Here is a 144,179-nt window from a genome sequence, read left to right as displayed (position 1 = left end):
GGTCAGAGTGGTATAACAAGACGCTTTTAAAGCCCCTTAGAAGAGACGTGGAAGTCAGAGTGGTATACAAGTCGCTTTTAATGCCCCTTACAAGAGATGTGGAGGTCAGAGTGGTATAACAAGACGCTTTTAATGCACCTCAGAAGAGACATGGAGGTCAGAGTGGTATAACAAGACACTTTTAATGCCCCTTACTAGAGACGTGGAGGTCAGAGTGGTATAACAAGACGCTTTTAATGCCCCTTACAAGAGACGTATCGGGCAGAGTGGTATAACAAGATGCTTTTAATGCCCCTTACAAGAGACGTGGAGGTTAGAGTGGTATAACAAGATTCTTTTAATGCCCCTTACAAGAGACTTGGAGGTCAGAGTGGTATAACAAGACGCTTTTAATGCCCCTCAGAAGAGACTTGGAGTTCAGAGTGGCATAACAAGACGCTTTTAATGCCCCTTACAAGAGACGTGGAGGTCAGAGTGGTATAACAAGACGCTTTTAATGCCCCTCAGAAGAGACGTGGAGGTCAGAGTGGTATAACAAGAAGCTCTTAATGCCCCTTACAAGAGACCTGAAGGTCAGAGTGGTATAACAAGACGCTTTTCATGCCCCTTACAAGAGATGTGGAGGTCAGAGTGGTATAACAAGATGCTTTTAATGCCCCTTACAAGAGACGTGGAGGTCAGAGTGGTATTACAAGACGCTTTTAATGCCCCTTACAAGAGACGTGGAGGTCAGAGTGGTATAACAAGACGCTTTTAATGCCCCTTACAAGAGACGTGGAGGTCAGAGTGGAATAACAAGACGCTTTTAATGCCCCTCAGAAGAGACATGGAGGTCAGAGTGGTATAACAAGATGTTTTTAATGCCCCTTACAAGAGACGTGGAGGTCAGAGTGGTATAACAAGACGCTTTTAATGCCCCTTACAAGAGACGTGGAGGTTAGAGTGGTATAACAAGATTCTTTTAATGCCCCTTACAAGAGACTTGGAGGTCAGAGTGGTATAACAAGACGCTTTTAATGCCCCTCAGAAGAGACTTGGAGTTCAGAGTGGCATAACAAGACGCTTTTAATGCCCCTTACAAGAGACGTGGAGGTCAGAGTGGTATAACAAGACGCTTTTAATGCCCCTCAGAAGAGACGTGGAGGTCAGAGTGGTATAACAAGAAGCTCTTAATGCCCCTTACAAGAGACCTGAAGGTCAGAGTGGTATAACAAGACGCTTTTCATGCCCCTTACAAGAGATGTGGAGGTCAGAGTGGTATAACAAGACGCTTTTAATGCCCCTTACAAGAGACGTGGAGGTCAGAGTGGTATAACAAGACGCTTTTAATGCCCCTTACAAGAGACGTGGAGGTCAGAGTGGAATAACAAGACGCTTTTAATGCCCCTCAGAAGAGACATGGAGGTCAGAGTGGTATAACAAGATGTTTTTAATGCCCCTTACAAGAGACGTGGAGGTCAGAGTGGTATAACAAGACGCTTTTAATGCCCCTTACAAGAGACGTGGCGGTCAGAGTGGTATAAAAAGACGCTTTTAATGCCCCTTACAAGAGACGTGGAGGTCAGAGAGGTATAACAAGACGCTTTTAATGCCACTCAGAAGAGACGTGGAGGTCAGAGTGGTATAACAAGACATTTTTAATGCCCCTTACAAGAGACGTGGAGGTCAGAGTGGTATAACAGACGCTTTTAATGCCCCTTACAAGAGACGTGGAGGTCAGAGTGGTATAACAAGATGCTTTTAATGCCCCTTACAAGAGACGTGGAGGGCAGAGTGGTATAACAAGACGCTTTTAATGCCCCTCAGAAGAGACGTTGAGGTCAGAGTGGTATAACAAGACGCTTTTAATGCCCCTCAGAAGAGACATGGAGGTCAGAGTGGTATAACAAGATGCTTTTAATGCCCCTTACAAGAGACGAGGAGGTCAGAGTGGTATAACAAGAAGCTTATAATGCCCCTTACAAGAGATGTGGAGGTCAGAGTGGTATAACAAGATGCTTTTAATGCCCCTTACAAGAGACGTGGAGGTCAGAGTGGTATAACAAGATGCTTTTAATGCCCCTCAGAAGAGACGTGGAGGTCAGAGTGGTATAACAAGACACTTTTAATGCCCCTTACAAGAGACGTGGAGGTCAGAGTGGTATAACAAGACGCTTTTAATGCCCCTCAGAAGAGACGTGGAGGTCAGAGTGGTATAACAAGATGCTTTTAATGCCCTTTACAAGAGACGTGGCGGTCAGAGTGGTAAAACAAGATGCTTTAAATGCACCTCAGAAGAGACGTGGAGGTCAGAGTGGTATAACAAGATGCTTTTAATGCCCCTTACAAGAGACGTCGAGGTCAGAGTGGTATAACAAGACGCTTTTAATGCCCCTTACAAGAGACGTGGTGGTCAGAGTGGTATAACAAGATGCTTTTAAAGCCCCTTACAAGAGACATGTAAGTCAGAGTGGTATACAAGATGCTTTTAATGCCCCTTACAAGAGATGTGGAGGTCAGAGTGGTATAACAAGATGCTTTTATTACCCCTCAGAAGAGACGTGGAGGTCAGAGTGGTATAACAAGACTCTTTTAATGCCCCTTACAAGAGATGTGGAGGTCAGAGTGGTATAACAAGACGCTTTTAATGCCCCTTACAAGAGACGTATAGGTCAGAGTGGTATAACAAGACGCTTTTAATGCCCCTTATAAGAGACGTGGAGGTCAGAGTGGTATAACAAGATTCTTTTAATGCCCCTTACAAGAGACGTGGAGGTCAGAGTGGTATAACAAGACGCTTTTAATGCCCCTCAGAAGAGACTTGGAGGTCAGAGTGGTATAACAAGACGCTTTTAATGCCCCTTACAAGAGACGTTGAGGTCAGAGTGGTATAACAAGACGCTTTTAATGCCCCTCAGAAGAGACGTGAAGGTCAGAGTGGTATAACAAGACGCTTTTAATGCCCCTTACAAGAGACCTGGAGGTCATAGTGGTATAACAAGACGCTTTTCATGCCCCTTACAAGAGACGTGGAGGTCAGAGTGGTATAATAAAATGCTTTTAATGCCCCTTACAAGAGACGTGGAGGTCAGAGTGGAATTACAAGATGCTTTTAATGCCCCTCAGAAGAGACGTGGAGGTCAGAGTGTTATAACAAGACGCTTTTAATGCCCCTTACAAGAGACGTGGAGGTCAGAGTGGTATAACAAGAATCTTTTAATGCCCCTCAGAAGAGACATGGAGGTCAGAGTGGTATAACAAGACGCTTTTAATGCCCCTCAGAAGAGACGTGGAGGTCAGAGTGGTATAAGAAGACGCTTTTAATGCCCCTCAGAAGAGACATGGAGGTCAGAGTGGTATAACAAGATGCTTTTAATGCCCCTTAGAAGAGACGTGGAGGTCAGAGTGGTATAACAAGAAGCTTATAATTCCCCTTACAAGAGATGTGGAGGTCAGAGTGGTATAACAAGATGCTTTTAATGCCCCTTACAAGAGACGTGGAGGTCAGAGTGGTATAACAAGACGCTTTTAATGCCCCTCAGAAGAGACGTGGAGGTCAGAGTGGTATAACAAGATGCTTTTAATGCCCCTTACAAGAGACGTGGAGGTCAGAGTTGTATAACAAGACGCCTTTAATGCCCCTCAGAAGAGACGTGGAGGTAAGAGTGGTATAACAAGACGCTTTTAATGCCCTTTACAAGAGATGTGGAGGTCAGAGTGGTATAACAAGACGCTTTTAATGCCCCTCAGAAGAGACGTGGAGGTCAGAGTGGTAAAACAAGATGCTTTTAATGCACCTCAGAAGAGACGTGGAGGTCAGAGTGTTAAAACCAGTTGCTTTTAATGCCCTTTACAAGAGATGTGGAGGTCAGAGTGGTATAACAAGATGCTTTTAATGCCCCTCAGAAGAGACGTGGAGGTCAGAGTGTTATAACAAGACGCTTTTAATGCCCCTCAGAAGAGACTTGGAGGTCAGAGTGGCATAACAAGACGCTTTTAATGCCCCTTACAAGAGACGTGGAGGTCAGAGTGGTATAACAAGATGCTTTTAATGCCCCACAGAAGAGACGTGGAGGTCAGAGTGGTATATCAAGACGCTTTTAATGCCCCTTACAAGAGACCTGGAGGTCAGAGTGGTATAACAAGACGCTTTTCATGCCCCTTACAAGAGAATTGGAGGTCAGAGTAGTATAACAAGATGCTTTTAATGCCCCTTACAAGAGACGTGGAGGTCAGAGTGGTATAACAAGACGCTTTTAATGCCCCTCAGAAGAGACGTGGAGGTCAGAGTGGAATAACAAGACGCTTTTATTGCCCCTTACAAGAGACGTGGAGGTCAGAGTGGAATAACAAGACGCTTTTAATGCCCCTCAGAAGAGACATGGAGGTCAGAGTTGTATAACAAGATGCTTTTAATGCCCCTTACAAGAGACGTGGAGGTCAGAGTGGTATAAAAAGACGCTTTTAATGCCCCTTACAAGAGACGTGGAGGTCAGAGTTGTATAAAAAGACGCTTTTAATACCCCTTACAAGAGACGTGGAGGTCAGAGTGGTATAACAAGACGCTTTTAATGCCACTCAGAAGAGACGTGGAGGTCAGAGTGGTATAACAAGACATTTTTAATGCCCCTTACAAGAGACGTGGAGGTCAGAGTGGTATAACAAGACGCTTTTAATGCCCCTTACAAGAGACGTGGAGGTCAGAGTGGTATAACAAGATGCTTTTAATGCCCCTTACAAGAGACGTGGAGGTCAGAGTGGTATAACAAGACGCTTTTAATGCCCCTCAGAAGAGACATTGAGGTCAGAGTGGTATAAGAAGACGCTTTTAATGCCCCTTTCAAGAGACGTGGAGGTAAGAGTGGTATAACAAGACGCTTTTAATGCCCCTTACAAGAGACGTGGAGGTCAGAGTGGTATAACAAGACGCTTTTAATGCCGCTCAGAAGAGACGTGGAGGTCAGAGTGGTATAAAAAGACACTTTTAATGCCCCTTACAAGAGACGTGGAGGTCAGAGTGGTATAACAAGACGCTTTTAATGCCCCTTACAAGAGACGTGGTGGTCAGAGTGGTATAACAAGATGCTTTTAAAGCCCCTTACAAGAGACATGTAAGTCAGAGTGGTATACAAGATGCTTTTAATGCCCCTTACAAGAGATGTGGAGGTCAGAGTGGTATAACAAGATGCTTTTATTACCCCTCAGAAGAGACGTGGAGGTCAGAGTGGTATAACAAGACTCTTTTAATGCCCCTTACAAGAGATGTGGAGGTCAGAGTGGTATAACAAGACGCTTTTAATGCCCCTTACAAGAGACGTATAGGTCAGAGTGGTATAACAAGACGCTTTTAATGCCCCTTATAAGAGACGTGGAGGTCAGAGTGGTATAACAAGATTCTTTTAATGCCCCTTACAAGAGACGTGGAGGTCAGAGTGGTATAACAAGACGCTGTTAATGCCCCTCAGAAGAGACTTGGAGGTCAGAGTGGTATAACAAGACGCTTTTAATGCCCCTTACAAGAGACGTTGAGGTCAGAGTGGTATAACAAGACGCTTTTAATGCCCCTCAGAAGAGACGTGAAGGTCAGAGTGGTATAACAAGACGCTTTTAATGCCCCTTACAAGAGACCTGGAGGTCATAGTGGTATAACAAGACGCTTTTCATGCCCCTTACAAGAGACGTGGAGGTCAGAGTGGTATAATAAAATGCTTTTAATGCCCCTTACAAGAGACGTGGAGGTCAGAGTGGAATTACAAGATGCTTTTAATGCCCCTCAGAAGAGACGTGGAGGTCAGAGTGTTATAACAAGACGCTTTTAATGCCCCTTACAAGAGACGTGGAGGTCAGAGTGGTATAACAAGAATCTTTTAATGCCCCTCAGAAGAGACATGGAGGTCAGAGTGGTATAACAAGACGCTTTTAATGCCCCTCAGAAGAGACGTGGAGGTCAGAGTGGTATAAGAAGACGCTTTTAATGCCCCTCAGAAGAGACATGGAGGTCAGAGTGGTATAACAAGATGCTTTTAATGCCCCTTAGAAGAGACGTGGAGGTCAGAGTGGTATAACAAGAAGCTTATAATTCCCCTTACAAGAGATGTGGAGGTCAGAGTGGTATAACAAGATGCTTTTAATGCCCCTTACAAGAGACGTGGAGGTCAGAGTGGTATAACAAGACGCTTTTAATGCCCCTCAGAAGAGACGTGGAGGTCAGAGTGGTATAACAAGATGCTTTTAATGCCCCTTACAAGAGACGTGGAGGTCAGAGTTGTATAACAAGACGCCTTTAATGCCCCTCAGAAGAGACGTGGAGGTAAGAGTGGTATAACAAGACGCTTTTAATGCCCTTTACAAGAGATGTGGAGGTCAGAGTGGTATAACAAGACGCTTTTAATGCCCCTCAGAAGAGACGTGGAGGTCAGAGTGGTAAAACAAGATGCTTTTAATGCACCTCAGAAGAGACGTGGAGGTCAGAGTGTTAAAACCAGTTGCTTTTAATGCCCTTTACAAGAGATGTGGAGGTCAGAGTGGTATAACAAGATGCTTTTAATGCCCCACAGAAGAGACGTGGAGGTCAGAGTGTTATAACAAGACGCTTTTAATGCCCCTCAGAAGAGACTTGGAGGTCAGAGTGGCATAACAAGACGCTTTTAATGCCCCTTACAAGAGACGTGGAGGTCAGAGTGGTATAACAAGATGCTTTTAATGCCCCACAGAAGAGACGTGGAGGTCAGAGTGGTATATCAAGACGCTTTTAATGCCCCTTACAAGAGACCTGGAGGTCAGAGTGGTATAACAAGACGCTTTTCATGCCCCTTACAAGAGAATTGGAGGTCAGAGTAGTATAACAAGATGCTTTTAATGCCCCTTACAAGAGACGTGGAGGTCAGAGTGGTATAACAAGACGCTTTTAATGCCCCTCAGAAGAGACGTGGAGGTCAGAGTGGAATAACAAGACGCTTTTATTGCCCCTTACAAGAGACGTGGAGGTCAGAGTGGAATAACAAGACGCTTTTAATGCCCCTCAGAAGAGACATGGAGGTCAGAGTTGTATAACAAGATGCTTTTAATGCCCCTTACAAGAGACGTGGAGGTCAGAGTGGTATAAAAAGACGCTTTTAATGCCCCTTACAAGAGACGTGGAGGTCAGAGTTGTATAAAAAGACGCTTTTAATACCCCTTACAAGAGACGTGGAGGTCAGAGTGGTATAACAAGACGCTTTTAATGCCACTCAGAAGAGACGTGGAGGTCAGAGTGGTATAACAAGACATTTTTAATGCCCCTTACAAGAGACGTGGAGGTCAGAGTGGTATAACAAGACGCTTTTAATGCCCCTTACAAGAGACGTGGAGGTCAGAGTGGTATAACAAGATGCTTTTAATGCCCCTTACAAGAGACGTGGAGGTCAGAGTGGTATAACAAGACGCTTTTAATGCCCCTCAGAAGAGACATTGAGGTCAGAGTGGTATAAGAAGACGCTTTTAATGCCCCTTTCAAGAGACGTGGAGGTAAGAGTGGTATAACAAGACGCTTTTAATGCCCCTTACAAGAGACGTGGAGGTCAGAGTGGTATAACAAGACGCTTTTAATGCCGCTCAGAAGAGACGTGGAGGTCAGAGTGGTATAAAAAGACACTTTTAATGCCCCTTACAAGAGACGTGGAGGTCAGAGTGGTATAACAAGATGCTTTTAATGCACCTCAGAAGAGACGTGGAGGTCAGAGTGGTATAACTAGACGATTTAATGCCCCTTACAAGAGACGTGGAGGTCAGAGTGGTATAACAAGACACTTTTAATGCCCCTTACAAGAGACGTGGTGGTCAGAATGGTATAACAAGATGCTTTTAAAGCCCCTTTCAAGAGACGTGGATGTCAGAGTGGTATAACAAGACGCTTTTAATGCCCCTTACAAGAGACGTGGAGGTCAGAGTGGTATAACAAGACGCTTCTAATGCCCCTTACAAGAGACGTGGAGGTCAGAGTGGTATAACAAGACGCTTTTAATGCCCCTCAGAAGAGACGTGGAGGTCAGAGTGGTATAACAAGACACTTTTAATGCCCCTTACAAGAGACGTGGAGGTCAGAGTGGTATAACAAGACGCTTTTAATGCCCCTTACAAGAGACGTATAGGTCAGAGTGGTATAACAAGAGATTTTAATGCCCCTTACAAGAGACGTGGAGGTCAGAGTGGTATAACAAGATTCTTTTAATGCCCCTTACAAGAGACGTGGAGGTCAGAGTGGTATAACAAGACGCTTTTAATGCCCCTCAGAAGAGACGTGAAGGTCAGAGTGGTATAACAAGACGCTTTAAAATGCCCCTTACAAGAGACCTGGAGGTCATAGTGGTATAACAAGACGCTTTTCATGCCCCTTACAAGAGACGTGGAGGTCAGAGTGGTATAATAAAATGCTTTTAATGCCTCTTACAAGAGACGTGGAGGTCAGAGTGGAATTACAAGATGCTTTTAATGCCCCTCAGAAGAGACGTGGAGGTCAGAGTGGTATAACAAGACGCTTTTAATGCCCCTTACAAGAGACGTGGAGGTCAGAGTGGTATAACAAGAATCTTTTAATGCCAATCAGAAGAGACATGGAGGTCAGAGTGGTATAACAAGACGCTTTTAATGCCCCTCAGAAGAGACGTGGAGGTCAGAGTGGTATAAGAAGACGCTTTTAATGCCCCTCAGAAGAGACATGGAGGTCAGAGTGGTATAACAAGATGCTTTTAATGCCCCTTAGAAGAGACGTGGAGGTCAGAGTGGTATAACAAGAAGCTTATAATTCCCCTTACAAGAGATGTGGAGGTCAGAGTGGTATAACAAGATGCTTTTAATGCCCCTTACAAGAGACGTGGAGGTCAGAGTGGTATAACAAGACGCTTTTAATGCCCCTCAGAAGAGACGTGGAGGTCAGAGTGGTATAACAAGATGCTTTTAATGCCCCTTACAAGAGACGTGGAGGTCAGAGTTGTATAACAAGACGCCTTTAATGCCCCTCAGAAGAGACGTGGAGGTAAGAGTGGTATAACAAGACGCTTTTAATGCCCTTTACAAGAGATGTGGAGGTCAGAGTGGTATAACAAGACGCTTTTAATGCCCCTCAGAAGAGACGTGGAGGTCAGAGTGGTAAAACAAGATGCTTTTAATGCACCTCAGAAGAGACGTGGAGGTCAGAGTGTTAAAACCAGTTGCTTTTAATGCCCTTTACAAGAGATGTGGAGGTCAGAGTGGTATAACAAGATGCTTTTAATGCCCCTCAGAAGAGACGTGGAGGTCAGAGTGTTATAACAAGACGCTTTTAATGCCCCTCAGAAGAGACTTGGAGGTCAGAGTGGCATAACAAGACGCTTTTAATGCCCCTTACAAGAGACGTGGAGGTCAGAGTGGTATAACAAGATGCTTTTAATGCCCCACAGAAGAGACGTGGAGGTCAGAGTGGTATATCAAGACGCTTTTAATGCCCCTTACAAGAGACCTGGAGGTCAGAGTGGTATAACAAGACGCTTTTCATGCCCCTTACAAGAGAATTGGAGGTCAGAGTAGTATAACAAGATGCTTTTAATGCCCCTTACAAGAGACGTGGAGGTCAGAGTGGTATAACAAGACGCTTTTAATGCCCCTCAGAAGAGACGTGGAGGTCAGAGTGGAATAACAAGACGCTTTTATTGCCCCTTACAAGAGACGTGGAGGTCAGAGTGGAATAACAAGACACTTTTAATGCCCCTCAGAAGAGACATGGAGGTCAGAGTTGTATAACAAGATGCTTTTAATGCCCCTTACAAGAGACGTGGAGGTCAGAGTGGTATAAAAAGACGCTTTTAATGCCCCTTACAAGAGACGTGGAGGTCAGAGTTGTATAAAAAGACGCTTTTAATGCCCCTTACAAGAGACGTGGAGGTCAGAGTGGTATAACAAGACGCTTTTAATGCCACTCAGAAGAGACGTGGAGGTCAGAGTGGTATAACAAGACATTTTTAATGCCCCTTACAAGAGACGTGGAGGTCAGAGTGGTATAACAAGACGCTTTTAATGCCCCTTACAAGAGACGTGGAGGTCAGAGTGGTATAACAAGATGCTTTTAATGCCCCTTACAAGAGACGTGGAGGTCAGAGTGGTATAACAAGACGCTTTTAATGCCCCTCAGAAGAGACATTGAGGTCAGAGTGGTATAAGAAGACGCTTTTAATGCCCCTTTCAAGAGACGTGGAGGTAAGAGTGGTATAACAAGACGCTTTTAATGCCCCTTACAAGAGACGTGGAGGTCAGAGTGGTATAACAAGACGCTTTTAATGCCGCTCAGAAGAGACGTGGAGGTCAGAGTGGTATAAAAAGACACTTTTAATGCCCCTTACAAGAGACGTGGAGGTCAGAGTGGTATAACAAGATGCTTTTAATGCACCTCAGAAGAGACGTGGAGGTCAGAGTGGTATAACTAGACGATTTAATGCCCCTTACAAGAGACGTGGAGGTCAGAGTGGTATAACAAGACACTTTTAATGCCCCTTACAAGAGACGTGGTGGTCAGAATGGTATAACAAGATGCTTTTAAAGCCCCTTTCAAGAGACGTGGATGTCAGAGTGGTATAACAAGACGCTTTTAATGCCCCTTACAAGAGACGTGGAGGTCAGAGTGGTATAACAAGACGCTTCTAATGCCCCTTACAAGAGACGTGGAGGTCAGAGTGGTATAACAAGACGCTTTTAATGCCCCTCAGAAGAGACGTGGAGGTCAGAGTGGTATAACAAGACACTTTTAATGCCCCTTACAAGAGACGTGGAGGTCAGAGTGGTATAACAAGACGCTTTTAATGCCCCTTACAAGAGACGTATAGGTCAGAGTGGTATAACAAGAGATTTTAATGCCCCTTACAAGAGACGTGGAGGTCAGAGTGGTATAACAAGATTCTTTTAATGCCCCTTACAAGAGACGTGGAGGTCAGAGTGGTATAACAAGACGCTTTTAATACCCCTCAGAAGAGACGTGAAGGTCAGAGTGGTATAACAAGACGCTTTTAATGCCCCTTACAAGAGACCTGGAGGTCATAGTGGTATAACAAGACGCTTTTCATGCCCCTTACAAGAGACGTGGAGGTCAGAGTGGTATAATAAAATGCTTTTAATGCCCCTTACAAGAGACGTGGAGGTCAGAGTGGAATTACAAGATGCTTTTAATGCCCCTCAGAAGAGACGTGGAGGTCAGAGTGGTATAACAAGACGCTTTTAATGCCCCTTACAAGAGACGTGGAGGTCAGAGTGGTATAACAAGAATCTTTTAATGCCCCTCAGAAGAGACATGGAGGTCAGAGTGGTATAACAAGACGCTTTTAATGCCCCTCAGAAGAGACGTGGAGGTCAGAGTGGTATAAGAAGACGCTTTTAATGCCCCTCAGAAGAGACATGGAGGTCAGAGTGGTATAACAAGATGCTTTTAATGCCCCTTAGAAGAGACGTGGAGGTCAGAGTGGTATAACAAGAAGCTTATAATTCCCCTTACAAGAGATGTGGAGGTCAGAGTGGTATAACAAGATGCTTTTAATGCCCCTTACAAGAGACGTGGAGGTCAGAGTGGTATAACAAGACGCTTTTAATGCCCCTCAGAAGAGACGTGGAGGTCAGAGTGGTATAACAAGATGCTTTTAATGCCCCTTACAAGAGACGTGGAGGTCAGAGTTGTATAACAAGACGCCTTTAATGCCCCTCAGAAGAGACGTGGAGGTAAGAGTGGTATAACAAGACGCTTTTAATGCCCTTTACAAGAGATGTGGAGGTCAGAGTGGTATAACAAGACGCTTTTAATGCCCCTCAGAAGAGACGTGGAGGTCAGAGTGGTAAAACAAGATGCTTTTAATGCACCTCAGAAGAGACGTGGAGGTCAGAGTGTTAAAACCAGTTGCTTTTAATGCCCTTTACAAGAGATGTGGAGGTCAGAGTGGTATAACAAGATGCTTTTAATGCCCCTCAGAAGAGACGTGGAGGTCAGAGTGTTATAACAAGACGCTTTTAATGCCCCTCAGAAGAGACTTGGAGGTCAGAGTGGCATAACAAGACGCTTTTAATGCCCCTTACAAGAGACGTGGAGATCAGAGTGGTATAACAAGATGCTTTTAATGCCCCACAGAAGAGACGTGGAGGTCAGAGTGGTATATCAAGACGCTTTTAATGCCCCTTACAAGAGACCTGGAGGTCAGAGTGGTATAACAAGACGCTTTTCATGCCCCTTACAAGAGAATTGGAGGTCAGAGTAGTATAACAAGATGCTTTTAATGCCCCTTACAAGAGACGTGGAGGTCAGAGTGGTATAACAAGACGCTTTTAATGCCCCTCAGAAGAGACGTGGAGGTCAGAGTGGAATAACAAGACGCTTTTATTGCCCCTTACAAGAGACGTGGAGGTCAGAGTGGAATAACAAGACACTTTTAATGCCCCTCAGAAGAGACATGGAGGTCAGAGTTGTATAACAAGATGCTTTTAATGCCCCTTACAAGAGACGTGGAGGTCAGAGTGGTATAAAAAGACGCTTTTAATGCCCCTTACAAGAGACGTGGAGGTCAGAGTTGTATAAAAAGACGCTTTTAATGCCCCTTACAAGAGACGTGGAGGTCAGAGTGGTATAAGAAGACGCTTTTAATGCCACTCAGAAGAGACGTGGAGGTCAGAGTGGTATAACAAGACATTTTTAATGCCCCTTACAAGAGACGTGGAGGTCAGAGTGGTATAACAAGACGCTTTTAATGCCCCTTACAAGAGACGTGGAGGTCAGAGTGGTATAACAAGATGCTTTTAATGCCCCTTACAAGAGACGTGGAGGTCAGAGTGGTATAACAAGACGCTTTTAATGCCCCTCAGAAGAGACATTGAGGTCAGAGTGGTATAAGAAGACGCTTTTAATGCCCCTTTCAAGAGACGTGGAGGTAAGAGTGGTATAACAAGACGCTTTTAATGCCCCTTACAAGAGACGTGGAGGTCAGAGTGGTATAACAAGACGCTTTTAATGCCGCTCAGAAGAGACGTGGAGGTCAGAGTGGTATAAAAAGACACTTTTAATGCCCATTACAAGAGACGTGGAGGTCAGAGTGGTATAACAAGATGCTTTTAATGCACCTCAGAAGAGACGTGGAGGTCAGAGTGGTATAACTAGACGATTTAATGCCCCTTACAAGAGACGTGGAGGTCAGAGTGGTATAACAAGACACTTTTAATGCCCCTTACAAGAGACGTGGTGGTCAGAATGGTATAACAAGATGCTTTTAAAGCCCCTTTCAAGAGACGTGGATGTCAGAGTGGTATAACAAGACGCTTTTAATGCCCCTTACAAGAGACGTGGAGGTCAGAGTGGTATAACAAGACGCTTCTAATGCCCCTTACAAGAGACGTGGAGGTCAGAGTGGTATAACAAGATGCTTTTAATGCCCCTCAGAAGAGACGTGGAGGTCAGAGTGGTATAACAAGACACTTTTAATGCCCCTTACAAGAGACGTGGAGGTCAGAGTGGTATAACAAGACGCTTTTAATGCCCCTTACAAGAGACGTATAGGTCAGAGTGGTATAACAAGAGATTTTAATGCCCCTTACAAGAGACGTGGAGGTCAGAGTGGTATAACAAGATTCTTTTAATGCCCCTTACAAGAGACGTGGAGGTCAGAGTGGTATAACAAGACGCTTTTAATGCCCCTCAGAAGAGACTTGGAGGTCAGAGTGGCATAACAAGACGCTTTTAATGCCCCTTACAAGAGACGTGGAGGTCAGAGTGGTATAACAAGACGCTTTTAAGGCCCCTCAGAAGAGACCTGGAGGTCAGAGTGGTATAACAAGACGCTTTTAATGCCCCTTACAAGAGACCTGGAGGTCAGAGTGGTATAACAAGACGCTTTTCATGCCCCTTACAAGAGACGTGGAGATCAGAGTGGAATTACAAGATGCTTTTAATGCCCCTCAGAAGAGACGTGGAGGTCAGAGTGGTATAACAAGACGCTTTTAATGCCCCTTACAAGAGACGTGGAGGTCAGAGTGGAATAACAAGACGCTTTTAATGCCCCTCAGAAGAGACATGGAGGTCAGAGTGGTATAACAAGATGCTTTTAATGCCCCTTACAAGAGACGTGGAGGTCAGAGTGGTATAACTAGACGCTTTTAATGCCCCTTACAAGAGACGTGGAGGTCAGAGTGGTATAACAAGACGCTTTTAAAGCCCCTTACAAGAGACGTGGAAGTCAGAGTGGTATACAAGTCGCTTTTAATGCCCCTTACAAGAGATGTGGAGGTCAGAGTGGTATAACAAGACACTTTTAATACCCCTCAGAAGAGACGTGGAGGTCAGAGTGGTATAACAAGACACTTTTAATGCCCCTTACTATAGACGTGGAGGTCAGAGTGGTATAACAAGACGCTTTTAATGCCCCTTACAAGAGTCGTATAGGGCAGAGTGGTATAACAAGACGCTTTTAATGCCCCTCAGAAGAGACATGGAGGTCAGAGTGGTATAACAAGATGCTTTTAATGCCCCTTACAAGAGACGTGGAGGTCAGAGTGGTATAACAAGACGCTTTAAGGGCCCCTTACAAGAGACGTGGAGGTCAGAGTGGTATAAAAATACGCTTTTAATGCCCCTTACAAGAGACGTGGAGGTCAGAGAGGTATAACAAGACGCTTTTAATGCCACTCAGAAGAGACGTGGAGGTCAGAGTGGTATAACAAGACATTTTTAATGCCCCTTACAAGAGACGTGGAGGTCAGAGTGGTATAACAAGACGCTTTTAATGCCCCTTACAAGAGACGTGGAGGTCAGAGTGGTATAACAAGATGCTTTTAATGCCCCTTTCAAGAGACTTGGATGTCAGAGTGGTATAACAAGACGCTTTTAATGCCCCTCAGAAGAGACGTTGAGGTCAGAGTGGTATAACAAGACGCTTTTAATGCCCCTCAGAAGAGACATGGAGGTCAGAGTGGTATAACAAGATGCTTTTAATGCCCCTTACAAGAGACGTGGAGGTCAGAGTGGAATAACAAGAAGCTTATAATGCCCCTTACAAGAGATGTGGAGGTCAGAGTGGTATAACAAGATGCTTTTAATGCTCCTTACAAGAGACGTGGAGGTCAGAGTGGTATAACAAGACGCTTTTAAAGCCCCTTACAAGAGACGTGGAAGTCAGAGTGGTATACAAGTCGCTTTTAATGCCCCTTACAAGAGATGTGGAGGTCAGAGTGGTATAACAAGACGCTTTTAATGCCCCTCAGAAGAGACATGGAGGTCAGAGTGGTATAACAAGACACTTTTAATGCCCCTTACTAGAGACGTGGAGGTCAGAGTGGTATAACAAGACGCTTTTAATGCCCCTTACAAGAGACGTATAGGGCAGAGTGGTATAGCTAGACGCTTTTAATGCCCCTTACAAGAGACGTGGAGGTCAGAGTGGTATAACAAGATTCTTTTAATGCCCCTTACAAGAGACTTGGAGGTCATAGTGGTATAACAAGACGCTTTTAATGCCCCTCAGAAGAGACTTGGAGTTCAGAGTGGCATAACAAGATGCTTTTAATGCCCCTTACAAGAGACGTGGAGGTCAGAGTGGTATAACAAGACGCTTTTAATGCCCCTCAGAAGAGACGTGGAGGTCAGAGTGGTATAACAAGAAGCTATTAATGCCCCTTACAAGAGACCTGAAGGTCAGAGTGGTATAACAAGACGCTTTTCATGCCCCTTACAAGAGATGTGGAGGTCAGAGTGGTATAACAAGATGCTTTTAATGCCCCTTACAAGAGACGTGGAGGTCAGAGTGGTATTACAAGACGCTTTTAATGCCCCTTACAAGAGACGTGGAGGTCAGAGTGGTATAACAAGACGCTTTTAATGCCCCTTACAAGAGACGTGGAGGTCAGAGTGGAATAACAAGACGCTTTTAATGCACCTCAGAAGAGACATGGAGGTCAGAGTGGTATAACAAGATGTTTTTAATGCCCCTTACAAGAGACGTGGAGGTCAGAGTGGTATAACAAGACGCTTTTAATGCCCCTTACAAGAGACGTGGAGGTCAGAGTGGTATAAAAAGACGCTTTTAATGCCCCTTACAAGAGACGTGGAGGTCAGAGAGGTATAACAAGACGCTTTTAATGCCACTCAGAAGAGACGTGGAGGTCAGAGTGGTATAACAAGACATTTTTAATGCCCCTTACAAGAGACGTGGAGGTCAGAGTGGTATAACAGACGCTTTTAATGCCCCTTACAAGAGACGTGGAGGTCAGAGTGGTATAACAAGATGCTTTTAATGCCCCTTACAAGAGACGTGGAGGTCAGAGTGGTATAACAAGACGCTTTTAATGCCCCTCAGAAGAGACGTTGAGGTCAGAGTGGTATAACAAGATGCTTTTAATGCCCCTCAGAAGAGACATGGAGGTCAGAGTGGTATAACAAGATGCTTTTAATGCCCCTTACAAGAGACGAGGAGGTCAGAGTGGTATAACAAGCAGCTTATAATGCCCCTTACAAGAGATGTGGAGGTCAGAGTGGTATAACAAGATGCTTTTAATGCCCCTTACAAGAGACGTGGAGGTCAGAGTGGTATAACAAGATGCTTTTAATGCCCCTCAGAAGAGACGTGGAGGTCAGAGTGGTATAACAAGACACTTTTAATGCCCCTTACAAGAGACGTGGAGGTCAGAGTGGTATAACAAGACGCTTTTAATGCCCCTCAGAAGAGACGTGGAGGTCAGAGTGGTATAACAAGATGCTTTTAATGCCCTTTACAAGAGACGTGGCGGTCAGAGTGGTAAAACAAGATGCTTTAAATGCACCTCAGAAGAGACGTGGAGGTCAGAGTGGTATAACAAGATGCTTTTAATGCCCCTTACAAGAGACGTGGAGGTCAGAGTGGTATAACAAGACGCTTTTAATGCCCCTTACAAGAGACGTGGTGGTCAGAGTGGTATAACAAGATGCTTTTAAAGCCCCTTACAAGAGACATGGAAGTCAGAGTGGTATACAAGATGCTTTTAATGCCCCTTACAAGAGATGTGGAGGTCAGAGTGGTATAACAAGATGCTTTTATTACCCCTCAGAAGACACGTGGAGGTCAGAGTGGTATAACAATACTCTTTTAATGCCCCTTACAAGAGATGTGGAGGTCAGAGTGGTATAACAAGACGCTTTTAATGCCCCTTACAAGAGACGTATAGGTCAGAGTGGTATAACAAGACGCTTTTAATGCCCCTTACAAGAGACGTGGAGGTCAGAGTGGTATAACAAGATTCTTTTAATGCCCCTTACAAGAGACGTGGAGGTCAGAGTGGTATAACAAGACGCTATTAATGCCCCTCAGAAGAGACTTGGAGGTCAGAGTGGTATAACAAGACGTTTTTAATGCCCCTTACAAGAGACGTTGAGGTCAGAGTGGTATAACAAGACGCTTTTAATGCCCCTCAGAAGAGACGTGAAGGTCAGAGTGGTATAACAAGACGCTTTTAATGCCCCTTACAAGAGACCTGGAGGTCATAGTGGTATAACAAGACGCTTTTCATGCCCCTTACAAGAGACGTGGAGGTCAGAGTGGTATAATAAAATGCTTTTAATGCCCCTTACAAGAGACGTGGAGGTCAGAGTGGAATTACAAGATGCTTTTAATGCCCCTCAGAAGAGACGTGGAGGTCAGAGTGGTATAACAAGACGCTTTTAATGCCCCTTACAAGAGACGTGGAGGTCAGAGTGGAATAACAAGACGCTTTTAATGCCCCTCAGAAGAGACATGGAGGTCAGAGTGGTATAACAAGATGCTTTTAATGCCCATTACAAGAGACGTGGAGGTCAGAGTGGTATAACAAGATGCTTTTAATGCCCCTTACAAGAGACGTGGAGGTCAGAGTGGTATAACAAGACGCTTTTAATGCCACTCAGAAGAGACGTGGAGGTCAGAGTGGTATAACAAGAATCTTTTAATGCCCCTCAGAAGAAACATGGAGGTCAGAGTGGTATAACAAGACGCTTTTAATGCCCCTCAGAAGAGACGTGGAGGTCAGAGTGGTATAACAAGACGCTTTTAATGCCCCTCAGAAGAGACATGGAGGTCAGAGTGGTATAACAAGATGCTTTTAATGCCCCTTAGAAGAGATATGGAGGTCAGACTGTTATAACAAGAAGCTTATAATTCCCCTTACAAGAGATGTGGAGGTCAGAGTGGTATAACAAGATGCTTTTAATGCCCCTTACAAGAGACGTGGAGGTCAGAGTGGTATAACAAGACGCTTTTAATGCCCCTCAGAAGAGACGTGGAGGTCAGAGTGGTATAACAAGAAGCTTTTAATGCCCCTTACAAGAGACGTGGAGGTCAGAGTGGTATAACAAGACGCTTTTAATGCCCCTCAGAAGAGACGTGGAGGTCAGAGTGGTATAACAAGACGCTTTTAATGCCCTTTACAAGAGACGTGGAGGTCAGAGTGGTATAACAAGACGCTTTTAATGCCCCCCAGAAGAGACGTGGAGGTCAGAGTGGTAAAACAAGATGCTTTTAATGCACCTCAGAAGAGACGTGGAGGTCAGAGTGTTAAAACAAGATGCTTTTAATGCCCTTTACAAGAGATGTGGAGGTCAGAGTGGTATAACAAGATGCTTTTAATGCCCCTCAGAAGAGACGTGGAGGTCAGAGTGTTATAACAAGACGCTTTTAATGCCCCTCAGAAGAGACTTGGAGGTCAGAGTGGCATAAAAAGACGCTTTTAATGCCCCTTACAAGAGACGTGGAGGTCAGAGTGGTATAACAAGATGCTTTTAATGCCCCACAGAAGAGACGTGGAGGTCAGAGTGGTATAACAAGACGCTTTTAATGCCCCTTACAAGAGACTTGGAGGTCAGAGTGGTATAACAAGTCGCTTTTCATGCCCCTTACAAGAGACGTGGAGGTCAGAGTAGTATAATAAGATGCTTTTAATGCCCCTTACAAGAGACGTGGAGGTCAGAGTGGTATAACAAGACGCTTTTAATCCCCCTCAGAAGAGACGTGGAGGTCAGAGTGGAATAACAAGACGCTTTTATTGCCCCTTACAAGAGAAGTGGAGGTCAGAGTGGAATAACAAGACACTTTTAATGTCCCTCTGAAGAGACATGGAGGTCAGAGTTGTATAACAAGATGCTTTTAATGCCCCTTACAAGAGACGTGGAGGTCAGAGTGGTATAAAAAGACGATTTTAATGCCCATTACAATAGACGTGGAGGTCAGAGTTGTATAAAAAGACGCTTTTAATGCCCCTTACAAGAGACGTGGAGGTCAGAGTGGTATAACAAGACGCTTTTAATGCCACTCAGAAGAGACGTGGAGGTCAGAGTGGTATAACAAGACATTTTTAATGCCCCTTACAAGAGACGTGGAGGTCAGAGTGGTATAACAAGACGCTTTTAATGCCCCTTACAAGAGACCTGGAGGTCAGAGTGGTATAACAAGATGCTTTTAATGCCCCTTACAAGAGACATTGAGGTCAGAGTGGTATAAGAAGACGCTTTTAATGCCCCTTTCAAGAGACGTGGCGGTAAGAGTGATATAACAAGACGCTTTTAATGCCCCTTACAAGAGACGTGGAGGTCAGAGTGGTATAACAAGACACTTTTAATGCCGCTCAGAAGAAACGTGGAGGTCAGAGTGGTATAACAAGACACTTTTAATGCCCCTTACAAGAGACGTGGAGGTCAGAGTGGTATAACAAGACGCTTTTAATGCACCTCAGAAGAGACGTGGAGGTCAGAGTGGTATAACTAGACGATTTAATGTCCCTTACAAGAGACGTGGAGGTCAGAGTGGTATAACAAGACACTTTTAATGCCCCTCAGAAGAGACGTGGAGGTCAGAGTGGCATAACAAGAAGCTTTTATTGCCCCTTACAAGAGACGTGGAGGTCAGAGTCATATAACAAGACGCTTTTAATGCCCCTCAGAAGAGACGTGGAGGTCAGAGTGGTATAACAAGATGCTTTTATTGCGCCTTACAAGAGACGTGGAGGTCAGAGTGGTATAACAAGACGCTTCTAATGCCCCTTACAAGAGACGTGGAGGTCAGAGTGGTATAACAAGACGCTTTTAATGCCCCTCAGAAGAGACGTGGAGGTCAGAGTGGTATAACAAGACACTTTTAATGCCCCTTACAAGAGACGTGGAGGTCAGAGTGGTATAACAAGACGCTTTTAATGCCCCTTACAAGAGACGTATAGGTCAGAGTGGTATAACAAGAGATTTTAATGCCCCTTACAAGAGACGTGGAGGTCAGAGTGGTATAACAAGATTCTTTTAATGCCCCTTACAAGAGACGTGGAGGTCAGAGTGGTATAACAAGACGCTTTTAATGCCCCTCAGAAGAGTCTTGGAGGTCAGAGTGGCATAACAAGACGCTTTTAATGCCCCTTACAAGAGACGTGGAGGTCAGAGTGGTATAACAAGACGCTTTTAATGCCCCTCAGAAGAGACCTGGAGGTCAGAGTGGTATAACAAGACACTTTTAATGCCCCTTACAAGAGACCTGGAGGTCAGAGTGGTATAACAAGACGCTTTTCATGCCCCTTACAAGATACGTGGAGGTCAGAGTGGTATAACAAAATGCTTTTAATGCCCCTTACAAGAGACGTGGAGGTCAGAGTGGTATAACAAGATGCTTTTAATGCCTCTTACAAGAGACGTGGAGGTCAGAGTGGTATAACAAGAGATTTTAATGCCCCTTACAAGAGACGTGGAGGTCAGAGTGGTATAACAAGATTCTTTTAATGCCCCTTACAAGAGACGTGGTGGTCAGAATGGTATAACAAGATGCTTTTAAAGCCCCTTTCAAGAGACGTGGATGTTAGAGTGGCATAACAAGACGCTTTTAATGCCCCTTACAAGAGACGTGGAGGTCAGAGTGGTATAACAAGACGCTTTTAATGCCCCTCAGAAGAGACCTGGAGGTCAGAATGGTATAACAAGACACTTTTAATGCCCCTTACAAGAGACCTGGAGGTCAGAGTGGTATAACAAGACGCTTTTCATGCCCCTTACAAGATACGTGGAGGTCAGAGTGGTATAACAAAATGCTTTTAATGCCCCTTACAAGAGACGTGGAGGTCAGAGTGGTATAACAAGATGCTTTTAATGCCTCTTACAAGAGACGTGGAGGTCAGAGTGGTATAACAAGACGCTTTTAATGCCACTCAGAAGAGACGTGGAGGTCAGAGTGGTATAACAAGACATTTTTAATGCCCCTTACAAGAGACGTGGAGGTCAAAGTGGTATAACAAGACGCTTTTAATGCCCCTTACAAGAGACGTGGAGGTCAGAGTGGTATAACAAGAAGCTTATAATTCCCCTTACAAGAGATGTGGAGGTCAGAGTGGTATAACAAGATGCTTTTAATGCCCCTTACAAGAGACGTGGAGGTCAGAGTGGTATAACAAGACGCTTTTAATGCCCCTCAGAAGAGACGTGGAGGTCAGAGTGGTATAACAAGATGCTTTTAATGCCCCTTACAAGAGACGTGGAGGTCAGAGTGGTATAAGAAGACGCCTTTAATGCCCCTCAGAAGAGACGTGGAGGTCAGAGTGGTATAACAAGACGCTTTTAATGCCCTTTACAAGAGACGTGGAGGTCAGAGTGGTATAACAAGACGCTTTTAATGCCCCTCAGAAGAGACGTGGAGGTCAGAGTGGTAAAACAAGATGCTTTTAATGCACCTCAGAAGAGACGTGGAGGTCAGAGTGTTAAAACAAGATGCTTTTAATGCCCTTTACAAGAGATGTGGAGGTCAGAGTGGTATAACAAGACGCTATTAATGCCCCTCAGAAGAGACTTGGAGGTCAGAGTGGCATAACAAGACGCTTTTAATGCCCCTTACAAGAGACGTGGAGGTCAGAGTGGTATAACAAGATGCTTTTAATGCCCCACAGAAGAGACGTGGAGGTCAGAGTGGTATAACAAGACGCTTTAAATGCCCCTTACAAGAGACCTGGAGGTCAGAGTTGTATAACAAGACGCTTTTCATGCCCCTTACAAGAGAATTGGTGGTCAGAGTAGTATAACAAGATGCTTTTAATGCCCCTTACAAGAGACGTGGAGGTCAGAGTGGTATAACAAGACGCTTTTAATGCCCCTCAGAAGAGACGTGGAGGTCAGAGTGGAATAACAAGACGCTTTTATTGCCCCTTACAAGAGACGTGGAGGTCAGAGTGGAATAACAAGACGCTTTTATTGCCCCTCAGAAGAGACATGGAGGTCAGAGTTGTATAACAAGATGCTTTTAATGCCCCTTACAAGAGACGTGGAGGTCAGAGTGGTATAAAAAGACGCTTTTAATGCCCCTTACAAGAGACGTGGAGGTCAGAGTTGTATAAAAAGACGCTTTTAATGCCCCTTACAAGAGACGTGGAGGTCAGAGTGGTATAACAAGACGCTTTTAATGCCCCTTACAAGAGACGTATAGGTCAGAGTGGTATAACAAGAGATTTTAATGCCCCTTACAAGAGACGTGGAGGTCAGAGTGGTATAACAAGATTCTTTTAATGCCCCTTACAAGAGACGTGGAGGTCAGAGTGGTATAACAAGACGCTTTTAATGCCCCTCAGAAGAGTCTTGGAGGTCAGAGTGGCATAACAAGACGCTTTTAATGCCCCTTACAAGAGACGTGGAGGTCAGAGTGGTATAACAAGACGCTTTTAATGCCCCTCAGAAGAGACCTGGAGGTCAGAGTGGTATAACAAGACACTTTTAATGCCCCTTACAAGAGACCTGGAGGTCAGAGTGGTATAACAAGACGCTTTTCATGCCCCTTACAAGATACGTGGAGGTCAGAGTGGTATAACAAAATGCTTTTAATGCCCCTTACAAGAGACGTGGAGGTCAGAGTGGTATAACAAGATGCTTTTAATGCCTCTTACAAGAGACGTGGAGGTCAGAGTGGTATAACAAGAGATTTTAATGCCCCTTACAAGAGACGTGGAGGTCAGAGTGGTATAACAAGATTCTTTTAATGCCCCTTACAAGAGACGTGGTGGTCAGAATGGTATAACAAGATGCTTTTAAAGCCCCTTTCAAGAGACGTGGATGTTAGAGTGGCATAACAAGACGCTTTTAATGCCCCTTACAAGAGACGTGGAGGTCAGAGTGGTATAACAAGACGCTTTTAATGCCCCTCAGAAGAGACCTGGAGGTCAGAGTGGTATAACAAGACACTTTTAATGCCCCTTACAAGAGACCTGGAGGTCAGAGTGGTATAACAAGACGCTTTTCATGCCCCTTACAAGATACGTGGAGGTCAGAGTGGTATAACAAAATGCTTTTAATGCCCCTTACAAGAGACGTGGAGGTCAGAGTGGTATAACAAGATGCTTTTAATGCCTTTTACAAGAGACGTGGAGGTCAGAGTGGTATAACAAGACGCTTTTAATGCCACTCAGAAGAGACGTGGAGGTCAGAGTGGTATAACAAGACATTTTTAATGCCCCTTACAAGAGACGTGGAGGTCAAAGTGGTATAACAAGATGCTTTTAATGCCCCTTACAAGAGACGTGGAGGTCAGAGTGGTATAACAAGAAGCTTATAATTCCCCTTACAAGAGATGTGGAGGTCAGAGTGGTATAACAAGATGCTTTTAATGCCCCTTACAAGAGACGTGGAGGTCAGAGTGGTATAACAAGACGCTTTTAATGCCCCTCAGAAGAGACGTGGAGGTCAGAGTGGTATAACAAGATGCTTTTAATGCCCCTTACAAGAGACGTGGAGGTCAGAGTGGTATAAGAAGACGCCTTTAATGCCCCTCAGAAGAGACGTGGAGGTCAGAGTGGTATAACAATACGCTTTTAATGCCCTTTAGAAGAGACGTGGAGGTCAGAGTGGTATAACAAGACGCTTTTAATGCCCCTCAGAAGAGACGTGGAGGTCAGAGTGGTAAAACAAGATGCTTTTAATGCACCTCAGAAGAGACGTGGAGGTCAGAGTGTTAAAACAAGATGCTTTTAATGCCCTTTACAAGAGATGTGGAGGTCAGATTGGTATAACAAGACGCTATTAATGCCCCTCAGAAGAGACTTGGAGGTCAGAGTGGCATAATAAGACGCTTTTAATGCCCCTTACAAGAGACGTGGAGGTCAGAGTGGTATAACAAGATGCTTTTAATGCCCCACAGAAGAGACGTGGAGGTCAGAGTGGTATAACAAGACGCTTTAAATGCCCCTTACAAGAGACCTGGAGGTCAGAGTTGTATAACAAGACGCTTTTCATGCCCCTTAGAAGAGAATTGGAGGTCAGAGTAGTATAACAAGATGCTTTTAATGCCCCTTACAAGAGACGTGGAGGTCAGAGTGGTATAACAAGACGCTTTTAATGCCCCTCAGAAGAGACGTGGAGGTCAGAGTGGAATAACAAGACGCTTTTATTGCCCCTTACAAGAGACGTGGAGGTCAGAGTGGAATAACAAGACGCTTTTATTGCCCCTCAGAAGAGACATGGAGGTCAGAGTTGTATAACAAGATGCTTTTAATGCCCCTTACAAGAGACGTGGAGGTCAGAGTGGTATAAAAAGACGCTTTTAATGCCCCTTACAAGAGACGTGGAGGTCAGAGTTGTATAAAAAGACGCTTTTAATGCCCCTTACAAGAGACGTGGAGGTCAGAGTGGTATAACAAGACGCTTTTAATGCCACTCAGAAGAGACGTGGAGGTCAGAGTGGTATAACAAGACATTTTTAATGCCCCTTACAAGAGACGTGGAGGTCAGAGTGGTATAACAAGATGCTTTTAATGCCCCTTACAAGAGACGTGGAGGTCAGAGTGGTATAACAAGACGCTTTTAATGCCCCTCAGAAGAGACATTGAGGTCAGAGTGGTATAAGAAGACGCTTTTAATGCCCCTTTCAAGAGACGTGGAGGTAAGAGTGGTATAACAAGACGCTATTAATGCCCGTTACAAGAGACGTGGAGGTCAGAGTGGTATAACAAGACGCTTTTAATGCCGCTCAGAAGAGACGTGGAGGTCAGAGTGGTATAACAAGACACTTTTAATGCCCCTTACAAGAGACGTGGAGGTCAGAGTGGTATAACAAGATGCTTTTAATGCAACTCAGAAGAGACGTGGAGGTCAGAGTGGTATAACTAGACGATTTAATGCCCCTTACAAGAGACGTGGAGGTCAGAGTGGTATAACAAGACACTTTTAATGCCCCTTACAAGAGACGTGGTGGTCAGAATGGTATAACAAGATGCTTTTAAAGCCCCTTTCAAGAGACGTGGATGTCAGAGTGGTATAACAAGACGCTTTTAATGCCCCTCAGGAGAGACGTGGAGGTCAGAGTGGCATAACAAGAAGCTTTTATTGCCCCTTACAAGAGACGTGGAGGTAAGAGTCGTATAACAAGACGCTTTTAATGCCCCTCAGAAGAGACGTGGAGGTCAGAGTGGTATATCAAGACGCTTTTATTGCCCCTTACAAGAGACGTGGAGGTCAGAGTGGTATAACAAGACGCGTCTAATGCCCCTTACAAGAGACGTGGAGGTCAGAGTGGTATAACAAGACGCTTTTAATGCCCCTCAGAAGAGACGTGGAGGTCAGAGTGGTATAACAAGACACTTTTAATGCCCCTTACAAGAGACGTGGAGGTCAGAGTGGTATAACAAGACGCTTTTAATGCCCCTTACAAGAGACGTATAGGTCAGAGTGGTATAACAAGAGATTTTAATGCCCCTTACAAGAGACGTGGAGGTCAGAGTGGTATAACAAGATTCTTTTAATGCCCCTTACAAGAGACGTGGAGGTCAGAGTGGTATAACAAGACGCTTTTAATGCCCCTCAGAAGAGACTTGGAGGTCAGAGTGGCATAACAAGACGCTTTTAATGCCCCTTACAAGAGACGTGGAGGTCAGAGTGGTATAACAAGACGCGTTTAATGCCCCTCAGAAGAGACCTGGAGGTCAGAGTGGTATAACAAGATGCTTTTCATGCCCCTTACAAGAGACGTGGAGGTCAGAGTGGTATAACAAAATGCTTTTAATGCCCCTTACAAGAGACGTGGAGGTCAGAGTGGAATTACAAGATGCTTTTAATGCCCCTCAGAAGAGACGTGGAGGTCAGAGTGGTATAACAAGACGCTTTTAATGCCCCTTAAAAGAGACGTGGAAGTCAGAGTGGAATAACAAGACGCTTTTAATGCCCCTCAGAAGAGACATGGAGGTCAGAGTGGTATAACAAGATGCTTTTAATGCCCCTTACAAGAGACGTGGAGGTCAGAGTGGTATAACAAGACGCTTTTAATGCCCCTTACAAGAGACGTGGAGGTCAGAGTGGTATAACAAGTCGCTTTTAAAGCCCCTTACAAGAGACGTGGAAGTCAGAGTGGTATACACGTCACTTTTAATGCCCCTTACAAGAGATGTGGAGGTCAGAGTGGTATAACAAGACACTTTTAATACCCCTCAGAAGAGACGTGGAGGTCAGAGTGGTATAACAAGACACTTTTAATGCCCCTTACTAGAGACGTGGAGGTCAGAGTGGTATAACAAGACGCTTTTAATGCCCCTTACAAGAGACGTATAGGGCAGAGTGGTATAACAAGACGCTTTTAATGCCCCTTACAAGAGACGTGCAGGTCAGAGTGGTATAACAAGATTCTTTTAATGCCCCTTACAAGAGACTTGGAGGTCAGAGTGGTATAACAAGACGCTTTTAATGCCCCTCAGAAGAGACTTGGAGTTCAGAGTGGCATAACAAGACGCTTTTAATGCCCCTTACAAGAGACGTGGAGGTCAGAGTGGTATAACAAGACGCTTTTAATGCCCCTCAGAAGAGACGTGGAGGTCAGAGTGGTATAACAAGACGCTTTTAATGCCCCTTACAAGAGACCTGAAGGTCAGAGTGGTATAACAAGACGCTTTTCATGCCCCTTACAAGAGATGTGGAGGTCAGAGTGGTATAACAAGATGCTTTTAATGCCCCTTATAAGAGACGTGGAGGTCAGAGTGGTATTACAAGACGCTTTTAATGCCCCTTACAAGAGACGTGGAGGTCAGAGTGGTATAACAAGACGCTTTTAATGCCCCTTACAAGAGACGTGGAGGTCAGAGTGGAATAACAAGACGCTTTTATTGCCCCTCAGAAGAGACATGGAGGTCAGAGTGGTATAACAAGATGCTTTTAATGCCCCTTACAAGAGACGTGGAGGTCAGAGTGGTATAACAAGACGCTTTTAATGCCCCTTACAAGAGACGTGGAGGTCAGAGTGGTATAAAAAGACGCTTTTAATGCCCCTTACAAGAGACGTGGAGGTCAGAGAGGTATAACAAGGCGCTTTTAATGCCACTCAGAAGAGACGTGGAGGTCAGAGTGGTATAACAAGACATTTTTAATGCCCCTTACAAGAGACGTGGAGGTCAGAGTGGTATAACAATACGCTTTTAATGCCCCTTACAAGAGACGTGGAGGTCAGAGTGGTATAACAAGATGCTTTTAATGCCCCTTACAAGAGATGTGGAGGTCAGAGTGGTATAACAAGATGCTTTTAATGCCCCTTACAAGAGACGTGGAGGTCAGAGTGGTATTACAAGACGCTTTTAATGCCCCTTACAAGAGACGTGGAGGTCAGAGTGGTATAACAAGACGCTTTTAATGCCCCTTACAAGAGACGTGGAGGTCAGAGTGGAATATCAAGACGCTTTTAATGCCCCTCAGAAGAGACATGGAGGTCAGAGTGGTATAACAAGATGCTTTTAATGCCCCTTACAAGAGACGTGGAGGTCAGAGTGGTATAACAAGACGCTTTTAATGCCCCTTACAAGAGACGTGGAGGTCAGAGTGGTATAAAAAGACGCTTTAAATGCCCCTTACAAGAGACGTGGAGGTCAGAGAGGTATAACAAGACGCTTTTAATGCCACTCAGAAGAGACGTGGAGGTCAGAGTGGTATAACAAGACATTTTTAATGCCCCTTACAAGAGACGTGGAGGTCAGAGTGGTATAACAAGACGCTTTTAATGCCCCTTACAAGAGATGTGGAGGTCAGAGTGGTATAACAAGATGCTTTTAATGCCCCTTACAAGAGATGTGGAGGTCAGAGTGGTATAACAAGATGCTTTTAATGCCCCTTACAAAAGACGTGGAGGTCAGAGTGGTATAACAAGATGCTTTTAATGCCCCTCAGAAGAGACGTGGAGGTCAGAGTGGTATAACAAGACACTTTTAATGCCCCTTACAAGAGACGTGGAGGACAGAGTGGTATAACAAGACGCTTTTTATGCCCCTCAGAAGAGACGTGGAGGTCAGAGTGGTATAACAAGACGCTTTTAATGCCCTTTACAAGAGACGTGGCGGTCAGAGTGGTAAAACAAGATGCTTTAAATGCACCTCAGAAGAGACGTGGAGGTCAGAGTGGTATAACAAGATGCTTTTAATGCCCCTTACAAGAGACGTGGTGTTCAGAGTGGTACAACAAGATGCTTTTAAAGCCCCTTACAAGAGACGTGGAAGTCAGAGTGGTATACAAGATGCTTTTAATGCCCCTTACAAGAGATGTGGAGGTCAGAGTGGTATAACAAGATGCTTTTATTACCCCTCAGAAGAGACGTGGAGGTCAGAGTGGTATAACAAGATTCTTTTAATGCCCCTTACAAGAGATGTGGAGGTCAGAGTGGTATAACAAGATGCTTTTAATGCCCCTTACAAGAGACGTATAGGTCAGAGTGGTATAACAAGACGCTTTTAATGCCCCTTACAAGAGACGTGGAGGTCAGAGTGGTATAACAAGATGCTTTTAATGCCACTCAGAAGAGACTTGGAGGTCAGAGTGGTATAACAAGATGCTTTTAATGCCCCTTACAAGAGACGTGGAGGTCAGAGTGGTATAACAAGACGCTTTTAATGCCCCTCAGAAGAGACGTGAAGGTCAGAGTGGTATAACAAGACGCTTTTAATGCCCCTAACAAGAGACCTGGAGGTCAGAGTGGTATAACAAGACGCTTTTCATGCCCCTTACAAGAGACGTGGAGGTCAGAGTGGTATAATAAAATGCTTTTAATGCCCCTTACAAGAGACGTGGAGGTCAGAGTGGAATTACAAGATGCTTTTAATGCCCCTCAGAAGAGACGTGGAGGTCAGAGTGGTATAACAAGACGCTTTTAATGCCCCTTACAAGAGACGTGGAGGTCAGAGTGGAATAACAAGACGCTTTTAATGCCCCTCAGAAGAGACATGGAGGTCAGAGTGGTATAACAAGATGCTTTTAATGCCCGTTACAAGAGACGTGGAGGTCAGAGTGGTATAACAAGATGCTTTTAATGCCCCTTACAAGAGACGTGGAGGTCAGAGTGGTATAACAAGACGCTTTTAATGCCACTCAGAAGAGACGTGGAGGTCAGAGTGGTATAACAAGACATTTTTAATGCCCCTTACAAGAGACGTGGAGGTCAGAGTGGTATAACAAGACGCTTTTAATGCCCCTTACAAGAGACGTGGAGGTCAGAGTGGTATAACAAGATGCTTTTAATGCCCCTTACAAGAGACGTGGAGGTCAGAGTGGTATAACAAGAATCTTTTAATGCCCCTCAGAAGAAACATGGAGGTCAGAGTGGTATAACAAGACGCTTTTAATGCCCCTCAGAAGAGACGTGGAGGTCAGAGTGGTATAACAAGACGCTTTTAATGCCCCTCAGAAGAGACATGGAGGTCAGAGTGGTATAACAAGATGCTTTTAATGCCCCTTACAAGAGACGTGGAGGTCAGAGTGGTATAACAAGACGCTTTTAATGCCCCTTACAAGAGACGTGGAGGTCAGAGTGGTATAAAAAGACGCTTTTAATGCCCCTTACAAGAGACGTGGAGGTCAGAGAGGTATAACAAGGCGCTTTTAATGCCACTCAGAAGAGACGTGGAGGTCAGAGTGGTATAACAAGACATTTTTAATGCCCCTTACAAGAGACGTGGAGGTCAGAGTGGTATAACAAGACGCTTTTAATGCCCCTTACAAGAGACGTGGAGGTCAGAGTGGTATAACAAGATGCTTTTAATGCCCCTTACAAGAGATGTGGAGGTCAGAGTGGTATAACACGATGCTTTTAATGCCCCTTACAAGAGACGTGGAGGTCAGAGTGGTATAACAAGACGCTTTTAATGCCCCTTACAAGAGACGTGGAGGTCAGAGTGGAATAACAAGACGCTTTTAATGCCCCTCAGAAGAGACATGGAGGTCAGAGTGGTATAACAAGATGCTTTTAATGCCCCTTACAAGAGACGTGGAGGTCAGAGTGGTATAACAAGACGCTTTTAATGCCCCTTACAAGAGACGTGGAGGTCAGAGTGGTATAAAAAGACGCTTTAAATGCCCCTTACAAGAGACGTGGAGGTCAGAGTGGTATAACAAGACGCTTTTAATGCCCCTCAGAAGAGACGTGAAGGTCAGAGTGGTATAACAAGACGCTTTTAATGCCCCTAACAAGAGACCTGGAGGTCAGAGTGGTATAACAAGACGCTTTTCATGCCCCTTACAAGAGACGTGGAGGTCAGAGTGGTATAATAAAATGCTTTTAATGCCCCTTACAAGAGACGTGGAGGTCAGAGTGGAATTACAAGATGCTTTTAATGCCCCTCAGAAGAGACGTGGAGGTCAGAGTGGTATAACAAGACGCTTTTAATGCCCCTTACAAGAGACGTGGAGGTCAGAGTGGAATAACAAGACGCTTTTAATGCCCCTCAGAAGAGACATGGAGGTCAGAGTGGTATAACAAGATGCTTTTAATGCCCGTTACAAGAGACGTGGAGGTCAGAGTGGTATAACAAGATGCTTTTAATGCCCCTTACAAGAAACATGGAGGTCAGAGTGGTATAACAAGACGCTTTTAATGCCCCTCAGAAGAGACGTGGAGGTCAGAGTGGTATAACAAGACGCTTTTAATGCCCCTCAGAAGAGACATGGAGGTCAGAGTGGTATAACAAGATGCTTTTAATGCCCCTTACAAGAGACGTGGAGGTCAGAGTGGTATAACAAGACGCTTTTAATGCCCCTTACAAGAGACGTGGAGGTCAGAGTGGTATAAAAAGGCGCTTTTAATGCCCCTTACAAGAGACGTGGAGGTCAGAGAGGTATAACAAGGCGCTTTTAATGCCACTCAGAAGAGACGTGGAGGTCAGAGTGGTATAACAAGACATTTTTAATGCCCCTTACAAGAGACGTGGAGGTCAGAGTGGTATAACAAGACGCTTTTAATGCCCCTTACAAGAGACGTGGAGGTCAGAGTGGTATAACAAGATGCTTTTAATGCCCCTTACAAGAGACGTGGAGGTCAGAGTGGTATAACAAGATGCTTTTAATGCCCCTTACAAGAGACGTGGAGGTCAGAGTGGTATAACAAGACGCTTTTAATGCCCCTTACAAGAGACGTGGAGGTCAGAGTGGAATAACAAGACGCTTTTAATGCCCCTCAGAAGAGACATGGAGGTCAGAGTGGTATAACAAGATGCTTTTAATGCCCCTTACAAGAGACGTGGAGGTCAGAGTGGTATAACAAGACGCTTTTAATGCCCCTTACAAGAGACGTGGAGGTCAGAGTGGTATAAAAAGACGCTTTAAATGCCCCTTACAAGAGACGTGGAGGTCAGAGAGGTATAACAATACGCTTTTAATGCCACTCAGAAGAGAAGTGGAGGTCAGAGTGGTATAACAAGACATTTTTAATGCCCCTTACAAGAGACGTGGAGGTCAGAGTGGTATAACAAGACGCTTTTAATGCCCCTTACAAGAGATGTGGAGGTCAGAGTGGTATAACAAGATGCTTTTAATGCCCCTTACAAGAGATGTGGAGGTCAGAGTGGTATAACAAGATGCTTTTAATGCCCCTTACAAAAGACGTGGAGGTCAGAGTGGTATAACAAGATGCTTTTAATGCCCCTCAGAAGAGACGTGGAGGTCAGAGTGGTATAACAAGACACTTTTAATGCCCCTTACAAGAGACGTGGAGGACAGAGTGGTATAACAAGACGCTTTTTATGCCCCTCAGAAGAGACGTGGAGGTCAGAGTGGTATAACAAGACACTTTTAATGCCCTTTACAAGAGACGTGGCGGTCAGAGTGGTAAAACAAGATGCTTTAAATGCACCTCAGAAGAGACGTGGAGGTCAGAGTGGTATAACAAGATGCTTTTAATGCCCCTTACAAGAGACGTGGTGGTCAGAGTGGTACAACAAGATGCTTTTAAAGCCCCTTACAAGAGACGTGGAAGTCAGAGTGGTATACAAGATGCTTTTAATGCCCCTTACAAGAGATGTGGAGGTCAGAGTGGTATAACAAGATGCTTTTATTACCCCTCAGAAGAGACGTGGAGGTCAGAGTGGTATAACAAGAAGCTTATAATTCCCCTTACAAGAGATGTGGAGGTCAGAGTGGTATAACAAGATGCTTTTAATGCCCCTTACAAGAGACGTGGAGGTCAGAGTGGTATAACAAGACGCTTTTAATGCCCCTCAGAAGAGACGTGGAGGTCAGAGTGGTATAACAAGATGCTTTTAATGCCCCTTACAAGAGACGTGGAGGTCAGAGTGGTATAAGAAGACGCCTTTAATGCCCCTCAGAAGAGACGTGGAGGACAGAGTGGTATAACAAGACGCTTTTAATGCCCTTTACAAGAGACGTGGAGGTCAGAGTGGTATAACAAGACGCTTTTAATGCCCCTCAGAAGAGACGTGGAGGTCAGAGTGGTAAAACAAGATGCTTTTAATGCACCTCAGAAGAGACGTGGAGGTCAGAGTGTTAAAACAAGATGCTTTTAATGCCCTTTACAAGAGATGTGGAGGTCAGAGTGGTATAACAAGACGCTATTAATGCCCCTCAGAAGAGACTTGGAGGTCAGAGTGGCATAACAAGACGCTTTTAATGCCCCTTACAAGAGACGTGGAGGTCAGAGTGGTATAACAAGATGCTTTTAATGCCCCACAGAAGAGACGTGGAGGTCAGAGTGGTATAACAAGACGCTTTAAATGCCCCTTACAAGAGACCTGGAGGTCAGAGTTGTATAACAAGACGCTTTTCATGCCCCTTACAAGAGAATTGGAGGTCAGAGTAGTATAACAAGATGCTTTTAATGCCCCTTACAAGAGACGTGGAGGTCAGAGTGGTATAACAAGAGATTTTAATGCCCCTTACAAGAGACGTGGAGGTCAGAGTGGTATAACAAGATTCTTTTAATGCCCCTTACAAGAGACGTGGAGGTCAGAGTGGTATAACAAGACGCTTTTAATGCCCCTCAGAAGAGTCTTGGAGGTCAGAGTGGCATAACAAGACGCTTTTAATGCCCCTTACAAGAGACGTGGAGGTCAGAGTGGTATAACAAGACGCTTTTAATGCCCCTCAGAAGAGACCTGGAGGTCAGAGTGGTATAACAAGACACTTTTAATGCCCCTTACAAGAGACCTGGAGGTCAGAGTGGTATAACAAGACGCTTTTCATGCCCCTTACAAGATACGTGGAGGTCAGAGTGGTATAACAAAATGCTTTTAATGCCCCTTACAAGAGACGTGGAGGTCAGAGTGGTATAACAAGATGCTTTTAATGCCTCTTACAAGAGACGTGGAGGTCAGAGTGGTATAACAAGAGATTTTAATGCCCCTTACAAGAGACGTGGAGGTCAGAGTGGTATAACAAGATTCTTTTAATGCCCCTTACAAGAGACGTGGTGGTCAGAATGGTATAACAAGATGCTTTTAAAGCCCCTTTCAAGAGACGTGGATGTTAGAGTGGCATAACAAGACGCTTTTAATGCCCCTTACAAGAGACGTGGAGGTCAGAGTGGTATAACAAGACGCTTTTAATGCCCCTCAGAAGAGACCTGGAGGTCAGAGTGGTATAACAAGACACTTTTAATGCCCCTTACAAGAGACCTGGAGGTCAGAGTGGTATAACAAGACGCTTTTCATGCCCCTTAAAAGATACGTGGAGGTCAGAGTGGTATAACAAAATGCTTTTAATGCCCCTTACAAGAGACGTGGAGGTCAGAGTGGTATAACAAGATGCTTTTAATGCCTCTTACAAGAGACGTGGAGGTCAGAGTGGTATAACAAGACGCTTTTAATGCCACTCAGAAGAGACGTGGAGGTCAGAGTGGTATAACAAGACATTTTTAATGCCCCTTACAAGAGACGTGGAGGTCAAAGTGGTATAACAAGACGCTTTTAATGCCCCTTACAAGAGACGTGGAGGTCAGAGTGGTATAACAAGAAGCTTATAATTCCCCTTACAAGAGATGTGGAGGTCAGAGTGGTATAACAAGATGCTTTTAATGCCCCTTACAAGAGACGTGGAGGTCAGAGTGGTATAACAAGACGCTTTTAATGCCCCTCAGAAGAGACGTGGAGGTCAGAGTGGTATAACAAGATGCTTTTAATGCCCCTTACAAGAGACGTGGAGGTCAGAGTGGTATAAGAAGACGCCTTTAATGCCCCTCAGAAGAGACGTGGAGGTCAGAGTGGTATAACAATACGCTTTTAATGCCCTTTACAAGAGACGTGGAGGTCAGAGTGGTATAACAAGACGCTTTTAATGCCCCTCAGAAGAGACGTGGAGGTCAGAGTGGTAAAACAAGATGCTTTTAATGCACCTCAGAAGAGACGTGGAGGTCAGAGTGTTAAAACAAGATGCTTTTAATGCCCTTTACAAGAGATGTGGAGGTCAGAGTGGTATAACAAGACGCTATTAATGCCCCTCAGAAGAGACTTGGAGGTCAGAGTGGCATAACAAGACGCTTTTAATGCCCCTTACAAGAGACGTGGAGGTCAGAGTGGTATAACAAGATGCTTTTAATGCCCCACAGAAGAGACGTGGAGGTCAGAGTGGTATAACAAGACGCTTTAAATGCCCCTTACAAGAGACCTGGAGGTCAGAGTTGTATAACAAGACGCTTTTCATGCCCCTTACAAGAGAATTGGAGGTCAGAGTAGTATAACAAGATGCTTTTAATGCCCCTTACAAGAGACGTGGAGGTCAGAGTGGTATAACAAGACGCTTTTAATGCCCCTCAGAAGAGACGTGGAGGTCAGAGTGGAATAACAAGACGCTTTTATTGCCCCTTACAAGAGACGTGGAGGTCAGAGTGGAATAACAAGACGCTTTTATTGCCCCTCAGAAGAGACATGGAGGTCAGAGTTGTATAACAAGATGCTTTTAATGCCCCTTACAAGAGACGTGGAGGTCAGAGTGGTATAAAAAGACGCTTTTAATGCCCCTTACAAGAGACGTGGAGGTCAGAGTTGTATAAAAAGACGCTTTTAATGCCCCTTACAAGAGACGTGGAGGTCAGAGTGGTATAACAAGACGCTTTTAATGCCACTCAGAAGAGACGTGGAGGTCAGAGTGGTATAACAAGACATTTTTAATGCCCCTTACAAGAGACGTGGAGGTCAGAGTGGTATAACAAGATGCTTTTAATGCCCCTTACAAGAGACGTGGAGGTCAGAGTGGTATAACAAGACGCTTTTAATGCCCCTCAGAAGAGACATTGAGGTCAGAGTGGTATAAGAAGACGCTTTTAATGCCCCTTTCAAGAGACGTGGAGATAAGAGTGGTATAACAAGACGCTATTAATGCCCGTTACAAGAGACGTGGAGGTCAGAGTGGTATAACAAGACGCTTTTAATGCCGCTCAGAAGAGACGTGGAGGTCAGAGTGGTATAACAAGACACTTTTAATGCCCCTTACAAGAGACGTGGAGGTCAGAGTGGTATAACAAGATGCTTTTAATGCAACTCAGAAGAGACGTGGAGGTCAGAGTGGTATAACTAGACGATTTAATGCCCCTTACAAGAGACGTGGAGGTCAGAGTGGTATAACAAGACACTTTTAATGCCCCTTACAAGAGACGTGGTGGTCAGAATGGTATAACAAGATGCTTTTAAAGCCCCTTTCAAGAGACGTGGATGTCAGAGTGGTATAACAAGACGCTTTTAATGCCCCTCAGAAGAGACGTGGAGGTCAGAGTGGCATAACAAGAAGCTTTTATTGCCCCTTACAAGAGACGTGGAGGTAAGAGTCGTATAACAAGACGCTTTTAATGCCCCTCAGAAGAGACGTGGAGGTCAGAGTGGTATATCAAGACGCTTTTATTGCCCCTTACAAGAGACGTGGAGGTCAGAGTGGTATAACAAGACGCGTCTAATGCCCCTTACAAGAGACGTGGAGGTCAGAGTGGTATAACAAGACGCTTTTAATGCCCCTCAGAAGAGACGTGGAGGTCAGAGTGGTATAACAAGACACTTTTAATGCCCCTTACAAGAGACGTGGAGGTCAGAGTGGTATAACAAGACGCTTTTAATGCCCCTTACAAGAGACGTATAGGTCAGAGTGGTATAACAAGAGATTTTAATGCCCCTTACAAGAGACGTGGAGGTCAGAGTGGTATAACAAGATTCTTTTAATGCCCCTTACAAGAGACGTGGAGGTCAGAGTGGTATAACAAGACGCTTTTAATGCCCCTCAGAAGAGACTTGGAGGTCAGAGTGGCATAACAAGACGCTTTTAATGCCCCTTACAAGAGACGTGGAGGTCAGAGTGGTATAACAAGACGCTTTTAATGCCCCTCAGAAGAGACCTGGAGGTCAGAGTGGTATAACAAGATGCTTTTCATGCCCCTTACAAGAGACGTGGAGGTCAGAGTGGTATAACAAAATGCTTTTAATGCCCCTTACAAGAGACGTGGAGGTCAGAGTGGAATTACAAGATGCTTTTAATGCCCCTCAGAAGAGACGTGGAGGTCAGAGTGGTATAACAAGACGCTTTTAATGCCCCTTAAAAGAGACGTGGAAGTCAGAGTGGAATAACAAGACGCTTTTAATGCCCCTCAGAAGAGACATGGAGGTCAGAGTGGTATAACAAGATGCTTTTAATGCCCCTTAAGAGACGTGGAGGTCAGAGTGGTATAACAAGACGCTTTTAATGCCCCTTACAAGAGACGTGGAGGTCAGAGTGGTATAACAAGTCGCTTTTAAAGCCCCTTACAAGAGACGTGGAAGTCAGAGTGGTATACACGTCACTTTTAATGCCCCTTACAAGAGATGTGGAGGTCAGAGTGGTATAACAAGACACTTTTAATACCCCTCAGAAGAGACGTGGAGGTCAGAGTGGTATAACAAGACACTTTTAATGCCCCTTACTAGAGACGTGGAGGTCAGAGTGGTATAACAAGACGCTTTTAATGCCCCTTACAAGAGACGTATAGGGCAGAGTGGTATAACAAGACGCTTTTAATGCCCCTTACAAGAGACGTGCAGGTCAGAGTGGTATAACAAGATTCTTTTAATGCCCCTTACAAGAGACTTGGAGGTCAGAGTGGTATAACAAGACGCTTTTAATGCCCCTCAGAAGAGACTTGGAGTTCAGAGTGGCATAACAAGACGCTTTTAATGCCCCTTACAAGAGACGTGGAGGTCAGAGTGGTATAACAAGACGCTTTTAATGCCCCTCAGAAGAGACGTGGAGGTCAGAGTGGTATAACAAGACGCTTTTAATGCCCCTTACAAGAGACCTGAAGGTCAGAGTGGTATAACAAGACGCTTTTCATGCCCCTTACAAGAGATGTGGAGGTCAGAGTGGTATAACAAGATGCTTTTAATGCCCCTTACAAGAGACGTGGAGGTCAGAGTGGTATTACAAGACGCTTTTAATTCCCCTTACAAGAGACGTGGAGGTCAGAGTGGTATAACAAGACGCTTTTAATGCCCCTTACAAGAGACGTGGAGGTCAGAGTGGAATAACAAGACGCTTTTATTGCCCCTCAGAAGAGACATGGAGGTCAGAGTGGTATAACAAGATGCTTTTAATGCCCCTTACAAGAGACGTGGAGGTCAGAGTGGTATAACAAGACGCTTTTAATGCCCCTTACAAGAGACGTGGAGGTCAGAGTGGTATAAAAAGACGCTTTTAATGCCCCTTACAAGAGACGTGGAGGTCAGAGAGGTATAACAAGGCGCTTTTAATGCCACTCAGAAGAGACGTGGAGGTCAGAGTGGTATAACAAGACATTTTTAATGCCCCTTACAAGAGACGTGGAGGTCAGAGTGGTATAACAAGACGCTTTTAATGCCCCTTACAAGAGACGTGGAGGTCAGAGTGGTATAACAAGATGCTTTTAATGCCCCTTACAAGAGATGTGGAGGTCAGAGTGGTATAACAAGATGCTTTTAATGCCCCTTACAAGAGACGTGGAGGTCAGAGTGGTATTACAAGACGCTTTTAATGCCCCTTACAAGAGACGTGGAGGTCAGAGTGGTATAACAAGACGCTTTTAATGCCCCTTACAAGAGACGTGGAGGTCAGAGTGGAATAACAAGACGCTTTTAATGCCCCTCAGAAGAGACATGGAGGTCAGAGTGGTATAACAAGATGCTTTTAATGCCCCTTACAAGAGACGTGGAGGTCAGAGTGGTATAACAAGATGCTTTTAATGCCCCTTACAAGAGACGTGGAGGTCAGAGTGGTATAACAAGAATCTTTTAATGCCCCTCAGAAGAAACATGGAGGTCAGAGTGGTATAACAAGACGCTTTTAATGCCCCTCAGAAGAGACGTGGAGGTCAGAGTGGTATAACAAGACGCTTTTAATGCCCCTCAGAAGAGACATGGAGGTCAGAGTGGTATAACAAGATGCTTTTAATGCCCCTTACAAGAGACGTGGAGGTCAGAGTGGTATAACAAGACGCTTTTAATGCCCCTTACAAGAGACGTGGAGGTCAGAGTGGTATAAAAAGACGCTTTTAATGCCCCTTACAAGAGACGTGGAGGTCAGAGAGGTATAACAAGGCGCTTTTAATGCCACTCAGAAGAGACGTGGAGGTCAGAGTGGTATAACAAGACATTTTTAATGCCCCTTACAAGAGACGTGGAGGTCAGAGTGGTATAACAAGACGCTTTTAATGCCCCTTACAAGAGACGTGGAGGTCAGAGTGGTATAACAAGATGCTTTTAATGCCCCTTACAAGAGATGTGGAGGTCAGAGTGGTATAACAAGATGCTTTTAATGCCCCTTACAAGAGACGTGGAGGTCAGAGTGGTATAACAAGACGCTTTTAATGCCCCTTACAAGAGACGTGGAGGTCAGAGTGGAATAACAAGACGCTTTTAATGCCCCTCAGAAGAGACATGGAGGTCAGAGTGGTATAACAAGATGCTTTTAATGCCCCTTACAAGAGACGTGGAGGTCAGAGTGGTATAACAAGACGCTTTTAATGCCCCTTACAAGAGACGTGGAGGTCAGAGTGGTATAAAAAGACGCTTTAAATGCCCCTTACAAGAGACGTGGAGGTCAGAGAGGTATAACAATACGCTTTTAATGCCACTCAGAAGAGACGTGGAGGTCAGAGTGGTATAACAAGACATTTTTAATGCCCCTTACAAGAGACGTGGAGGTCAGAGTGGTATAACAAGACGCTTTTAATGCCCCTTACAAGAGATGTGGAGGTCAGAGTGGTATAACAAGATGCTTTTAATGCCCCTTACAAGAGATGTGGAGGTCAGAGTGGTATAACAAGATGCTTTTAATGCCCCTTACAAAAGACGTGGAGGTCAGAGTGGTATAACAAGATGCTTTTAATGCCCCTCAGAAGAGACGTGGAGGTCAGAGTGGTATAACAAGACACTTTTAATGCCCCTTACAAGAGACGTGGAGGACAGAGTGGTATAACAAGACGCTTTTTATGCCCCTCAGAAGAGACGTGGAGGTCAGAGTGGTATAACAAGACACTTTTAATGCCCTTTACAAGAGACGTGGCGGTCAGAGTGGTAAAACAAGATGCTTTAAATGCACCTCAGAAGAGACGTGGAGGTCAGAGTGGTATAACAAGATGCTTTTAATGCCCCTTACAAGAGACGTGGTGGTCAGAGTGGTACAACAAGATGCTTTTAAAGCCCCTTACAAGAGACGTGGAAGTCAGAGTGGTATACAAGATGCTTTTAATGCCCCTTACAAGAGATGTGGAGGTCAGAGTGGTATAACAAGATGCTTTTATTACCCCTCAGAAGAGACGTGGAGGTCAGAGTGGTATAACAAGAAGCTTATAATTCCCCTTACAAGAGATGTGGAGGTCAGAGTGGTATAACAAGATGCTTTTAATGCCCCTTACAAGAGACGTGGAGGTCAGAGTGGTATAACAAGACGCTTTTAATGCCCCTCAGAAGAGACGTGGAGGTCAGAGTGGTATAACAAGATGCTTTTAATGCCCCTTACAAGAGACGTGGAGGTCAGAGTGGTATAAGAAGACGCCTTTAATGCCCCTCAGAAGAGACGTGGAGGTCAGAGTGGTATAACAAGACGCTTTTAATGCCCTTTACAAGAGACGTGGAGGTCAGAGTGGTATAACAAGACGCTTTTAATGCCCCTCAGAAGAGACGTGGAGGTCAGAGTGGTAAAACAAGATGCTTTTAATGCACCTCAGAAGAGACGTGGAGGTCAGAGTGTTAAAACAAGATGCTTTTAATGCCCTTTACAAGAGATGTGGAGGTCAGAGTGGTATAACAAGACGCTATTAATGCCCCTCAGAAGAGACTTGGAGGTCAGAGTGGCATAACAAGACGCTTTTAATGCCCCTTACAAGAGACGTGGAGGTCAGAGTGGTATAACAAGATGCTTTTAATGCCCCACAGAAGAGACGTGGAGGTCAGAGTGGTATAACAAGACGCTTTAAATGCCCCTTACAAGAGACCTGGAGGTCAGAGTTGTATAACAAGACGCTTTTCATGCCCCTTACAAGAGAATTGGAGGTCAGAGTAGTATAACAAGATGCTTTTAATGCCCCTTACAAGAGACGTGGAGGTCAGAGTGGTATAACAAGACGCTTTTAATGCCCCTCAGAAGAGACGTGGAGGTCAGAGTGGAATAACAAGACGCTTTTATTGCCCCTTACAAGAGACGTGGAGGTCAGAGTGGAATAACAAGACGCTTTTATTGCCCCTCAGAAGAGACATGGAGGTCAGAGTTGTATAACAAGATGCTTTTAATGCCCCTTACAAGAGACGTGGAGGTCAGAGTGGTATAAAAAGACGCTTTTAATGCCCCTTACAAGAGACGTGGAGGTCAGAGTTGTATAAAAAGACGCTTTTAATGCCCCTTACAAGAGACGTGGAGGTCAGAGTGGTATAACAAGACGCTTTTAATGCCCCTTACAAGAGACGTATAGGTCAGAGTGGTATAACAAGAGATTTTAATGCCCCTTACAAGAGACGTGGAGGTCAGAGTGGTATAACAAGATTCTTTTAATGCCCCTTACAAGAGACGTGGAGGTCAGAGTGGTATAACAAGACGCTTTTAATGCCCCTCAGAAGAGTCTTGGAGGTCAGAGTGGCATAACAAGACGCTTTTAATGCCCCTTACAAGAGACGTGGAGGTCAGAGTGGTATAACAAGACGCTTTTAATGCCCCTCAGAAGAGACCTGGAGGTCAGAGTGGTATAACAAGACACTTTTAATGCCCCTTACAAGAGACCTGGAGGTCAGAGTGGTATAACAAGACGCTTTTCATGCCCCTTACAAGATACGTGGAGGTCAGAGTGGTATAACAAAATGCTTTTAATGCCCCTTACAAGAGACGTGGAGGTCAGAGTGGTATAACAAGATGCTTTTAATGCCTCTTACAAGAGACGTGGAGGTCAGAGTGGTATAACAAGAGATTTTAATGCCCCTTACAAGAGACGTGGAGGTCAGAGTGGTATAACAAGATTCCTTTAATGCCCCTTACAAGAGACGTGGTGGTCAGAATGGTATAACAAGATGCTTTTAAAGCCCCTTTCAAGAGACGTGGATGTTAGAGTGGCATAACAAGACGCTTTTAATGCCCCTTACAAGAGACGTGGAGGTCAGAGTGGTATAACAAGACGCTTTTAATGCCCCTCAGAAGAGACCTGGAGGTCAGAGTGGTATAACAAGACACTTTTAATGCCCCTTACAAGAGACCTGGAGGTCAGAGTGGTATAACAAGACGCTTTTCATGCCCCTTACAAGATACGTGGAGGTCAGAGTGGTATAACAAAATGCTTTTAATGCCCCTTACAAGAGACGTGGAGGTCAGAGTGGTATAACAAGATGCTTTTAATGCCTCTTACAAGAGACGTGGAGGTCAGAGTGGTATAACAAGACGCTTTTAATGCCACTCAGAAGAGACGTGGAGGTCAGAGTGGTATAACAAGACATTTTTAATGCCCCTTACAAGAGACGTGGAGGTCAAAGTGGTATAACAAGACGCTTTTAATGCCCCTTACAAGAGACGTGGAGGTCAGAGTGGTATAACAAGAAGCTTATAATTCCCCTTACAAGAGATGTGGAGGTCAGAGTGGTATAACAAGATGCTTTTAATGCCCCTTACAAGAGACGTGGAGGTCAGAGTGGTATAACAAGACGCTTTTAATGCCCCTCAGAAGAGACGTGGAGGTCAGAGTGGTATAACAAGATGCTTTTAATGCCCCTTACAAGAGACGTGGAGGTCAGAGTGGTATAAGAAGACGTCTTTAATGCCCCTCAGAAGAGACGTGGAGGTCAGAGTGGTATAACAATACGCTTTTAATGCCCTTTACAAGAGACGTGGAGGTCAGAGTGGTATAACAAGACGCTTTTAATGCCCCTCAGAAGAGACGTGGAGGTCAGAGTGGTAAAGCAAGATGCTTTTAATGCACCTCAGAAGAGACGTGGAGGTCAGAGTGTTAAAACAAGATGCTTTTAATGCCCTTTACAAGAGATGTGGAGGTCAGAGTGGTATAACAAGACGCTATTAATGCCCCTCAGAAGAGACTTGGAGGTCAGAGTGGCATAACAAGACGCTTTTAATGCCCCTTACAAGAGACGTGGAGGTCAGAGTGGTATAACAAGATGCTTTTAATGCCCCACAGAAGAGACGTGGAGGTCAGAGTGGTATAACAAGACGCTTTAAATGCCCCTTACAAGAGACCTGGAGGTCAGAGTTGTATAACAAGACGCTTTTCATGCCCCTTACAAGAGAATTGGAGGTCAGAGTAGTATAACAAGATGCTTTTAATGCCCCTTACAAGAGACGTGGAGGTCAGAGTGGTATAACAAGACGCTTTTAATGCCCTTCAGAAGAGACGTGGAGGTCAGAGTGGAATAACAAGACGCTTTTATTGCCCCTTACAAGAGACGTGGAGGTCAGAGTGGAATAACAAGACGCTTTTATTGCCCCTCAGAAGAGACATGGAGGTCAGAGTTGTATAACAAGATGCTTTTAATGCCCCTTACAAGAGACGTGGAGGTCAGAGTGGTATAAAAAGACGCTTTTAATGCCCCTTACAAGAGACGTGGAGGTCAGAGTTGTATAAAAAGACGCTTTTAATGCCCCTTACAAGAGACGTGGAGGTCAGAGTGGTATAACAAGACGCTTTTAATGCCACTCAGAAGAGACGTGGAGGTCAGAGTGGTATAACAAGACATTTTTAATGCCCCTTACAAGAGACGTGGAGGTCAGAGTGGTATAACAAGATGCTTTTAATGCCCCTTACAAGAGACGTGGAGGTCAGAGTGGTATAACAAGACGCTTTTAATGCCCCTCAGAAGAGACATTGAGGTCAGAGTGGTATAAGAAGACGCTTTTAATGCCCCTTTCAAGAGACGTGGAGATAAGAGTGGTATAACAAGACGCTATTAATGCCCGTTACAAGAGACGTGGAGGTCAGAGTGGTATAACAAGACGCTTTTAATGCCGCTCAGAAGAGACGTGGAGGTCAGAGTGGTATAACAAGACACTTTTAATGCCCCTTACAAGAGACGTGGAGGTCAGAGTGGTATAACAAGATGCTTTTAATGCAACTCAGAAGAGACGTGGAGGTCAGAGTGGTATAACTAGACGATTTAATGCCCCTTACAAGAGACGTGGAGGTCAGAGTGGTATAACAAGACACTTTTAATGCCCCTTACAAGAGACGTGGTGGTCAGAATGGTATAACAAGATGCTTTTAAAGCCCCTTTCAAGAGACGTGGATGTCAGAGTGGTATAACAAGACGCTTTTAATGCCCCTCAGAAGAGACGTGGAGGTCAGAGTGGCATAACAAGAAGCTTTTATTGCCCCTTACAAGAGACGTGGAGGTAAGAGTCGTATAACAAGACGCTTTTAATGCCCCTCAGAAGAGACGTGGAGGTCAGAGTGGTATATCAAGACGCTTTTATTGCCCCTTACAAGAGACGTGGAGGTCAGAGTGGTATAACAAGACGCGTCTAATGCCCCTTACAAGAGACGTGGAGGTCAGAGTGGTATAACAAGACGCTTTTAATGCCCCTCAGAAGAGACGTGGAGGTCAGAGTGGTATAACAAGACACTTTTAATGCCCCTTACAAGAGACGTGGAGGTCAGAGTGGTAAAACAAGATGCTTTAAATGCACCTCAGAAGAGACGTGGAGGTCAGAGTGGTATAACAAGATGCTTTTAATGCCCCTTACAAGAGACGTGGTGGTCAGAGTGGTACAACAAGATGCTTTTAAAGCCCCTTACAAGAGACGTGGAAGTCAGAGTGGTATACAAGATGCTTTTAATGCCCCTTACAAGAGATGTGGAGGTCAGAGTGGTATAACAAGATGCTTTTATTACCCCTCAGAAGAGACGTGGAGGTCAGAGTGGTATAACAAGATTCTTTTAATGCCCCTTACAAGAGATGTGGAGGTCAGAGTGGTATAACAAGATGCTTTTAATGCCCCTTACAAGAGACGTATAGGTCAGAGTGGTATAACAAGACGCTTTTAATGCCCCTTACAAGAGACGTGGAGGTCAGAGTGGTATAACAAGATGCTTTTAATGCCCCTCAGAAGAGACTTGGAGGTCAGAGTGGTATAACAAGATGCTTTTAATGCCCCTTACAAGAGACGTGGAGGTCAGAGTGGTATAACAAGACGCTTTTAATGCCCCTCAGAAGAGACGTGAAGGTCAGAGTGGTATAACAAGACGCTTTTAATGCCCCTAACAAGAGACCTGGAGGTCAGAGTGGTATAACAAGACGCTTTTCATGCCCCTTACAAGAGACGTGGAGGTCAGAGTGGTATAATAAAATGCTTTTAATGCCCCTTACAAGAGACGTGGAGGTCAGAGTGGAATTACAAGATGCTTTTAATGCCCCTCAGAAGAGACGTGGAGGTCAGAGTGGTATAACAAGACGCTTTTAATGCCCCTTACAAGAGACGTGGAGGTCAGAGTGGAATAACAAGACGCTTTTAATGCCCCTCAGAAGAGACATGGAGGTCAGAGTGGTATAACAAGATGCTTTTAATGCCCGTTACAAGAGACGTGGAGGTCAGAGTGGTATAACAAGATGCTTTTAATGCCCCTTACAAGAGACGTGGAGGTCAGAGTGGTATAACAAGACGCTTTTAATGCCACTCAGAAGAGACGTGGAGGTCAGAGTGGTATAACAAGACATTTTTAATGCCCCTTACAAGAGACGTGGAGGTCAGAGTGGTATAACAAGACGCTTTTAATGCCCCTTACAAGAGACGTGGAGGTCAGAGTGGTATAACAAGATGCTTTTAATGCCCCTTACAAGAGACGTGGAGGTCAGAGTGGTATAACAAGAATCTTTTAATGCCCCTCAGAAGAAACATGGAGGTCAGAGTGGTATAACAAGACGCTTTTAATGCCCCTCAGAAGAGACGTGGAGGTCAGAGTGGTATAACAAGACGCTTTTAATGCCCCTCAGAAGAGACATGGAGGTCAGAGTGGTATAACAAGATGCTTTTAATGCCCCTTACAAGAGACGTGGAGGTCAGAGTGGTATAACAAGACGCTTTTAATGCCCCTTACAAGAGACGTGGAGGTCAGAGTGGTATAAAAAGACGCTTTTAATGCCCCTTACAAGAGACGTGGAGGTCAGAGAGGTATAACAAGGCGCTTTTAATGCCACTCAGAAGAGACGTGGAGGTCAGAGTGGTATAACAAGACATTTTTAATGCCCCTTACAAGAGACGTGGAGGTCAGAGTGGTATAACAAGACGCTTTTAATGCCCCTTACAAGAGACGTGGAGGTCAGAGTGGTATAACAAGATGCTTTTAATGCCCCTTACAAGAGATGTGGAGGTCAGAGTGGTATAACAAGATGCTTTTAATGCCCCTTACAAGAGACGTGGAGGTCAGAGTGGTATAACAAGACGCTTTTAATGCCCCTTACAAGAGACGTGGAGGTCAGAGTGGAATAACAAGACGCTTTTAATGCCCCTCAGAAGAGACATGGAGGTCAGAGTGGTATAACAAGATGCTTTTAATGCCCCTTACAAGAGACGTGGAGGTCAGAGTGGTATAACAAGACGCTTTTAATGCCCCTTACAAGAGACGTGGAGGTCAGAGTGGTATAAAAAGACGCTTTAAATGCCCCTTACAAGAGACGTGGAGGTCAGAGAGGTATAACAATACGCTTTTAATGCCACTCAGAAGAGACGTGGAGGTCAGAGTGGTATAACAAGACATTTTTAATGCCCCTTACAAGAGACGTGGAGGTCAGAGTGGTATAACAAGACGCTTTTAATGCCCCTTACAAGAGATGTGGAGGTCAGAGTGGTATAACAAGATGCTTTTAATGCCCCTTACAAGAGATGTGGAGGTCAGAGTGGTATAACAAGATGCTTTTAATGCCCCTTACAAAAGACGTGGAGGTCAGAGTGGTATAACAAGATGCTTTTAATGCCCCTCAGAAGAGACGTGGAGGTCAGAGTGGTATAACAAGACACTTTTAATGCCCCTTACAAGAGACGTGGAGGACAGAGTGGTATAACAAGACGCTTTTTATGCCCCTCAGAAGAGACGTGGAGGTCAGAGTGGTATAACAAGACACTTTTAATGCCCTTTACAAGAGACGTGGCGGTCAGAGTGGTAAAACAAGATGCTTTAAATGCACCTCAGAAGAGACGTGGAGGTCAGAGTGGTATAACAAGATGCTTTTAATGCCCCTTACAAGAGACGTGGTGGTCAGAGTGGTACAACAAGATGCTTTTAAAGCCCCTTACAAGAGACGTGGAAGTCAGAGTGGTATACAAGATGCTTTTAATGCCCCTTACAAGAGATGTGGAGGTCAGAGTGGTATAACAAGATGCTTTTATTACCCCTCAGAAGAGACGTGGAGGTCAGAGTGGTATAACAAGATTCTTTTAATGCCCCTTACAAGAGATGTGGAGGTCAGAGTGGTATAACAAGACGCTTTTAATGCCCCTTACAAGAGACGTATAGGTCAGAGTGGTATAACAAGACGCTTTTAATGCCCCTTACAAGAGACGTGGAGGTCAGAGTGGTATAACAAGATGCTTTTAATGCCCCTCAGAAGAGACTTGGAGATCAGAGTGGTATAACAAGATGCTTTTAATGCCCCTTACAAGAGACGTGGAGGTCAGAGTGGTATAACAAGACGCTTTTAATGCCCCTCAGAAGAGACGTGAAGGTCAGAGTGGTATAACAAGACGCTTTTAATGCCCCTAACAAGAGACCTGGAGGTCAGAGTGGTATAACAAGACGCTTTTCATGCCCCTTACAAGAGACGTGGAGGTCAGAGTGGTATAATAAAATGCTTTTAATGCCCCTTACAAGAGACGTGGAGGTCAGAGTGGAATTACAAGATGCTTTTAATGCCCCTCAGAAGAGACGTGGAGGTCAGAGTGGTATAACAAGACGATTTTAATGCCCCTTACAAGAGACGTGGAGGTCAGAGTGGAATAACAAGACGCTTTTAATGCCCCTCAGAAGAGACATGGAGGTCAGAGTGGTATAACAAGATGCTTTTAATGCCCGTTACAAGAGACGTGGAGGTCAGAGTGGTATAACAAGATGCTTTTAATGCCCCTTACAAGAGACGTGGAGGTCAGAGTGGTATAACAAGACGCTTTTAATGCCACTCAGAAGAGACGTGGAGGTCAGAGTGGTATAACAAGACATTTTTAATGCCCCTTACAAGAGACGTGGAGGTCAGAGTGGTATAACAAGACGCTTTTAATGCCCCTTACAAGAGACGTGGAGGTCAGAGTGGTATAACAAGATGCTTTTAATGCCCCTTACAAGAGACGTGGAGGTCAGAGTGGTATAACAAGAATCTTTTAATGCCCCTCAGAAGAAACATGGAGGTCAGAGTGGTATAACAAGACGCTTTTAATGCCCCTCAGAAGAGACGTGGAGGTCAGAGTGGTATAACAAGACGCTTTTAATGCCCCTCAGTAGAGACATGGAGGTCAGAGTGGTATAACAAGATGCTTTTAATGCCCCTTAGAAGAGACATGGAGGTCAGAGTGGTATAACAAGAAGCTTATAATTCCCCTTACAAGAGATGTGGAGGTCAGAGTGGTATAACAAGATGCTTTTAATGCCCCTTACAAGAGATGTGGAGGTCAGAGTGGTATAACAAGATGCTTTTAATGCCCCTTACAAGAGACCTGGAGGTAAGAGTGGTATAACAAGACGTTTTTCATGCCCCTTACAAGAGACGTGGAGGTCAGAGTGGTATAACAAGAAGCTTATAATTCCCCTTACAAGAGATGTGGAGGTCAGAGTGGTATAACAAGATGCTTTTAATGCCCCTTACAAGAGACGTGGAGGTCAGAGTGGTATAACAAGACGCTTTAAATGCCCCTCAGAAGAGATGTGGAGGTCAGAGTGGTATAACAAGACGCTTTTAATGCCCCTTACAAGAGACGTGGAGGTCAGAGTGGTATAACAAGATGCTTTTAATGCCCCTCAGAAGAGACGTGGAGGTCAGAGTGGTATAACAAGACGCTTTTAATGCCCTTTACAAGAGACGTGGAGGTCAGAGTGGTATAACAAGACGCTTTTAATGCCCCTCAGAAGAGACGTGGAGGTCAGAGTGGTAAAACAAGATGCTTTTAATGCACCTCAGAAGAGACGTGGAGGTCAGAGTGTTAAAACAAGATGCTTTTAATGCCCTTTACAAGAGATGTGGAGGTCAGAGTGGTATAACAAGATGATTTTAATGCCCCTCAGAAGAGACGTGGAGGTCAGAGTGTTATAAGAAGACGCTTTTAATGCCCCTCAGAAGAGACTTGGAGGTCAGAGTGTCATAACAAGACGCTTTTAATGCCCCTTACAAGAGACGTGGAGGTCAGAGTGGTATAACAAGATGCTTTTAATGCCCCACAGAAGAGACGTGGAGGTCAGAGTGGAATAACAAGACGCTTTTAATGCCCCTTACAAGAGACCTGGAGGTAAGAGTGGTATAACAAGACGTTTTTCATGCCCCTTACAAGAGACGTGGAGGTCAGAGTAGTATAACAAGATGCTTTTAATGCCCCTTACAAGAGACGTGGAGGTCAGAGTGGTATAACAAGACGCTTTTAATGCCCCTCAGAAGAGACGTGGAGGTCAGAGTGGAATAACAAGACGCTTTTATTGCCCCTTACAAGAGACGTGGAGGTCAGAGTGGAATAACAAGACGCTTTTAATGCCCCTCAGAAGAGACATGGAGGTCAGAGTTGTATAACAAGATGCTTTTAATGCCCCTTACAAGAGATGTGGAGGTCAGAGTGGTATAAAAAGACGCTTTTAATGCCCCTTACAAGAGACGTGGAGGTCAGAGTTGTAAAAAAAGACGCTTTTAATGCCCCTTACAAGAGACGTGGAGGTCAGAGTGGTATAACAAGATGCTTTTAATGCCCCTTACAAGAGATGTGGAGGTCAGAGTGGTATAACAAGATGCTTTTAATGCCCCTTACAAGAGACGTGGAGGTCAGAGTGGTATAACAAGACGCTTTTAATGCCCCTCAGAAGAGACATTGAGGTCAGAGTGGTATAAGAAGACGCTTTTAATGCCCCTTTCAAGAGACATGGAGGTAAGAGTGGTATAACAAGACGCTTTTAATGCCCCTTACAAGAGACGTGGAGGTCAGAGTGGTATAACAAGACGCTTTTAATGCCGCTCAGAAGAGACGTGGAGGTCAGAGTGGTATAACAAGACACTTTTAATGCCCCTTACAAGAGACGTGGAGGTCAGAGTGGTATAACAAGATGCTTTTAATGCCCCTCAGAAGAGACGTGGAGGTCAGAGTGGTATAACAAGACGCTTTTAATGCCCTTTACAAGAGACGTGGAGGTCAGAGTGGTATAACAAGACGTTTTTAATGCCCCTCAGAAGAGACGTGGAGGTCAGAGTGGTAAAACAAGATGCTTTTAATGCACCTCAGAAGAGACGTGGAGGTCAGAGTGTTAAAACAAGATGCTTTTAATGCCCTTTACAAGAGATGTGGAGGTCAGAGTGGTATAACAAGATGCTTTTAATGCCCATCAGAAGAGACGTGGAGGTCAGAGTGTTATAAGAAGACGCTTTTAATGCCCCTCAGAAGAGACTTGGAGGTCAGAGTGGCATAACAAGACGCTTTTAATGCCCCTTACAAGAGACGTGGAGGTCAGAGTGGTATAACAAGATGCTTTTAATGCCCCACAGAAGAGACGTGGAGGTCAGAGTGGTATAACAAGACATTTTTAATGCCCCTTACAAGAGACGTGGAGGTCAGAGTGGTATAACAAGACGCTTTTAATGCCCCTTACAAGAGACGTGGAGGTCAGAGTGGTATAACAAGATGCTTTTAATGCCCCTTACAAGAGACGTGGAGGTCAGAGTGGTATAACAAGACGCTTTTAATGCCCCTCAGAAGAGACATGGAGGTCAGAGTGGTATAACAAGATGCTTTTAATGCCCCTTAGAAGAGACATGGAGGTCAGAGTGGTATAACAAGAAGCTTATAATTCCCCTTACAAGAGATGTGGAGGTCAGAGTGGTATAACAAGATGCTTTTAATGCCCCTTACAAGAGACGTGGAGGTCAGAGTGGTATAACAAGACGCTTTAAATGCCCCTCAGAAGAGACGTGGAGGTCAGCGTGGTATAACAAGACGCTTTTAATGCCCCTTACAAGAGACGTGGAGGTCAGAGTGGTATAACAAGATGCTTTTAATGCCCCTCAGAAGAGACGTGGAGGTCAGAGTGGTATAACAAGACGCTTTTAATGCCCTTTACAAGAGACGTGGAGGTCAGAGTGGTATAACAAGACGCTTTTAATGCCCCTCAGAAGAGACGTGGAGGTCAGAGTGGTAAAACAAGATGCTTTTAATGCACCTCAGAAGAGACGTGGAGGTCAGAGTGTTAAAACAAGATGCTTTTAATGCCCTTTACAAGACATGTGGAGGTCAGAGTGGTATAACAAGATGCTTTTAATGCCCCTCAGAAGAGACGTGGAGGTCAGAGTGTTATAAGAAGACGCTTTTAATGCCCCTCAGAAGAGACTTGGAGGTCAGAGTGGCATAACAAGACGCTTTTAATGCCCCTTACAAGAGACGTGGAGGTCAGAGTGGTATAACAAGATGCTTTTAATGCCCCACAGAAGAGACGTGGAGGTCAGAGTGGTATAACAAGACGCTTTTAATGCCCCTTACAAGAGACCTGGAGGTCAGAGTGGTATAACAAGACGTTTTTCATGCCCCTTACAAGAGACGTGGAGGTCAGAGTAGTATAACAAGATGCTTTTAATGCCCCTTACAAGAGACGTGGAGGTCAGAGTGGTATAACAAGACGCTTTTAATGCCCCTCAGAAGAGACGTGGAGGTCAGAGTGGAATAACAAGACGCTTTTATTGCCCCTTACAAGAGACGTGGAGGTCAGAGTGGAATAACAAGACGCTTTTAATGCCCCTCAGAAGAGACATGGAGGTCAGAGTTGTATAACAAGATGCTTTTAATGCCCCTTACAAGAGACGTGGAGGTCAGAGTGGTATAAAAAGACGCTTTTAATGCCCCTTACAAGAGACGTGGAGGTCAGAGTTGTATAAAAAGACGCTTTAAATGCCCCTTACAAGAGACGTGGAGGTCAGAGTGGTATAACAAGACATTTTTAATGCCCCTTACAAGAGACGTGGAGGTCAGAGTGGTATAACAAGATGCTTTTAATGCCCCTTACAAGAGACGTGGAGGTCAGAGTGGTATAACAAGATGCTTTTAATGCCCCTTACAAGAGACGTGGAGGTCAGAGTGGTATAACAAGACGCTTTTAATGCCCCTCAGAAGAGATATTGAGGTCAGAGTGGTGTAAGAAGACGCTTTTAATGCCCCTTTCAAGAGACGTGGAGGTAAGAGTGGTATAACAAGACGCTTTTAATGCCCCTTACAAGAGACGTGGAGGTCAGAGTGGTATAACAAGACGCTTTTAATGCCGCTCAGAAGAGACGTGGAGGTCAGAGTGGTATAACAAGACACTTTTAATGCCCCTTACAAGAGACGTGGAGGTCAGAGTGGTATAACAAGATGCTTTTAATGCCCCTCAGAAGAGACGTGGAGGTCAGAGTGGTATAACAAGACGCTTTTAATGCCCTTTACAAGAGACGTGGAGGTCAGAGTGGTATAACAAGACGTTTTTAATGCCCCTCAGAAGAGACGTGGAGGTCAGAGTGGTAAAACAAGATGCTTTTAATGCACCTCAGAAGAGACGTGGAGGTCAGAGTGTTAAAACAAGATGCTTTTAATGCCCTTTACAAGAGATGTGGAGGTCAGAGTGGTATAACAAGATGCTTTTAATGCCCCTCAGAAGAGACGTGGAGGTCAGAGTGTTATAAGAAGACGCTTTTAATGCCCCTCAGAAGAGACTTGGAGGTCAGAGTGGCATAACAAGACGCTTTTAATGCCCCTTACAAGAGACGTGGAGGTCAGAGTGGTATAACAAGATGCTTTTAATGCCCCACAGAAGAGACGTGGAGGTCAGAGTGGTATAACAAGACGCTTTTAATGCCCCTTACAAGAGACCTGGAAGTCAGAGTGGTATAACAAGACGTTTTTCATGCCCCTTACAAGAGACGTGGAGGTCAGAGTAGTATAACAAGATGCTTTTAATGCCCCTTACAAGAGACGTGGAGGTCAGAGTCGTATAACAAGACGCTTTTAATGCCCCTCAGAAGAGACGTGGAGGTCAGAGTGGAATAACAAGACGCTTTTATTGCCCCTTACAAGAGACGTGGAGGTCAGAGTGGAATAACAAGACGCTTTTAATGCCCCTCAGAATAGACATGGAGGTCAGAGTTGTATAACAAGATGCTTTTAATGCCCCTTACAAGAGACGTGGAGGTCAGAGTGGTATAAAAAGACGCTTTTAATGCCCCTTACAAGAGACCTGGAGGTCAGAGTTGTATAAAAAGACGCTTTTAATGCCCCTTACAAGAGACGTGGAGGTCAGAGTGGTATAACAAGACGCTTTTAATGCCACTCAGAAGAGACGTGGAGGTCAGAGTGGTATAACAAGACATTTTTAATGCCCCTTACAAGAGACGTGGAGGTCAGAGTGGTATAACAAGACGCTTTTAATGCCCCTTACAAGAGACGTGGAGGTCAGAGTGGTATAACAAGATGCTTTTAATGCCCCTTACAAGAGACGTGGAGGTCAGAGTCGTATAACAAGACGCTTTTAATGCCCCTCAGAAGAGACATTGAGGTCAGAGTGGTATAAGAAGACGCTTTTAATGCCCCTTTCAAGAGACGTGGAGGTAAGAGTGGTATAACAAGACGCTTTTAATGCCCCTTACAAGAGACGTGGAGGTCAGAGTGGTATAACAAGACGCTTTTAATGCCGCTCAGAAGAGACGTGGAGGTCAGAGTGGTATAAAAAGACACTTTTAATGCCCCTTACAAGAGACGTGGAGGTCAGAGTGGTATAACAAGACGCTTTTAATGCACCTCAGAAGAGACGTGGAGGTCAGAGTGGTATAACTAGACGATTTAATGTCCCTTACAAGAGACGTGGAGGTCAGAGTGGTATAACAAGACACTTTTAATGCCCCTTACAAGAGACGTGGTGGTCAGAATGGTATAACAAGATGCTTTTAAAGCCCCTTTCAAGAGACGTGGAGGTCAGAGTCGTGTAACAAGACGCTTTTAATGCCCCTCAGAAGAGACGTGGAGGTCAGAGTGGTATAACAAGACGCTTTTATTGCGCCTTACAAGAGACGTGGAGGTCAGAGTGGTATAACAAGACGCTTCTAATGCCCCTTACAAGAGACGTGGAGGTCAGAGTGGTATAACAAGACGCTTTTAAAGCCCCTCAGAAGAGACTTGGAGGTCAGAGTGGAATAACAAGACGCTTTTAATGCCCCTCAGAAGAGACATGGAGGTCAGAGTTGTATAACAAGATGCTTTTAATGCCCCTTACAAGAGACGTGGAGGTCAGAGTGGTATAAAAAGACGCTTTTAATGCCCCTTACAAGAGACGTGGAGGTCAGAGTTGTATAAAAAGACGCTTTAAATGCCCCTTACAAGAGACGTGGAGGTCAGAGTGGTATAACAAGACATTTTTAATGCCCCTTACAAGAGACGTGGAGGTCAGAGTGGTATAACAAGATGCTTTTAATGCCCCTTACAAGAGACGTGGAGGTCAGAGTGGTATAACAAGATGCTTTTAATGCCCCTTACAAGAGACGTGGAGGTCAGAGTGGTATAACAAGACGCTTTTAATGCCCCTCAGAAGAGACATTGAGGTCAGAGTGGTATAAGAAGACGCTTTTAATGCCCCTTTCAAGAGACGTGGAGGTAAGAGTGGTATAACAAGACGCTTTTAATGCCCCTTAAAAGAGACGTGGAGGTCAGAGTGGTATAACAAGACGCTTTTAATGCCGCTCAGAAGAGACGTGGAGGTCAGAGTGGTATAACAAGACACTTTTAATGCCCCTTACAAGAGACGTGGAGGTCAGAGTGGTATAACAAGATGCTTTTAATGCCCCTCAGAAGAGACGTGGAGGTCAGAGTGGTATAACAAGACGCTTTTAATGCCCTTTACAAGAGACGTGGAGGTCAGAGTGGTATAACAAGACGTTTTTAATGCCCCTCAGAAGAGACGTGGAGGTCAGAGTGGTAAAACAAGATGCTTTTAATGCACCTCAGAAGAGACGTGGAGGTCAGAGTGTTAAAACAAGATGCTTTTAATGCCCTTTACAAGAGATGTGGAGGTCAGAGTGGTATAACAAGATGCTTTTAATGCCCCTCAGAAGAGACGTGGAGGTCAGAGTGTTATAAGAAGACGCTTTTAATGCCCCTCAGAAGAGACTTGGAGGTCAGAGTGGCATAACAAGACGCTTTTAATGCCCCTTACAAGAGACGTGGAGGTCAGAGTGGTATAACAAGATGCTTTTAATGCCCCACAGAAGAGACGTGGAGGTCAGAGTGGTATAACAAGACGCTTTTAATGCCCCTTACAAGAGACCTGGAAGTCAGAGTGGTATAACAAGACGTTTTTCATGCCCCTTACAAGAGACGTGGAGGTCAGAGTAGTATAACAAGATGCTTTTAATGCCCCTTACAAGAGACGTGGAGGTCAGAGTCGTATAACAAGACGCTTTTAATGCCCCTCAGAAGAGACGTGGAGGTCAGAGTGGAATAACAAGACGCTTTTATTGCCCCTTACAAGAGACGTGGAGGTCAGAGTGGAATAACAAGACGCTTTTAATGCCCCTCAGAATAGACATGGAGGTCAGAGTTGTATAACAAGATGCTTTTAATGCCCCTTACAAGAGACGTGGAGGTCAGAGTGGTATAAAAAGACGCTTTTAATGCCCCTTACAAGAGACCTGGAGGTCAGAGTTGTATAAAAAGACGCTTTTAATGCCCCTTACAAGAGACGTGGAGGTCAGAGTGGTATAACAAGACGCTTTTAATGCCACTCAGAAGAGACGTGGAGGTCAGAGTGGTATAACAAGACATTTTTAATGCCCCTTACAAGAGACGTGGAGGTCAGAGTGGTATAACAAGACGCTTTTAATGCCCCTTACAAGAGACGTGGAGGTCAGAGTGGTATAACAAGATGCTTTTAATGCCCCTTACAAGAGACGTGGAGGTCAGAGTCGTATAACAAGACGCTTTTAATGCCCCTCAGAAGAGACATTGAGGTCAGAGTGGTATAAGAAGACGCTTTTAATGCCCCTTTCAAGAGACGTGGAGGTAAGAGTGGTATAACAAGACGCTTTTAATGCCCCTTACAAGAGACATGGAGGTCAGAGTGGTATAACAAGACGCTTTTAATGCCGCTCAGAAGAGACGTGGAGGTCAGAGTGGTATAAAAAGACACTTTTAATGCCCCTTACAAGAGACGTGGAGGTCAGAGTGGTATAACAAGACGCTTTTAATGCACCTCAGAAGAGACGTGGAGGTCAGAGTGGTATAACTAGACGATTTAATGTCCCTTACAAGAGACGTGGAGGTCAGAGTGGTATAACAAGACACTTTTAATGCCCCTTACAAGAGACGTGGTGGTCAGAATGGTATAACAAGATGCTTTTAAAGCCCCTTTCAAGAGACGTGGAGGTCAGAGTCGTGTAACAAGACGCTTTTAATGCCCCTCAGAAGAGACGTGGAGGTCAGAGTGGTATAAAAAGACGCTTTTAATGCCCCTTACAAGAGACGTGGAGGTCAGAGTGGTATAACAAGATGCTTTTAATGCCCCTTACAAGAGACGTGGAGGTCAGAGTGGTATAACAAGACGCTTTTAATGCCCCTCAGAAGAGACATTGAGGTCAGAGTGGTATAAGAAGACGCTTTTAATGCCCCTTTCAAGAGACGTGGAGGTAAGAGTGGTATAACAAGATGCTTTTAATGCCCCACAGAAGAGACGTGGAGGTCAGAGTGGTATAACAAGACGCTTTTAATGCCCCTTACAAGAGACCTGGAGGTCAGAGTGGTATAACAAGACGTTTTTCATGCCCCTTACAAGAGACGTGGAGGTCAGAGTAGTATAACAAGATGCTTTTAATGCCCCTTACAAGAGACGTGGAGGTCAGAGTGGTATAACAAGACGCTTTTAATGCCCCTCAGAAGAGACGTGGAGGTCAGAGTGGTATAAAAAGACGCTTTTAATGCCCCTTACAAGAGACGTGGAGGTCAGAGTTGTATAAAAAGACGCTTTAAATGCCCCTTACAAGAGACGTGGAGGTCAGAGTGGTATAACAAGACATTTTTAATGCCCCTTACAAGAGACGTGGAGGTCAGAGTGGTATAACAAGATGCTTTTAATGCCCCTTACAAGAGACGTGGAGGTCAGAGTGGTATAACAAGATGCTTTTAATGCCCCTTACAAGAGACGTGGAGGTCAGAGTGGTATAACAAGACGCTTTTAATGCCCCTCAGAAGAGATATTGAGGTCAGAGTGGTGTAAGAAGACGCTTTTAATGCCCCTTTCAAGAGACGTGGAGGTAAGAGTGGTATAACAAGACGCTTTTAATGCCCCTTACAAGAGACGTGGAGGTCAGAGTGGTATAACAAGACGCTTTTAATGCCGCTCAGAAGAGACGTGGAGGTCAGAGTGGTATAACAAGACACTTTTAATGCCCCTTACAAGAGACGTGGAGGTCAGAGTGGTATAACAAGATGCTTTTAATGCCCCTCAGAAGAGACGTGGAGGTCAGAGTGGTATAACAAGACGCTTTTAATGCCCTTTACAAGAGACGTGGAGGTCAGAGTGGTATAACAAGACGTTTTTAATGCCCCTCAGAAGAGACGTGGAGGTCAGAGTGGTAAAACAAGATGCTTTTAATGCACCTCAGAAGAGACGTGGAGGTCAGAGTGTTAAAACAAGATGCTTTTAATGCCCTTTACAAGAGATGTGGAGGTCAGAGTGGTATAACAAGATGCTTTTAATGCCCCTCAGAAGAGACGTGGAGGTCAGAGTGTTATAAGAAGACGCTTTTAATGCCCCTCAGAAGAGACTTGGAGGTCAGAGTGGCATAACAAGACGCTTTTAATGCCCCTTACAAGAGACGTGGAGGTCAGAGTGGTATAACAAGATGCTTTTAATGCCCCACAGAAGAGACGTGGAGGTCAGAGTGGTATAACAAGACGCTTTTAATGCCCCTTACAAGAGACCTGGAAGTCAGAGTGGTATAACAAGACGTTTTTCATGCCCCTTACAAGAGACGTGGAGGTCAGAGTAGTATAACAAGATGCTTTTAATGCCCCTTACAAGAGACGTGGAGGTCAGAGTCGTATAACAAGACGCTTTTAATGCCCCTCAGAAGAGACGTGGAGGTCAGAGTGGAATAACAAGACGCTTTTATTGCCCCTTACAAGAGACGTGGAGGTCAGAGTGGAATAACAAGACGCTTTTAATGCCCCTCAGAATAGACATGGAGGTCAGAGTTGTATAACAAGATGCTTTTAATGCCCCTTACAAGAGACGTGGAGGTCAGAGTGGTATAAAAAGACGCTTTTAATGCCCCTTACAAGAGACCTGGAGGTCAGAGTTGTATAAAAAGACGCTTTTAATGCCCCTTACAAGAGACGTGGAGGTCAGAGTGGTATAACAAGACGCTTTTAATGCCACTCAGAAGAGACGTGGAGGTCAGAGTGGTATAACAAGACATTTTTAATGCCCCTTACAAGAGACGTGGAGGTCAGAGTGGTATAACAAGACGCTTTTAATGCCCCTTACAAGAGACGTGGAGGTCAGAGTGGTATAACAAGATGCTTTTAATGCCCCTTACAAGAGACGTGGAGGTCAGAGTGGTATAACAAGACGCTTTTAATGCCGCTCAGAAGAGACGTGGAGGTCATAGTGGTATAACAAGACACTTTTAATGCCCCTTACAAGAGACGTGGAGGTCAGAGTGGTATAACAAGATGCTTTTAATGCCCCTCAGAAGAGACGTGGAGGTCAGAGTGGTATAACAAGACGCTTTTAATGCCCTTTACAAGAGACGTGGAGGTCAGAGTGGTATAACAAGACGTTTTTAATGCCCCTCAGAAGAGACGTGGAGGTCAGAGTGGTAAAACAAGATGCTTTTAATGCACCTCAGAAGAGACGTGGAGGTCAGAGTGTTAAAACAAGATGCTTTTAATGCCCTTTACAAGAGATGTGGAGGTCAGAGTGGTATAACAAGATGCTTTTAATGCCCCTCAGAAGAGACGTGGAGGTCAGAGTGTTATAAGAAGACGCTTTTAATGCCCCTCAGAAGAGACTTGGAGGTCAGAGTGGCATAACAAGACGCTTTTAATGCCCCTTACAAGAGACGTGGAGGTCAGAGTGGTATAACAAGATGCTTTTAATGCCCCACAGAAGAGACGTGGAGGTCAGAGTGGTATAACAAGACGCTTTTAATGCCCCTTACAAGAGACCTGGAAGTCAGAGTGGTATAACAAGACGTTTTTCATGCCCCTTACAAGAGACGTGGAGGTCAGAGTAGTATAACAAGATGCTTTTAATGCCCCTTACAAGAGACGTGGAGGTCAGAGTCGTATAACAAGACGCTTTTAATGCCCCTCAGAAGAGACGTGGAGGTCAGAGTGGAATAACAAGACGCTTTTATTGCCCCTTACAAGAGACGTGGAGGTCAGAGTGGAATAACAAGACGCTTTTAATGCCCCTCAGAATAGACATGGAGGTCAGAGTTGTATAACAAGATGCTTTTAATGCCCCTTACAAGAGACGTGGAGGTCAGAGTGGTATAAAAAGACGCTTTTAATGCCCCTTACAAGAGACCTGGAGGTCAGAGTTGTATAAAAAGACGCTTTTAATGCCCCTTACAAGAGACGTGGAGGTCAGAGTGGTATAACAAGACGCTTTTAATGCCACTCAGAAGAGACGTGGAGGTCAGAGTGGTATAACAAGACATTTTTAATGCCCCTTACAAGAGACGTGGAGGTCAGAGTGGTATAACAAGACGCTTTTAATGCCCCTTACAAGAGACGTGGAGGTCAGAGTGGTATAACAAGATGCTTTTAATGCCCCTTACAAGAGACGTGGAGGTCAGAGTCGTATAACAAGAAGCTTTTAATGCCCCTCAGAAGAGACATTGAGGTCAGAGTGGTATAAGAAGACGCTTTTAATGCCCCTTTCAAGAGACGTGGAGGTAAGAGTGGTATAACAAGACGCTTTTAATGCCCCTTACAAGAGACGTGGAGGTCAGAGTGGTATAACAAGACGCTTTTAATGCCGCTCAGAAGAGACGTGGAGGTCAGAGTGGTATAAAAAGACACTTTTAATGCCCCTTACAAGAGACGTGGAGGTCAGAGTGGTATAACAAGACGCTTTTAATGCACCTCAGAAGAGACGTGGAGGTCAGAGTGGTATAACTAGACGATTTAATGTCCCTTACAAGAGACGTGGAGGTCAGAGTGGTATAACAAGACACTTTTAATGCCCCTTACAAGAGACGTGGTGGTCAGAATGGTATAACAAGATGCTTTTAAAGCCCCTTTCAAGAGACGTGGAGGTCAGAGTCGTGTAACAAGACGCTTTTAATGCCCCTCAGAAGAGACGTGGAGGTCAGAGTGGTATAACAAGACGCTTTTATTGCGCCTTACAAGAGACGTGGAGGTCAGAGTGGTATAACAAGACGCTTCTAATGCCCCTTACAAGAGACGTGGAGGTCAGAGTGGTATAACAAGACGCTTTTAAAGCCCCTCAGAAGAGACTTGGAGGTCAGAGTGGAATAACAAGACGCTTTTAATGCCCCTCAGAAGAGACATGGAGGTCAGAGTTGTATAACAAGATGCTTTTAATGCCCCTTACAAGAGACGTGGAGGTCAGAGTGGTATAAAAAGACGCTTTTAATGCCCCTTACAAGAGACGTTGAGGTCAGAGTTGTATAAAAAGACGCTTTAAATGCCCCTTACAAGAGACGTGGAGGTCAGAGTGGTATAACAAGACATTTTTAATGCCCCTTACAAGAGACGTGGAGGTCAGAGTGGTATAACAAGATGCTTTTAATGCCCCTTACAAGAGACGTGGAGGTCAGAGTGGTATAACAAGATGCTTTTAATGCCCCTTACAAGAGACGTGGAGGTCAGAGTGGTATAACAAGACGCTTTTAATGCCCCTCAGAAGAGACATTGAGGTCAGAGTGGTATAAGAAGACGCTTTTAATGCCCCTTTCAAGAGACGTGGAGGTAAGAGTGGTATAACAAGACGCTTTTAATGCCCCTTACAAGAGACGTGGAGGTCAGAGTGGTATAACAAGACGCTTTTAATGCCGCTCAGAAGAGACGTGGAGGTCAGAGTGGTATAACAAGACACTTTTAATGCCCCTTACAAGAGACGTGGAGGTCAGAGTGGTATAACAAGATGCTTTTAATGCCCCTCAGAAGAGACGTGGAGGTCAGAGTGGTATAACAAGACGCTTTTAATGCCCTTTACAAGAGACGTGGAGGTCAGAGTGGTATAACAAGATGTTTTTAATGCCCCTCAGAAGAGACGTGGAGGTCAGAGTGGTAAAACAAGATGCTTTTAATGCACCTCAGAAGAGACGTGGAGGTCAGAGTGTTAAAACAAGATGCTTTTAATGCCCTTTACAAGAGATGTGGAGGTCAGAGTGGTATAGCAAGATGCTTTTAATGCCCCTCAGAAGAGACGTGGAGGTCAGAGTGTTATAAGAAGACGCTTTTAATGCCCCTCAGAAGAGACTTGGAGGTCAGAGTGGCATAACAAGACGCTTTTAATGCCCCTTACAAGAGACGTGGAGGTCAGAGTGGTATAACAAGATGCTTTTAATGCCCCACAGAAGAGACGTGGAGGTCAGAGTGGTATAACAAGACGCTTTTAATGCCCCTTACAAGAGACCTGGAAGTCAGAGTGGTATAACAAGACGTTTTTCATGCCCCTTACAAGAGACGTGGAGGTCAGAGTAGTATAACAAGATGCTTTTAATGCCCCTTACAAGAGACGTGGAGGTCAGAGTCGTATAACAAGACGCTTTTAATGCCCCTCAGAAGAGACGTGGAGGTCAGAGTGGAATAACAAGACGCTTTTATTGCCCCTTACAAGAGACGTGGAGGTCAGAGTGGAATAACAAGACGCTTTTAATGCCCCTCAGAATAGACATGGAGGTCAGAGTTGTATAACAAGATGCTTTTAATGCCCCTTACAAGAGACGTGGAGGTCAGAGTGGTATAAAAAGACGCTTTTAATGCCCCTTACAAGAGACCTGGAGGTCAGAGTTGTATAAAAAGACGCTTTTAATGCCCCTTACAAGAGACGTGGAGGTCAGAGTGGTATAACAAGACGCTTTTAATGCCACTCAGAAGAGACGTGGAGGTCAGAGTGGTATAACAAGACATTTTTAATGCCCCTTACAAGAGACGTGGAGGTCAGAGTGGTATAACAAGACGCTTTTAATGCCCCTTACAAGAGACGTGGAGGTCAGAGTGGTATAACAAGATGCTTTTAATGCCCCTTACAAGAGACGTGGAGGTCAGAGTCGTATAACAATACGCTTTTAATGCCCCTCAGAAGAGACATTGAGGTCAGAGTGGTATAAGAAGACGCTTTTAATGCCCCTTTCAAGAGACGTGGAGGTAAGAGTGGTATAACAAGACGCTTTTAATGCCCCTTACAAGAGACATGGAGGTCAGAGTGGTATAACAAGACGCTTTTAATGCCGCTCAGAAGAGACGTGGAGGTCAGAGTGGTATAAAAAGACACTTTTAATGCCCCTTACAAGAGACGTGGAGGTCAGAGTGGTATAACAAGACGCTTTTAATGCACCTCAGAAGAGACGTGGAGGTCAGAGTGGTATAACTAGACGATTTAATGTCCCTTACAAGAGACGTGGAGGTCAGAGTGGTATAACAAGACACTTTTAATGCCCCTTACAAGAGACGTGGTGGTCAGAATGGTATAACAAGATGCTTTTAAAGCCCCTTTCAAGAGACGTGGAGGTCAGAGTCGTGTAACAAGACGCTTTTAATGCCCCTCAGAAGAGACGTGGAGGTCAGAGTGGTATAACAAGACGCTTTTATTGCGCCTTACAAGAGACGTGGAGGTCAGAGTGGTATAACAAGACGATTCTAATGCCCCTTACAAGAGACGTGGAGGTCAGAGTGGTATAACAAGACGCTTTTAAAGCCCCTCAGAAGAGACTTGGAGGTCAGAGTGGAATAACAAGACGCTTTTAATGCCCCTCAGAAGAGACATGGAGGTCAGAGTTGTATAACAAGATGCTTTTAATGCCCCTTACAAGAGACGTGGAGGTCAGAGTGGTATAAAAAGACGCTTTTAATGCCCCTTACAAGAGACGTGGAGGTCAGAGTTGTATAAAAAGACGCTTTAAATGCCCCTTACAAGAGACGTGGAGGTCAGAGTGGTATAACAAGACATTTTTAATGCCCCTCACAAGAGACGTGGAGGTCAGAGTGGTATAACAAGATGCTTTTAATGCCCCTTACAAGAGACGTGGAGGTCAGAGTGGTATAACAAGATGCTTTTAATGCCCCTTACAAGAGACGTGGAGGTCAGAGTGGTATAACAAGACGCTTTTAATGCCCCTCAGAAGAGACTTCGAGGTCAGAGTGGTATAAGAAGACGCTTTTAATGCCCCTTTCAAGAGACGTGGAGGTAAGAGTGGTATAACAAGATGCTTTTAATGCCCCACAGAAGAGACGTGGAGGTCAGAGTGGTATAACAAGACGCTTTTAATGCCCCTTACAAGAGACCTGGAGGTCAGAGTGGTATAACAAGACGTTTTTCATGCCCCTTACAAGAGACGTGGAGGTGAGAGTAGTATAACAAGATGCTTTTAATGCCCCTTACAAGAGACGTGGAGGTCAGAGTGGTATAACAAGACGCTTTTAATGCCCCTCAGAAGAGACGTGGAGGTCAGAGTGGAATAACAAGACGCTTTTATTGCCCCTTACAAGAGACGTGGAGGTCAGAGTGGAATAACAAGACGCTTTTAATGCCCCTCAGAAGAGACATGGAGGTCAGAGTTGTATAACAAGATGCTTTTAATGCCCCTTACAAGAGACGTGGAGGTCAGAGTGGTATAAAAAGACGCTTTTAATGCCCCTTACAAGAGACGTGGAGGTCAGAGTTGTATAAAAAGACGATTTTAATGCCCCTTACAAGAGACGTGGAGGTCAGAGTGGTATAACAAGACGCTTTTAATGCCACTCAGAAGAGACGTGAAGGTCAGAGTGGTATAACTAGACGATTTAATGTCCCTTACAAGAGACGTGGAGGTCAGAGTGGTATAACAAGACACTTTTAATGCCCCTTACAAGAGACGTGGTGGTCAGAATGGTATAACAAGATGCTTTTAAAGCCCCTTTCAAGAGACGTGGAGGTCAGAGTCGTGTAACAAGACGCTTTTAATGCCCCTCAGAAGAGACGTGGAGGTCAGAGTGGTATAACAAGACGCTTTTATTGCGCCTTACAAGAGACGTGGAGGTCAGAGTGGTATAACAAGACGCTTCTAATGCCCCTTACAAGAGACGTGGAGGTCAGAGTGGTATAACAAGACGCTTTTAAAGCCCCTCAGAAGAGACTTGGAGGTCAGAGTGGAATAACAAGACGCTTTTAATGCCCCTCAGAAGAGACATGGAGGTCAGAGTTGTATAACAAGATGCTTTTAATGCCCCTTACAAGAGACGTGGAGGTCAGAGTGGTATAAAAAGACGCTTTTAATGCCCCTTACAAGAGACGTTGAGGTCAGAGTTGTATAAAAAGACGCTTTAAATGCCCCTTACAAGAGACGTGGAGGTCAGAGTGGTATAACAAGACATTTTTAATGCCCCTTACAAGAGACGTGGAGGTCAGAGTGGTATAACAAGATGCTTTTAATGCCCCTTACAAGAGACGTGGAGGTCAGAGTGGTATAACAAGATGCTTTTAATGCCCCTTACAAGAGACGTGGAGGTCAGAGTGGTATAACAAGACGCTTTTAATGCCCCTCAGAAGAGACATTGAGGTCAGAGTGGTATAAGAAGACGCTTTTAATGCCCCTTTCAAGAGACGTGGAGGTAAGAGTGGTATAACAAGACGCTTTTAATGCCCCTTACAAGAGACGTGGAGGTCAGAGTGGTATAACAAGACGCTTTTAATGCCGCTCAGAAGAGACGTGGAGGTCAGAGTGGTATAACAAGACACTTTTAATGCCCCTTACAAGAGACGTGGAGGTCAGAGTGGTATAACAAGATGCTTTTAATGCCCCTCAGAAGAGACGTGGAGGTCAGAGTGGTATAACAAGACGCTTTTAATGCCCTTTACAAGAGACGTGGAGGTCAGAGTGGTATAACAAGATGTTTTTAATGCCCCTCAGAAGAGACGTGGAGGTCAGAGTGGTAAAACAAGATGCTTTTAATGCACCTCAGAAGAGACGTGGAGGTCAGAGTGTTAAAACAAGATGCTTTTAATGCCCTTTACAAGAGATGTGGAGGTCAGAGTGGTATAGCAAGATGCTTTTAATGCCCCTCAGAAGAGACGTGGAGGTCAGAGTGTTATAAGAAGACGCTTTTAATGCCCCTCAGAAGAGACTTGGAGGTCAGAGTGGCATAACAAGACGCTTTTAATGCCCCTTACAAGAGACGTGGAGGTCAGAGTGGTATAACAAGATGCTTTTAATGCCCCACAGAAGAGACGTGGAGGTCAGAGTGGTATAACAAGACGCTTTTAATGCCCCTTACAAGAGACCTGGAAGTCAGAGTGGTATAACAAGACGTTTTTCATGCCCCTTACAAGAGACGTGGAGGTCAGAGTAGTATAACAAGATGCTTTTAATGCCCCTTACAAGAGACGTGGAGGTCAGAGTCGTATAACAAGACGCTTTTAATGCCCCTCAGAAGAGACGTGGAGGTCAGAGTGGAATAACAAGACGCTTTTATTGCCCCTTACAAGAGACGTGGAGGTCAGAGTGGAATAACAAGACGCTTTTAATGCCCCTCAGAATAGACATGGAGGTCAGAGTTGTATAACAAGATGCTTTTAATGCCCCTTACAAGAGACGTGGAGGTCAGAGTGGTATAAAAAGACGCTTTTAATGCCCCTTACAAGAGACCTGGAGGTCAGAGTTGTATAAAAAGACGCTTTTAATGCCCCTTACAAGAGACGTGGAGGTCAGAGTGGTATAACAAGACGCTTTTAATGCCACTCAGAAGAGACGTGGAGGTCAGAGTGGTATAACAAGACATTTTTAATGCCCCTTACAAGAGACGTGGAGGTCAGAGTGGTATAACAAGACGCTTTTAATGCCCCTTACAAGAGACGTGGAGGTCAGAGTGGTATAACAAGATGCTTTTAATGCCCCTTACAAGAGACGTGGAGGTCAGAGTCGTATAACAATACGCTTTTAATGCCCCTCAGAAGAGACATTGAGGTCAGAGTGGTATAAGAAGACGCTTTTAATGCCCCTTTCAAGAGACGTGGAGGTAAGAGTGGTATAACAAGACGCTTTTAATGCCCCTTACAAGAGACATGGAGGTCAGAGTGGTATAACAAGACGCTTTTAATGCCGCTCAGAAGAGACGTGGAGGTCAGAGTGGTATAAAAAGACACTTTTAATGCCCCTTACAAGAGACGTGGAGGTCAGAGTGGTATAACAAGACGCTTTTAATGCACCTCAGAAGAGACGTGGAGGTCAGAGTGGTATAACTAGACGATTTAATGTCCCTTACAAGAGACGTGGAGGTCAGAGTGGTATAACAAGACACTTTTAATGCCCCTTACAAGAGACGTGGTGGTCAGAATGGTATAACAAGATGCTTTTAAAGCCCCTTTCAAGAGACGTGGAGGTCAGAGTCGTGTAACAAGACGCTTTTAATGCCCCTCAGAAGAGACGTGGAGGTCAGAGTGGTATAACAAGACGCTTTTATTGCGCCTTACAAGAGACGTGGAGGTCAGAGTGGTATAACAAGACGATTCTAATGCCCCTTACAAGAGACGTGGAGGTCAGAGTGGTATAACAAGACGCTTTTAAAGCCCCTCAGAAGAGACTTGGAGGTCAGAGTGGAATAACAAGACGCTTTTAATGCCCCTCAGAAGAGACATGGAGGTCAGAGTTGTATAACAAGATGCTTTTAATGCCCCTTACAAGAGACGTGGAGGTCAGAGTGGTATAAAAAGACGCTTTTAATGCCCCTTACAAGAGACGTGGAGGTCAGAGTTGTATAAAAAGACGCTTTAAATGCCCCTTACAAGAGACGTGGAGGTCAGAGTGGTATAACAAGACATTTTTAATGCCCCTCACAAGAGACGTGGAGGTCAGAGTGGTATAACAAGATGCTTTTAATGCCCCTTACAAGAGACGTGGAGGTCAGAGTGGTATAACAAGATGCTTTTAATGCCCCTTACAAGAGACGTGGAGGTCAGAGTGGTATAACAAGACGCTTTTAATGCCCCTCAGAAGAGACTTCGAGGTCAGAGTGGTATAAGAAGACGCTTTTAATGCCCCTTTCAAGAGACGTGGAGGTAAGAGTGGTATAACAAGATGCTTTTAATGCCCCACAGAAGAGACGTGGAGGTCAGAGTGGTATAACAAGACGCTTTTAATGCCCCTTACAAGAGACCTGGAGGTCAGAGTGGTATAACAAGACGTTTTTCATGCCCCTTACAAGAGACGTGGAGGTGAGAGTAGTATAACAAGATGCTTTTAATGCCCCTTACAAGAGACGTGGAGGTCAGAGTGGTATAACAAGACGCTTTTAATGCCCCTCAGAAGAGACGTGGAGGTCAGAGTGGAATAACAAGACGCTTTTATTGCCCCTTACAAGAGACGTGGAGGTCAGAGTGGAATAACAAGACGCTTTTAATGCCCCTCAGAAGAGACATGGAGGTCAGAGTTGTATAACAAGATGCTTTTAATGCCCCTTACAAGAGACGTGGAGGTCAGAGTGGTATAAAAAGACGCTTTTAATGCCCCTTACAAGAGACGTGGAGGTCAGAGTTGTATAAAAAGACGATTTTAATGCCCCTTACAAGAGACGTGGAGGTCAGAGTGGTATAACAAGACGCTTTTAATGCCACTCAGAAGAGACGTGAAGGTCAGAGTGGTATAACTAGACGATTTAATGTCCCTTACAAGAGACGTGGAGGTCAGAGTGGTATAACAAGACACTTTTAATGCCCCTTACAAGAGACGTGGTGGTCAGAATGGTATAACAAGATGCTTTTAAAGCCCCTTTCAAGAGACGTGGATGTTAGAGTGGTATAACAAGACGCTTTTAATGCCCCTCAGAAGAGACTTGGAGGTCAGAGTGGCATAACAAGAAGCTTTTATTGCCCCTTACAAGAGACGTGGAGGTCAGAGTCGTATAACAAGACGCTTTTAATGCCCCTCAGAAGAGACGTGGAGGTCAGAGTGGTATAACAGGACGCTTTTATTGCGCCTTACAAGAGACGTGGAGGTCAGAGTGGTATAACAAGACGCTTCTAATGCCCCTTACAAGAGACGTGGAGGTCAGAGTGGTATAACAAGACGCTTTTAATGCCCCTCAGAAGAGACTTGGAGGTCAGAGTGGAATAACAAGACGCTTTTAATGCCCCTCAGAAGAGACATGGAGGTCAGAGTTGTATAACAAGATGCTTTTAATGCCCCTTACAAGAGACGTGGAGGTCAGAGTGGTATAAAAAGACGCTTTTAATGCCCCTTACAAGAGACGTGGAGGTCAGAGTTGTATAAAAAGACGCTTTAAATGCCCCTTACAAGAGACGTGGAGGTCAGAGTGGTATAACAAGACATTTTTAATGCCCCTTACAAGAGACGTGGAGGTCAGAGTGGTATAACAAGATGCTTTTAATGCCCCTTACAAGAGACGTGGAGGTCAGAGTGGTATAACAAGATGCTTTTAATGCCCCTTACAAGAGACGTGGAGGTCAGAGTGGTATAACAAGACGCTTTTAATGCCCCTCAGAAGAGACATTGAGGTCAGAGTGGTATAAGAAGACGCTTTTAATGCCCCTTTCAAGAGACGTGGAGGTAAGAGTGGTATAACAAGACGCTTTTAATGCCCCTTACAAGAGACGTGGAGGTCAGAGTCGTATAACAAGACGCTTTTAATGCCGCTCAGAAGAGACGTGGAGGTCAGAGTGGTATGACAAGACACTTTTAATGCCCCTTACAAGAGACGTGGAGGTCAGAGTGGTATAACAAGATGCTTTTAATGCCCCTCAGAAGAGACGTGGAGGTCAGAGTGGTATAACAAGACGCTTTTAATGCCCTTTACAAGAGACGTGGAGGTCAGAGTGGTATAACAAGACGTTTTTAATGCCCCTCAGAAGAGACGTGGAGGTCAGAGTGGTAAAACAAGATGCTTTTAATGCACCTCAGAAGAGACGTGGAGGTCAGAGTGTTAAAACAAGATGCTTTTAATGCCCTTTACAAGAGATGTGGAGGTCAGAGTGGTATAACAAGATGCTTTTAATGCCCCTCAGAAGAGACGTGGAGGTCAGAGTGTTATAAGAAGACGCTTTTAATGCCCCTCAGAAGAGACTTGGAGGTCAGAGTGGCATAACAAGACGCTTTTAATGCCCCTTACAAGAGACGTGGAGGTCAGAGTGGTATAACAAGATGCTTTTAATGCCCCACAGAAGAGACGTGGAGGTCAGAGTGGTATAACAAGACGCTTTTAATGCCCCTTACAAGAGACCTGGAGGTCAGAGTGGTATAACAAGACGTTTTTCATGCCCCTTACAAGAGACGTGGAGGTCAGAGTAGTATAACAAGATGCTTTTAATGCCCCTTACAAGAGACGTGGAGGTCAGAGTGGTATAACAAGACGCTTTTAATGCCCCTCAGAAGAGACGTGGAGGTCAGAGTGGAATAACAAGACGCTTTTATTGCCCCTTACAAGAGACGTGGAGGTCAGAGTGGAATAACAAGACGCTTTTAATGCCCCTCAGAAGAGACATGGAGGTCAGAGTTGTATAACAAGATGCTTTTAATGCCCCTTACAAGAGACGTGGAGGTCAGAGTGGTATAAAAAGACGGTTTTAATGCCCCTTACAAGAGACGTGGAGGTCAGAGTTGTATAAAAAGACGCTTTTAATGCCCCTTACAAGAGACGTGGAGGTCAGAGTGGTATAACAAGACGCTTTTATTGCCACTCAGAAGAGACGTGGAGGTCAGAGTGGTATAACAAGACATTTTTAATGCCCCTTACAAGAGACGTGGAGGTCAGAGTGGTATAACAAGACGCTTTTAATGCCCCTTACAAGAGACGTGGAGGTCAGAGTGATATAACAAGATGCTTTTAATGCCCCTTACAAGAGACGTGGAGGTCAGAGTCGTATAACAAGACGCTTTTAATGCCCCTCAGAAGAGACATTGAGGTCAGAGTGGTATAAGAAGACGCTTTTAATGCCCCTTTCAAGAGACGTGGAGGTAAGAGTGGTATAACAAGACGCTTTTAATGCCCCTTACAAGAGACGTGGAGGTCAGAGTGGTATAACAAGACGCTTTTAATGCCGCTCAGAAGAGACGTGGAGGTCAGAGTGGTATAACAAGACACTTCTAATGCCCCTTACAAGAGACGTGGAGGTCAGAGTGGTATAACAAGACGCTTTTAATGCACCTCAGAAGAGACGTGGAGGTCAGAGTGGTATAACTAGACGATTTAATGTCCCTTACAAGAGACGTGAAGGTCAGAGTGGTATAACAAGACACTTTTAATGCCCCTTACAAGAGACGTGGTGGTCAGAATGGTATAACAAGATGCTTTTAAAGCCCCTTTCAAGAGACGTGGATGTTAGAGTGGTATAACAAGACGCTTTTAATGCCCCTCAGAAGAGACGTGGAGGTCAGAGTGGCATAACAAGAAGCTTTTATTGCCCCTTACAAGAGACGTGGAGGTCAGAGTCGTATAACAAGACGCTTTTAATGCCCCTCAGAAGAGACGTGGAGGTCAGAGTGGTATAACAAGACGCTTTTATTGCGCCTTACAAGAGACGTGGAGGTCAGAGTGGTATAACAAGACGCTTCTAATGCCCCTTACAAGAGACGTGGAGGTCAGAGTGGTATAACAAGACGCTTTTAATGCCCCTCAGAAGAGAGTTGGAGGTCAGAGTGGTATAACAAGACACTTTTAATGCCCCTTACAAGAGACGTGGAGGTCAGAGTGGTATAACAAGATGCTTTTAATGCCCCTTACAAGAGACGTGGAGGTCAGAGTGGTATAACAAGACGCTTTTAATGCCCCTCAGAAGAGACATTGAGGTCAGAGTGGTATAAGAAGACGCTTTTAATGCCCCTTTCAAGAGACGTGGAGGTAAGAGTGGTATAACAAGACGCTTTTAATGCCCCTTACAAGAGACGTGGAGGTCAGAGTGGTATAACAAGACGCTTTTAATGCCGCTCAGAAGAGACGTGGAGGTCAGAGTGGTATAACAAGACACTTTTAATGCCCCTTACAAGAGACGTGGAGGTCAGAGTGGTATAACAAGATGCTTTTAATGCCCCTCAGAAGAGACGTGGAGGTCAGAGTGGTATAACAAGACGCTTTTAATGCCCTTTACAAGAGACGTGGAGGTCAGAGTGGTATAACAAGATGTTTTTAATGCCCCTCAGAAGAGACGTGGAGGTCAGAGTGGTAAAACAAGATGCTTTTAATGCACCTCAGAAGAGACGTGGAGGTCAGAGTGTTAAAACAAGATGCTTTTAATGCCCTTTACAAGAGATGTGGAGGTCAGAGTGGTATAACAAGATGCTTTTAATGCCCCTCAGAAGAGACGTGGAGGTCAGAGTGTTATAAGAAGACGCTTTTAATGCCCCTCAGAAGAGACTTGGAGGTCAGAGTGGCATAACAAGACGCTTTTAATGCCCCTTACAAGAGACGTGGAGGTCAGAGTGGTATAACAAGATGCTTTTAATGCCCCACAGAAGAGACGTGGAGGTCAGAGTGGTATAACAAGACGCTTTTAATGCCCCTTACAAGAGACCTGGAAGTCAGAGTGGTATAACAAGACGTTTTTCATGCCCCTTACAAGAGACGTGGAGGTCAGAGTAGTATAACAAGATGCTTTTAATGCCCCTTACAAGAGACGTGGAGGTCAGAGTCGTATAACAAGACGCTTTTAATGCCCCTCAGAAGAGACGTGGAGGTCAGAGTGGAATAACAAGACGCTTTTATTGCCCCTTACAAGAGACGTGGAGGTCAGAGTGGAATAACAAGACGCTTTTAATGCCCCTCAGAATAGACATGGAGGTCAGAGTTGTATAACAAGATGCTTTTAATGACCCTTACAAGAGACGTGGAGGTCAGAGTGGTATAAAAAGACGCTTTTAATGCCCCTTACAAGAGACCTGGAGGTCAGAGTTGTATAAAAAGACGCTTTTAATGCCCCTTACAAGAGACGTGGAGGTCAGAGTGGTATAACAAGACGCTTTTAATGCCACTCAGAAGAGACGTGGAGGTCAGAGTGGTATAACAAGACATTTTTAATGCCCCTTACAAGAGACGTGGAGGTCAGAGTGGTATAACAAGACGCTTTTAATGCCCCTTACAAGAGACGTGGAGGTCAGAGTGGTATAACAAGATGCTTTTAATGCCCCTTACAAGAGACGTGGAGGTCAGAGTCGTATAACAATACGCTTTTAATGCCCCTCAGAAGAGACATTGAGGTCAGAGTGGTATAAGAAGACGCTTTTAATGCCCCTTTCAAGAGACGTGGAGGTAAGAGTGGTATAACAAGACGCTTTTAATGCCCCTTACAAGAGACATGGAGGTCAGAGTGGTATAACAAGACGCTTTTAATGCCGCTCAGAAGAGACGTGGAGGTCAGAGTGGTATAAAAAGACACTTTTAATGCCCCTTACAAGAGACGTGGAGGTCAGAGTGGTATAACAAGACGCTTTTAATGCACCTCAGAAGAGACGTGGAGGTCAGAGTGGTATAACTAGACGATTTAATGTCCCTTACAAGAGACGTGGAGGTCAGAGTGGTATAACAAGACACTTTTAATGCCCCTTACAAGAGACGTGGTGGTCAGAATGGTATAACAAGATGCTTTTAAAGCCCCTTTCAAGAGACGTGGAGGTCAGAGTCGTGTAACAAGACGCTTTTAATGCCCCTCAGAAGAGACGTGGAGGTCAGAGTGGTATAACAAGACGCTTTTATTGCGCCTTACAAGAGACGTGGAGGTCAGAGTGGTATAACAAGACGATTCTAATGCCCCTTACAAGAGACGTGGAGGTCAGAGTGGTATAACAAGACGCTTTTAAAGCCCCTCAGAAGAGACTTGGAGGTCAGAGTGGAATAACAAGACGCTTTTAATGCCCCTCAGAAGAGACATGGAGGTCAGAGTTGTATAACAAGATGCTTTTAATGCCCCTTACAAGAGACGTGGAGGTCAGAGTGGTATAAAAAGACGCTTTTAATGCCCCTTACAAGAGACGTGGAGGTCAGAGTTGTATAAAAAGACGCTTTAAATGCCCCTTACAAGAGACGTGGAGGTCAGAGTGGTATAACAAGACATTTTTAATGCCCCTCACAAGAGACGTGGAGGTCAGAGTGGTATAACAAGATGCTTTTAATGCCCCTTACAAGAGACGTGGAGGTCAGAGTGGTATAACAAGATGCTTTTAATGCCCCTTACAAGAGACGTGGAGGTCAGAGTGGTATAACAAGACGCTTTTAATGCCCCTCAGAAGAGACATTGAGGTCAGAGTGGTATAAGAAGACGCTTTTAATGCCCCTTTCAAGAGACGTGGAGGTAAGAGTGGTATAACAAGATGCTTTTAATGCCCCACAGAAGAGACGTGGAGGTCAGAGTGGTATAACAAGACGCTTTTAATGCCCCTTACAAGAGACCTGGAGGTCAGAGTGGTATAACAAGACGTTTTTCATGCCCCTTACAAGAGACGTGGAGGTCAGAGTAGTATAACAAGATGCTTTTAATGCCCCTTACAAGAGACGTGGAGGTCAGAGTGGTATAACAAGACGCTTTTAATGCCCCTCAGAAGAGACGTGGAGGTCAGAGTGGAATAACAAGACGCTTTTATTGCCCCTTACAAGAGACGTGGAGGTCAGAGTGGAATAACAAGACGCTTTTAATGCCCCTCAGAAGAGACATGGAGGTCAGAGTTGTATAACAAGATGCTTTTAATGCCCCTTACAAGAGACGTGGAGGTCAGAGTGGTATAAAAAGACGCTTTTAATGCCCCTTACAAGAGACGTGGAGGTCAGAGTTGTATAAAAAGACGATTTTAATGCCCCTTACAAGAGACGTGGAGGTCAGAGTGGTATAACAAGACGCTTTTAATGCCACTCAGAAGAGACGTGAAGGTCAGAGTGGTATAACTAGACGATTTAATGTCCCTTACAAGAGACGTGGAGGTCAGAGTGGTATAACAAGACACTTTTAATGCCCCTTACAAGAGACGTGGTGGTCAGAATGGTATAACAAGATGCTTTTAAAGCCCCTTTCAAGAGACGTGGATGTTAGAGTGGTATAACAAGACGCTTTTAATGCCCCTCAGAAGAGACTTGGAGGTCAGAGTGGCATAACAAGAAGCTTTTATTGCCCCTTACAAGAGACGTGGAGGTCAGAGTCGTATAACAAGACGCTTTTAATGCCCCTCAGAAGAGACGTGGAGGTCAGAGTGGTATAACAGGACGCTTTTATTGCGCCTTACAAGAGACGTGGAGGTCAGAGTGGTATAACAAGACGCTTCTAATGCCCCTTACAAGAGACGTGGAGGTCAGAGTGGTATAACAAGACGCTTTTAATGCCCCTCAGAAGAGACTTGGAGGTCAGAGTGGAATAACAAGACGCTTTTAATGCCCCTCAGAAGAGACATGGAGGTCAGAGTTGTATAACAAGATGCTTTTAATGCCCCTTACAAGAGACGTGGAGGTCAGAGTGGTATAAAAAGACGCTTTTAATGCCCCTTACAAGAGACGTGGAGGTCAGAGTTGTATAAAAAGACGCTTTAAATGCCCCTTACAAGAGACGTGGAGGTCAGAGTGGTATAACAAGACATTTTTAATGCCCCTTACAAGAGACGTGGAGGTCAGAGTGGTATAACAAGATGCTTTTAATTCCCCTTACAAGAGACGTGGAGGTCAGAGTGGTATAACAAGATGCTTTTAATGCCCCTTACAAGAGACGTGGAGGTCAGAGTGGTATAACAAGACGCTTTTAATGCCCCTCAGAAGAGACATTGAGGTCAGAGTGGTATAAGAAGACGCTTTTAATGCCCCTTTCAAGAGACGTGGAGGTAAGAGTGGTATAACAAGACGCTTTTAATGCCCCTTACAAGAGACGTGGAGGTCAGAGTCGTATAACAAGACGCTTTTAATGCCGCTCAGAAGAGACGTGGAGGTCAGAGTGGTATAACAAGACACTTTTAATGCCCCTTACAAGAGACGTGGAGGTCAGAGTGGTATAACAAGATGCTTTTAATGCCCCTCAGAAGAGACGTGGAGGTCAGAGTGGTATAACAAGACGCTTTTAATGCCCTTTACAAGAGACGTGGAGGTCAGAGTGGTATAACAAGACGTTTTTAATGCCCCTCAGAAGAGACGTGGAGGTCAGAGTGGTAAAACAAGATGCTTTTAATGCACCTCAGAAGAGACGTGGAGGTCAGAGTGTTAAAACAAGATGCTTTTAATGCCCTTTACAAGAGATGTGGAGGTCAGAGTGGTATAACAAGATGCTTTTAATGCCCCTCAGAAGAGACGTGGAGGTCAGAGTGTTATAAGAAGACGCTTTTAATGCCCCTCAGAAGAGACTTGGAGGTCAGAGTGGCATAACAAGATGCTTTTAATGCCCCTTACAAGAGACGTGGAGGTCAGAGTGGTATAACAAGATGCTTTTAATGCCCCACAGAAGAGACGTGGAGGTCAGAGTGGTATAACAAGACGCTTTTAATGCCCCTTACAAGAGACCTGGAGGTCAGAGTGGTATAACAAGACGTTTTTCATGCCCCTTACAAGAGACGTGGAGGTCAGAGTAGTATAACAAGATGCTTTTAATGCCCCTTACAAGAGACGTGGAGGTCAGAGTGGTATAACAAGACGCTTTTAATGCCCCTCAGAAGAGACGTGGAGGTCAGAGTGGAATAACAAGACGCTTTTATTGCCCCTTACAAGAGACGTGGAGGTCAGAGTGGAATAACAAGACGCTTTTAATGCCCCTCAGAAGAGACATGGAGGTCAGAGTTGTATAACAAGATGCTTTTAATGCCCCTTACAAGAGACGTGGAGGTCAGAGTGGTATAAAAAGACGGTTTTAATGCCCCTTACAAGAGACGTGGAGGTCAGAGTTGTATAAAAAGACGCTTTTAATGCCCCTTACAAGAGACGTGGAGGTCAGAGTGGTATAACAAGACGCTTTTATTGCCACTCAGAAGAGACGTGGAGGTCAGAGTGGTATAACAAGACATTTTTAATGCCCCTTACAAGAGACGTGGAGGTCAGAGTGGTATAACAAGACGCTTTTAATGCCCCTTACAAGAGACGTGGAGGTCAGAGTGATATAACAAGATGCTTTTAATGCCCCTTACAAGAGACGTGGAGGTCAGAGTCGTATAACAAGACGCTTTTAATGCCCCTCAGAAGAGACATTGAGGTCAGAGTGGTATAAGAAGACGCTTTTAATGCCCCTTTCAAGAGACGTGGAGGTAAGAGTGGTATAACAAGACGCTTTTAATGCCCCTTACAAGAGACGTGGAGGTCAGAGTGGTATAACAAGACGCTTTTAATGCCGCTCAGAAGAGACGTGGAGGTCAGAGTGGTATAACAAGACACTTCTAATGCCCCTTACAAGAGACGTGGAGGTCAGAGTGGTATAACAAGACGCTTTTAATGCACCTCAGAAGAGACGTGGAGGTCAGAGTGGTATAACTAGACGATTTAATGTCCCTTACAAGAGACGTGAAGGTCAGAGTGGTATAACAAGACACTTTTAATGCCCCTTACAAGAGACGTGGTGGTCAGAATGGTATAACAAGATGCTTTTAAAGCCCCTTTCAAGAGACGTGGATGTTAGAGTGGTATAACAAGACGCTTTTAATGCCCCTCAGAAGAGACGTGGAGGTCAGAGTGGCATAACAAGAAGCTTTTATTGCCCCTTACAAGAGACGTGGAGGTCAGAGTCGTATAACAAGACGCTTTTAATGCCCCTCAGAAGAGACGTGGAGGTCAGAGTGGTATAACAAGACGCTTTTATTGCGCCTTACAAGAGACGTGGAGGTCAGAGTGGTATAACAAGACGCTTCTAATGCCCCTTACAAGAGACGTGGAGGTCAGAGTGGTATAACAAGACGCTTTTAATGCCCCTCAGAAGAGACCTGGAGGTCAGAGTGGTATAACAAGACGCTTTTAATGCCCCTTACAAGAGACCTGGAGGTCAGAGTGGTATAACAAGATGCTTTTCATGCCCCTTACAAGATACGTGGAGGTCAGAGTGGTATAACAAAATGCTTTTAATGCCCCTTACAAGAGACGTGGAGGTCAGAGTGGTATAACAAGATGCTTTTAATGCCCCTTACAAGAGACGTGGAGGTCAGAGTGGTATAACAAGACGCTTTTAATGCCACTCAGAAGAGACGTGGAGGTCAGACTGGTATAACAAGACATTTTTAATGCCCCTTACAAGAGACGTGGAGGTCAAAGTGGTATAACAAGACGCTTTTAATGCCCCTTACAAGAGACGTGGAGGTCAGAGTGGTATAACAAGATGCTTTTAATGCCCCTTACAAGAGACGTGGAGGTCAGAGTGGTATAACAAGAATCTTTTAATGCCCCTCAGAAGAGACATGGAGGTCAGAGTGGTATAGCAAGACGCTTTTAATGCCCCTCAGAAGAGACGTGGAGGTCAGAGTGGTATAACAAGACGCTTTTAATGCCCCTCAGAAGAGACATGGAGGTCAGAGTGGTATAACAAGATGCTTTTAATGCCCCTTAGAAGAGACGTGGAGGTCAGAGTGGTATAACAAGAAGCTTATAATTCCCCTTACAAGAGATGTGGAGGTCAGAGTGGTATAACAAGATGCTTTTAATGCCCCTTACAAGAGACGTGGAGGTCAGAGTGGTATAACAAGACGCTTTTAATGCCCCTCAGAAGAGACGTGGAGGTCAGAGTGGTATAACAAGACGCTTTTAATGCCCCTTACAAGAGACTTGGAGGTCAGAGTGGTATAACAAGACGCCTTTAATGCCCCTCAGAAGAGACGTGGAGGTCAGAGTGGTATAACAAGACGCTTTTAATGCCCTTTACAAGAGACGTGGAGGTCAGAGTGGTATAACAAGACGCTTTTAATGCCCCTCAGAAGAGACGTGGAGGTCAGAGTGGTAAAACAAGATGCTTTTAATGCACCTCAGAAGAGACGTGGAGGTCAGAGTGTTAAAACAAGATGCTTTTAATGCCCTTTACAAAAGATGTGGAGGTCAGAGTGGTATAACAAGATGCTTTTAATGCCCCTCAGAAGAGACGTGGAGGTCAGAGTGTTATAACAAGACGCTCTTAATGCCCCTCAGAAGAGACTTGGAGGTCAGAGTGGCATAACAAGACGCTTTTAATGCCCCTTACAAGAGACGTGGAGGTCAGAGTGGTATAACAAGATGCTTTTAATGCCCCACAGAAGAGACGTGGAGGTCAGAGTGGTATAACAAGACGCTTTTAATGCCCCTTACAAGAGACCTGGAGGTCAGAGTGGTATAACAATACGCTTTTCATGCCCCTTACAAGAGAAGTGGAGGTCAGAGTAGTATAACAAGATTCTTTTAATGCCGCTTACAAGAGACGTGGAGGTCAGAGTGGTATAACAAGACGCTTTTAATGCCCCTCAGAAGAGACGTGGAGGTCAGAGTGGAATAACAAGACGCTTTTATTGCCCCTTACAAGAGACGTGGAGGTCAGAGTGGAATAACAAGACGCTTTTAATGCCCCTCAGAAGAGACATGGAGGTCAGAGTTGTATAACAAGATGCTTTTAATGCCCCTTACAAGAGACGTGGAGGTCAGAGTGGTATAAGAAGACACTTTTAATGCCCCTTACAAGAGACGTGGTGGTCAGAATGGTATAACAAGATGCTTTTAAAGCCCCTTTCAAGAGACGTGGATGTCAGAGTGGTATAACAAGACGCTTTTAATGCCCCTCAGAAGAGATGTGGAGGTCAGAGTGGCATAACAAGAAGCTTTTATTGCCCCTTACAAGAGACGTGGAGGTCAGAGTCGTATAACAAGACGCTTTTAATGCCCCTCAGAAGAGACGTGGAGGTCAGAGTGGTATAACAAGACGCTTTAATTGCCCCTTACAAGAGACGTGGAGGTCAGAGTGGTATAACAAGACGCTTCTAATGCCCCTTACAAGAGACGTGGAGGTCAGAGTGGTATAACAAGACGCTTTTAATGCCCCTCAGAAGAGACGTGGAGGTCAGAGTGGTATAACAAGGCACTTTTAATGCCCCTTACAAGAGACGTGGAGGACAGAGTGGTATAACAAGACGCTTTTAATGCCCCTTACAAGAGACGTATAGGTCAGAGTGGTATAACAAGAGATTTTAATGCCCCTTACAAGAGACGTGGAGGTCAGAGTGGTATAACAAGATTCTTTTAATGCCCCTTACAAGAGACGTGGAGGTCAGAGTGGTATAACAAGACGCTTTTAATGCCCCTCAGAAAAGACTTGGAGGTCAGAGTGGCATAACAAGACGCTTTTAATGCCCCTTACAAGAGACGTGGAGGTCAGAGTGGTATAACAAGACGCTTTTAATGCCCCTCATAAGAGACCTGGAGGTCAGAGTGGTATAACAAGACGCTTTTAATGCCCCTTACAAGAGACCTGGAGGTCAGAGTGGTATAACAAGACGCTTTTCATGCCCCTTACAAGAGACGTGGAGGTCAGAGTGGTATAACAAAATGCTTTTAATGCCCTTTACAAGAGACGTGGAGGTCAGAGTGGAATTACAAGATGCTTTTAATGCCCCTCAGAAGAGACGTGGAGGTCAGAGTGGTATAACAAGACGCTTTTAATGCCCCTTACAAGAGACGTGGAGGTCAGAGTGGTATAACAAGACTCTTTTAATGCCCCTCAGAAGAGACCTGGAGGTCAGAGTGGTATAACAAGACGCTTTTAATGCCCCTTACAAGAGACCTGGAGGTCAGAGTGGTATAACAAGTCGCTTTTCATGCCCCTTACAAGAGACGTGGAGGTCAGAGTGGTATAACAAGATGCTTTTAATTCCCCTTACAAGAGACGTGGAGGTCAGAGTGGTATAACAAGACGCTTTTAATGCCACTCAGAAGAGACGTGGACGTCAGAGTGGTATAACAAGACATTTTTAATGCCCCTTACAAAAGACGTGGAGGACAGAGTGGAATAACAAGACGCTTTTAATGCCCCTTACAAGAGACGTCGAGGTCAGAGTGGTATAACAAGATGCTTTTAATGCCCCTTACAAGAGACGTGGAGGTCAGAGTGGTATAACAAGACTCTATTAATGCCCCTCAGAAGAGACATGGAGGTCAGAGTGGTATAACAAGACGCTTTTAATGCCCCTCAGAAGAGACGTGGAGGTCAGAGTGGTATAACAAGACGCTTTTAATGCACCTCAGAAGAGACATGGAGGTCAGAGTGGTATAACAAGATGCTTTTAATGCCCCTCAGAAGAGACGTGGAGGTCAGAGTGGAATAACAAGACGCTTTTATTGCCCCTTACAAGACACGTGGAGGTCAGAGTGGAATAACAAGACGCTTTTAATGCCCCTCGGAAGAGACATGGAGGTCAGAGTTGTATAACAAGATGCTTTTAATGCCCCTTACAAGAGACGTGGAGGTCAGAGTGGTATAAAAAGACGCTTTTAATGCCCCTTACAAGAGACGTGGAGGTCAGAGTTGTATAAAAAGACGCTTTTAATGCCCCTTACAAGAGACGTGGAGGTCAGAGTGGTATAACAAGACTCTTTTAATGCCCCTCAGAAGAGACATGGAGGTCAGAGTGGTATAACAAGACGCTTTTAATGCCCCTCAGAAGAGACATGGAGGTCAGAGTGGTATAACAAGACGCTTTTAATGCCCCTCAGAAGAGACATGGAGGTCAGAGTGGTATAACAAGATGCTTTTAATGCCCCTTACAAGAGACGTGGAGGTCAGAGGGGTATAACAAGAAGCTTATAATGCCCCTTACAAGAGATGTGGAGGTCAGAGTGGTATAACAAGATGCTTTTAATGCCCCTTACAAGAGACGTGGAGGTCAGAGTGGTATAACAAGACGCTTTTAATGCCCCTCAGAAGAGACGTGGAGGTCAGAGTGGTATAACAAGACGCTTTTAATGCCCCTTACAAGAGACTTGGAGGTCAGAGTGGTATAACAAGACGCTTTTAATACCCCTCAGAAGAGACATTGAGGTCAGAGTGGTATAATAAGTCGCTTTTAATGCCCCTTTCAAGAGACGTGGAGGTAAGAGTGGTATAACAAGACGCTTTTAATGCCCCTTACAAGAGACGTGGAGGTCAGAGTGGTATAACAAGACGCTTTTAATGCCGCTCAGAAGAGACGTGGAGGTCAGAGTGGTATAACAAGACACTTTTAATGCCCCTTACAAGAGACGTGGAGGTCAGAGTGGTATAACAAGACGCTTTTAATGCACCTCAGAAGAGACGTGGAGGTCAGAGTATTATAACAAGACGATTTAATGCCCCTTACAAGAGACGTGGAGGTCAGAGTGGTATAACAAGACACTTTTAATGCCCCTTACAAGAGACGTGGTGGTCAGAATGGTATAACAAGATGCTTTTAAAGCCCCTTTCAAGAGACGTGGATGTCAGAGTGGTATAACAAGACGCTTTTAATGCCCCTCAGAAGAGACGTGGAGGTCAGAGTGGTATAACAAGATGCTTCTAATGCCCCTTACAAGAGACGTGGAGGTCAGAGTGGTATAACAAGATGCTTTTAAGGCCCCTCAGAAGAGACGTGGAGGTCAGAGTGGTATAACAAGACACTTTTAATGCCCCTTACAAGAGACGTGGAAGTCAGATTGGTATAACAAAACGCTTTTAATGCCCCTTACAAGAGACGTATAGGTCAGAGTGGTATAACAAGATGCTTTTAATGCCCCTTACAAGAGACGTGGAGGTCAGAGTGGTATAACAAGATACTTTTAATGCCCCTTACAAGAGACGTGGAGGTCAGAGTGGTATAACAAGACGCTTTTAATGCCCCTCAGAAGAGACTTGGAGGTCAGAGTGGCATAACAAGACGCTTTTAATGCCCCTTAGAAGAGACGTAGAGGTCAGAGTGGTATAACAAGATGCTTTTAATGCCCCTTACAAGAGACCTGGAGGTCAGAGTGGTAGAAGAAGACGCTTTTCATGCCCCTTACAAGAGACGTGGAGGACAGAGTGGTATAACAAAATGCTTTTAATGCCCCTTACAAGAGACGTGGAGGTCAGAGTGGAATTACAAGATGCTTTTAATGCCCCTCAGAAGAGACGTGGAGGTCAGAGTGGTATAACAAGACGCTTTTAATGGCCCTTACAAGAGACGTGGAGGTCAGAGTGGAATAACAAGGCGCTTTTAATGCCCCTCAGAAGAGACATGGAGGTCAGAGTGGTATAACAAGATGCTTTCAATGCCCCTTACAAGAGACGTGGAGGTCAGAGTGGTATAACAAGACGCTTTTAATGCCCCTTACAAGAGACGTGGAGGTCAGAGTGGTATAACAAGACGCTTTTAATGCCACTCAGAAGAGACGTGGAGGTCAGAGTGGTATAACAAGACATTTTTAATGCCCCTTACAAGAGACGTGGAGGTCAGAGTGGTATAACAAGATGCTTTTAATGCCCCTTACAAGAGACGTGGAGGTCAGAGTGGTATAACATGATGCTTTTAATGCCCCTTAAAAGAGACGTGGAGGTCAGAGTGGTATAACAAGACTCTTTTAATGCCCCTCAGAAGAGACATGGAGGTCAGAGTGGTATAACAAGACGCTTTTAATGCCCCTCAGAAGAGACGTGGAGGTCAGAGTGGTATAACAAGACGCTTTTAATGCCCCTCAGAAGAGACATGGAGGTCAGAGTGGTATAACAAGATGCTTTTAATGCCCCTTACAAGAGACGTGGAGGTCAGAGTGGTAAAACAAGAAGCTTATAATGCCCCTTACAAGAGATGTGGAGGTCAGAGTGGTATAACAAGATGCTTTTAATGCCCCTTACAAGAGACGTGGAGGTCAGAGTGGTATAACAAGACGCTTTTAATGCCCCTCAGAAGAGACGTGGAGGTCAGAGTGGTATAACAAGACGCTTTTAATGCCCCTTGCAAGAGAAGTGGAGGTCAGAGTGGTATAACAAGACGCTTTTAATTCCCCTCAGAAGAGACGTGGAGGTCAGAGTGGTATAACAAGATGCTTTTAATGCCCTTTACAAGAGACGTGGAGGTCAGAGTGGTATAACAAGACGCTTTTAATGCCCCTCAGAAGAGATGTGGAGGTCAGAGTGGTATATCAAGACGCTTTTAATGCCCCTCAGAAGAGACGTTGAGGTCAGAGTGGTATAACAAGACGCTTTTCATGCCCCTTACAAGAGACGTGGAGGTTAGAGTGGTATAACAAGATGCTTTTAATGCCCCTTACAAGAAACGTGGAGGTCAGAGTGGTATAACAAGACACTTTTAATGCCCCTCAGAAGAGACGTGGAGGTCAGAGTGGAATAACAAGACGCTTTTATTGCCCCTTACAAGAGACGTGGAGGTCAGAGTGGAATAACAAGACGCTTTTAATGCCCCTCAGAAGAGACATTGAGGTCAGAGTGGTATAACAAGATGCTTTTAATGCCCCTTACAAGAGACGTGGAGGTCAGAGTTGTATAAAAAGATGCTTATAATGCCCCTTCCAAGAGACGTGGAGGTCAGAGTTGTATAAAAAGACGCTTTTAATGCCCTTTACAAGAGACGTGGAGGTCAGAGTGGTAAAACAAGATGCTTTTAATGCACCTCAGAAGAGACGTGGAGGTCAGAGTGGTATAACAAGACGCTTTTAATGCCCCTTACAAGAGACGTGGTTGTCAGAGTGGTATAACAAGACGGTTTTAAAGCCCCTTACAAGAGACGTGGAAGTGAGAGTGGTATACAAGTCACTTTTAATGCCCCTTACAAGACATGTGGAGGTCAGAGTGGTATAACAAGACACTTTTAATACCCCTCAGAAGAGACGTGGAGGTCAGAGTGGTATAACAAGACACTTTTAATGCCCCTTACTAGAGACGTGGAGGTCAGAGTGGTATAACAAGACGCTTTTAATGCCCCTTACAAGAGACGTATAGGGCAGAGTGGTATAAGAAAACGCTTTTAATGCCCCTTACAAGAGACGTGGAGGTCAGAGTGGTATAACAAGAATCTTTTAATGCCCCTTACAAGAGAAGTGGAGGTCAGAATGGTATAACAAGATGCTTTTAATGCCCCTCAGAAGAGACGTGGAGGTCAGAGTGGTATAACAAGATGCTTTTAATGCCCTTTACAAGAGACGTGGAGGTCAGAGTGGTATAACAAGACGCTTTTAATGCCCCTTACAAGAGACGTGGTGGTCAGAGTGGTTTAACAAGAGGCTTTTAAATCCCCTTACAAGAGACGTGGAAGTCAGAGTGGTATACAAGACGCTTTTAATGCCCCTTGCAAGAGATGTGGAGGTCAGAGTGGTATAACAAGACACTTTTAATACACCCTTAGAAGAGACGTGGAGGTCAGAGTGGTATAACAAGACACTTTTAATGCCCCTTACAAGAGACGTGGAGGTCAGAGTCGTATAACAAGACGCTTTTAATGCCCCTTACAAGAGACGTATAGGTCAGAGTGGTATAACAAGATTCTTTTAATGACCCTTACAAGAGACGTGGAGGTCAGAGTGGTATAACAAGATGCGTTTAATGCCCCTCAGAAGAGACGTGGAGGTCAGAGTGTTATAACAAGACGCTTTTAATGCCCCTCAGAAGAGACTTGGAAGTCAGAGTGGCATAACAAGACGCTTTTAATGCCCCTTACAAGAGACGTGGAGGTCAGAGTGGTATAACAAGACGCTTTTAATGCCCCTCAGAAGAGACGTTGAGGTCAGAGTGGTATAACAAGACGCTTTTAATGCCCCTTACAAGAGACCTGGAGGTCAGAGTGGTATAACAAGACGCTTTTAATGCCCCTGAGAAGAGACGTGGAGGTCAGAGTGGTATAACAAGACGCTTTTAATGCCCCTCAGAAGAGATGTTGAGGTCAGAGTGGTATAACAAGACGCTTTTCATGCCCCTTACAAGAGATGTGGAGGTCAGAGTGGTATAACAAGATGCTTTTAATGCCCCTTACAAGAAACGTGGAGGTCAGAGTGGTATAACAAGACGCTTTTAATGCCCCTTACAAGAGACGTGGAGGTCAGAGTGGTATAACAAGACGCTTTTAATGCCCCTCAGAAGAGACCTGGAGGTCAGAGTGGTATAACAAGACGCTTTTAATGCCCCTTACAAGAGACCTGGAGGTCAGAGTGGTATAACAAGACGCTTTTCATGCCCCTTACAAGAGACGTGGAGGTCAGAGTGGTATAACAAAATGCTTTTAATGCCCCTTACAAGAGACGTGGAGGTCAGAGTGGAATTACAAGATGCTTTTAATGCCCCTCAGAAGAGACGTGGAGGTCAGAGTGGTATAACAAGACGCTTTTAATGCCCCTTACAAGAGACGTGGAGGTCAGAGTGGAATAACAAGACGCTTTTAATGCCCCTCAGAAGAGACATGGAGGTCAGAGTGGTATAACAAGATGCTTTTAATGCCCCTTACAAGAGACGTGGAGGTCAGAGTGGTATAACAAGACGCTTTTAATGCCCCTTACAAGAGACGTGGAGGTCAGAGTGGTATAACAAGACGCTTTTAATGCCACTCAGAAGAGACGTGGAGGTCAGAGTGGTATAACAAGACATTTTTAATGCCCCTTACAAGAGACATGGAGGACAGAGTGGTATAACAAGACGCTTTTAATGCCCCTTACAAGAGACGTGGAGGTCAGAGTGGTATAACAAGATGATTTTAATGCCCCTTACAAGAGACGTGGAGGTCAGAGTGGTATAACAAGACTCTATTCATGCCCCTCAGAAGAGACATGGAGGTCAGAGTGGTATAACAAGACGCTTTTAATGCCCCTCAGAAGAGACGTGGAGGTCAGAGTGGTATAACAAGACGCTTTTAATGCCCCTCAGAAGAGACATGGAGGTCAGAGTGGTATAACAAGATGCTTTTAATGCCCCTCAGAAGAGACGTGGAGGTCAGAGTGGAATAACAAGACGCTTTTATTGCCCCTTACAAGAGACGTGGAGGTCAGAGTGGAATAACAAGACGCTTTTAATGCCCCTCAGAAGAGACATGGAGGTCAGAGTTGTATAACAAGATGCTTTTAATGCCCCTTACAAGAGACGTGGAGGTCAGAGTGGTATAAAAAGACGCTTTTAATGCCCATTACAAGAGACATGGAGGTCAGAGTTGTATAAAAAGACGCTTTTAATGCCCCTTACAAGAGACGTGGAGGTCAGAGTGGTATAACAAGACTCTTTTAATGCCACTCAGAAGAGACGTGGAGGTCAGAGTGGTATAACAAGACATTTTTAATGCCCCTTACAAGAGACGTGGAGGTCAGAGTGGTATAACAAGACGCTTTAATGCCCCTCAGAAGAGACTTGGACGTCAGAGTGGCATAACAAGACGCTTTTAATGCCCCTTACAAGAGACGTGGAGGTCATAGTGGTATAACAAGACGCTTTTAATGCCCCTCAGAAGAGACGTAGAGGTCAGAGTGGTATAACAAGATGCTTTTAATGCCCCTTACAAGAGACCTGGAGGTCAGAGTGGTAGAAGAAGACGCTTTTAATGCCCCTTACAAGAGACGTGGAAGTCAGAGTGGTATACAAGTTGCTTTTAATGCCCCTTACAAGACATGTGGAGGTCAGAGTGGTATAACAAGACGCTTTTAATGCCCCTTACAAGAGACGTGGAGGTCAGAGTGGAATAACAAGACGCTTTTAATGCCCCTCAGAAGAGACATGGAGGTCAGAGTGGTATAACAAGATGCTTTTAATGCCCCTTACAAGAGACGTGGAGGTCAGAGTGGTATAACAAGACGCTTTTAATGCCCCTTACAAGAGACGTGGAGGTCAGAGTGGTATAACAAGACGCTTTTAATGCCACTCAGAAGAGACGTGGAGGTCAGAGTGGTATAACAAGACATTTTTAATGCCCCTTACAAGAGACGTGGAGGACAGAGTGGTATAACAAGACGCTTTTAATGCCCCTTACAAGAGACGTGGAGGTCAGAGTGGTATAACAAGATGATTTTAATGCCCCTTACAAGAGACGTGGAGATCAGAGTGGTATAACAAGACTCTATTCATGCCCCTCAGAAGAGACATGGAGGTCAGAGTGGTATAACAAGATGCTTTTAATGCCCCTCAGAAGAGACGTGGAGGTCAGAGTGGAATAACAAGACGCTTTTATTGCCCCTTACAAGAGACATGGAGGTCAGAGTGGAATAACAAGACGCTTTTAATGCCCCTCAGAAGAGACATGGAGGTCAGAGTTGTATAACAAGATGCTTTTAATGCCCCTTACAAGAGACGTGGAGGTCAGAGTGGTATAAAAAGACGCTTTTAATGCCCCTTACAAGAGACGTGGAGGTCAGAGTTGTATAAAAAGAAGCTTTTAATGCCCCTTACAAGAGACGTGGAGGTCAGAGTGGTATAACAAGACTCTTTTAATGCCACTCAGAAGAGACGTGGAGGTCAGAGTGGTATAACAATACATTTTTAATGCCCCTTACAAGAGACGTGGAGGTCAGAGTGGTATAACAAGACGCTTTTAATGCCCCTTACAAGAGACGTGGAGGTCAGAGTGGTATAACAAGATGCTTTTAATGCCCCATACAAGAGACGTGGAGGTCAGAGTGGTATAACAAGACGCTTTTAATGCCCCTCAGAAGAGACATTGAGGTCAGAGTGGTATGAGAAGTCACTTTTAATGCCCCTTACAAGAGACGTGGAGGTCAGAGTGGTATAACAAGACGCTTTTAATGCCCCTCAGAAGAGACATTGAGGTCAGAGTGGTATGAGAAGTCGCTTTTAATGCCCCTTTCAAGAGACGTGGAGGTAAGAGTGGTATAACAAGACGCTTTTAATGCCCCTTACAAGAGACGTGGAGGTCAGAGTGGTATAACAAGACGCTTTTAATGCCGCTCAGAAGAGACGTGGAGGTCAGAGTGGTATAACAAGACACTTTTAATGCCCCTTACAAGAGACGTGGAGGTCAGAGTGGTATAACAAGACGCTTTTAATGCACCTCAGAAGAGACGTGGAGGTCAGAGTGGTATAACAAGACGATTTAATGCCCCTTACAAGAGACGTGGAGGTCAGAGTGGTATAACAAGACACTTTTAATGCCCCTTACAAGAGACGTGGTGGTCAGAATGGTATAACAAGATGCTTTTAAAGCCCCTTTCAAGAGACGTGGATGTCAGAGTGGTATAACAAGACGCTTCTAATGCCCCTTACAAGAGACGTGGAGGTCAGAGTGGTATAACAAGATGCTTTTAATGCCCCTCAGAAGAGACATGGAGGTCAGAGTGGTATAACAAGACACTTTTAATGCCCCTTACAAGAGACGTGGAGGTCAGAGTGGTAGAACAAGACGCTTTTAATGCCCCTTACAAGAGACGTATAGGTCATTGTGGTATAACAAGATGCTTTTAATGCCCCTTACAAGAGACGTGGAGGTCAGAGTGGTATAACAAGATACTTTTAATGCCCCTTACAAGAGACGTGGAGGTCAGAGTGGTATAACAAGACGCTTTAATGCCCCTCAGAAGAGACTTGGACGTCAGAGTGGCATAACAAGACGCTTTTAATGCCCCTTACAAGAGACGTGGAGGTCATAGTGGTATAACAAGACGCTTTTAATGCCCCTCAGAAGAGACGTAGAGGTCAGAGTGGTATAACAAGATGCTTTTAATGCCCCTTACAAGAGACCTGGAGGTCAGAGTGGTAGAAGAAGACGCTTTTAATGCCCCTTACAAGAGACGTGGAAGTCAGAGTGGTATACAAGTTGCTTTTAATGCCCCTTACAAGACATGTGGAGGTCAGAGTGGTATAACAAGACACTTTTAATACCCCTCAGAAGAGACGTGGAGGTCAGAGTGGTATAACAAGATGCTTTTAATGCCCCTTACAAGAGACGTGGAGGTCAGAGTGGTATAACAAGATTCTTTTAATGCCCCTTACAAGAGACGTGGAGGTCAGAGTGGTATAACAAGACGCGTTTAATGCCCCTCAGAAGAGACGTGGAGGTCAGAGTGTTATAACAAGACGCTTTTAATGCCCCTCAGAAGAGACTTGGAAGTCAGAGTGGCATAACAAGACGCTTTTAATGCCCCTTACAAGAGACGTGGAGGTCAGAGTGGTATAACAAGACGCTTTTAATGCCCCTCAGAAGAGACGTTGAGGTCAGAGTGGTATAACAAGACGCTTTTAATGCCCCTTTCAAGAGACCTGGAGGTCAGAGTGGTATAACAAGACGCTTTTAATGCCCCTCAGAAGAGACGTGGAGGTTAGAGTGGTATAACAAGACGCTATTAATGCCCCTCAGAAGAGATGTTGAGGTCAGAGTGGTATAACAAGACGCTTTTCATGCCCCTTACAAGAGACGTGGAGGTCAGAGTGGTATAACAAGATGCTTTTAATGCCCCTTACAAGAAACGTGGAGGTCAGAGTGGTATAACAAGACGCTTTTAATGCCCCTCAGAAGAGACGTGGAGGTCAGAGTGGAATAACAAGACGCTTTTATTGCCCCTTACAAGAGACGTGGAGGTCAGAGTGGAATAACAAGACGCTTTTAATGCCCCTCAGAAGAGACATTGAGGTCAGAGTGGTATAACAAGATGCTTTTAATGCCCCTTACAAGAGACGTGGAGGTCAGAGTGGTATAAAAAGATGCTTTTAATGCCCCTTCCAAGAGACGTGGAGGTCAGAGTTGTATAAAAAGACGCTTTTAATGCCCCTTACAAGAGACGTGGAGGTCAGAGTGGTAAAACAAGATGCTTTTAATGCACCTCAGAAGAGACGTGGAGGTCAGAGTGGTATAACAAGATGCTTTTAATGCCCCTTACAAGAGACGTGGAGGTCAGAGTGGTATAACAAGACGCTTTTAATGCCCCTTACAAGAGACGTGGTTGTCAGAGTGGTATAACAAGACGCTTTTAAAGCCCCTTACAAGAGACGTGGAAGTCAGAGTGGTATACAAGTCGCTTTTAATGCCCCTTACAAGAGATGTGGAGGTCAGAGTGGTATAACAAGACACTTTTAATACCCCTCAGAAGAGACGTGGAGGTCAGAGTGGTATAACAAGACATTTTTAATGCCCCTTACTAGAGACGTGGAGGTCAGAGTGGTATAACAAGACGCTTTTAATGCCCCTTACAAGAGACGTATAGGGCAGAGTGGTATAACAAAACGCTTTTAATGCCCCTTACAAGAGACGTGGAGGTCAGAGTGGTATAACAAGATTCTTTTAATGCCCCTTACAAGAGACGTGGAGGTCAGAGTGGTATAACAAGAAGCTTATAATGCCCCTTACAAGAGATGTGGAGGTCAGAGTGGTATAACAAGATGCTTTTAATGCCCCTTACAAGAGACGTGGAGGTCAGAGTGGTATAACAAGACGCTTTTAATGCCCCTCAGAAGAGACGTGGAGGTCAGAGTGGTATAACAAGACGCTTTTAATGCCCCTTACAAGAGAAGTGGAGGTCAGAATGGTATAACAAGATGCTTTTAATGCCCCTCAGAAGAGACGTGGAGGTCAGAGTGGTATAACAAGACGCTTTTAATGCCCTTTACAAGAGACGTGGAGGTCAGAGTGGTATAACAAGACGCTTTTAATGCCCCTCAGAAGAGACGCGGAGGTCAGAGTGGTAAAACAAGATGCTTTTAATGCACCTCAGAAGAGACGTGGAGGTCAGAGTGGTATAACAAGACGCTTTTAATGCCCTTTACAAGAGACGTGGAGGTCAGAGTTGTATAACAAGACGCTTTTAATGCCCCTTACAAGAGACGTGGTGGTCAGAGTGGTATAACAAGAGGCTTTTAAATCCCCTTACAAGAGACGTGGAAGTCAGAGTGGTATACAAGACACTTTTAATGCCCCTTGCAAGAGATGTGGAGGTCAGAGTGGTATAACAAGACGCTTTTAATACACCTTTAGAAGAGACGTGGAGGTCAGAGTGGTATAACAAGACACTTTTAATGCCCCTTACAAGAGACGTGGAGGTCAGAGTCGTATAACAAGACGCTTTTAATGCCCCTTACAAGAGACGTATAGGTCAGAGTGGTATAACAAGACGCTTTTAATGCCCCTTACAAGAGACGTGGAGGTCAGAGTGGTATAACAAGATTCTTTTAATGCCCCTTACAAGAGACGTGGAGGTCAGAGTGGTATAACAAGACGCGTTTAATGCCCCTCAGAAGAGACGTGGAGGTCAGAGTGTTAAAACAAGACGCTTTTAATGCCCCTCAGAAGAGACTTGGAAGTCAGAGTTGCATAACAAGACGCTTTTAATGCCCCTTACAAGAGACGTGGAGGTCAGAGTGGTATAACAAGACGCTTTTAATGCCCCTCAGAAGAGATGTTGAGGTCAGAGTGGTATAACAAGACGCTTTTAATGCCCCTTTCAAGAGACCTGGAGGTCAGAGTGGTATAACAAGACGCTTTTAATGCCCCTCAGAAGAGACGTGGAGGTCAGAGTGGTATAAGAAGACGCTTTTAATGCCCCTCAGAAGACACGTTGAGGTCAGAGTGGTATAACAAGACGCTTTTCATGCCGCTTACAAGAGACGTGGAGGTCAGAGTGGTATAACAAGATGCTTTTAATGCCCCTTACAAGAAACGTGGAGGTCAGAGTGGTATAACAAGACGCTTTTAATGCCCCTCAGAAGAGAAGTGGAGGTCAGAGTGGAATAACAAGACGCTTTTATTGCCCCTTACAAGAGACGTGGAGGTCAGAGTGGAATAACAAGACGCTTTTAATGCCCCTCAGAAGAGACATGGAGGTCAGAGTGGTATAACAAGATGCTTTTAATGCCCCTTACAAGAGACGTGGAGGTCAGAGTGGTATTAAAAGATGCTTTTAATGCCCCTTCCAAGAGATGTGGAGGTCAGTGTTGTATAAAAATACGCTTTTAATGCCCCTTACAAGAGATGTGGAGGTCAGAGTGGTAAAACAAGATGCTTTTAATGCACCTCAGAAGAGACGTGGAGGTCAGAGTGGTATAACAAGACGCTTTTAATGCCCCTTACAAGAGACGTGGAGGTCAGAGTGGTATAACAAGACGCTTTTAATGCACCTTACAAGAGACGTGGTTGTCAGAGTGGTATAACAAGACGCTTTTAAAGCCCCTTACAAGAGAAGTGGAAGTCAGAGTGGTATACAAGTCGCTTTTAATGCCCCTTACAAGAGATGTGGAGGTCAGAGTGGTATAACAAGACACTTTTAATAACCCTCAGAAGAGACGTGGAGGTCAGAGTGGTATAACAAGACACTTTTAATGCCCCTTACTAGAGACGTGGAGGTCAGAGTGGTATAACAAGACGCTTTTAACGCCACTTACAAGAGACGTATAGGGCAGAGTGGTATAACAAAACGCTTTTAATGCCCCTTACAAGAAACGTGGAGGTCAGAGTGGTATAACAAGATTCTTTTAATGCCCCTTACAAGAGACGTGGAGGTCAGAGTGGTATAACAAGATGGTTATAATGCCCCGTACAAGAGATGTAGAGGTCAGAGTGGTATAACAAGATGCTTTTAATGCCCCTTACAAGAGACGTGGAGGTCAGAGTGGTATAACAAGACGCTTTTAATGCCCCTCAGAAGAGACGCGGAGGTCAGAGTGGTAAAACAAGATGCTTTTAATGCACCTCAGAAGAGACGTGGAGGTCAGAGTGGTATAACAAGACGCTTTTAATGCCCTTTACAAAAGACGTGGAGGTCAGAGTGGTATAACAAGACGCTTTTAATGCACCTTACAAGAGACGTGATGGTCAGAGTGGTATAACAAGAGGCTTTTAAATCCCCTTACAAGAGACGTGGAAGTCAGAGTGGTATACCAGACGCTTTTAATGCCCCTTGCAAGAGATGTGGAGGTCAGAGTGGTATAACAAGATGCTTTTAATACTCCTTTAGAAGAGACGTGGAGGTCAGAGTGGTATAACAAGACACTTTTAATGCCCCTTACAAGAGACGTGGAGGTCAGAGTGGTATAACAAGACGATTTTAATGCCCCTTACAAGAGACGTATAGGTCAGAGTGGTATAACAAGACGCTTTTAATGCCCCTTACAAGAGACGTGGAGGTCAGAGTGGTATAACAAGATTCTTTTAATGCCCCTTATAAGAGACGTGGAGGTCAGAGTGTTATAACAAGACACTTTTAATACCCCTCAGTAGAGACGTGGAGGTCAGAGTGGTATAACAAGACACTTTTAATGCCCCTTACTAGAGACGTGGAGGTCAGAGTGGTATAACAAGACGCTTTTAATGCCGCTCAGAAGAGACGTGGAGGTCAGAGTGGTATAACAAGACACTTTTAATGCCCCTTACAAGAGACGTGGAGGTCAGAGTGGTATAACAAGACGCTTTTAATGCACCTCAGAAGAGACGTGGAGGTCAGAGTGGTATAACAAGACGATTTAATGCCCCTTACAAGAGACGCGGAGGTCAGAGTGGTATAACAAGACACTTTTAATGCCCCTTACAAGAGACGTGGTGGTCAGAATGGTATAACAAGATGCTTTTAAAGCCCCTTTCAAGAGACGTGGATGTCAGAGTGGTATAACAAGACGGTTCTAATGCCCCTTACAAGAGACGTGGAGGTCAGAGTGGTATAACAAGATGCTTTTAATGCCCCTCAGAAGAGACATGGAGGTCAGAGTGGTATAACAAGACACTTTTAATGCCCCTTACAAGAGACGTGGAGGTCAGAGTGGTAGAACAAGACGCTTTTAATGCCCCTTACAAGAGACGTATAGGTCAGAGTGGTATAACAAGATGCTTTTAATGCCCCTTACAAGAGACGTGGAGGTCAGAGTGGTATAACAAGATACTTTCAATGCCCCTTACAAGAGACGTGGAGGTCAGAGTGGTATAACAAGACGCTTTAATGCCCCTCAGAAGAGACTTGGACGTCAGAGTGGCATAACAAGACGCTTTTAATGCCCCTTACAAGAGACGTGGAGGTCATAGTGGTATAACAAGACGCTTTTAATGCCCCTCAGAAGAGACGTAGAGGTCAGAGTGGTATAACAAGATGCTTTTAATGCCCCTTACAAGAGACCTGGAGGTCAGAGTGGTAGAAGAAGACGCTTTTAATGCCCCTTACAAGAGACGTGGAAGTCAGAGTGGTATACAAGTTGCTTTTAATGCCCCTTACAAGACATGTGGAGGTCAGAGTGGTATAACAAGACGCTTTTAATGCCCCTTACAAGAGACGTGGAGGTCAGAGTGGAATAACAAGACGCTTTTAATGCCCCTCAGAAGAGACATGGAGGTCAGAGTGGTATAACAGGATGCTTTTAATGCCCCTTACAAGAGACGTGGAGGTCAGAGTGGTATAACAAGACGCTTTTAATGCCCCTTACAAGAGACGTGGAGGTCAGAGTGGTATAACAAGACGCTTTTAATGCCACTCAGAAGAGACGTGGAGGTCAGAGTGGTATAACAAGACATTTTTAATGCCCCTTACAAGAGACGTGGAGGACAGAGTGGTATAACAAGACGCTTTTAATGCCCCTTACAAGAGACGTGGAGGTCAGAGTGGTATAACAAGATGATTTTAATGCCCCTTACAAGAGACGTGGAGGTCAGAGTGGTATAACAAGACTCTATTCATGCCCCTCAGAAGAGACATGGAGGTCAGAGTGGTATAACAAGACGCTTTTAATGCCCCTCAGAAGAGACGTGGAGGTCAGAGTGGTATAACAAGACGCTTTTAATGCCCCTCAGAAGAGACATGGAGGTCAGAGTGGTATAACAAGATGCTTTTAATGCCCCTCAGAAGAGACGTGGAGGTCAGAGTGGAATAACAAGACGCTTTTATTGCCCCTTACAAGAGACGTGAAGGTCAGAGTGGTATAAGAAGACGCTTTTAATGCCCCTCAGAAGAGACGCGGAGGTCAGAGTGGTAAAACAAGATGCTTTTAATGCACCTCAGAAGAGACGTGGAGGTCAGAGTGGTATAACAAGACGCTTTTAATGCCCTTTACAAAAGACGTGGAGGTCAGAGTGGTATAACAAGACGCTTTTAATGCACCTTACAAGAGACGTGATGGTCAGAGTGGTATAACAAGAGGCTTTTAAATCCCCTTACAAGAGACGGGGAAGTCAGAGTGGTATACAAGACGCTTTTAATGCCCCTTGCAAGAGATGTGGAGGTCAGAGTGGTATAACAAGATGCTTTTAATACTCCTTTAGAAGAGACGTGGAGGTCAGAGTGGTATAACAAGACACTTTTAATGCCCCTTACAAGAGACGTGGAGGTCAGAGTGGTATAACAAGACGATTTTAATGCCCCTTACAAGAGACGTATAGGTCAGAGTGGTATAACAAGACGCTTTTAATGCCCCTTACAAGAGACGTGGAGGTCAGAGTGGTATAACAAGATTCTTTTAATGCCCCTTATAAGAGACGTGGAGGTCAGAGTGTTATAACAAGACACTTTTAATACCCCTCAGAAGAGACGTGGAGGTCAGAGTGGTATAACAAGACGCTTTTAATGCCACTTACAAGAGACGTATAGGGCAGAGTGGTATAACAAAACGCTTTTAATGCCCCTTACAAGAAACGTGGAGGTCAGAGTGGTATAACAAGATTCTTTTAATGCCCCTTACAAGAGACGTGGAGGTCAGAGTGGTATAACAAGAAGCTTATAATGCCCCGTACAAGAGATGTGGAGGTCAGAGTGGTATAACAAGACGCTTTTAATGCCGCTCAGAAGAGACGTGGAGGTCAGAGTGGTATAACAAGACACTTTTAATGCCCCTTACAAGAGACGTGGAGGTCAGAGTGGTATAACAAGACGCTTTTAATGCACCTCAGAAGAGACGTGGAGGTCAGAGTGGTATAACAAGACGATTTAATGCCCCTTACAAGAGACGCGGAGGTCAGAGTGGTATAACAAGACACTTTTAATGCCCCTTACAAGAGACGTGGTGGTCAGAATGGTATAACAAGATGCTTTTAAAGCCCCTTTCAAGAGACGTGGATGTCAGAGTGGTATAACAAGACGGTTCTAATGCCCCTTACAAGAGACGTGGAGGTCAGAGTGGTATAACAAGATGCTTTTAATGCCCCTCAGAAGAGACATGGAGGTCAGAGTGGTATAACAAGACACTTTTAATGCCCCTTACAAGAGACGTGGAGGTCAGAGTGGTAGAACAAGACGCTTTTAATGCCCCTTACAAGAGACGTATAGGTCAGAGTGGTATAACAAGATGCTTTTAATGCCCCTTACAAGAGACGTGGAGGTCAGAGTGGTATAACAAGATACTTTCAATGCCCCTTACAAGAGACGTGGAGGTCAGAGTGGTATAACAAGACGCTTTAATGCCCCTCAGAAGAGACTTGGACGTCAGAGTGGCATAACAAGACGCTTTTAATGCCCCTTACAAGAGACGTGGAGGTCATAGTGGTATAACAAGACGCTTTTAATGCCCCTCAGAAGAGACGTAGAGGTCAGAGTGGTATAACAAGATGCTTTTAATGCCCCTTACAAGAGACCTGGAGGTCAGAGTGGTAGAAGAAGACGCTTTTAATGCCCCTTACAAGAGACGTGGAAGTCAGAGTGGTATACAAGTTGCTTTTAATGCCCCTTACAAGACATGTGGAGGTCAGAGTGGTATAACAAGACGCTTTTAATGCCCCTTACAAGAGACGTGGAGGTCAGAGTGGAATAACAAGACGCTTTTAATGCCCCTCAGAAGAGACATGGAGGTCAGAGTGGTATAACAGGATGCTTTTAATGCCCCTTACAAGAGACGTGGAGGTCAGAGTGGTATAACAAGACGCTTTTAATGCCCCTTACAAGAGACGTGGAGGTCAGAGTGGTATAACAAGACGCTTTTAATGCCACTCAGAAGAGACGTGGAGGTCAGAGTGGTATAACAAGACATTTTTAATGCCCCTTACAAGAGACGTGGAGGACAGAGTGGTATAACAAGACGCTTTTAATGCCCCTTACAAGAGACGTGGAGGTCAGAGTGGTATAACAAGATGATTTTAATGCCCCTTACAAGAGACGTGGAGGTCAGAGTGGTATAACAAGACTCTATTCATGCCCCTCAGAAGAGACATGGAGGTCAGAGTGGTATAACAAGACGCTTTTAATGCCCCTCAGAAGAGACGTGGAGGTCAGAGTGGTATAACAAGACGCTTTTAATGCCCCTCAGAAGAGACATGGAGGTCAGAGTGGTATAACAAGATGCTTTTAATGCCCCTCAGAAGAGACGTGGAGGTCAGAGTGGAATAACAAGACGCTTTTATTGCCCCTTACAAGAGACGTGAAGGTCAGAGTGGTATAAGAAGACGCTTTTAATGCCCCTCAGAAGAGACGCGGAGGTCAGAGTGGTAAAACAAGATGCTTTTAATGCACCTCAGAAGAGACGTGGAGGTCAGAGTGGTATAACAAGACGCTTTTAATGCCCTTTACAAAAGACGTGGAGGTCAGAGTGGTATAACAAGACGCTTTTAATGCACCTTACAAGAGACGTGATGGTCAGAGTGGTATAACAAGAGGCTTTTAAATCCCCTTACAAGAGACGGGGAAGTCAGAGTGGTATACAAGACGCTTTTAATGCCCCTTGCAAGAGATGTGGAGGTCAGAGTGGTATAACAAGATGCTTTTAATACTCCTTTAGAAGAGACGTGGAGGTCAGAGTGGTATAACAAGACACTTTTAATGCCCCTTACAAGAGACGTGGAGGTCAGAGTGGTATAACAAGACGATTTTAATGCCCCTTACAAGAGACGTATAGGTCAGAGTGGTATAACAAGACGCTTTTAATGCCCCTTACAAGAGACGTGGAGGTCAGAGTGGTATAACAAGATTCTTTTAATGCCCCTTATAAGAGACGTGGAGGTCAGAGTGTTATAACAAGACACTTTTAATACCCCTCAGAAGAGACGTGGAGGTCAGAGTGGTATAACAAGACGCTTTTAATGCCACTTACAAGAGACGTATAGGGCAGAGTGGTATAACAAAACGCTTTTAATGCCCCTTACAAGAAACGTGGAGGTCAGAGTGGTATAACAAGATTCTTTTAATGCCCCTTACAAGAGACGTGGAGGTCAGAGTGGTATAACAAGAAGCTTATAATGCCCCGTACAAGAGATGTGGAGGTCAGAGTGGTATAACAAGATGCTTTTAATGCCCCTTACAAGAGACGTGGAGGTCAGAGTGGTATAACAAGACGCTTTTAATGCCCCTCAGAAGAGACGCGGAGGTCAGAGTGGTAAAACAAGATGCTTTTAATGCACCTCAGAAGAGACGTGGAGGTCAGAGTGGTATAACAAGACGCTTTTAATGCCCTTTACAAAAGACGTGGAGGTCAGAGTGGTATAACAAGACGCTTTTAATGCCCCTTACAAGAGACGTGGTGGTCAGAGTGGTATAACAAGAGGCTTTTAAATCCCCTTGCAAGAGACGTGGAAGTCAGAGTGGTATACAAGACGCTTTTAATGCCCCTTGCAAGAGATGTGGAGGTCAGAGTGGTATAACAAGATGCTTTTAATACTCCTTTAGAAGAGACGTGGAGGTCAGAGTGGTATAACAAGACACTTTTAATGCCCCTTACAAGAGACGTGGAGGTCAGAGTGGTATAACAAGACGCTTTTAATGCCCCTTACAAGAGACGTATAGGTCAGAGTGGTATAATAAGAGCTTTTAATGCCCCTTACAAGAGACGTGGAGGTCAGAGTGGTATAACAAGATTCTTTTAATGCCCCTTACAAGAGACGTGGAGGTCAGAGTGGTATAACAAGACGCTTTTATTGCCCCTTACAAGAGACGTGGAGGTCAGAGTAGAATAACAAGACGCTTTTAATGCCCCTCAGAAGAGACTTGGTGGTCAGAGTGGCATAACAAGACGCTTTTAATGCCCCTTACAAGAGACCTGGACGTCAGAGTGGTATAACAAGAAGCTTTTAATGCCCCTCAGAAGAGACGTTGAGGTCAGAGTGGTATAACAAGACGCTTTTAATGCCCCTTACAAGAGACCTGGAGGTCAGAGTGGTATAACAAGACGCTTTTAATGCCCCTCAGAAGAGACGTGGAGGTCAGAGTGGTATAACAAGATGCTTTTAATGCCCCTCAGAAGAGACGTTGAGGTCAGAGTGGTATAACAAGACGCTTTTCATGCCCCTTACAAGAGACGTGGAGGACAGAGTCGTATAACAAGATGCTTTTAATGCCCCTTACAAGAGACGTGGAGGTCAGAGTGGTATAACAAGATGCTTTTAATGCCCCTCAGAAGAGACGTGGAGGTCAGAGTGGAATAACAAGACGCTTTTATTGCCCCTTACAAGAGACGTGGAGGTCAGAGTGGAATAACAAGACGCTTTTAATGCCCCTCAGAAGAGACATGGAGGTCAGAGTGGTATAACAAGATGCTTTTAATGCCCCTTACAAGAGACGTGGAGGTCAGAGTGGTATAAAAAGATGCTTTTAATGCCCCTTCCAAGAGACGTGGAGGTCAGAGTTGTATAAAAAGACGCTTTTAATGCACCTTACAAGAGACGTGGAGGTCAGTGTGGTAAAACAAGATGCTTTTAATGCACCTCAGAAGAGACGTGGAGGTCAGAGTGGTATAACAAGACGCTTTTAATGCCCCTCAGAAGAGACGTGGAGGTCAGAGTGGTATAACAAGATGCTTTTAATGCCCCTCAGAAGAGACGTTGAGGTCAGAGTGGTATAACAAGACGCTTTTCATGCCCCTTACAAGAGACGTGGAGGACAGAGTCGTATAACAAGATGCTTTTAATGCCCCTTACAAGAGACGTGGAGGTCAGAGTGGTATAACAAGATGCTTTTAATGCCCCTCAGAAGAGACGTGGAGGTCAGAGTGGAATAACAAGACGCTTTTATTGCCCCTTACAAGAGACGTGGAGGACAGAGTCGTATAACAAGATGCTTTTAATGCCCCTTACAAGAGACGTGGAGGTCAGAGTGGTATAACAAGATGCTTTTAATGCCCCTCAGAAGAGACGTGGAGGTCAGAGTGGAATAACAAGACGCTTTTATTGCCCCTTACAAGAGACGTGGAGGTCAGATTGGAATAACAAGACGCTTTTAATGCCCCTCAGAAGAGACATGGAGGTCAGAGTGGTATAACAAGATGCTTTTAATGCCCCTTACAAGAGACGTGGAGGTCAAAGTGGTATAAAAAGATGCTTTTAATGCCCCTTCCAAGAGACGTGGAGGTCAGAGTTGTATAAAAAGACGCTTTTAATGCACCTTACAAGAGACGTGGAGGTCAGTGTGGTAAAACAAGATGCTTTTAATGCACCTCAGAAGAGACGTGGAGGTCAGAGTGGTATAACAAGACTCTTTTAATGCCCCTTACAAGAGACGTGGAGGTCAGAGTGGTATAATAAGAAGCTTTTAATGCCGCTTACAAGAGACGTGGAGGTCAGAGTGGTATAACAAGACGCGTTTAATGCCCCTCAGAAGAGACGTGGAGGTCAGAGTGTTATAACAAGATGCTTTTAATGCCCCTCAGAAGAGACTTGGAAGTCAGAGTGGCATAACAAGACGCTTTTAATGCCCCTTACAAGAGACGTGGAGGTCAGAGTGGTATAACAAGATGCTTTTAATGCCCTTCAGAAGAGACGTTGAGGTCAGAGTGGTATAACAAGACGCTTTTAATGCCCCTTAAAAGAGACCTGGAGGTCAGAGTGGTATAACAAGACGCTTTTAATGCCCCTCAGAAGAGACGTGGAGGTCAGAGTGGTATAACAAGACGCTTTTAATGCCCTTTACAAAAGACGTGGAGGTCAGAGTGGTATAACAAGACGCTTTTAATGCCCCTTACAAGAGACGTGGTGGTCAGAGTGGTATAACAAGAGGCTTTTAAATCCCCTTACAAGAGACGTGGAAGTCAGAGTGGTATACAAGACGCTTTTAATGCCCCTTGCAAGAGATGTGGAGGTCAGAGTGGTATAACAAGATGCTTTTAATACTCCTTTAGAAGAGACGTGGAGGTCAGAGTTGTATAACAAGACACTTTTAATGCCCCTTACAAGAGACGTGGAGGTCAGAGTGGTATAACAAGACGCTTTTAATGCCCCTTACAAGAGACGTATAGGTCAGAGTGGTATAACAAGACGCTTTTAATGCCCCTTACAAGAGACGTGGAGGTCAGAGTGGTATAACAAGATTCTTTTAATGCCCCTTACAAGAGACGTGGAGGTCAGAGTGGTATAACAAGACGCTTTTATTGCCCCTTACAAGAGACGTGGAGGTCAGAGTGGAATAACAAGACGCTTTTAATGCCCCTCAGAAGAGACTTGGTGGTCAGAGTGGCATAACAAGACGCTTTTAATGCCCCTTACAAGAGACCTGGACGTCAGAGTGGTATAACAAGAAGCTTTTAATGCCCCTCAGAAGAGACGTTGAGGTCAGAGTGGTATAACAAGACACTTTTAATGCCCCTTACAAGAGACCTGGAGGTCAGAGTGGTATAACAAGACGCTTTTAATGCCCCTCAGAAGAGACGTGGAGGTCAGAGTGGTATAACAAGACGCTTTTAATGCCCCTCAGAAGAGACGTTGAGGTCAGAGTGGTATAACAAGACGCTTTTCATGCCCCTTACAAGAGACGTGGAGGACAGAGTCGTATAACAAGATGCTTTTAATGCCCCTTACAAGAGACGTGGAGGTCAGAGTGGTATAACAAGATGCTTTTAATGCCCCTCAGAAGAGACGTGGAGGTCAGAGTGGAATAACAAGACGCTTTTATTGCCCCTTACAAGAGACGTGGAGGTCAGAGTGGAATAACAAGACGCTTTTAATGCCCCTCAGAAGAGACATGGAGGTCAGAGTGGTATAACAAGATGCTTTTAATGCCCCTTACAAGAGACGTGGAGGTCAGAGTGGTATAAAAAGATGCTTTTAATGTGCCTTCCAAGAGACGTGGAGGTCAGAGTTGTATAAAAAGACGCTTTTAATGCACCTTACAAGAGACGTGGAGGTCAGTGTGGTAAAACAAGATGCTTTTAATGCACCTCAGAAGAGACGTGGAGGTCAGAGTGGTATAACAAGACTCTTTTAATGCCCCTTACAAGAGACGTGGAGGTCAGAGTGGTATAACAAGAAGCTTTTAATGCCGCTTACAAGAGACGTGGAGGTCAGAGTGGTATAACAAGACGCGTTTAATGCCCCTCAGAAGAGACGTGGAGGTCAGAGTGTTATAACAAGACGCTTTTAATGCCCCTCAGAAGAGACTTGGAAGTCAGAGTGGCATAACAAGACGCTTTTAATGCCCCTTACAAGAGACGTGGAGGTCAGAGTGGTATAACAAGATGCTTTTAATGCCCTTCAGAAGAGACGTTGAGGTCAGAGTGGTATAACAAGACGCTTTTAATGCCCCTTAAAAGAGACCTGGAGGTCAGAGTGGTATAACAAGACGCTTTTAATGCCCCTCAGAAGAGACGTGGAGGTCAGAGTGGTATAACAAGAAGCTTTTAATGCCCCTCAGAAGAGACGTTGAGGTCAGAGTGGTATAACAAGACGCTTTTCATGCCCCTTACAAGAGACGTGGAGGTCAGAGTGGTATAACAAGATGCTTTTAATTCCCCTTAGAAGAAACGTGGAGGTCAGAGTGGTATAACAAGACGCTTTTAATGCCCCTCAGAAGAGACGTGGAGGTCAGAGTGAAATAACAAGACGCTTTTATTGCCCCTTACAAGAGACGTGGAGGTCAGAGTGGAATAACAAGACGCTTTTAATGCCCCTCAGAAGAGACATGGAGGTCAGAGTGTTATTACAAGATGCTTTTAATGCCCCTTACAAGAGACGTGGAGGTCAGAGTGGTATAAAAAGATGCTTTTAATGCCCCTTCCAAGAGACGTGGAGGTCAGAGTTGTATAAAAAGACGCTTTTAATGCCCCTTACAAGAGACGTGGAGGTTAGAGTGGTAAAACAAGATGCTTTTAATGCACCTCAGAAGAGACGTGGAGGTCAGAGTGGTATAACAAGACACTTTTAATACCCCTCAGAAGAGACGTGGAGGTCAGAGTGGTATAACAAGACACTTTTAATGCCCCTTACTAGAGACGTGGAGGTCAGAGTGGTATAACAAGACGCTTTTAATGCCCCTTACAAGAGACGTATAGGGCAGAGTGGTATAACAAAACGCTTTTAATGCCCCTTACAAGAGACGTGGAGGTCAGAGTGGTATAACAAGATTCTTTTAATGCCCCTTACAAGAGACGTGGAGGTCAGGGTGGTATAACAAGAAGCTTATAATGCCCCTTACAAGAGATGTGGAGGTCAGAGTGGTATAACAAGATGCTTTTAATGCCCCTTACAAGAGAAGTGGAGGTCAGAATGGTATAACAAGATGCTTTTAATGACCCTCAGAAGAGACGTGGAGGTCAGAGTGGTATAACAAGACGCTTTTAATGCCCTTTACAAGAGACGTGGAGGTCAGAGTGGTATAACAAGACGCTTTTAATGCCCCTCAGAAGAGACGCGGAGGTCAGAGTGGTAAAACAAGATGCTTTTAATGCACCTCAGAAGAGACGTGGAGGTCAGAGTGGTATAACAAGACGCTTTTAATGCCCTTTAAAAGAGACGTGGTTGTCAGAGTTGTATAACAAGAGGCTTTTAAATCCCCTTACAAGAGACGTGGAAGTCAGAGTGGTATACAAGACTCTTTTAATGCCCCTTGCAAGAGATGTGGAGGTCAGAGTGGTATAACAAGATGCTTTTAATACTCCTTTAGAAGAGACATGGAGGTCAGAGTGGTATAACAAGACACTTTTAATGCCCCTTACAAGAGACGTGGAGGTCAGAGTGGTATAACAAGACGCTTTTAATGCCTTTTACAAGAGACGTATAGGTCAGAGTGGTATAACAAGACGCTTTTAATGCCCCTTACAAGAGACGTGGAGGTCAGAGTGGTATAACAAGATTCTTTTAATGCCCCTTACAAGAGACGTGGAGGTCAGAGTGGTATAACAAGACGCGTTTAATGCCCCTCAGAAGAGACGTGGAGGTCAGAGTGTTATAACAAGACGCTTTTAATGCCCCTCAGAAGAGACTTGGAGGTCAGAGTGGCATAAAAAGACGCTTTTAATGCCCCTTACAAGAGACCTGGAGGTCAGAGTGGTATAACAAGACGCTTTTAATGCCTCTCAGAAGAGACGTTGAGGTCAGAGTGGTATAACAAGACGCTTTTAATGCCCCTTACAAGAGACCTGGAGGTCAGAGTGGTATAACAAGACGCTTTTAATGCCCCTCAGAAGAGACGTGGAGGTCAGAGTGGTATAACAAGACGCTTTTAATGTCCCTCAAAAGAGACGTTGAGGTCAGAGTGGTATAACAAGACGCTTTTCATGCCCCTTACAAGAGACGTGGAGGTCAGAGTGGTATAACAAGATGCTTTTAATGCCCCTTACAAGAGAAGTGGAGGTCAGAGTGGTATAACAAGACGCTTTTAATGCCCCTCAGAAGAGACGTGGAAGTCAGAGTGGAATAACAAGACGCTTTTATTGCCCCTTACAAGAGACGTGGAGGTCAGAGTGGAATAACAAGACGCTTTAAATGCCCCTCAGAAGAGACTTGGTGGTCAGAGTGGCATAACAAGATGCTTTTAATGCCCCTTACAAGAGACCTGGAGGTCAGAGTGGTATAACAAGAAGCTTTTAATGCCCCTCAGAAGAGACGTTGAGGTCAGAGTGGTATAACAAGACGCTTTTAATGCCCCTTACAAGAGACCTGGAGGTCAGAGTGGTATAACAAGACGCTTTTAATGCCCCTCAGAAGAGACGTGGAGGTCAGAGTGGTATAACAAGACACTTTTAATGCCCCTCAGAAGAGACGTTGAGGTCAGAGTGGTATAACAAGACGCTTTTCATGCCCCTTACAAGAGACGTGGAGGTCAGAGTGGTATAACAAGATGCTTTTAATGCCCCTTACAAGAGACGTGGAAGTCAGAGTGGTATAACAAGACGCTTTTAATGCCCCTCAGAAGAGACGTGGAGGTCAGAGTGGAATAACAAGACGCTTTTATTGCCCCTTACAAGAGACGTGGAGGTCAGAGTGGAATAACAAGATGCTTTTAATGCCCCTCAGAAGAGACATGGAGGTCAGAGTGGTATAACAAGATGCTTTTAATGCCCCTTACAAGAGACGTGGAGGTCAGAGTGGTATAAAAAGATGCTTTTAATGCCCCTTCCAAGAGACGTGGAGGTCAGAGTTGTATAAAAAGACGCTTTTAATGCCCCTTACAAGAGACGTGGAGGTCAGAGTGGTAAAACAAGATGCTTTTAATGCACCTCCGAAGAGACGTGGAGGTCAGAGTGGTATAACAAGACGCTTTTAATGCTTCTTACAAGAGACGTGGAGGTCAGAGTGGTATAACAAGAAGCTTTTAATGCCCCTTACAAGAGACGTGGTTGTCAGAGTGGTATAGCAAGTCACTTTTAAAGCCCCTTACAAGAGACGTGGAAGTCAGAGTGGTATACAAGTCTCTTTTAATGCCCCTTACAAGAGATGTGGAGGTCAGAGTGGTATAACAAGACACTTTTAATACCCCCCAGAAGAGACGTGGAGGTCAGAGTGGTATAACAAGACGCTTTTAATGCCCCTTACAAGAGACGTATAGGGCAGAGTGGTATAACAAGAAGCTTTTAATGCCCCTTACAAGAGACGTGGAGGTCAGAGTGGTATAACAAGATTCTTTTAATGCCCCTTACAAGAGACGTGGAGGTCAGAGTGGTATAACAAGACGCTTTTAATGCCCCTCAGAAGAGACTTGGAGGTCAGAGTGGCATAACAAGACGCTTTTAATGCCCCTTACAAGAGACGTGGAGGTCAGAGTGGTATAACAAGACGCTTTTAATGCCCCTTACAAGAGACGTGGAGGTCAGAGTGGAATAACAAGACGCTTTTAATGCCCCTCAGAAGAGACATAGAGGTCAGAGTGGTATAACAAGATGCTTTTAATGCCCCTTACAAGAGACGTGGAGGTCAGAGTGGTATAACAAGACGATTTTAATGCCCCTTACAAGAGACGTGGAGGTCAGAGTGGTATAAAAAGATGATTTTAATGCCCCTTACAAGAGACGTGGAGGTCAGAGAGGTATAACAAGACGCTTTTAATGCCACTCAGAAGAGACGTGGAGGTCAGAGTGGTATAACAAGACATTTTTAATGCCCCTTACAAGAGACGTGGAGGTCAGAGTGGTATAACAAGACGCTTTTAATGCCCCTTACAAGAGACGTGGAGGTCAGAGTGGTATAACAAGACGCTTTTAATGCCCCTTACAAGAGACGTATAGGTCAGAGTGGTATAACAAGACGCTTTTAATGCCCCTTACAAGAGACGTGGAGGTCAGAGTGGTATAACAAGATTCTTTTAATGCCCCTTACAAGAGACGTGGAGGTCAGAGTGGTATAACAAGACGCGTTTAATGCCCCTCAGAAGAGACGTGGAGGTCAGATTGTTATAACAAGACGCTTTTAATGCCCCTCAGAAGAGACTTGGAGGTCAGAGTGGTATAACAAGACGCTTTTAATGCCCCTCAGAAGAGACGTTGAGGTCAGAGTGGTATAACAAGACGCTTTTCATGCCCCTTACAAGAGACGTGGAGGTCAGAGTGGTATAACAAGATGCTTTTAATGCCCCTTACAAGAGAAGTGGAGGTCAGAGTGGTATAACAAGACGCTTTTAATGCCCCTCAGAAGAGACGTGGAGGTCAGAGTGGAATAACAAGACGCTTTTATTGCCCCTTACAAAAGACGTGGAGGTCAGAGTGGAATAACAAGACGCTTTAAATGCCCCTCAGAAGAGACTTGGTGGTCAGAGTGGCATAACAAGATGCTTTTAATGCCCCTTACAAGAGACCTGGAGGTCAGAGTGGTATAACAAGAAGCTTTTAATGCCCCTCAGAAGAGACGTTGAGGTCAGAGTGGTATAACAAGACGCTTTTAAAGCCCCTTACAAGAGACCTGGAGGTCAGAGTGGTATAACAAGACGCTTTTAATGCCCCTCAGAAGAGACGTGGAGGTCAGAGTGGTATAACAAGACACTTTTAATGCCCCTCAGAAGAGACGTTGAGGTCAGAGTGGTATAACAAGACGATTTTCATGCCCCTTACAAGAGACGTGGAGGTCAGAGTGGTATAACAAGATGCTTTTAATGCCCCTTACAAGAGACGTGGAAGTCAGAGTGGTATAACAAGACGCTTTTAATGCCCCTCAGAAGAGACGTGGAGGTCAGAGTGGAATAACAAGACGCTTTTATTGCCCCTTACAAGAGACGTGGAGGTCAGAGTGGAATAACAAGATGCTTTTAATGCCCCTCAGAAGAGACATGGAGGTCAGAGTGGTATAACAAGATGCTTTTAATGCCCCTTACAAGAGACGTGGAGGTCAGAGTGGTATAAAAAGATGCTTTTAATGCCCCTTCCAAGAGACGTGGAGGTCAGAGTTGTATAAAAAGACGCTTTTAATGCCCCTTACAAGAGACGTGGAGGTCAGAGTGGTAAAACAAGATGCTTTTAATGCACCTCCGAAGAGACGTGGAGGTCAGAGTGGTATAACAAGACGCTTTTCATGCTCCTTACAAGAGACGTGGAGGTCAGAGTGGTATAACAAGAAGCTTTTAATGCCCCTTACAAGAGACGTGGTTGTCAGAGTGGTATAACAAGTCACTTTTAAAGCCCCTTACAAGAGACGTGGAAGTCAGAGTGGTATACAAGTCTCTTTTAATGCCCCTTACAAGAGATGTGGAGGTCAGAGTGGTATAACAAGACACTTTTAATACCCCCCAGAAGAGACGTGGAGGTCAGAGTGGTATAACAAGACGCTTTTAATGCCCCTTACAAGAGACGTATAGGGCAGAGTGGTATAACAAGAAGCTTTTAATGCCCCTTACAAGAGACGTGGAGGTCAGAGTGGTATAACAAGATTCTTTTAATGCCCCTTACAAGAGACGTGGAGGTCAGAGTGGTATAACAAGACGCTTTTAATGCCCCTCAGAAGAGACTTGGAGGTCAGAGTGGCATAACAAGACGCTTTTAATGCCCCTTACAAGAGACGTGGAGGTCAGAGTGGTATAACAAGACGCTTTTAATGCCCCTTACAAGAGACGTGGAGGTCAGAGTGGAATAACAAGACGCTTTTAATGCCCCTCAGAAGAGACATAGAGGTCAGAGTGGTATAACAAGATGCTTTTAATGCCCCTTACAAGAGACGTGGAGGTCAGAGTGGTATAACAAGATGATTTTAATGCCCCTTACAAGAGACGTGGAGGTCAGAGTGGTATAAAAAGATGATTTTAATGCCCCTTACAAGAGACGTGGAGGTCAGAGAGGTATAACAAGACGCTTTTAATGCCACTCAGAAGAGACGTGGAGGTCAGAGTGGTATAACAAGACATTTTTAATGCCCCTTACAAGAGACGTGGAGGTCAGAGTGGTATAACAAGACGCTTTTAATGCCCCTTACAAGAGACGTGGAGGTCAAAGTGGTATAACAAGATGCTTTTAATGCCCCTTACAAGAGACGTGGAGGTCAGAGTGGTATAACAAGACGCTTTTAATGCCCCTCAGAAGAGACGTTGAGGTCAGAGTGGTATAACAAGACGCTTTTAATGCCCCTCAGAAGAGACATGGAGGTCAGAGTGGTATAACAAGATGCTTTTAATGCCCCTTACAAGAGACGTGGAGGTCAGAGTGGAATAACAAGAAGCTTATAATGCCCCTTACAAGAGATGTGGCGGTCAGAGTGGTATAACAAGATGCTTTTAATGCCCCTTACAAGAGACGTGGAGGTCAGAGTGGTATAACAAGACGCTTTTAAAGCCCCTTACAAGAGACGTGGAAGTCAGAGTGGTATACAAGTCGCTTTTAATGCCCCTTACAAGAGATGTGGAGGTCAGAGTGGTATAACAAGACACTTTTAATACCCCTCAGAAGAGACGTGGAGGTCAGAGTGGTATAACAAGACACTTTTAATGCACCTTACTAGAGACGTGGAGGTCAGAGTGGTATAACAAGACGCTTTTAATGCCCCTTACAAGAGACGTATAGGGCAGAGTGGTATAACAAGACGGTTTTAATGCCCCTTACAAGAGACGTGGAGGTCAGAGTGGTATAACAAGATTCTTTTAATGCCCTTTACAAGAGACTTGGAGGTCAGAGTGGTATAACAAGATGCTTTTAATGCCCCTCAGAAGAGACTTGGAGGTCAGAGTGGCATAACAAGACTCTTTTAATGCCCCTTACAAGAGACGTGGAGGTCAGAGTGGTATAACAAGACGCTTTTAATGCCCCTCAGAAGAGACGTGGAGGTCAGAGTGGTATAACAAGACGCTTTTAATGCCCCTTACAAGAGACCTGAAGGTCAGAGTGGTATAACAAGACGCTTTTCATGCCCCTTACAAGAGATGTGGAGGTCAGAGTTGTATAACAAGATGCTTTTAATGCCCCTTACAAGAGACGTGGAGGTCAGAGTGGTATTACAAGACGCTTTTAATGCCCCTTACAAGAGACGTGGAGGTCAGAGTGGTATAACAAGACGCTTTTAATGCCCCTTACAAGAGACGTGGAGGTCAGAGTGGAATAACAAGACGCTTTTAATGCCCCTCAGAAGAGACATGGAGGTCAGAGTGGTATAACAAGATGCTTTTAATGCCCCTTACAAGAGACGTGGAGGTCAGAGTGGTATAACAAGACACTTTTAATTCCCCTTACAAGAGACGTGGAGGTCAGAGTGGTATAAAAAGACGCTTTTAATGCCCCTTACAAGAGACGTGGAGGTCAGAGAGGTATAACAAGACGCTTTTAATGCCACTCAGAAGAGACGTGGAGGTCAGAGTGGTATAACAAGACATTTTTAATGCCCCTTACAAGAGACGTGGAGGTCAGAGTGGTATAACAAGACGCTTTTAATGCCCCTTACAAGAGACGTGGAGGTCAGAGTGGTATAACAACATGCTTTTAATGCTCCTTACAAGAGACGTGGAGGTCAGAGTGGTATAACAAGACGCTTTTAATGCCCCTCAGAAGAGACGTTGAGGTCAGAGTGGTATAACAAGACGCTTTTAATGCCCCTCAGAAGAGACATGGAGGTCAGAGTGGTATAACAAGATGCTTTTAATGCCCCTTACAAGAGACGTGGAGGTCAGAGTGGTATAACAAGACATTTTTAATGCCCCTTACAAGAGACGTGGAGGTCAGAGTGGTATAACAAGATGCTTTTAATGCCCCTTACAAGAGACGTGGAGGTCAGAGTGGTATAACAAGACGCTTTTAATGCCCCTTACAAGAGACGTATAGGTCAGAGTGGTATAACAAGACGCTTTTAATGCCCCTTACAAGAGACGTGGAGGTCAGAGTGGTATAACAAGATTCTTTTAATGCCCCTTACAAGAGACGTGGAGGTCAGAGTGGTATAACAAGACGCGTTTAATGCCCCTCAGAAGAGACGTGGAGGTCAGAGTGTTATAACAAGACGCTTTTAATGCCCCTCAGAAGAGACTTGGAGGTCAGAGTGGCATAAAAAGACGCTTTTAATGCCCCTTACAAGAGACCTGGAGGTCAGAGTGGTATAACAAGATGCTTTTAATGCCTCTCAGAAGAGACGTTGAGGTCAGAGTGGTATAACAAGACGCTTTTAATGCCCCTTACAAGAGACCTGGAGGTCAGAGTGGTATAACAAGACACTTTTAATACCCCCCAGAAGAGACGTGGAGGTCAGAGTGGTATAACAAGACGCTTTTAATGCCCCTTACAAGAGACGTATAGGGCAGAGTGGTATAACAAGAAGCTTTTAATGCCCCTTACAAGAGACGTGGAGGTCAGAGTGGTATAACAAGATTCTTTTAATGCCCCTTACAAGAGACGTGGAGGTCAGAGTGGTATAACAAGACGCTTTTAATGCCCCTCAGAAGAGACTTGGAGGTCAGAGTGGCATAACAAGACGCTTTTAATGCCCCTTACAAGAGACGTGGAGGTCAGAGTGGTATAACAAGACGCTTTTAATGCCCCTTACAAGAGACGTGGAGGTCAGAGTGGAATAACAAGACGCTTTTAATGCCCCTCAGAAGAGACATAGAGGTCAGAGTGGTATAACAAGATGCTTTTAATGCCCCTTACAAGAGACGTGGAGGTCAGAGTGGTATAACAAGACGATTTTAATGCCCCTTACAAGAGACGTGGAGGTCAGAGTGGTATAAAAAGATGATTTTAATGCCCCTTACAAGAGACGTGGAGGTCAGAGAGGTATAACAAGACGCTTTTAATGCCACTCAGAAGAGACGTGGAGGTCAGAGTGGTATAACAAGACATTTTTAATGCCCCTTACAAGAGACGTGGAGGTCAGAGTGGTATAACAAGACGCTTTTAATGCCCCTTACAAGAGACGTGGAGGTCAAAGTGGTATAACAAGATGCTTTTAATGCCCCTTACAAGAGACGTGGAGGTCAGAGTGGTATAACAAGACGCTTTTAATGCCCCTCAGAAGAGACGTTGAGGTCAGAGTGGTATAACAAGACGCTTTTAATGCCCCTCAGAAGAGACATGGAGGTCAGAGTGGTATAACAAGATGCTTTTAATGCCCCTTACAAGAGACGTGGAGGTCAGAGTGGAATAACAAGAAGCTTATAATGCCCCTTACAAGAGATGTGGCGGTCAGAGTGGTATAACAAGATGCTTTTAATGCCCCTTACAAGAGACGTGGAGGTCAGAGTGGTATAACAAGACGCTTTTAAAGCCCCTTACAAGAGACGTGGAAGTCAGAGTGGTATACAAGTCGCTTTTAATGCCCCTTACAAGAGATGTGGAGGTCAGAGTGGTATAACAAGACACTTTTAATACCCCTCAGAAGAGACGTGGAGGTCAGAGTGGTATAACAAGACACTTTTAATGCACCTTACTAGAGACGAGGTCAGAGTGGTATAACAAGACGCTTTTAATGCCCCTTACAAGAGACGTATAGGGCAGAGTGGTATAACAAGACGGTTTTAATGCCCCTTACAAGAGACGTGGAGGTCAGAGTGGTATAACAAGATTCTTTTAATGCCCTTTACAAGAGACTTGGAGGTCAGAGTGGTATAACAAGATGCTTTTAATGCCCCTCAGAAGAGACTTGGAGGTCAGAGTGGCATAACAAGACTCTTTTAATGCCCCTTACAAGAGACGTGGAGGTCAGAGTGGTATAACAAGACGCTTTTAATGCCCCTCAGAAGAGACGTGGAGGTCAGAGTGGTATAACAAGACGCTTTTAATGCCCCTTACAAGAGACCTGAAGGTCAGAGTGGTATAACAAGACGCTTTTCATGCCCCTTACAAGAGATGTGGAGGTCAGAGTTGTATAACAAGATGCTTTTAATGCCCCTTACAAGAGACGTGGAGGTCAGAGTGGTATTACAAGACGCTTTTAATGCCCCTTACAAGAGACGTGGAGGTCAGAGTGGTATAACAAGACGCTTTTAATGCCCCTTACAAGAGACGTGGAGGTCAGAGTGGAATAACAAGACGCTTTTAATGCCCCTCAGAAGAGACATGGAGGTCAGAGTGGTATAACAAGATGCTTTTAATGCCCCTTACAAGAGACGTGGAGGTCAGAGTGGTATAACAAGACACTTTTAATTCCCATTACAAGAGACGTGGAGGTCAGAGTGGTATAAAAAGACGCTTTTAATGCCCCTTACAAGAGACGTGGAGGTCAGAGAGGTATAACAAGACGCTTTTAATGCCACTCAGAAGAGACGTGGAGGTCAGAGTGGTATAACAAGACATTTTTAATGCCCCTTACAAGAGACGTGGAGGTCAGAGTGGTATAACAAGACGCTTTTAATGCCCCTTACAAGAGACGTGGAGGTCAGAGTGGTATAACAACATGCTTTTAATGCTCCTTACAAGAGACGTGGAGGTCAGAGTGGTATAACAAGACGCTTTTAATGCCCCTCAGAAGAGACGTTGAGGTCAGAGTGGTATAACAAGACGCTTTTAATGCCCCTCAGAAGAGACATGGAGGTCAGAGTGGTATAACAAGATGCTTTTAATGCCCCTTACAAGAGACGTGGAGGTCAGAGTGGTATAACAAGACATTTTTAATGCCCCTTACAAGAGACGTGGAGGTCAGAGTGGTATAACAAGATGCTTTTAATGCCCCTTACAAGAGACGTGGAGGTCAGAGTGGTATAACAAGACGCTTTTAATGCCCCTTACAAGAGACGTATAGGTCAGAGTGGTATAACAAGACGCTTTTAATGCCCCTTACAAGAGACGTGGAGGTCAGAGTGGTATAACAAGATTCTTTTAATGCCCCTTACAAGAGACGTGGAGGTCAGAGTGGTATAACAAGACGCGTTTAATGCCCCTCAGAAGAGACGTGGAGGTCAGAGTGTTATAACAAGACGCTTTTAATGCCCCTCAGAAGAGACTTGGAGGTCAGAGTGGCATAAAAAGACGCTTTTAATGCCCCTTACAAGAGACCTGGAGGTCAGAGTGGTATAACAAGATGCTTTTAATGCCTCTCAGAAGAGACGTTGAGGTCAGAGTGGTATAACAAGACGCTTTTAATGCCCCTTACAAGAGACCTGGAGGTCAGAGTGGTATAACAAGACGCTTTTAATGCCCCTCAGAAGAGACGTGGAGGTCAGAGTGGTATAACAAGACGCTTTTAATGCCCCTCAGAAGAGACGTTGAGGTCAGAGTGGTATAACAAGACGCTTTTCATGCCCCTTACAAGAGACGTGGAGGTCAGAGTGGTATAACAAGATGCTTTTAATGCCCCTTACAAGAGAAGTGGAGGTCAGGGTGGTATAACAAGACGCTTTTAATGCCCCTCAGAAGAGACGTGGAGGTCAGAGTGGAATAACAAGACGCTTTTATTGCCCCTTACAAGAGACGTGGAGGTCAGAGTGGAATAACAAGACGCTTTAAATGCCCCTCAGAAGAGACTTGGTGGTCAGAGTGGCATAACAAGATGCTTTTAATGCCCCTTACAAGAGACCTGGAGGTCAGAGTGGTATAACAAGAAGCTTTTAATGCCCCTCAGAAGAGACGTTGAGGTCAGAGTGGTATAACAAGACGCTTTTAATGCCCCTTACAAGAGACCTGGAGGTCAGAGTGGTATAACAAGACGCTTTTAATGCCCCTCAGAAGAGACGTGGAGGTCAGAGTGGTATAACAAGACACTTTTAATGCCCCTCAGAAGAGACGTTGAGGTCAGAGTGGTATAACAAGACGCTTTTCATGCCCCTTACAAGAGACGTGGAGGTCAGAGTGGTATAACAAGATGCTTTTAATGCCCCTTACAAGAGACGTGCAAGTCAGAGTGGTATAACAAGACGCTTTTAATGCCCCTCAGAAGAGACGTGGAGGTCAGAGTGGAATAACAAGACGCTTTTATTGCCCCTTACAAGAGACGTGGAGGTCAGAGTGGAATAACAAGATGCTTTTAATGCCCCTCAGAAGAGACATGGAGGTCAGAGTGGTATAACAAGATGCTTTTAATGCCCCTTACAAGAGACGTGGAGGTCAGAGTGGTATAAAAAGATGCTTTTAATGCCCCTTCCAAGAGACGTGGAGGTCAGAGTTGTATAAAAAGACGCTTTTAATGCCCCTTACAAGAGACGTGGAGGTCAGAGTGGTAAAACAAGATGCTTTTAATGCACCTCCGAAGAGACGTGGAGGTCAGAGTGGTATAACAAGACGCTTTTAATGCTCCTTACAAGAGACGTGGAGGTCAGAGTGGTATAACAAGAAGCTTTTAATGCCCCTTACAAGAGACGTGGTTGTCAGAGTGGTATAACAAGTCACTTTTAAAGCCCCTTACAAGAGACGTGGAAGTCAGAGTGGTATACAAGTCTCTTTTAATGCCCCTTACAAGAGATGTGGAGGTCAGAGTGGTATAACAAGACACTTTTAATACCCCCCAGAAGAGATGTGGAGGTCAGAGTGGTATAACAAGACGCTTTTAATGCCCCTTACAAGAGACGTATAGGGCAGAGTGGTATAACAAGAAGCTTTTAATGCCCCTTACAAGAGACGTGGAGGTCAGAGTGGTATAACAAGATTCTTTTAATGCCCCTTACAAGAGACGTGGAGGTCAGAGTGGTATAACAAGACGCTTTTAATGCCCCTCAGAAGAGACTTGGAGGTCAGAGTGGCATAACAAGACGCTTTTAATGCCCCTTACAAGAGACGTGGAGGTCAGAGTGGTATAACAAGACGCTTTTAATGCCCCTTACAAGAGACGTGGAGGTCAGAGTGGAATAACAAGACGCTTTTAATGCCCCTCAGAAGAGACATAGAGGTCAGAGTGGTATAACAAGATGCTTTTAATGCCCCTTACAAGAGACGTGGAGGTCAGAGTGGTATAACAAGACGATTTTAATGCCCCTTACAAGAGACGTGGAGGTCAGAGTGGTATAAAAAGATGATTTTAATGCCCCTTACAAGAGACGTGGAGGTCAGAGTGGTATAACAAGACGCTTTTAATGCCCCTTACAAGAGACGTGGAGGTCAAAGTGGTATAACAAGATGCTTTTAATGCCCCTTACAAGAGACGTGGAGGTCAGAGTGGTATAACAAGACGCTTTTAATGCCCCTCAGAAGAGACGTTGAGGTCAGAGTGGTATAACAAGACGCTTTTAATGCCCCTCAGAAGAGACATGGAGGTCAGAGTGGTATAACAAGATGCTTTTAATGCCCCTTACAAGAGACGTGGAGGTCAGAGTGGAATAACAAGAAGCTTATAATGCCCCTTACAGTAGATGTGGAGGTCAGAGTGGTATAACAAGATGCTTTTAATGCCCCTTACAAGAGACGTGGAGGTCAGAGTGGTATAACAAGACGCTTTTAAAGCCCCTTACAAGAGACGTGGAAGTCAGAGTGGTATACAAGTCGCTTTTAATGCCCCTTACAAGAGATGTGGAGGTCAGAGTGGTATAACAAGACACTTTTAATACCCCTCAGAAGAGACGTGGAGGTCAGAGTGGTATAACAAGACACTTTTAATGCACCTTACTAGAGACGTGGAGGTCAGAGTGGTATAACAAGACGCTTTTAATGCCCCTTACAAGAGACGTATAGGGCAGAGTGGTATAACAAGACGGTTTTAATGCCCCTTACAAGAGACGTGGAGGTCAGAGTGGTATAACAAGATTCTTTTAATGCCCTTTACAAGAGACTTGGAGGTCAGAGTGGTATAACAAGACGCTTTTAATGCCCCTCAGAAGAGACTTGGAGGTCAGAGTGGCATAACAAGACGCTTTTAATGCCCCTTACAAGAGACGTGGAGGTCAGAGTGGTATAACAAGACGCTTTTAATGCCCCTCAGAAGAGACGTGGAGGTCAGAGTGGTATAACAAGACGCTTTTAATGCCCCTTACAAGAGACCTGAAGGTCAGAGTGGTATAACAAGACGCTTTTCATGCCCCTTACAAGAGATGTGGAGGTCAGAGTGGTATAACAAGATGCTTTTAATGCCCCTTACAAGAGACGTGGAGGTCAGAGTGGTATTACAAGACGCTTTTAATGCCCCTTACAAGAGACGTGGAGGTCAGAGTGGTATAACAAGACGCTTTTAATGCCCCTTACAAGAGACGTGGAGGTCAGAGTGGAATAACAAGACGCTTTTAATGCCCCTCAGAAGAGACATGGAGGTCAGAGTGGTATAACAAGATGCTTTTAATGCCCCTTACAAGAGACGTGGAGGTCAGAGTGGTATAACAAGACACTTTTAATGCCCCTTACAAGAGACGTGGAGGTCAGAGTGGTATAAAAAGACGCTTTTAATGCCCCTTACAAGAGACGTGGAGGTCAGAGAGGTATAACAAGACGCTTTTAATGCCACTCAGAAGAGACGTGGAGGTCAGAGTGGTATAACAAGACATTTTTAATGCCCCTTACAAGAGACGTGGAGGTCAGAGTGGTATAACAAGACGCTTTTAATGCCCCTTACAAGAGACGTGGAGGTCAGAGTGGTATAACAACATGCTTTTAATGCTCCTTACAAGAGACGTGGAGGTCAGAGTGGTATAACAAGACGCTTTTAATGCCCCTCAGAAGAGACGTTGAGGTCAGAGTGGTATAACAAGACGCTTTTAATGCCCCTCAGAAGAGACATGGAGGTCAGAGTGGTATAACAAGATGCTTTTAATGCCCCTTACAAGAGACGTGGAGGTCAGAGTGGTATAACAAGAAGCTTATAATGCCCCTTACAAAAGATGTGGAGGTCAGAGTGGTATAACAAGATGCTTTTAATGCCCCTTACAAGAGACGTGGAGGTCAGAGTGGTATAACAAGACGCTTTTAATGCCCCTCAGAAGAGACGTTGAGGTCAGAGTGGTATAACAAGATGCTTTTAATGCCTCTCAGAAGAGACGTGGAGGTCAGAGTGGTATAACAAGACGCTTTTAATGCCCCTTACAAGAGACGTGGAGGTCAGAGTGGTATAACAAGACGCTTTTAATGCCCCTCAGAAGAGACGTGGAGGTCAGAGTGGTATAACAAGACGCTTTTAATGCCCCTTACAAGAGACGTGGCGGTCAGAGTGGTAAAACAAGATGCTTTAAATGCACCTCAGAAGAGACGTGGAGGTCAGAGTGGTATAACAAGATGCTTTTAATGCCCCTTACAAGAGACGTGGAGGTCAGAGTGGTATAACAAGACGCTTTTAATGCCCCTTACAAGAGACGTGGTGGTCAGAGTGGTATAACAAGATGCTTTTAAAGCCCCTTACAAGAGACGTGGAAGTCAGAGTGGTATACAAGATGCTTTTAATGCCCCTTACAAGAGATGTGGAGGTCAGAGTGGTATAACAAGATGCTTTTATTACCCCTTACAAGAGACGTGGCGGTCAGAGTGGTAAAACAAGATGCTTTAAATGCACCTCAGAAGAGACGTGGAGGTCAGAGTGGTATAACAAGATGCTTTTAATGCCCCTTACAAGAGATGTGGAGGTCAGAGTGGTATAACAAGATGCTTTTAAAGCCCCTTACAAGAGACGTGGAAGTCAGAGTGGTATACAAGATGCTTTAAATGCACCTCAGAAGAGACGTGGAGGTCAGAGTGGTATAACAAGACGCTTTTAATGCCCCTTACAAGAGACGTGGCGGTCAGAGTGGTAAAACAAGATGCTTTAAATGCACCTCAGAAGAGACGTGGAGGTCAGAGTGGTATAACAAGATGCTTTTAATGCCCCTTACAAGAGACGTGGAGGTCAGAGTGGTATAACAAGACGCTTTTAATGCCCCTTACAAGAGACGTGGTGGTCAGAGTGGTATAACAAGATGCTTTTAAAGCCCCTTACAAGAGACGTGGAAGTCAGAGTGGTATACAAGATGCTTTTAATGCCCCTTACAAGAGATGTGGAGGTCAGAGTGGTATAACAAGATGCTTTTATTACCCCTCAGAAGAGACGTGGAGGTCAGAGTGGTATAACAAGACTCTTTTAATGCCCCTTACAAGAGACGTGGAGGTCAGAGTGGTATAACAAGACGCTTTTATTGCCCCTTACAAGAGACATATAGGTCAGAGTGGTATAACAAGACGCTTTTAATGCCCCTTACAAGAGATGTGGAGGTCAGAGTGGTATAACAAAATTCTTTTAATTCCCCTTACAAGAGACGTGGAGGTCAGAGTGGCATAACAAGACGCTTTTAATGCCCCTCAGAAGAGACTTGGAGGTCAGAGTGGTATAACAAGACGCTTTTAATGCCCCTTACAAGAGACCTGGAGGTCAGAGTGGTATAACAAGACGCTTTTCATGCCCCTTACAAGAGACGTGGAGGTCAGAGTGGTATAACAAGATGCTTTTAATGCACCTTACAAGAAACATGGAGGTCAGAGTGGTATAACAAGACGCTTTTAATGCCCCTCAGAAGAGACGTGGAGGTCAGAGTGGAATAACAAGATGCTTTTATTGCCCCTTACAAGAGACGTGGAGGTCAGAGTGAAATAACAAGACGCTTTTAATGCCCCTCAGAAGAGACGTGGAGGTCAGAGTGGTATAACAAGACGCTTTTATTGCCCCTTACAAGAGACGTGGAGGTCAGAGTGGAATAACAAGACACTTTTAATGCCCCTCAGAAGAGACATGGAGGTCAGAGTGGTATAACAGGATGCTTTTAATGCCCCTTACAAGAGACGTGGAGGTCAGAGAGGTATAAAAAGTCTATTTTAATGCCCCTTACAAGAGACGTGGAGGTCAGAGTGGTATAAAAAGACGATTTTAATGCCCCTTACAAGAGACGTGGAGGTCAGAGTGGTATATCAAGACGCTTTTAATGCCACTCAGAAGAGACGTGGAGGTCAGAGTGGTATAACAAGACATTTTTAATGCCCCTTACAAGAGACGTGGAGGTCAGAGTGCTATCACAAGATGCTTTTAATGCCCCTCAGAAGAGACTTGGAGGTCAGAGTGGTATAACAAGATGTTTTTAATGCCCCTTACAAGAGACGTGGAGGTCAGAGTGGTATAACAAGATGCTTTTAATGCCCCTCAGAAGAGACGTTGAGGTCAGAGTGGTATAACAAGACGCTTTTAATGCCCCTTACAAGAGACGTGGAGGTAAGAGTGGTATAACAAGACGCTTTTAATGCCCCTTACAAGAGACGTGGAGGTCAGAGTGGTATAACAAGACGCTTTTAATGCCCCTCAGAAGAGACGTGGAGGTCAGTGTGGTATAACAAGACGCTTTTAATGCCCCTTACATGAGACGTGGAGGTCAGAGTGGTATAACAAGACGCTTTTAATGCACCTCAGAAGAGACGTGGTGGTCAGAGTGGTATAACAAGACGATTTAATGCCCCATACAAGAGACGTGGAGGTCAGAGTGGTATAACAAGACACTTTTAATGCCCCTTACAAGAGACGTTGTGGTCAGAATGGTATAACAAGATGCTTTTAAAGCCCCTTTCAAGATACGTGGATGTCAGAGTAGTATACAAGACGCTTTTAATGCCCCTTACAAGAGATGTGGAGGTCAGAGTGGTATAACAAGACGCTTTTAATACCCCTCAGAAGAGACGTGGAGGTCAGAGTGGTGTAACAAGACACTTTTAATGCCCCTTACAAGAGACGTGTAGGTCAGAGTGGTATAACAAGATGCTTTTAATGCCCCTTACAAGAGACGTATAGATCAGAGTGGTATAAGAAGACGCTTTTAATGCCCCTTACAAGAGACATGGAGGTCAGAGTGGTATAACAAGATGCTTTCAATGCCCCTTACAAGAGACGTGGAGATCAGATTGGTATAACATGACGCTTTTAATGCCCCTCAGAAGAGACATGGAGGTCAGAGTTGTAGAGCAAGACGCTTTTAATGCCCCTTACTAGAGACGTGGAGGTCAGAGTGGTATAACAAGACGCTTTTAATGCCCCTTACAAGAGACGTGGAGGTCAGAGTGGTATAACAAGACGCTTTTAATGCTCCTTACAAGAGACGTGGAGGTCAGAGTGGTATAACAAGACGCTTTTAATGCCCCTCAGAAGAGACGTTGAGGTCAGAGTGGTATATCAAGACCCTTTTAATGCCCCTTACAAGAGACGTGGAGGTAAGAGTGGTATAACAAGACGCTTTTAATGCCCATTACAAGAGACGTGGAGGTCAGAGTGGTATAACAAGACGCTTTTAATGCCCCTCAGAAGAGACGTGGAGGTCAGAGTGGTATAACAAGAGGCTTTTAATGCCCCTTACAAGAGACGTGGAGGCCAGAGTGGTATAACAAGACGATTTAATGCCCCTTACAAGAGACGTGGAGGTCAGAGTGGTATAACAAGACACTTTTAATGCCCCTTACAAGAGACGTGGTGGTCAGAGTGGTATAACAAGACGCTTTAAAAGCCCCTTTCAAGAGACGTGGATGTCAGAGTGGTATAAAAGACGCTTTTAATGTCCCTTACAAGAGATGTGGAGGTCAGAGTGGTATAACAAGACGCTTTTAATACCCCTCAGAAGAGACGTGGAGGTCAGAGTGGTATAACAAGACACTTTTAATGCCCCTTACAAGAGACGTGTTGGTCAGAGTAGTATAACAAGACGCTTTTAATGCCCCTTACAAGAGACGTATAGGTCAGAGTGGTATAACAAGACGCTTTTAATGCCCCTTACAAGAGACATGGAGGTCAGAGTGGTATAACAAGATGCTTTTAATGCCCCTTACAAGAGACGTGGAGGTCAGATTGGTATAACAAGATGCTATTAATGCCCCTCAGAAGAGACATGGAGGTCAGAGTTGTAGAGCAAGACGCTTTTAATGCCACTTACTAGAGACGTGGAGGTCAGAGTGGTATAACAAGACGCTTTTAATGCCCCTTACAAGAGGCGTGGAGGTCAGAGTGGTATAACAAGACGCTTTTAATGCTCCTTAAAAGAGATGTGGAGCTCAGAGTGCTATAACAAGACTCTTTTAATGCCCCTCAGAAGAGACGTGGGGGTCAGAGTGGTATAACAAGATGATTTTAATGCCCCTTACAAGAGACGTGGAGGTCAGAGTGGAATAACAAGACACTTTTAATGCCCCTCAGAAGAGACATGGAGGTCAGAGTGGTATAACAGGATGCTTTTAATGCCCCTTACAAGAGACGTGGAGGTCAGAGAGGTATAAAAAGTCTATTTTAATGCCCCTTACAAGAGACGTGGAGGTCAGAGTGGTATAAAAAGACGATTTTAATGCCCCTTACAAGAGACGTGGAGGTCAGAGTGGTATATCAAGACGCTTTTAATGCCACTCAGAAGAGACGTGGAGGTCAGAGTGGTATAACAAGACATTTTTAATGCCCCTTACAAGAGACGTGGAGGTCAGAGTGCTATCACAAGATGCTTTTAATGCCCCTCAGAAGAGACTTGGAGGTCAGAGTGGTATAACAAGATGTTTTTAATGCCCCTTACAAGAGACGTGGAGGTCAGAGTGGTATAACAAGATGCTTTTAATGCCCCTCAGAAGAGACGTTGAGGTCAGAGTGGTATAACAAGACGCTTTTAATGCCCCTTACAAGAGACGTGGAGGTAAGAGTGGTATAACAAGACGCTTTTAATGCCCCTTACAAGAGACGTGGAGGTCAGAGTGGTATAACAAGACGCTTTTAATGCCCCTCAGAAGAGACGTGGAGGTCAGTGTGGTATAACAAGACGCTTTTAATGCCCCTTACATGAGACGTGGAGGTCAGAGTGGTATAACAAGACGCTTTTAATGCACCTCAGAAGAGACGTGGTGGTCAGAGTGGTATAACAAGACGATTTAATGCCCCATACAAGAGACGTGGAGGTCAGAGTGGTATAACAAGACACTTTTAATGCCCCTTACAAGAGACGTTGTGGTCAGAATGGTATAACAAGATGCTTTTAAAGCCCCTTTCAAGAGACGTGGATGTCAGAGTAGTATACAAGACGCTTTTAATGCCCCTTACAAGAGATGTGGAGGTCAGAGTGGTATAACAAGACGCTTTTAATACCCCTCAGAAGAGACGTGGAGGTCAGAGTGGTGTAACAAGACACTTTTAATGCCCCTTACAAGAGACGTGTAGGTCAGAGTGGTATAACAAGATGCTTTTAATGCCCCTTACAAGAGACGTATAGATCAGAGTGGTATAAGAAGACGCTTTTAATGCCCCTTACAAGAGACATGGAGGTCAGAGTGGTATAACAAGATGCTTTCAATGCCCCTTACAAGAGACGTGGAGATCAGATTGGTATAACATGACGCTTTTAATGCCCCTCAGAAGAGACATGGAGGTCAGAGTTGTAGAGCAAGACGCTTTTAATGCCCCTTACTAGAGACGTGGAGGTCAGAGTGGTATAACAAGACGCTTTTAATGCCCCTTACAAGAGACGTGGAGGTCAGAGTGGTATAACAAGACGCTTTTAATGCTCCTTACAAGAGACGTGGAGGTCAGAGTGGTATAACAAGACGCTTTTAATGCCCCTCAGAAGAGACGTTGAGGTCAGAGTGGTATATCAAGACCCTTTTAATGCCCCTTACAAGAGACGTGGAGGTAAGAGTGGTATAACAAGACGCTTTTAATGCCCATTACAAGAGACGTGGAGGTCAGAGTGGTATAACAAGACGCTTTTAATGCCCCTCAGAAGAGACGTGGAGGTCAGAGTGGTATAACAAGAGGCTTTTAATGCCCCTTACAAGAGACGTGGAGGCCAGAGTGGTATAACAAGACGATTTAATGCCCCTTACAAGAGACGTGGAGGTCAGAGTGGTATAACAAGACACTTTTAATGCCCCTTACAAGAGACGTGGTGGTCAGAGTGGTATAACAAGACGCTTTAAAAGCCCCTTTCAAGAGACGTGGATGTCAGAGTGGTATAAAAGACGCTTTTAATGTCCCTTACAAGAGATGTGGAGGTCAGAGTGGTATAACAAGACGCTTTTAATACCCCTCAGAAGAGACGTGGAGGTCAGAGTGGTATAACAAGACACTTTTAATGCCCCTTACAAGAGACGTGTTGGTCAGAGTAGTATAACAAGACGCTTTTAATGCCCCTTACAAGAGACGTATAGGTCAGAGTGGTATAACAAGACGCTTTTAATGCCCCTTACAAGAGACATGGAGGTCAGAGTGGTATAACAAGATGCTTTTAATGCCCCTTACAAGAGACGTGGAGGTCAGATTGGTATAACAAGATGCTATTCATGCCCCTCAGAAGAGACATGGAGGTCAGAGTTGTAGAGCAAGACGCTTTTAGTGCCACTTACTAGAGACGTGGAGGTCAGAGTGGTATAACAAGACGCTTTTAATGCCCCTTACAAGAGGCGTGGAGGTCAGAGTGGTATAACAAGACGCTTTTAATGCTCCTTAAAAGAGATGTGGAGCTCAGAGTGCTATAACAAGACTCTTTTAATGCCCCTCAGAAGAGACGTGGGGGTCAGAGTGGTATAACAAGATGATTTTAATGCCCCTTACAAGAGACGTGGAGGTCAGAGTGGTATAACAAGATGCTTTTAATGCCCCTTACAAGAGACGTGGAGGTCAGAGTGGTATAACAAGACGCTTTTAATGGCCCTAACATGAGACCAGGAGTTCAGAGTGGTATAAAAAGATGCTTTTAATGCCCCTTACAAGAGCCATACAGTACAGCATCTTAAAAATATTATTCCCATTATTGGGGAGTGGGTCTCCCACAGTCTTTGCTTATGCCTTCCAAGAAAAATCTGACAAAGAGAAAGACGGAGGAACTTTCAATAAAGGCAACACAGACCACAGTCACCCTGGTGGTATAGTGGTGGTGGAGGCTGAGAATAAGGAGAAGAACATAAAACAGCCGAAATGAGGAAGCGTATACCCATGTGTGGGTTTGAAGCGGTGCATGTGAATACACCTCTCAAAATAACACAGTGGATTTGACTTTATGTTACTCTGCTGTTATTTGGTGGTGATGAGAAGTCTGGCCCAATCCAGCCCTTGTTCATTTTGATAAGGGTCAGCTTGTCAGCATTGTCAGTTGACAGGCGAGCGTGCTTATCAGTTATAATTCCCCAGCGGCACTAAAAACACGCTCCGATAACACGCTAGTGGCAGGGCAAGCCAGGATCTCCAAGGTGTACAGAGCGAGTTCATTCCAAGTGTCCAGCTTGGATACCCAATAATTAAAAGGCACAGAGCAATCACAGAGGATGCTGGTACGGTCGGCAAGGTACTCCCTCACCATCTTTTGAAACTTTCCACTCCTTGTGAGAGTACCCCGTGCCTCAGTGTCTGTCCGAAGAGAGGGTCTGAGAAAACTGTCCCAGAACGTTGACAGTGTTCCCCTGCCTCTGCTGGATTGGAGTTGCCTCTCTCTCGCTTGTACGCTTTGGTTGGTCAACGAACTGTAATCTCTGCCGCTAGCGTGCTCAGATGGGAGTTTTTTTAACAGTTCTGCAGCAAGGGCCTTCTTGTACTTGCCCATTTTTGTAGACCTCTCCACCTCAGGAATAAGAGAGTGAAAGTTCTCCTTGTAGCGGGGGTCTAAAAGTGTCACCAACCAGTAATGACTGTCACCCAACATTTTGACAACGCGAGGGTCACGGTTAAGGCAGCGTAACATAAAGTCAGCCATGCGTGCCAGACTGGTAACGGGCAAGATTTCCGTGTCCTCGCCAAGATGACGACTGACCATGCTCTCCTCCTCCTCCTCCTCCCCCTGTCCTCAGGCAACCCACGCTGAACCGACGGTATGACACTTGTACACGTACTACCGTCTACAGCGCATGATAACAGCTCCTTTTCTTCCTCCTCCTCCTCCTCCTCTCCCTCATTGTCCCCTAATGCACGTTGGGATGAAATGAGGCTGGGCTGTGTGTAATCGCCCACTACGGCTTCTTGATCCATCTCATCATACTCTGGCTGCAATGCCTCCTCTTTAATTCTCTGCAGAGAGCGTTGCAAATGACAGACAAGTGGGATGCTGACACTAATGATGGCGTCATCGCCACTCACCATCTTGGTGGCCTCCTCAATGTTTGTCAGGATGGTACATATGTCAGACATCCAGGTCCACTCATGAGGTCTTATGTGTGGAGTCTGACCTGAATATCGACGGCCTTGCTGCAGCTGGTACTCCACAACTGCTCTCTTCTGCTCACAAATCCTTTGCAACATGTGGAGGGTAGAGTTCCAACGTGTGGGGACATCACACACCAGGCGGTGTGCCGAATGCTGCAAACGCTGCTGCAACACAGCAAGGGCGGCGGAAGCTGTAGCCGACTTGCGAAAATGAGCTGACAGGCGGCGTACTTTGACGAGCAGATCTGGCAACTCGGGATACGATTTAAGAAACCGCTGAACCACGAGGTTAAGCACATGAGCCAGGCATGGTACGTGTGTGATCTCGCCTCGCCTCAGAGCCGCCACCAGGTTACGGCCATTGTCACACACGACCATGCCTGGATGTAGGTTCAGCGGTCTCAGCCACAGATCTGCCTGCTCTTTCACAGCTGTCCACAACTCACAAGCAGTGTGAGGTTTATCACCTAAGCTTATGAGTTTCAGCACAGCCTGTTGCCGCTTGGGGAAGGCAGTACTGCAGTGCTTCCAGCTTGTAACTTATGTGGTGATATCTGAGATGGAGGCTGAACATGAGGAGGAGGAGGATGATGCGCAGGAGCTGTACACTGTGGGGGCAACTCTGACTGACATAGGGCCCGCAATCCTCGGTGTGGGGAGGATGTGTTCCATCCCAAGGTCCGACTGGGTCCCGGGTTCCACTATGTTTACCCAGTGTGCCGTCAGGGAGATGTACCGTCCCTGGCCACAAGCACTTGTCCACGTGTTCGTTGTCAGGTAGACTCTCCCAGTAACTGTGTTGTTGAGGGCATGGCAGATGTTTTGGGACACGTGCTTGTGTAGTGTGGGGATGGCACACCGGGCAAAATAGTGTCGGCTGGGGACGGCCACCGCCATAAGGTTGCAGAAGGATTCCGTCTCCACCAGCCTAAAAGGCAGCATTTCCAATGCGAATTTAGGACTGTGGCCTGTGGGGCATTAGCTGCGAATTTCCGCTTTCGTTCAAGTGTCTGGGATATGGACAATTGAACGCTGCGGTGGGACGTGGACGTGCAGTATGGACAGGGGATTGCCTTGCACACACTACAGGGGGTTCTATTGCACGCACAACAGTGGAAGAAGCAGTTGTGAAACCCGCTGACAGTGGTCGTGGACCCTGGGTTTCGCGACACAAAGTCGGGTGCTTTGCTGCCATGTGCCTTTTCATGCTGGTGGTGGTCAGGCTGGTAGTTTTGTCACCCCTGCTGATGCTGGCATGGCAGGTGGTACAAATGGCCTTCTTGGGGTTATCAGCAGAGTCTTTAAAAAAATTCCAGACTCTGGAAGACCTACCGCTTGTACTGGCAAAGTCCCTCGTGTTGGTGTTACTGGGAATGGTTGCCCGCCTTCTGTCTGTGGCCTCCACACTGCTTCTTCCTGCCTGTTGGTGTACTCTGCCTCCCTCCCCCTGTGTGCTGCTGGCCTCACTCTGCATGTCCTCCTGCCATGTTGGGTCAGTTACTAGATCATCCACCACCTCCTCCTCTTCCACTTGCGCACCACGATGCTCCTCCTCACTTCCTGGCAATTGTGTCTTGTTATCGTCCACCTCATGTGACAAATTGCCAGCGTCGACTTCCTGTGGCCGTGGCTGTTCAAATATTTGGGCATCGCTACATGGGATCTCCTCTTCCACCACTTCAAGCGTAGCAGGCGAGGGGCACAAATATGGAAATGGACCAGTGAACAGCTCTTCAGAGTGTCCAAGTGTGGGATCAATTGCTGTCTGACGACACTCGGCATGGTGGGAGGAAGGAGCATCAGGGTGAGGAGGAGTATGCAGTCGAGACTCATGGCTACTAAGAGTTGACCGTAGCAAAAAAGAAGCAGGACAAAAATATATCTCATACCCTACTATAATTATATATAAATGTAAAGCAAAGTTGCATAATAAATATAGGGTACTTAGTGAACTATTTTTGATCAAAAAAAGTATAAAAGCCGTCCCACCAGCGGCAAGGTGACCCTAAATTGGGACGGTACCTATACTGCCTATATTAAAAACCTTACTGTATATCAAAGTTGAAATAATGCATATAAAAGGGTAGACAAATAGGACCGGGTCCCAACTCCAGACCACCTAGGCCCGTGGTAAGCTACATATATACCAATCAGCTCAACAAAGGGCATGCCACACCCTTAAATTGCACAGAATGCAAACAAGTCAAAAAACCAGACAATGTGAACTGAGGTCTAAGATGGCAGACATACAAGAAACAGAGGCATGTTCACACTAGCAAAAAAGAAGCAGGACAAAAATATATCTCATACCCTACTATAATTATATATAAATGTAAAGCAAAGTTGCATAATAAATATAGGGTACTTAGTGAACTATTTTTGATCAAAAAAAGTATACAAGCCGTCCCACCAGCGGCAAGGTGACCCTAAATTGGGACGGTACCTATACTGCCTATATTAAAAACCTTACTGTATATCAAAGTTGAAATAATGCATATAAAAGGGTAGACAAATAGGACCGGGTCCCAACTCCAGACCACCTAGGCCCGTGGTAAGCTACATATATACCAATCAGCTCAACAAAGGGCATGCCACACCCTTAAATTGCACAGAATGCAAACAAGTCAAAAAACCAGACAATGTGAACTGAGGTCTAAGATGGCAGACATACAAGAAACAGAGGCATGTTCACACTAGCAAAAAAGAAGCAGGACAAAAATATATCTCATACCCTACTATAATTATATATAAATGTAAAGCAAAGTTGCATAATAAATATAGGGTACTTAGTGAACTATTTTTGATCAAAAAAAGTATACAAGCCGTCCCACCAGCGGCAAGGTGACCCTAAATTGGGACGGTACCTATACTGCCTATATTAAAAACCTTACTGTATATCAAAGTTGAAATAATGCATATAAAAGGGTAGACAAATAGGACCGGGTCCCAACTCCAGACCACCTAGGCCCGTGGTAAGCTACATATATACCAATCAGCTCAACAAAGGGCATGCCACACCCTTAAATTGCACAGAATGCAAACAAGTCAAAAAACCAGACAATGTGAACTGAGGTCTAAGATGGCAGACATACAAGAAACAGAGGCATGTTCACACTAGCAAAAAAGAAGCAGGACAAAAATATATCTCATACCCTACTATAATTATATATAAATGTAAAGCAAAGTTGCATAATAAATATAGGGTACTTAGTGAACTATTTTTGATCAAAAAAAGTATACAAGCCGTCCCACCAGCGGCAAGGTGACCCTAAATTGGGACGGTACCTATACTGCCTATATTAAAAACCTTACTGTATATCAAAGTTGAAATAATGCATATAAAAGGGTAGACAAATAGGACCGGGTCCCAACTCCAGACCACCTAGGCCCGTGGTAAGCTACATATATACCAATCAGCTCAACAAAGGGCATGCCACACCCTTAAATTGCACAGAATGCAAACAAGTCAAAAAACCAGACAATGTGAACTGAGGTCTAAGATGGCAGACATACAAGAAACAGGTACTTAGTGAACTATTTTTGATCAAAAAAAGTATACAAGCCGTCCCACCAGCGGCAAGGTGACCCTAAATTGGGACAGTACCTATACTGCCTATATTAGAGTTGACCGTGTGGAAGACAGACCGGAGGTGGTGGTGCCCAGGTAACTGGAAGTATTATCTGTTATCCAATTAATAACCTGTTCACACTGATCAGTTCGCAATACTGGTGTTGTTCTGTGCTTCCCTAGTAATTTGGCCAAGAAGTGGGAGCGAGAAGATGTGGCTGTTGGTTGTGGCACATTTTCACCTTGGCCACGGCCAGTTACACGTCCAGTTACACGTCCCTTGCCACGCGCCTTGCCCATTGTAAATTAAGTAAAATAGCTTACACTCGCACTATCAATGGAAAAAGGGTAATAAAAAGTAGATTAGAACCGTGGAAGAGGAAAACCACAGTTCTTTTTCTCTGGCCTACACCCGACTCTTTTAAACAATCAGAACAATCAGGGAGAAACTATTACTGTTTTTCCTTACGAAAAAAATACCAAAACCTGAATAATAGAGACTTTTTACCGTGGAACAGCAAACCACAATTATTGTTTACTGAGGTATACCACACTTTTTAAAATATATAGATTTGCGGCTGAACAGTGAGCAACACACTCAAACAGTTTTTTTTTTAGATACCAAAGGCCCAAAACTGGATACTACACGGATTTTACCCGTAGAACTGCAAAACCACACTGGGATTTGTCAGGCCTACACCAGACTATTTTCAACAGATATATTTTTGTGTCAGAACACTCAGGAGACACTACTGTTTTTTTTACTGCAAAAAATGCAAAAAGCAGGATAATAGAGATATTTTTACCGTGGAACAGCAAAACCACAGTTTTAATTTACTAGTGTATATACCAGACTTTTTTAAAAATATAGATTTGCGGCTGAACAGTGAGCGACACACTCAAACTTTTTTTTTTTTAGATACCAAAGGCCCAAAACTGGATACTACAGGGATTTTATCCGTAGAACTGCAAAACCACACTGGGATTTGTCAGGCGTACACCAGACTATTTTCAACAGATATATTTTTGTGTCAGAACATTCAGGAGACACTACTGTTTTTTTACTGCAAAAAATGCGAAAAGCAGGATAATATAGATTTTTTACCGTGGAACAGCAAAACCACAGTTTTAATTTACAGGTGTATATACCAGACTTTTTAAAAAATATAGATTTGCGGCTGAACAGTGAGCGACACACTCAAACTGTTTTTTTTTAGATACCAAAGGCCCAAAACTGGATACTACAGATATTTTACCCGTAGAACTGCAAAACCACACTGGGATTTGTCAGGCGTACACCAGACTATTTTCAACAGATATATTTTTTGTGTCAGAACACTCAGGAGACACTACTGCTTATTTTACTGCAAAAAATGCGAAAAGCAGGATAATAGAGATTTTTTATCGTGGAACAGCAAAACCACAGTTTTAATTTACTGGTGTATATACCAGACTTTTTTAAAAATATAGATTTGCGGCTGAACAGTAAGCGACACACTCAAACTGTTTTTTTTTTAGATTCCAAAGGCCCAAAACTGGATGCTACAGATATCTTACCCGTAGAACTGCAAAACCACACTGGGATTTGTCAGGTGTACACCAGACTATTTTCAACAGATATATTTTTTGTGTCAGAACACTCAGGAGACACTACTGTTTTTTTTACTGCAAAAAATGCGAAAAGCAGGATAATAGAAATTTTTTACCGTGGAACAGCAAAACCACAGTTTTAATTTACTGGTGTATATACCAGACTTTTTTAAAAATATAGATTTGCGGCTGAACAGTAAGCGACACACTCAAACTGTTTTTTTTTTTAGATTCCAAAGGCCCAAAACTGGATGCTACAGATATCTTACCCGTAGAACTGCAAAACCACACTGGGATTTGTCAGGTGTACACCAGACTATTTTCAACAGATATATTTTTTGTGTCAGAACACTCAGGAGACACTACTGTTTTTTTTACTGCAAAAAATGCGAAAAGCAGGATAATAGAGATTTTTTACCATGGAACAGCAAAACCACAGTTTTAATTTACTGGTGTATATACCAGACTTTTTTAAAAATATAGATTTGCGGCTGAACAGTGAGCGACACACTCAAACTGTTTTTTTTTTTAGTTACCAAAGGCCCAAAACTGGATACTACAGAGATTCTACCTGTAGAACTGCAAAACCACACTGGGATTTGTCAGGCGTACACCAGACTATTTTCAACAGATATATTTTTGTGTCAGAACACTCAGGAGACACTACTCATTTTTTTACTGCAAAAAATGCAAAAAGCAGGATAATAGAGATTTTTTACTGTGGAACAGCAAAACCACAGTTTTAATTTACTGGTGTATATACCAGACTTTTTTAAAAATATAGATTTGCGGCTGAACAGTGAGCGACGCACTCAAACTGTTTTTTTTTAGATACCAAAGGCCCAAACCTGGATACTACAGAGATTTTACCTGTAGAACTGCAAAACCACACTGGGATTTGTCAGGCGTACACCAGACTATTTTCAACAGATATATTTTTGTGTCAGAACACTCAGGAGACACTACTGTTTTTTTTACTGCAAAAAATGCAAAAAGCAGGATAATAGAGATTTTTTACTGTGGAACAGCAAAACCACAGTTTTAATTTACAGGTGTATATACCAGACTTTTTAAAAATATAGATTTGCGGCTGAACAGTGAGCGACACACTCAAACTGTTTTTTTTTAGATACCAATGGCCCAAAACTGAATACTACAGAGATTTTACCCGTAGAACTGCAAAACCACACTGGGATTTGTCAAGCGTACACCAGACTATTTTCAACAGATATATTTTTGTGTAAGAACACTCAGGAGACACTACTGTTTTTTTTACTGCAAAAATGCGAAAAGCAGGATAATAGAGGTTTTTTACCATGGAACAGCAAAACCACAGTTTTAATTTACTGGTGTATATACCAGACTTTTTTAAAAATATAGATTTGCGGCTGAACAGTGAGCGACACACTCAAACTGTTTTTTTTTAGATACCAAAGGCCCAAAACTGGATACTACAGAGATTTTACCATAAAACTGCAAAACCACACTGGGATTTGTCAGGCGTACACCAGACTATTTTCAACAGATATATTTTTGTGTCAGAACACTCAGGAGACACTACTGTTTTTTTTACTGCAAAAAATGCAAAAAGCAGGATAATAGAGATATTTTTACCGTGGAACAGCAAAACCACAGTTTTAATTTACTAGTGTATATACCAGACTTTTTTAAAAATATAGATTTGCGGCTGAACAGTGAGCGACACACTCAAACTTTTTTTTTTTTAGATACCAAAGGCCCAAAACTGGATACTACAGGGATTTTATCCGTAGAACTGCAAAACCACACTGGGATTTGTCAGGCGTACACCAGACTATTTTCAACAGATATATTTTTGTGTCAGAACATTCAGGAGACACTACTGTTTTTTTACTGCAAAAAATGCGAAAAGCAGGATAATATAGATTTTTTACCGTGGAACAGCAAAACCACAGTTTTAATTTACAGGTGTATATACCAGACTTTTTAAAAAATATAGATTTGCGGCTGAACAGTGAGCGACACACTCAAACTGTTTTTTTTTAGATACCAAAGGCCCAAAACTGGATACTACAGATATTTTACCCGTAGAACTGCAAAACCACACTGGGATTTGTCAGGCGTACACCAGACTATTTTCAACAGATATATTTTTTGTGTCAGAACACTCAGGAGACACTACTGCTTATTTTACTGCAAAAAATGCGAAAAGCAGGATAATAGAGATTTTTTATCGTGGAACAGCAAAACCACAGTTTTAATTTACTGGTGTATATACCAGACTTTTTTAAAAATATAGATTTGCGGCTGAACAGTAAGCGACACACTCAAACTGTTTTTTTTTTAGATTCCAAAGGCCCAAAACTGGATGCTACAGATATCTTACCCGTAGAACTGCAAAACCACACTGGGATTTGTCAGGTGTACACCAGACTATTTTCAACAGATATATTTTTTGTGTCAGAACACTCAGGAGACACTACTGTTTTTTTTACTGCAAAAAATGCGAAAAGCAGGATAATAGAGATTTTTTACCATGGAACAGCAAAACCACAGTTTTAATTTACTGGTGTATATACCAGACTTTTTTAAAAATATAGATTTGCGGCTGAACAGTGAGCGACACACTCAAACTGTTTTTTTTTTTAGTTACCAAAGGCCCAAAACTGGATACTACAGAGATTCTACCTGTAGAACTGCAAAACCACACTGGGATTTGTCAGGCGTACACCAGACTATTTTCAACAGATATATTTTTGTGTCAGAACACTCAGGAGACACTACTCATTTTTTTACTGCAAAAAATGCAAAAAGCAGGATAATAGAGATTTTTTACTGTGGAACAGCAAAACCACAGTTTTAATTTACTGGTGTATATACCAGACTTTTTTAAAAATATAGATTTGCGGCTGAACAGTGAGCGACGCACTCAAACTGTTTTTTTTTAGATACCAAAGGCCCAAACCTGGATACTACAGAGATTTTACCTGTAGAACTGCAAAACCACACTGGGATTTGTCAGGCGTACACCAGACTATTTTCAACAGATATATTTTTGTGTCAGAACACTCAGGAGACACTACTGTTTTTTTTACTGCAAAAAATGCAAAAAGCAGGATAATAGAGATTTTTTACTGTGGAACAGCAAAACCACAGTTTTAATTTACAGGTGTATATACCAGACTTTTTTAAAAATATAGATTTGCGGCTGAACAGTGAGCGACACACTCAAACTGTTTTTTTTTAGATACCAATGGCCCAAAACTGAATACTACAGAGATTTTACCCGTAGAACTGCAAAACCACACTGGGATTTGTCAAGCGTACACCAGACTATTTTCAACAGATATATTTTTGTGTCAGAACACTCAGGAGACACTACTGTTTTTTTTACTGCAAAAATGCGAAAAGCAGGATAATAGAGGTTTTTTACCATGGAACAGCAAAACCACAGTTTTAATTTACTGGTGTATATACCAGACTTTTTTAAAAATATAGATTTGCGGCTGAACAGTGAGCGACACACTCAAACTGTTTTTTTTTAGATACCAAAGGCCCAAAACTGGATACTACAGAAATTTTACCGTAAAACTGCAAAACCACACTGGGATTTGTCAGGCGTACACCAGACTATTTTCAACAGATATATTTTTGTGTCAGAACACTCAGGAGACACTACTGTTTTTTTACTGCAAAAAATGCGAAAAGTAGATAATAGAGATTTTTTACCGTGGAACAGCAAAACCACAGTTTTAATTTACTGGTGTATATACCAGACTATTTTAAAAATATAGATTTGCGGCTGAACAGTGAGCGACACACTCAAACTGTTTTTTTTTAGATACCAAAGGCCCAAAACTGGATACTACAGAGATTTTACCCGTGGAACTGCAAAACCACACTTCTGTTTCTGTGGCCTATACCAGACTCTTTTCAACAGATATATTTGTGTCTGAAAAATCAGAGACACACCTTTTTTTTGGGGAGGGAGGGGGACATCAAGAGGTTAATAAGACGGGTATTTGAACAGTGTGTAAGAGGAAAAAAAAAAAGAGGATTTAGATGAAAAAAAAGGATTTTTACTGGCCCCCGAGACCTGCAGCTAAATCCAGCAATTTCAGAAACAGGAGCACACAGGACTGTAATGCATCGTTTGCTTGTATAACCACTGCGTCTCCTATACAGCCTACCTGCCTGCCTGCCTGATATCTGGGATGGATATTAGTCCTGAGAAGGACTGTTTGTTTGTTCTGGCAGCCTTTACAGAACCTACACTAACTATTTCACAGGAAAAATCTCTCCCTAGCTCAGCAGCGCTGTCCCTACACTGTCTGATCCGGAGCGTCTGTGTCCAAGATGGCGGCGCCCGGTTTTAAATACTCGAGGTGACGCTGTGCGGCCAGCCAATCACTGTAATGCCCACAAACAACATGGCTGCGGCATTACAGTGACTGGCTGGCAATCCCTGCATGTTCATTGGCTCTGTAAAGAGCGCCAAACATGCAAGGCAGAGACCCGAGCTCCTGCCCGAGTAACCCGGAAATGCTCGGTGCTCGCCGAACATCCCGAGTAGCGTGATGCTCGGGCGAGTACCGAGCAGTGTCGTGCATGCTCGCTCAACACTATTGATAACTCAGAGTGTCACCTGCTCGACTCAACACTTGTTAGTTAATTAAAAGAAAGGTGACTTCTATACCCGACCTTATTCCCAAGAACCCATTCTCAACTGACCCCGGCCTATCACTCCCATTCTGTGCACTACACACCAAGACTAAATTATCTGGGCCACCTCTCAGGCCTTTGGACGGTCAATATTCCACAATTTCTGACATACCGCACAGTTCCTGCAGTTCCTCCCAAAGAGCTCTGCTTTTTACAGCTCAAATCACATTAGATCCTTTCTTGCTGACATTTCTCTCCCAGCCCATCATACACCCGAGAATGGACTACTTCCAAGGATCACACTATGCTTGGCCTCCATCACTTTACCATCAGCCTACACCCTGTCTTACCCTGTAAGATTTCCCTTACCACAGGTACTGTAGATTATCCCAGCCCAGTACTCTAGAATGGCAGTGATTCTCTTCACTTCATCTTCATCTTCAATTAATTTTCTCCTCATCCGAGAGAATCGGATCAATCTATGATCATACTCTGATCAAACTCTGATCAGTGTCCGATTTTCTCGAATGACAAAAGATAAACATGCCTGCATCTAGCCTTAGACCTGAAAAACCCCTCTAATGCATTTTCATTTGCATAGATGTTGATAATCAAAAATCTGGATGTTTTTATTCTTATGATTGCAGACATCAAAACTGATATAACCAATATAAATTGATATAACCTGCAGCTTGACTGGCAGGGACCACCGAAGAAGCTGTGATGGAGCTATGGGGAATTAAAGCTATAGAAAAGGCAAACTTTAAATGTGTATTTAGAAATTTGTTTTGTAATGAATAAACAAAAAGGTGGAATACACATTTTGTTTTAATGACTATTTATATAGTTACAATATAATCAAAATCCACCCCGTTACTCTGCAGAGGGCGCTCTTTCCTTTCTCTAGATCTAATGTGGACACAAAAGACTACTTCTCAGTTTTCAATCAAGAGGGCTAGCAATGCTTATCATTTTAATGTGAGTGATAATATGATGCCCTGTAAGTTTTAATTTTAAAATATTAAAAAAGATTAAAGTGAAAAGAGACTGTTCAGTTCATCAGCAATAGAAAATGTCTATCTATCTATGTGTCTGCTTATCTATCTATTGATATCCCTGTCTAGCTGTATGTTTATTATCTACGAGTATAAAATGCATGTTAATCTCCAAGTTGTACATAGCCATAATAAGGCAAACACATGCTATGTGACTCTGCTGTACCTAAATATGCCTCCAAATAAATGTATATGTATCCGAAAGAAAAACATTGTGACATGCTATATTTGATGCAGTATTATGGAAGCATTCTACCTAGTTAAATAAGAATCTCTGGAATACTTTACTGAGCACCATGCAGAGGCAGACACGGTGTCTACAATGGAGCTGCAGGGATTCCTTGTTCCATTCTACACCTTCCTGCACACTATTTTGCAGTATTTACTGTATGTACATATATAATTGTCTTCCTATAATATCTCACCTGTGTTTCTCATAGGTAGAATAGTAACAAGTTTATATTTTTATAAAATTCAAGCATTTTTAAAAAGCTGAAAAATATGTTATCTCTCCATTATGGCTGGGACCACACAGCGAATTTGTCTGTGGTGCAGGTAACAAGGGCTACAAATCACTATGTGCTATTGCTACATTGCAAAGTAATGCAGGTGAATGTGACTCATAGGGTAATACGAAGGCATCAAGCTAGTAGCAAAAAATCTGACTTTTTGCGATTTTCTTGTCACGGTTGCAATACCCTGGGGTCGCAATGTGACCCCATTCACCTGCATTATGCTGTGATATAGCCATGGCACACAGGAAACTATGGTCGTGTAACCTGAATTGTGGCCAAAGTTGCTGTGTAGCTTCAGCTTTATTTGATGTAAAAATAAGAAAATCCGCACCATTCACTGCCTTGTTCTTTATCAGTTATATGTATTGAGCACACAGCTTTTCTTGTACACTGTACAGTGCTGTGGAATAAGTAGGTCTGAATTATGGATAATTATTATCATTGTCTATGTAAAAAAAATATAGCCATACTGCTTCAGATGCTTGGAGAGAAGATGCTAATTGAGCACAAAAATAGTCCAGGATGCAAATGTGTGAATGTGAGTGCTATGATTTCTAAGGAATTGTTCACTCAAGACTGAACATAAAACATATTAGTCCCTTAGTGACCGGAACAGTTTTTTTAAAATCGGACCAGTGTCACTTTATGTAGTAACTCTAGAACGCTTCAACATATCCCATTGATTTTAAGATTTTTTTTTTGTGTCACTTGATACTTTATAATAATTGTAAATTTAGGTTGATATGTTTTGCGTTTATTGATAAAAATATCAGAAATTTGGCAAAAATGTTTTAATAATCGCAATTTTTTTGGACAACATGTGACTTACAGTAAATATGAGTGTCTGAGCAAAGGGTCTGAATACTTATGACCATGTGATATTTCAGTTATTCTTTTTTAATAAATTTGCAAAAATTTCTACATTTCTGTTTTTTCTTTCAGTTAAGATGGGGTGCAGAGTGTACTTTAACCCCTTTCTGGCCCAGGGCGTACTAATATGTATCTGTGCCCTGGGCCTTATGGGCCAGATACGTATTAGTACTCCTTGGCGATTTCGCCCGCACACAAGCGGAGCTATGTGCAGGGAGCGATCCTGCACCGCTCCTGGCACATTAACCTCGGAAATGCTGCTATCGAAATCGATCGCAGCATTCTGGTGGCAAGAGGAGGTAAGCGTTATACTTACCTTCTCTGCCGGCGTCCCGCGGCGTCTGAGTCCAGTCCCGGATGTTGCCATGGTGATCCAATGTCATCATGACAACATCCAGGTCACCAGGAGGCAGGAAGTTGCTTTGGTCATGGGCAGTGCACGACCAAAGCAACTTCTCCCTGTGCAGCGCTGACAGGCTGTATAGCACAGGGATGGAGCTGCATTCCTGTGCTATAGAGCCGATCAGGCTGCAAAAAGTGAAAGTCCCATAGTGGGACAAAGTAATTAAAATGTCAGAAAGTGAAAAATAAATAAATAAATAAAAATGTAAAAATATTTTTTAAAAAATGAAAAAAATAATAAAAAAAATAAATATATATATTGTACCCATAAATAAATAATCTTATGAAAAAAAAAATAAACCAATAAAAGTGCACATATTTGGTATCGCCGCGTCCGGAACGACCTGACTTATAAAACTGTACTGTAGTTAACAAACAAAAAAAAAAACATAAAACAATGTTTTATCATCATACCGCCAAACAAAAAATGAAATAAAACGCGATCAAAAAGACGAATGTAAATAAAAATGGTACTGCTGAAAACGTCACCTTGTCCCGCAAAAAACAAGCCCCAACCAAAAAATAAAAAAGTTATAGCTCTCAGAATATAGAGATGCAAAAACAATTCTTTTTTCTATAAAAAAGTTTTTATTGTGTAAAAGCGCCAAAATATTAAAAAAATATATAAATGTGGTACCGCTGTAAACATACTGACCCGAAGAATAAAGCTGCCTTATAAATTTTACCACACGAAGAACGGCATAAAAAAAAACAAAACAATTCCTGAATTGTTGGTTTTTGTTTATTCTGCCTTCCAAACATCAGAATACAGTAGAAAACAATCAAAAAATGTCACGTGCCTGAAAATGATACCAATAAAAACGTCAACTTGTCCCGCAAAAAACAAGCCATCACATGACTCTGTTGGCCGAAATATGGAAAAATTATAGCTCTCAAAATATGGCGCAAAAACTAGTCTTTGCAAAAAGGGGTTTTTTAGTGTGTGACTGCTGTCAATCATAAAAACCCAATATGAATCTGGCATCGCTGTAATTGCACCGACCCGAAGAATAAAGACGTCTAATCACTTATACCACACGAGGAACGGCGTAAAAAATAAACTTTAGGGTTGTGCTAGGGTTAGGGTTGTGCTAGGGTTGGGTTAGGGTTGTGCTAGGGTTAGGGTTGTGCTAGGGTTAAGGTTATGCTAGGGTTAGGGTTGGGCTAGGGTTAGGGTTGGGCTAGAGTAAGGGTTGAGCTAGGGTTAGGGTTGGGTTAGGGTTAGGGTTGTGCTAGGGTTACGCTAGGGTTAGGGTTAGGCTAGGGTTAGGCTAGGGTTAGAGTTGGGCTAGGTTAGGGTTAGGCTAATGTTAGGGTTAGGCTAGGGTTAGAGTTGGGCAAGGGTTGAGCTAGGTTTAGGGTTGGGCTAAGGTTAGGCTTGGGGTTGGGATTTTTTCAGAAGTAAAGGAAAAAAAATGACGACGATATGGCGACTAATGTTGAGCGCAAGTGCTCGCTACTTGAGTTTGCATCGGGTGCTCGGGTATGCACCGAGTATAGTGGGTGCTTCGAGTGACATGCTCGAGTCTCTGCCCCAAATGTTTTGCAGCTGTTATACAGCCAAAAAAACCTTGCGGGGATTGCCTGCCATGCACGAGCGATCCCCACATTTTTTTTTGGGGTGTCTAATAACCGTGAAACATGCGGGTTGGGGACTCGAGCATGTCACTTGAGCACCCGTGATACATGGTGCATACCCCAGTACCGGATGCAAACTCAAATAGCGAGCACTTGTGCTCAAGACTAATGACAACTTATTCAATATGATGACGTAATGTTAGCAAATTCTGTGTCGTACCTTTGGGTTCAAAATGTTCACTATACCCCTTGATAAAATCCTGGAGGGGTGTAGTTTCCAAAATGGAGTCACTGGGGTTCCACTATTCAGGCACATCAGGGACTCCCCAAATGCAATATGGCATCCGCTAATTATTCAAGCAAATTTTACATTGAAAAAGTCAAATGGTGATCCTTCCCTTCCGAACCCTGCCATGTGCCCAAACAGTGATTTTCCCCCACATATGGGGTATCGGCTTACTAGGAGAAATTGCACAACAAATTGCATGGTGCAATTTCTCCTGTTACCGTTGTGAAAATGCAAAATTGGGGGCTGAAAAACATTTTTGTTGGAAAAATGTGAAAATTTTATTTTTACGGTCAATGTTATAAACTTCTGTGAAGCACCTGGGGATTCAAGGTGCTCACCACACATCTAAATAAAGTTCCCTGGGGGGACTAGTTTCCAAAATGGTGTCACTTGTGGGGGGTCACTGTTTAGGCACATCAGGGGCTCCCCAAACGCAACATGGTGTCCGCTAATTATTCAAGCAAATTTTACATTCGAAAAGTCAAATGGTGCTCCTTCCCTTCCGAACCCTGCCGTGCGCCCAAACAGTGTTTTTTCCTCACATATGGGGTGTCTGCATGCTCATGGGAAATTGCACAACAAATTTTAGGGTCCATTTTTTCCTGTTACCCCTGCGAAAATAAAAAAAAATTGGGTCTAAAGTAACACTTTTGTGAAAAAAGTTAAATGTTCATTTTTTTCTTCCACATTCCAAACATTCCGGTGAAGCACCTGAAGGGTTAATAAACTTCTTGAATGTGGTTTTGAGCACCTGAGATGCAGTGTTTAGAATGGTGCCACTTTTGGGTATTTTCTGTCATAAAGGCCCCTCAAAGTCACGTCAAATGTGATGTGGTCTCTAAAAAAATGGTTTTGTAAATTATGTTGTAAAAATTAGAAATCGCTGGTCAACTTTTAACCCTTATAGCTCCCTACTAAAAAAATTTTTGGTTCCAAAATTGTGCTGATGTAAAGTAGACATATGTGAAATGCTATTTATTGACTATTTTGTGTAACATTTCTCTCTGATTTAAGGGCATAAAAAATAAAAGTTTGAAAATTGCAAATTTTCAAAATTTTCTCCAAATTTCCGATTTTTTCACAAATAAACGCAAGTGGTATCGAAGGAATTTTACCACTATCATGAATTACAATATGTCACAAAAAAACTCTCAGAATCAGCGGGATCCGCTGAAGCGTTCCAGAGTAATTACCTCATAAAGTGACAGTGGTCAGAATTGTAAAAATAGGCCCAGTCATTAACGTGCAAACCACCCTCGGCGGTAAAGGGGTTAATGAGAAAAAAATGAACTTTTTAGAATTTACCAAATGGCTGCAATGAAACAAAGAGTGAAAAATTTAAAGGGGTCTGAATACTTTCTGTTCCCACTGTATCTCCAACCCTGGGTGAGATTCACTGGGTATATTGAGAACTGTTTGTCTCACACATGCTGGATGTATGGAAGTTGTAGGTCTCCTGGATTGAATGCCTTTGCTAAAGGACATGGAAGCTGGACTCTAAGCTAGAGGGCTAAGCAGCACTATTATATGGACTTGTTACTTTATATTTTACCTTGTGCCTGACAAAGGCTGTATTTAATTTTTCTGGTGACGTGGTTTATGAGGATTGCAATAAATCAGCTGAACTTTAAATAGAAACGGTTCCTGTGTCTACCTCTTTAAGAAGCCGAGTGAGTCAACCTACCACATTTGATGTTAGAAGTGCTGGCAATTTTCCCAGGGAACACGTGTGACTGCTACAGAAGTACCGCATGTCTTGGGTGAAGGCGGCTATAGGCCAGGGAGCAGCATCAGACAGCATGGAGGACCTGATTAAACACATGGTACAAGCCCAACAGCAGCAGCACCAGCAGCAGCTACAGCACCAACAGATGGCACAACTGGAGACAAGTAAGTTGCTTATGCAATAGCTTCAGCAGCACCAGAAATAGCACAGAAAACAGCAGCAGCAGATTGACTTACTGACAGAGGCGGTTCGTGGCACAGCAGTCATTACAACTTCAAGGTCAGATGATGATTTTTCTATCTGGAAAGCGGTGAGGAGAGCCTTGCAGAGAATAATCCCAGGAATAATAGAGAGGCCTTTTTAACCATTTTTGAAAGGGTCGCCGATAGAGAGAAACTCTTGCCAGAGCAGTGGGCTGAAGTCCTGGCACAATACTTAACAGGGGAGCCACAAATGGCCTTCTATGACTTATCCTTACAGAACAAAGAATGTTCAAAATTGAAAACAGAAATTTTGCTGCGCTTTGCGATGACAATGTCTGTTAGGGCACAACGAGTTTACTCCTGGGCATAACACTGTAGCAAACCTCCTCGCTCCCAAATGGTTGATCTGCTGCACCTCATACAAAAGTGGTTACAGCCAGAGTCCTCTACCCCAGCGCAGATGGTACAGTGAGTTGTAATGGACCGGTTTGTGCACTCCCTTCTGAGCCCAATGCAGACTTGTGTTGCCCAGGGAGATCTCCGAAACGCCGATGACTTGGTCGGACTGGTAAAAAGTTATCAGGGGATCGACGGTTCCTTGGGGAGGCAACCCACTCCATACTGGGAGGCAGAGGTTAAAAGGGGTGGGCGTCGAAAGTCCAAGGAGGTGGAGGAGGTCATGCTGAGGGCCTCATCGGGGAATGTAATTTGCTGGAGATGTCATGGAACAGGTAATATAGCTGCCCATTGTCTCCTGAGCAAATGGACTGTAGCATGGGATGCCGTTGTTCATTCTACGCATATCCAGCTTGCAGTGTGGACTGTGAACCCGGCGAGGGGCCCCAAGCTTGTCCTGTAAAAGTGAATGGTCTGCAATTGACTACTAGACTTAGGGAATTTGGTGACCCTCGTAGGGGCAACACTTCCTCTCCAATTGATCCAAGAAGGTGGGCATACTCTGCATTCACAGGGATGCTAAAGACTATCCGATGGCCACAGTGGTCATTGAGACGGCCCGAGGTACTGAGTCCCATGAGGTGTTACGGGTGTGTCAGAGGTGACAGACAGTCGTCCTGCAGTGGTTGGCAGGAGATCTCCATGTTTGGCACTGCAGACAGCTGCCTAGAGAGGAGGCTGTCTTTAGGACCCAGCGACTACCTCCCTCTGGCCTATATATATAACTGATCTCTCCAGGTGAGCGTCGCCGGTTATACTCATTTCTACTTGGAACTTGGCTGAAGCAGCATCACGTCCTCTCTGGAGTCTTGAGGCCGTGTGCCCTGTTGGAGTTTCTTCTAAAGCTAAGTTCTTATTCCCCTGTGTTGTCTTCCCCTTTTGTTTTTAGAGTGCTAGTGGAGGTTGACTAGTGCTCATCTCCTTCCACCCCCAGCTATAGCCTTATGCCAAGGATAGTAGGGCGAGGCACGTGATCGGCAACAGCTGCGGAGGCTGTATAGGGACATTGGGGGGAGACAGGGTGACGCTAGTCCAGATTAGGAGGTCACCTCTTCACCCTTTCCCTAGTGTCTGGGCTCCCTTTCCCCTCTGTGTTGCACTCACACCTGGCGTGACTCTCGGTGTTGCATTCACACCTGGCGTGACATGAGGTCGGTGTGGTCTAGGATTTATTGCACTCAATTATCATAGGCCAGGTCTTTGTGTTTGTGACGACACAGCTTCTAATCTTAATTAGCTAGACATCTAGACTTGTTAGGCCAAGGGAAATACACTATTGTGTATTGTTGACTTTTGATTGTGTGTGTTTCTTTGGTGGGTCAAGAAGGACAGACTAGTATTTGTATAACCCTGAATGTTGACTTCTATTGGTATGTGAACAATGATGTTTGTTACTATGCTAATTCCATATTGTACTAAGCCAGCTAGTTGTTGGTTTACAAGAGCAGGAGGATACCAACTATGCAAATTGATTAGATGCTCAAACAATGAGACCGGAGCCCTGCACCTTTCCCCCTGACCTGTGGATGATTACCTTAGCCACATATATAAATATAAAAAAAGGTTTTCTATCCTGCTGCAAGGAGAATGAGAGAATCAGAGAGACTATTCATGACAGTAGTTTGGTAGCATGGCTCCATCCAGAGAGACACAGATTTGGATTCTACAGGATTCCATCCTAAGGGTACACAGCCCTGAATAGAAAGATACAGATCTGCTCCATTGACCATCAGAGAACCCATGGATACATTTGGGGAAACCAGGTTGGGACAATGAGGTCACTGGACCCCATGGATATGTTGTTTGTGGTTGCCAGGTTGGCACCATCTGGTCACCTGGAACCCTTGGAGACACTCGGAGAAAGCCAGGTTGGGATGATGAGGTCACCTGGAACCCGTGGAGTTGTTTGGAGAGGCCAGGGTGGGACCCCCGGGTCT

The sequence above is a fragment of the Phyllobates terribilis genome, unplaced genomic scaffold (assembly GCF_046119375.1).
Source record: "Phyllobates terribilis strain yellow unplaced genomic scaffold, ASM4611937v1 Scaffold_4__5_contigs__length_816908805, whole genome shotgun sequence".
NCBI lineage: Eukaryota > Metazoa > Chordata > Amphibia > Anura > Dendrobatidae > Phyllobates > Phyllobates terribilis.
Note: the sequence above shows the minus strand (reverse complement) of the source record.